Genomic DNA, 115,414 nt, shown 5'->3' on the forward strand with positions numbered 1-115,414 from the left:
CCGTATAATCCTATCACCCATGTGTTGTTACGATTTCATAGGCCTCCCTCGAACCCACACTCTCGCCGTATAATCCTATCACCCATGTGTTGTTACGATTTCATAGGCCTCACCTGCCCAAGTGGTCTGCTTAACCTACACTCTCGCTGGTCTCTATGCTCCAGGAACACTGTTGCATTTGTCACTGGGTTCAAAACTGGACAGGACCACTGCCCCGGACAGCCCAGAGACGAGCAGGGACGCCGCTAACTCTTGGCTGGGAATTTGTGTCTCTCCGCAGATGGGAGCCAGTCCACAGTGGCTCCAGAGACCCCATTGGGGTGACAACCCCTGTGGGTGAAATGTGACTGAGTCCCTCAAGCTCTGCTTTTATCTCTTTTCCTATTTAATTTATCTTTATTGTTGACAGTATTAGCGATGCCCCTTTTCCCCATTTACCCCTCGCCTCCGGCCCCCCGCCCGCCGCGCCCCAGCCAGCCCCCGCCCCGTCGGCCCCGCCCCCCAGATGTTCCCACGCCCCGGGCGGGCCCTGGACCCCCAGCCGGCTGAGCCGAACGGAGCCCCCCCCCCCCGCCCGTGCCCCGCGAGCCCCCACCCCCACCCCACCCCCATCCGCACCCCTCCCCGACCCTGGGGAGAAACCCCCGGGGGCTCCCAGGAGGAGGCGGCCCCGCGCCTTTCGTGCTCCCCGAGAAGGTGCGGGGGGGGGGGCGCCCCGCGGCCTCCTATGGGAACCTGGCTCCCGGAGGGGCGCCCCCCCGCGATCACTGGAGGGAGCCCCCCGCCATCCACAGGGCCCCCGAGACGGCGGAGAGAGCCCTCTGACCCCACTGTCCAGGGGAAGAGCCCAGAGCCCCCCTTTCGGGACCCGGTGCCCGGAACGCGGGGACCTGCGCGACCCGGGGAGGCCCCGCCAGCGCAGGGGCGACACCGCGCCCGGGCTTGGGGCCAGGAGGCCGGGCGACCCCGCCGCGCCCCGCGGGGGGATGAGTCCGGAGCCGGGGCGGGGCACGCGGGGGGGCACCCGGGGGGCGGGCACCAGGGTGGGGCGGGGGCACCCCGGGGGGCACCCCCTCAGCGCCACCCCGCGCGCCGCGGAGCGAACACCCGTGTTGCCTCCGACGTTTTTCCTTCCCGACCCCACGCGCGCCCCGGACCCGTTCACTGGACGGGAGCCCGGCTCGCAGGGTCCTGCCCTTTGTCACCTGCGCGGGCTCCAGCCGCGCCCGCCGGCTCCGCGCCCCGGGAGATGGGCGCCGGGGGAGATGGGCGCCGGGGGAGACGGGCGCCGGGGGAGACGGGCGCCGGGGGAGACGGGCGCCGGGGGAGACGGGCGCCGCGAGAGATGGGCGCCGGGGGAGACGGGCGCCGGGGGACATGGGCGCCGGGGGAGACGGGCGCCGGGGAAGATGGGCGCCGGGGGAGACGGGCGCCGGGGGAGACGGGCGCCGGGGGAGACGGGCGCCGGGGGAGACGGGCGCCGGGGGAGGTGGGCGCCTCGGGAGACGGGCGCCGGGGGAGACGGGCGCCGGGGAAGACGGGCGCCGGGGGACATGGGCGCCGGGGGAGACGGGCGCCGGGGGAGACGGGCGCCGGGGGAGATGGGCGCCGGGGGACATGGGCGCCGGGGGAGACGGGCGCCGGGGGAGAGGGGCGCCGGGGAAGACGGGCGCCGGGGGAGACGGGCGCCGGGGGAGACGGGCGCCGGGGGAGACGGGCGCCGGGGGAGACGGGCGCCGGGGGACATGGGCGCCGGGGGACATGGGCGCCGCGGGAGATGGGCGCCGGGGGAGATGGGCGCCGGGGGAGATGGGCGCCGCGGGAGATGGGCGCCCGGGGACATGGGCGCCGCGCCCGGGACCCGCAGGTCCTCTCCCGAAAGGGCTGCCTCGCGCCCCAAAGCGCTGCCCGGAAGGTGCGGGGAATTCACGCCAGACCGCCTCCCGCGGTGAGTCCAGGTCAGTCAGTGACGAACCAAAAGCTCCCCCTGCAGGAGGGGCGGGGGCTGGGCACAGCCTCTGCTTCCGACGGCCACTGGCTGCCGGCGGGTCGGGGCGCCGGGCGGGCTCAGGGCGCCATCCCCCGTGGGGCCTGCGGCAGGCGGGGGGCCACGTGGACTCTCATCACCGATGCTTCTCTGTCTCCCGCTCCCTTCCTCTCTTTGATTGTCTTTTTATATATATGTATCTTTACTGATTTCAGAGAAAGGAAGGGAGAGAGAGGGACAGAGAGAGAAACAGCAATGATGAGAGTCACTGATCGAGCCCGCAACCCGGGCCTGTGCCTGACCGGGAATCGAACCCTGATCGCCTGGATCCTAGGTCGACGCTCAACCGCTGAGTCACCCCCGCTGGGCTCCCTTCCTCTCTTTGAAATCGATGGAAATATATTAAAAAAATAAAAAATCAATCCATCCATCAAAGCCAACAAGAAGCCCTGACCAGACTGTCCGCTAACTCTCACCTGCGTGGGAGGTGAGGGGGATTTGCTTCCAAGGCTGCTTCCAGGCCTCCCTTTCCCCTTGACAATCAAGGCCTCCTTACACAGCTTAAACCTTCCTCTCCAGCAGGAGTAAAAATCATTGTAAAGACAGGAAACGAAGAAAGATTCGTCTCAATGAATATGCCATACTGATCGGGGCACATAGAGAACAAGGAACTCGCCTAGTAGGCAAATCTCACCCCAGGTTCACCCCACGCTTTCTTCCTCGCACCTCAGCCTGGAGGCCCAAGCCATGGTTTCCTGCTTTCTAGGCCACTTGTCTTGGGTGATATACATGATTTGAAAATGAGAAAGGTGTCAGGAATTGTTGGGGGAAATCTCCAAAATTACAAATTCAGGATCGATTCGGAAGGCAGCCTCATTCAAATTCATAAGAGCTCTCATAGGAGAAACTTACATACGGGGCAAAGCAGCTGCTCCCAGTGGTGGCCGTGGGGAAGAAACCCACCCCCTCCCAAGACAGGGTCTTTCTTTAATAGAAGGTTAATAGTGAAAGCATGTGGTGGGCAGTCAGGTAGACCACAGAAAGAACAGTGCATTTCTACTTCACAGACAACATCAGGCGGTTACCCACACTCTATACAGTCATTAACCCCCGTCCTAAGGCCATGAACTTGAACTTTGCGGGGCATTTCAGCTTTCCAAATACTCATCCAAGCTTGAGGCTACAGAGCCCAGCCCTGCGTGGCTCAGTGGTTGAGCGTCAGCCTAGGATCCAGGAGATCAAGGTTCAACTCCGGGTCAGGGCAGAGGCCCAGGTTGTGGGCTAGATCCCCTGGGAGTCTAGGATGGCCACCTGGGGGCTGCCTGGGAAATTGTCTTTAGAGGCCCCCTCAAAACATTTCTAAGGCTCTCTCTGGCATGGAAAGGCCTGAGCAGGCCAGGGAGGCCTGGACTAGGAGCCTGGATGGGTCCGGGATGGGGGCCCTACCCAAAAAGTTTCTAAATCCCCTTCAAGGGGCAGTACCAGCCCAGTTAGTACAGAAAGGCCTGGAGAGGGCACTCTGGGCTGACCACAGTTCCACATGAGTCCTGGCCATTAGCTGTATCTCCCCCAAAACATTTTCCTTTTTATTTTAAATATGTTTTCGTTAATTTTAGAGAGAGAGGAAGGGAGAGGGAGAGGAAAACATTGATCTGCTGCTGCCTGCATGTGAGGATTGAGCCTGCAGACCAGGCGTGTGTCCTGACCAGGAACAGAACCAGTGACCTATTGGTTCCTTGATGCTAAACCAACTGACCACGCCGGCCAGGACCCAAAAGCATTTTCAGTTTTCCCTCCACAGATGGGCATCACCTTGGGCGGGCCATGTATGAAGGGAGGATTGCACCTCCCAAAAAACTGTAAGTCCCCCCTGGAAACCAGGATGAACCTGGCGGGGCACGTAGGTCTGTGGTAGGCACCCCCAGACAGGCACAGTGCCAAGTGTGGCACATTCAACAGAGACACCTCTGCAGCGCCTCCAGGCCCCTAAGAGGGGAGCATGAGACAGGCTGGACCAGCACGGTGGGAATGGAGCCTCTGGCTGGGCTGCAGTGGTGCTCAGGGCCGGGTCTTGCCTACACATCCAGAAAATTTATCCAAGGGCCATCGGGAGGGCCGCACCGGCCCCGGCCAGCACAGACAGAGGGCAGTGTGCCCAGCCTCTTTGTTGCCCTCTCTTCAAACGTGCGTCCCAGAAATGTTTCCATCCCCCCTGCGGAGGGGGTGACAAGCTAAGACCAGCCTTAGAGGCCTACAGAAGGCATTTGCAGCCCCGTAGTGTTTTGAATGGGGCTCATTGATCAGAGGCATCTCTAGAAAATGTTTTCAATTCCACTTCCAGAAAGGGGACACTGGCCCAGGTTAGCCAGGGAGGCACGAGAGAGGGACTCAGTGCCTAGCGGGTCTGAGTCATTGGCAGCACTCTGCAGAGAGTTCTCTAAGTCTCCCTCCAGAGGCCAAGACCAACCAGCTGGATGGGGAAGGGGAGGAGATGCATGTAACTGTATGTGCATATTTTGATTTTCTTTAAATTTTTATTTATTGATTTGAGAGAGAGAGAGAGAGATTGATTTGTCATTTCACTTATTTATGCATTCATTGCTTGATTCTTGTATGTGCCCTAACTGGGGATCGAACCCACGGCCTTGGCATAGAGCTGTTTCTCAGCCACCGTGTCTTCAAACTCATCTGCAATTAAACTTAGTAAAGACCCACTTCTTGGAGATGTGGATCTTCTGGCGGCCAGGGAACTTGAACTTGGCTCTGCATAGGGCCTCAGTCACACGCTCCTGTCTGCAGCTTCGTGCTGATGGCCAAGACTTGGCCAATGTGGACCCTGGCCACTGTGCCCTGGGCCTTCCCACAGCTTTTCACCGTGTACTTGTTGGCACAAATTTGGGCAGCATCCAGGGCTTTGGAGGAGAGCTGCTTATATTCATCTGACACCATGTGGCCACAGAGTGGGAACTTGTCCATGTTTGCCTTCTTCCACCCCAGGTCAAAGATGCGGATCTTGGCATCAGGGACACCTCAGCAGAAGCAAGAGTTTGGGTATGGCTGCTCTTACCATACCGGTAACACTGGGCCGGGTGGCAGCCCATGGCAACACCAGGATCTTCAGTGGCACGCAGAAGGGAAAGAGCTGAAAATCCTTCCCCGCCCCAATGTCTGCACCATGGGTTATGCTCATAAACACGTAAATTCTTTGGTTAATCTCCCCACCCACTCCCCCTCCCACCTTCCCTCTGAGACCCCTCAGTCTGCTCCATGCTTCTGTGTCTCTGGATCTATTCTGTTCATTGGTTTATTTTGTTCATTAGAGTCCACATATAAGTGCGATCATGTGGTACTTGTCTTTAAAAAAAACTTATTATAAAGTTACAGTAATCACAACACACAGTATTCAAAACTGTGGTCCTGGCACGAAGACAGACATACAGGCCAATGGAACAGAATAAAGGGTCCATAAATAAACACTCACTTAGACGGTCAAATGACGTTTAACCAAATAAGGAAACAGAGTACCTGAACAAATGTGCTTAGCATATTAATTAGTTTAAAAAAGTGTGTGATCTGATAATTCCAACATGCCTGCCATGTCCAAGTCTGGTTCTAATGCTTGCTCTGTCCCTTAAAAGTTTTTTTTTCTCTTTGGTATGCTTTGTAATTTTTTATAATCTTTTTTTAATTGATTTTAGAGAGAGGGAGGGAGAGGGAAAGGGAGAGAGAGGAAAAATCATAGGTCAGTGCTCAACCGCTGAGGCACGCCAGCTGGGCACATTGATTTTTTTAAGAGAGACTAGGAAGGAGGGAGGGGGAGAGAGAGAGAGAAACATACATGTGAGAGAGACACACTGATTGGTTGCCTTCCACAGGCGCCCTGACACAGGCTGGAATTGAACTTGCAGCCCAGGTATGTGCCCTTGTCACTCTAACCACTGAGCCACACTGGTCAGGGCCCTGCAGGAGTTTTTAACTCTCAGACTGGTTCACACTGAGCCTTCAGCTATTTGTCAGGTTTAGTTTAGGTTTTCTTAGCCTGGTGTTGGCTGCAGTAGAGGTTTCTGTTCATAGGTTTCTGCTCTGGTAAGTTCTGATTCTCTGTAGCTTCCTGTTTGTCTCTCCAGTTTATGTGTCAGCCGTTTTCCCTGTGACCTCACTTCCCTAATGGACCTAAGAAGAGCTGTTGGTTTTCAGTTCATTTGACATTTTACTTATTAGGACAGAGTGACAAACTTCAAGTTCCAGACTTGAAACTGAATCTCTATAATTTCTATCTTTGTTGATATTCTCATTTTGTTTGTATAGGAACCTGTCAAAAAAAATTTTTTTCCTGATTTCCTTTACTCCTGTATATGTGTTCTAATGTAGCTCATTGACAATATTTATGACTGTTGTTTCAAAGTCTTTGTCAGGTAAGTCTGAAGCCTGTGTTTTTTTAGGGTGAGTTTCCTGAGATTTATTTTGTTCCTTTGAATGAGTCTGATTTCCCTGCTTTTTTGTGTAGCTTGTGATCTTCTGTCCAAAACTGGGCATCTGGAAAAACAGGTATATGTCCCATCTTTGTGGACTGTTCATGGGGGTGGGGAGTGGGAAGCAGGGAGACCTTCACTTAAGGGTGCAGCATGAAGGCTTAAGGTCTTCTCAGGGCTTTTCTGCTTATGCATCTTTCTTGGGCCTGTGTGTATGTTGTTTTGTGTTTCCCTCTCAAATTCTCTTATATACATACACAGCTGCTGCTTTTTAAAAATATATATATATTTTTATTGACTATTTTTTAGTAAGAGGAAGGGGGAGAGAGAGAGAGACATGGATCATTTGCCTCCCACACTTGCCCTGACCAGGGACTGAACTGGCAACCTAGGTATGTGCCCTTCCTGGGAATCGAACCCACCACCCACAGGATGACACGCCAACCAACTAACCCATAGCAGCCAACACTGCACAGCTGCTTTTTAAAAAGTCTTATTTCCTCGGGGCCTTAGATGTTCTATTGTATTCCTCTACGCATAACCTCTCGCCCCTGCAGCTCTCCACCACGCTCTGGCACCCTCCTGCTTTCACCAGCCTCCAACCTGCTGTTCAAACTGATCTGCCATCCCTGTCAGCACTGAGTCACACAAGACAGAAACGCCCCAACAGCCCACAGGGAAGTCAGAGCAAAGAACTTCCACCTTTTCCTTCCACCCTGAGGAACCAGAAATCGAGTGGCTCCCTCCTGACTGTTCCACGCCAGGGAGGCAGCGGGCCTTGAAGGTTTTGTTTGGAATATTTTGAGCACGACTCTTTCACGGTTGTATGTTCATTTGGTTGCTACAGATCCTTGACTGGTTTCTAGAGTTCTCACGAACCTGCTTCAGCCAGCACAATGTTTAGCTGGTTTCTGTGGTGGAACGAGGGCCTAGGGTTCCTACTCTGCCACTTTGCTCACACCAACCAATATGTTACCTTTTTAAAACATTTTATCTTTATTGTTGAAAGTCCCCTTTTTACAGATGTCCCCTTTTCTCCCCCATTGACCCCCTCCAACCCGCACCCCCCCACCAATATGCTATCTTTTGCCTCTAGTAAAATTATATAATAATTTTGAGATTCATTCATTTTGTCACAATACTTGGATCATTCTTTCCTTTGTATTAATTAGTAATATTTCATTGTATGAATGTGCTATGATTTGTTCATCCATTTTCCTAGCTACACACTTGGAGTTGTTTCTAGTTTTTTACTGTTATCAATAAAACTCATAAGAATATGAGTTTTACAAGCCTTTGTGTAGAGATAAACTTTCATTTGCCTTGGGTTAGTGCATGGGAGTAGAATTGCTGTCCCATAACTTACACAGTGGCACCTCAGTTTTTTAATGTAATCCGCCCTGGAAGAACAGTTGAGTTCCGAAACATTTGAAAACCAAGGCACGGTTTCCCATAGAAAGCACTGTGAAATGGACTAATCAGTCCCAGACTTTTAAAATCAACCCCTAAAGCAGCAATTTAACATGAATTTTCCTACCTAATGTACCACAGATCCATAAAATGATGCACAATAAATACAACATACTGTAGTGTAAAAGCAATAATAAACACAGTGTAAAAACAGGACTGTACTGTAGATGATAAAAATGAAACTGTAATTTTTTCTAACCTGCAGTGATGATAGTCATGGTTTGTATGGGGGGTCCCCTTCAGTAATCACAACAGGTGACTGTTTTCAGGTGTCCCGTGGCCCTCTTCCACAGTCACTGCAGGTGACTCCTCTCCTGCCATTCCTTCCCTTGATTTTTTTACACCACTGACCCCTGGTTTAGACTCACTGGATCTTTTCCTCACTAAAAATTTTTCAATTGGCACTTGCTTTTCCCAATGTAGTAAAATTTGTCTGACGTGAGACAGACCATTGTCATTGACGGTGTTAGTGGCGTGACTTACAGTGGCTTTATGAGGGTGATATTTTCCAACAAAAATTTGCACTTCAACCCATTTTGCACACGTTTCTCTGATCAGAGCAATAGAAACACTTTCTCTTCCCTTGTCCTCCAAAGACAATTCCTCAGTTGCCACCCGTTGCTGCTCCGTCAGAACGTCTGGAAGTTCTGTCGTGAGTTGAGGCTTGTGGTCCCCACTAACCCCTCCACATCATCGCTACTCCCAAGCCCGTGGACTGTCCCAGAGACACAGAAGCCTCAACAACAGGAGCATCCTCCTCAACACCCTCAAATGCACGTTCAGGGACAGCTTCTGGCCACAGTTTCTTCCATGCTGACTTCTCTGTTCTGTGAGGCACAGCCCTCCATGCTTTGTCTATGAGCTGTAAGCAATGTGGGATATTGAAATGATTCTTCCAGACCTCTCTGAGGGTTAGCTCTGTGTCTGAGGTCACCTCAAAACTCCTTTGGAACAGTGCTTTGGTGTAAAGCTTCTTAAAATTAGAGATGATCTGCTGGCCCATGGGCTGGATGAGTGGAGTCGTGTTGGGGGGCAAAAACTTTACATTGATAAAACTGAACTCTTCCATCAACTCCTCCTGTAAGCCTGGAGGGTGAGCTGGAGCAGTATCCATGACGAGCAGGCACTTCACTGGAAGATTTTTGTTTTGGACATGTTTTCGTACACTTGGCGCGAACACTTCATGAACTCAATAAAAAATTACCTGGTTACCCAAGCTTTGCTGTTTGCCCTCCACATCACATGCAATTGGCTTTTTATCCACTGTTTTTCTTAAATACCCTGGGTTCTCAGAATGGTAGACTGGCAAAGGCTTCAACGTAAAATCCCCACTTGCATTCCCACAAAGTAAAAGGGTTAGCCTGTCCTTCATGGGCTTGTGTCCTGGCAGTGATTTCTCCTCTGTTACGTAGGTTCTCTTTGGCATTTTCTTCTAAAAGAGGCCTGTCTCATCACAGCTGAAAACTTATTGGGGAAGGAAAACCTCTGCCTCTCCATAATCCTTAAATTCCAAAACAAATTGTTTGGCAGCGTCTTTGTTGGCACTGGCAGCTCACCATGTCTCGCCAAACGTTTCAAACCACCCTCTACTTGCCTAGAAAATATCACGCTCAGCAGGAAGGGAGAGGAAGAGAGAGAAACTTCAAGGAGAGCGAAACATCATGGATCTGCTGCCTCCTGCACGGCCCCCACTGGAGACTGAGCCTGCACCCCGGGCCCAGCTGCGAGCAAACCGGAGACCTCTTGGGGCATGGGGCGGTGCTCAACCAACTGAGCTGCATCGCTGGGCACGATGTCCTTGATACAACCCCTTTCTCAGTTGCGCGGATAGTGACAGTCTTCCGGTCTGTGTCTTGTCATTTCACGCTCTTTTGATGAGAAGCTATGCAATTTTGATCAATTAGTTTCTCATTTCCCCCTAAAGATACTGACCAGCCCTAGCCTGTTTAGCTCAGTGGTTAGAGGGTTCGCCCGCAGAGGGAAGGGTTGCAGGTTAGAATTCGGTCAAGGGCACGGACCTCGGTTGCAGGCTCAGTCTCCCCCTGGTTGGCAAGAGAGTGGGAGCAGCACATCAATGTGTATGTCTCTCTGTCTCCTTCCGCTCTCTCTGAAGAGCAATGGAAAGAATATCCTTTGGTGAGGATTAATAGATATAAATAAATAAATAAATATAATAAATAAATAAATAAATAAATAAATAAATAAATACACTGACCCAAGAGGTTGGTACATTTCCTGAAATCTTTCCCTACTTCTACCCTAAAGTTGTAAAATTATTCTCTTACGTTTTCTTCCGGAAGCTTTGTATCTCTAGCTTTCACACTTAGTTCCATAATCCACACCGAGTTAATTTCTGTTTGGTGTGGACAAGGGGTCAAGGCTCGTTTTCTTCCACATGGCCTTGCAGTTCTCTAGCAGCATTAAGACAGGACTTTCCCTTCCCCTTAGAAAGGCTGTCCCTCCTCCTTGGTGGGGGAAGCCCAAGATCGAGGCGCTGGCAGACTTGGTGTCTGGTCAGAGCCCGCTTCCTGCTTCGTAGAGCTGTGTCCTCACAGGGCCGAAAGGGTGCAGAACCCTCTGAGGTCTCTCTTCTAAAAACACGAATCCCATTTACAACGATCCATCCTTAGACCTAATCATTCCCAAAGGCCCCATCCCCAAGGACCAACACAGGGGTGTTAGGTTTCAACATAGGAATTTTTTGCGGTTGTTAATCTTTACCTGAGGATATTTTTCCATTGATTTTCAGACGGTGGGGGTAGGAGCAGGGGTGGGGATTGAACCTGCAACCCAGATTCGTGCCCTTGATGGAAGACCCTTTGCAGTGCCGCGGATGCTCTAACCACTGAGCCACACTGGCCAGGGCTTTTACATTGGTTTTGGAGAAAGGGGAGGGGGGAGCGAGAAACATTGGTATGAGAGAGAGAAACATCCCCTCCTGCTGTGAGGGGCATTGAGTTGACGGGGCCTGACCGGCAGCCTGGGCATGGGCCCTGACCTGGAGTGAAACCCATGATCCTTTCGTGCACAGGATGATGCTGGAACCAACTGGGCCACAGTTGCCAGGGCTTTAAGTGTATAATTTCATTTTGTGGTGGTCACAGTGGGGTCTGTATGGTTTCAACCCTTTGAAATCAATATATTGAGACTTGTTTTATTTCCTCCAGATGGTATATTTTGTGAATGTTACATATGTATTTAAAATCTTTAATTTTTCTTAGTAATACCTCTAAAGTTCAGTATAAAGATTTTTTAAATTTAAATTATTGTAATTTTTTATTTATTTTTAAATATATCTTTATTGATTTCAGAGAGAGGAAAGGAGAAGGAGAGACAGAAACATCAAGGATGAGAGAGTCATTCATCGCCCGCAACCCGGGCATGTGCCCTGACCAGGAATCGAATCCTGACCTGGATCCTAGGTTGATGCTCAAACACTGTGTCACGCCCTGCCAGGCAAGATTTTTTTTTAAAAAATATCTTTTATTGATTTCAGAGAGGGAGAGGAGGGAGGGAGAGAGAGCGAGAGCGAGAGAGAGAGCGAGAGCGAGAGCGAGAGAGAGAGGGAGAGAGAGAGGGAGAAGCATCGAGGATAAGAGCCTCGTCATTGATCAGCTGCCTCCCGACTGGGGATGGAGCCCACAACCCAGGCCTGTGCCCTGACCGGAATCGCACCCTGATCTCCTGGATCGATGCTGAACCGCTGGGCCCCGCCGGCCCCGCCAGTATAAAGATTTAGAACACCTTTCATGAAATACAGTGGGTTCAGTATTGTTTCCTGGGGGTATTATTTAGGTCAAAGAAGTTGCTTTTTAAATTTTTCTGTATCTTATTTTTGTGTCTCCCCGTCCTATCAACTACCAAGAGAAGACTGTTAAAACTCTCTAATAATGAGTGTGTGTTCGACTGTTACTCCTGGTTCTACCCATTTCCCCGAGTATTCCAAAGCTGATTTGGTGTATGTATACGCACTATTACTTTTTCTTAATGAATTGCCCCCTTATCTTCATGAAATGCCCCTTTTTAGTTCTGGCAACACTCCCTGAAGTCTGCTTCGGCACTGACGGGGCCACTCCAGCCTTCTGCTGTCTGTGGGGCGGGGAACCAGAGCCTGCAGGCCCAGGTCGCCCGGGAGCGCGGGGCCTCCGGAGCGCACGGAGAGCGCCCTGCGGGGAGACAACAGCCTCCGTCCGCGGAACCTGCCCAGTCCAGGGGGCGCCGGGGTCGAAACCACACCTCCTGCGGTTTCCACAGTCCAGCGGCCACGTTAGAAGACCGGCCGCACCGCCGCGGTTCTCCGTGGAGCCCGGCGTGGGCGTGGGCGTGGGCTGGAGTGGGAGGGAAGCTGGGCGCAGTTTCCCCCAAAGCCTGCTCGAGACGCGCTCCCTCCCCTGGCGTGTCCGTGGGACGCGGTGCTTCGCTGGCCTCCGAGTTCTCTGCGTGCAGGTCGGAGTCACCGCCTCCTCCCCGCCGCCCTCACGAGCCCGGGCTCGCGGGGGCCCCGGCCCGGGGGCACGGTCGTGCCGCGATCGCTGCGGGGCCCCGCGGGAGCCGCTCCCCGCGTTAGGCTCTGCCCCCCGGGGGGTCGCCCGGTGCCCGCCGCCCGCCGCGCTCCGGCGGCGGAGCGCCCGTGTGCGCGCGCTCGGGGTCCCCCGAGTCCCTTCTGCGGCTCACCCCACGCACGGCCGTGGCCCCGCGGAGCCCGGGTCAGGGTGCGGAGCCCCGCGGTCCCGCGCGGAGCTGCGGCGGCCCGAGCCGGCGGGAGCCCCCGGGCAGCAGGACCCGGCGCGCGGCGGAGGGCGCGGCGGGGCCGGGGGGAGGAGCGCCGGGAGGAAGGGGCCGGCCCGGGAGAGCCCCCGCCCCGGGAGGAAGGGGCGGAGGCCGCTGCTTCCTGGCGCATTCCCGGCGCGCCCGACTGACTCACTCCCGCTGGAAACTCCCCGCCCCGGCGGGAGCCCCGAGCCGCCGCCGACCCCGGTAAGGACCCTGCGCCCCCGCGGCCCGCGCGCTCCGAGCCGTCCTCGGGGCCGGGGGCCCGCGGGCGGCCGGGACTCGGCCTCCGGCGGCGCGGCCTCCCCTCCGCACGGCCTCGGGGCCCGCCCGGCGCCCTGGGCCCGCGATCCCGCGGCGGCGCGCGGGGGAGCCCCCGCGGGGAGGGGCGCCGCGTGCCGCGGTCATTGTTGGAGACGGAGGCGCGGACCGCTGGCCGTCGGGGGCAGAGGGAGCGCCCGGCCCGGCGGAGCGGTGCGGCGGGTTCCGGGAGACCTGGGCTTTGTTGAGCGCGGGTGGGGCGCGGCGCCGCCCGCACAGCCCTGCGGGCCTCGGGCGTGAGCGCGCGGTGCGTGCGCCGCGGGTGCGGCGGGGAGCGAGCGGCCGGGAAACGCGCGTGGGGAGCGGCGTGCAGGCTGCGCGGCGCCCGGGCCCGGCCTCCTCTCCCGCGTTGTCCCGCGGCCGGGACGCGGGGGTCGGTTCCTCTGACCCGCAGGATCCGCGCGTCTGGGGCGCCCGGACTTAGCCGCGTTTCCTTTCCAGGGGGACCCGGTCCCAGGGCCCCGGACAGCGTCTCGCTGCGGCGCCGCGAGCCCGCGGTGCGTGTCGCCCGCTTCCTAACCCGAGTCCTTAGCGCGCCCGGGTCGGAGCCGCAGCGACCCCGGGATGGAGCTCGCGTCGCTCACGCGGGGCCAGCTGTCCGGCCGGTTCCCCCGCGCGGCGGGCGCGGCCGGGTGAGCGCCCCGCCGGCCCCGAGCCCGCGGGGACCCGGCTCTCCGGGCGCGGAGCGGACGTGCGGGCGCAGAGCCCGCAGAGCCGCGCCCGGTCCCCGCGGGCCCCCAGCCGCGCTGCCGGCGTCCGTGGAAGAGGGGGGTCGGCTCCACACCGCGCCCGGTCCCCGCGGATCCCCAGCCGCGCTGCCGGCGTCCGTGGGAAGAGGGGGGTCGGCTCCACACCGCGCCCGGGGCGTCAGCTCTGCGCCCGCGACGGACGGGGAGCTGCGGCGGGGACGCTTCCTGCGCTCGGCTCCTGTTTGTGCGCTGATAGGTCGCTCAAGGAAAACCTACCCCCAAGTTTTGTGGGGGGTTTTGTATGTGTTTACTTGAATTTGTTTTTAAACTTACATATAGTAAAAGTCACATTTTCGTTGTGCAGCTCAGTGAGTTTTGACACAAATGCATCGTCTTGTGACTGGCCCACCAGTCAGGACGCGGAACAGCCCCGTCGCCCCCAGAATGCCTCCTGATGCCCCTTTGCGGCGGGGCGCCCTGCCCCACTGGACTCCCTGTGCGGCGGGGCGGTTCCCCCCAGGGCTGCTGCCCCCCGGCCCCTGCGCGGACCCAGTGCGCGCGGACTCGCCGCAATCCCCCTCGGCCCTGGGGGTGCGACTCAAGCTCTGAGAAGTGTGCCTCCAGGGTTGAAAAAAGGCCTTGCAGATCTTTACCTGTTGGCATATACAGTGTATGTGCTCAGGCTGCCCTCATCCTTTGTTTTGTTTTTTAAAATCTTCACCCCAGGATGTTTTTTCGTTGCCTCCCAGAGTAGGAGAGAGAGAGAAAGAAACATCTACTGGTTGCCTCCCACGCTGGCGGGACCCAAGCCCGGGATCGAGTCTGCAACAGAGGTGCATGCCCTTGGCTGGGATGGCACCCAGGACCCTTCAGTCCACAGGCAGGCGCTCTAACCACGCAGCCAGACCGGTTAGGGCTCCCTGGTCCTTTTCAACGGCTGTATAGTGTTCCACAATTATTTAATCAGCCTCCCGTCAGTCGACATTGTTACTCTGCACGTCACCACCATAATCATTGCTGTGTCTAGATATCTTTGTGCGCACGCTCGGGTTCATCGTTCTGGAAGCGGATTTGGGTTTAAGTGACAGTTCACGTTTCTTCACTGCTCCTTTTGCCCCAGCATTGTTTTAAGCTGGGGTTGCTTTTCCCGTGGAGGTCCAGGTGGTGGAATGTTCGGCTTCGTGGGCCCTGTGGTTGCTGTCACAACTACCTATTGTCCTGTGAAAGCGGCAGACAGTATGTCCTAAGCGCCGTGCCCTGTTCTAATGAAACTTTATTTACAGAAACAGGCAGTGGGCTGCAGTTTGTTAACTCCTCCTGTTCGGAGCACTTTACATACCAATTATTCTCACAGCCCTCAGAGGCCGGTGCAATTATTGTTCCCAGGCTGGATGTGGAAATTGACAGAGGCGAAGTAGGTGTCCAAGTTTACATGGGTGATGAGTGGCAGAGCCAGACTTTGAAGCCACCATCTGACTCGCACTCCAAGTGAAACATTAGAAAGAAGCTGTTAGACTCAAAATTTTAGACCCTGGCACCTGATCCTCATATAGTCATTGAGTCACTCACCTGTGCTTTGAAGGCACCGTGCTTGCTCAGGTACCATTCCGGGAGCACCTGTCTGCTGGCTGCCAGGTGTTCCCTCTGTTCCCCTCACTGTGTGGCTGTCTGTGTCCTGGCTTTGTTGTTGTTGTTGTCAATCCTCACCTGAGGATATTCTTCCCATTGCTTTTTCAGAGAGAGTGGAAGAGGGACAGAGAGAGAGAAACATCCATGTGTCAGATCCCCGACTGGGGCAGGGGGTGGAGCCTGCAACCGAGGTACATGCCTTTGGCGGGAATCGAACCCCTGACCCTTCAGTCCGAGGGCCGATTCTCTAAGCACTGAGTTGGCTAGGGCCAACTCTTACCTCTTGAGTACCTTTTCATTACCAAAGGGGAAAAAACATAGATAAGTATAACTAGACAGGGAGGAACTTAAGAGTGGGAGCATCATCCTGTACACCAAAAGGCGGCAGGTTCGATTCCTGATCAGGGCACATACCCCGGTTCCAGGTTCAATCCCTTGGTGCACGTGCAGGAGGCAACTGATCCATGTATCTCTCTCTCTCCCCCCCCTTCTCCCCTTTCCTCTCTCTAAAAATCAATAAAAAAATTAAATAAATAGGTGGGAGGGTTGGCCAGACCATCTGCCAGGTCTCAGGGCCCCTTGGGTCTGCAGGCGAAGTTCCTAGCTGCTGCCTCCAACCACAGGGACAAGGGAGTGACTGCACCTTCTAGTGCAGCCCGAAACCTGAGATCAGGAATCTTACGTACAGGGCTGGCAAAAGTAGGTTTACAGTTGTGAGCACATGAAACAGTTTATTCTTCTATTATTTATTGCATTATTTTCCATACAAACAACCATAAGGCTCTGTTTGCCCCGCCCCCTGTATGTATGTATACATATACATGCATATATGTATATGTATGTGTGTGTTTATACATGTATACATATATATGAATATATGATAAATGTTCATTGTAGGCAATTCCACAATGTGCAGAGGCACAGAAAATAGTGTTAGTCGAACCTTCCACAGTGACCTTTGCTCATGAGAAGCAAGCCCCAAATGTAGCTTTTCATCTCACTCATAAACCCTGTACCACACACACACACATACATGGTGTTGTCTGCCTGCTTCTTTCTTCAAGCACAGAGAGAGAAACATTGATTTTTAGCTCCACTTATCTATGCGTCATTGGTTGCTTCTGGTATGTGCCCTGACCGGCGTCAAACCTGCAAACTTGGGGTATGGGGAGGACACTCTAACCATGGAGTACCCGGCCAGGGCCCAGTGTGCATGCATCTTCATGATACAACAGCAGTGAACATAGTAACTATAGCATGCTCCCTTTTATAAAGACTAGAGTTTTAAAGTGCCCTTTAAGAATATGTGTAGATGAGATACAGCTTGTAGGAAAGAAAGCAGGGGGTCGATGCCCTGCTGGGGTTCCCTGGTGGGCGACAGGCAGGACCCTAGCCTTTGCCGTGGCCGAAGGCCTGTCTGTCGTTATGAAGCATAGCCAGGTCCAGAGCAGGTCAGGGCATGAGCACTACTGTGCCTCTGAGGTCCAGTGAAACAGTTCCTAGCATCAGTTTCCTGAACTTCTTACGGATCTCAGCATTCCGTTTAAGGTCCATCTTCTGAGGTTACCTGTTGCCTCAGAGCTCCTTCCCAGCGGGGGTTCAGGGTCTGACGTGCGCGGGCCAGGCCAGCGGTTTGCAGGGCGCTGGAGTGAGCCCAGCTCGGCGCCTGCAGGCCTCTTCCTGCCCTTGGGGACTTGCAAGTGAAAGGGGAACGGGCTGGAAAGGCTCTTGTGGCAAAAATTTTAGACTGAAGTTTCTCAGGGAAAAGTAGGTGACACAGGCAAGTAGTCTGAGCCGGCGGAGACTGTGACACGGCGTGACTGTGTTCAGCGTCTGTGTGAATGCCGGGTCCTGGCGCAGGACCACAGCCCTACTGGAGCCCCCGGGCGTGGCCGGGGCGTGGCCGGGGCCCTGGATGTGTGGCCGGAAGCCCTGGGGCCTGGTGAGGGCCCTGGCGCCGACCTGGAGCGCGGGCTGGCACCAGGAGCCCTGGGGGCGTGGCCTGGAGCCCCCCCCCCCCCGCCCGCCTGGTGAGGGCCCTGGCGCGGGGTGGGGCCAGGCGCCTTGGGGGCGTGGCCGGGAGTCCTGGGGGCGTGGCCTGGAGTCCCCGGGCCTGGTGAGGGCCCTGGAGCGGGGTGGGGCCAGGCGCCTTGGGGGCGTGGCCGGGAGTCCTGGGGGCGTGGCCTGGAGTCCCCGGGCCTGGTGAGGGCCCTGGCGCGGGGTGGGGCCAGGCGCCTTGGGGGCGTGGCCTGGAACCCCCGGGCCTGGTGAGGGCCCTGGCGCGGGGTGGGGCCAGGTGTCTTGGGGGCGTGGCCTGGAGTCCCCGGGCCTGGTGAGGGCCCTGGCGCGGGGTGGGGCCAGGTGTCTTGGGGGCGTGGCCGGGAGCCCTGGGGCGTGGCCGGGAGCGGAGCGGGCCTGCAGCTCGAGGGGAGCAACGCAAGCTCAGCGCTCTGTGCACCCCACACCCTAGCGCCGCTGCAGGCCAGGCCCTGGCGGTGTCCGGGAGGGGCAAGGAGAGAAGAAAGGGCGCACGCAGCCACGGGGGTGTCGGCCGGTGGCGTCTGCCCCTGGTCGCCCTGTCTGTGGGAGAGCTGCGGAGACTGGCGCCGGGGACCTGTGCCCGCCGCGGCAGCGCCAGCCTGTCGCCGCAGAGCTCGGACACGGCAGAGAAGGCCGAGCGGCGGCGGCACCCGGCCTGTGCTTCACGGGCCGCGCGGCCACGGCCACGGCCGCATGGGGACAGCACTGCCAGGGGGCGGGGCCGGCGGCTCTCAGGCCTGCGTGGGACTCGGCCGCTGCCCCTGTGGGCGGGCAGCCCCCCAGTCTGGTGGGACCGCACGTGGGGTGTCCTAAAAAGAGCACTGGGCTGCACATCCTGGGGGCCTCCCTTCCCTGGACACAAGCACGTTTTCTGCTGAAGGATGAAGGACGCCGCAGCCCCAGGAAACGTCACAACTAGGGGCCCTCCTGTCCCTGGATCCCAACCACCAGCCGTCCCAACGAGGTCCAGGCAGGGGGTGGGAGAGCAGGGAGCCGGTGCCAGGCTGCGAGGAGGGCCCCTGACTCTGCTTCAGGGGTTGAGACCCGACTGGAATCCTGGACCCACCTTCGCTTTTTACTGATGATACGTTTGAGCATCAGAGCAGTTTTTTTCATCCAGATCTCAGGAGGTGGCCCAGTACCTCGAGTAGACGAAGGTGGGGCTGCTCGCCCTGGCCCTGGCAGGGCACCCCGGGGTTCAGGGAACAGGGTTTGAAAACCATAGCTGCAGGTAGAGGGAACCAGTGCAAATGGAAACGGGCGTGACATCGGTCAGAGTCCTGCTCTGCACAGAGTAAAGGTCAGTGGCAGGCTGGGTGCAGCTTTGTAGGGCTCCCAGTAGGAGTCAGCCGGTCAGGTCAATGGGGCAGTGGCAGGAAGCCCGGGGAGGAGGCATTTCAGGAGGCAGAGAAACCACTGTGTTGGGAGGACCCTGTCCCAGGGGGCAGCCTGACCCTGGCTGCAGGGCCGAAGACTGAGGGCCAGGGGACTGGAGAGCAGTGTCCCTCCCAGAGGGGCCCAGACACTCAAGATTCCCTGGCAAGCTCGACTTAGATGTTGTGATTTTCAAGCAAACGTAATTTTGTGTGTCTGTTCTTATGAGGTAATTGCAGAAGAGATCATTAAAACAACTGCATGTCTTCAGTAGTGAGGCTGGGCCAAAGGATGGTGTTTGGTTTTTAATCATGGACTTTTGGCCCAGTTCACAGCAGCCCCGGTCCCCCTGCCCTACTTAATCTTGGGGACAAGCTGCAGTTCCTGCTAGCTGGCGACACAGAAAAATGCACTGTGTTTAAGACTGCGAGGAAGGCACAGTTCAGTAAAGTAGGCGTTTCTTCATGAGAACATTTATTTTGCACGTGGACGGATTGCCCAAAAGTATTGGACATTTCTGCTTTTCAGAGTACTGTTATTTGCATAGAGAAGGGGAAGAAAACTGGCAGAGGTCTTGAGGCATTAGCAGAAACTGCCTGTCGTTCGCTGCTGTTTGATTAGGCGGTGGAGTTGGACAGGGAAGTACTTGCAAGTTATAAAATAAAAAATTGCAAGTGTGGAAATTCTGTGAAGACCTTCTTTCCAGCAAAATCGCCCTCTTGGGACAGGTCAGGCTGGCTGGTGGGGGGCATCAACACACACTGCCTTTCCCACTGAAACATGGTTTCACCACGTTTTGTAACCTTGGTGTGGAGCTGCCCTGGCAGTTTGTATTTTATATATATAAGGGAATGGCGATAAAAAAAGAAGTACATCTCTGTGGTAATAGACATTTAACCTCTAACCTGGTGGAACACGAGGCCCCTCCTGTGGCCCACATTTCACCCCGGGGGAGGTGGGTTGCAGATGGAAGGGCTGGTGCCAAGCTTCCTGGCCATGACACCAGTGGGTCCAGTGAGCCTTGGTTTTGCCCGAGCAGTCCGCTTTTTCTGCACGGAGCATGTATTGTTTGTGATCAGGAAGACACCAAGGCACAGGGACCCAGTGTGGGCAGTTAAAACCCATGACCTTCTGGTCTGCTGGTCGACACTCTAACTACTGAGCCAAACCGGCCAGGGAGGAAATATGTTCTTTTAATGATACCGTTGAGCATTGTCATTGTGGAGGCCACTGACAAAGTCTTTTCAGTTCTCAGGTACAGTCGAGGGTCTGCCCCAGGGGCCGTGTGGTGACCGGACAGACCGCGCCCCTGTCTGGGGGACGCAGGCTCCATGGGGGGCTGGCAGCAACCCTGCCTGAGCAGGGAAGGCAGCCAGGGGTCATGTGGCGGGTATCGGGTTGGGAGTGTCAACCGAAGTTTGTCACCACCAGTTCAAAGCCGACAGGAGTCCCCTGTTGTGCAGCATCTCGCCTGTGGGACAGCTCAGGCATGAAACAGGTCCTGAGGGGCTCAGGGGAGGCCTGTCAGGTGTCACCGGTCACCCTGGGCAAAGGCAGCTGAGAGTGGCTCCCGGAGGCAGAGGGGAAGCTGGCTTATATGAGAAGAGGGCCTGCCTCTGGTCCCTGATTGGTCCATTTCTATGCAAATGAGAACTCCCAATTTGCACAGGTCGCTTGGTCCAAATAACACTGTCCTGATTGGTCTGTAAAGATGCAAATAAGGATATAGTTGTGCAGCTCCAATTGGACCTGGCGAGCCTTTAGCCCGTTGGTTGAATTTCAGTCCTAGTAGCTCCCTTATAAGGGTGGCTCAGCCGGGAGACCACAGTGCAGGGGCCTGGCAGCTTAGTCTGTGGCTTTTCCCTGAAATGCAGCGAGCACCGGAGGCCTCCGTAAGCAGGGACTGCTAGACTCTGGTTATGAATTTGGCCCCAACTGACCACAAGGAGTCCTTCTGGGCAGGTGTATTCCTGTAGTTTGAGCACCCAGGGGTGCTCCCAAGTCTCTCGATTCTATGCATGTTCCACAAATACGTATTCGTTCAGTCTCTGCCTCAGCCCTGTTAAGAAAACTTTGAAGAGTCAGCTCTGAACCCAACACTACAAAGTATATTTTCTGATTTACCTACAAAAAGTATTGCTATTTCTTTGCTCCCCATTTTTTTATTGTGGTAAAACATACATAACAGAATATTGACCATTTTAACCATTTTTAGATGTACAGTTCAGTGGCATTGAGTGCGTTCACATTGTGGTGCGGCCATGTCTCCAGAACCTTTCCTGTCTCCCACGTGGAAACTGTACCTATTAAACACTAACTCCCATTCCCGCCTCCTCCCAGCCCTGGCAACCATTGTCCTGCTTTCTCTCTGTGAATGTAACTGCTCTCAGTGGGATCATACAGTACAGCTGATATTTGAACAAAGCAGGGTCAGGGCTGCCGACCCGCTTGCAGTTGAAAGTCGAGGCATAACTTAGATCGGCCTCCGCATAGAAGTGGACGTGCACAGTTCGAACCCGTGTTGCTCAGGGTCGACTGTGTTTGTTCTTATGCGTCTGGCTTATTTCACGGAGCATAAGGTCCTTAAGGTTCGAGGTTCATCTGTGTTGTAGCATGTGTCAGAATTTCCTTCCTTTTTAAGGCTGAGTAATATTTTATCGTGGTTATGTACCCCATAAATACTGCCTTTTTTGTTGTTGTTAATCCTCAGCTGAGGATATTTTTTCCATTGATTTTTAGAGAGAGTGTATGGGTGGGGGGGGGAGAGAAACACCAATGTGAGAGAGAGACATCGATCAGTTGTCTTCCGCTCAGCCCCGACTGAGGCCGGGGATCAAGCCTGCGACACTTCTGTGTATGGTTTGGGACAATGCTCTAACCAGTGAGCAACAATGGCCAGGGCCATAAATATTGCTATGTTTATGCAAAGACAAGTGTCTTTAACCACTGATTTGAAATCAGTTGAGCGTTGGACATTTTCCCTTAGCCTTTCTGCCACCCCCCGGCACTGCCTCTTCCTCCACTATGGGTGGTCTCTGCTCCTCCTGGGCAGAGATGAGAAGGGAAGGAGGGTCCTGTGGGCTCTGGGTGTGAGGCCAGGATCACTTGGGCTGTGTGGCTGTCCCACAGTGGTTGGCCTAACCTGTTTTTTCATTGACCAATGCGAGGGGACACGTAGGAACTTTATGGGCTCCCAGGCCACTCCTGACATAGCCTGGGCTTGGGCCATAGAAAGGGCTGAGAGTGGGACTCAGGGCTGGATCCCCAGGAGGCATGTCACCTGGCAGCCTGGGCCCTCGGAGGCCGCCTGCTTTGAGGTGTCCTAAATGGGCACCACTGGAGCTCCCCAGGCTGGCTCATCAGGGCAGTAGCCAAGGCCACTGGCCTTGTGCTCTCACTATCCTGGGCTTCCCCTCTGTTCAGTGTGTGGAACGGGAAGTCATGATGCTTGAAGGAAGTTGGTAACGAAAGAAAAAGGCTGTCTTCCTTTTTTCAAAAATACCAAGTATTTTGAAAAATATTTGCTCCATTTTAAGTTAGAAAGATGCCGAACAGATCTGTTGCCAGGAGGAGTGTTCTCTAAATGCCAGTTAGGTCCATGTGGCCCAGCTGCGCTCAGTTCTGGGCTCCTGCTGATCACCAGGTGTGAGGCCAGGGTCACTTGGGCTGTGTGGCTGTCCCGTGGTGGTTGGCCCAACCTGTTTTCACAGAATCGTTGCAGTTCCTCCTGCTCTTACAGATTTCCTTCTTCTTTCTGTCCCTGTCTGCTTGGTGTGGTTTGGGGCGCCCTTGCTCAGCGCATCCACATTTAGCATTGCTCTGTCTCCCTGGTGACTGACCTGCTGTCATTGTGCAATGTGCCTCCTGACCCCTGGTAACTTCTTTGCTCTGGAGTTGACTGCTCACATAGCCACTCCAGCTGCCTTTTAACTTGAATGGTTCACCTCTTACTTTCAACCAACTGTGTCACTGTATTTGAAGTGTGTTTCTTATAGCTGCATGTACAGCCACACGTCACACAACGTTTCTGTCAACTGTGGACCACGTATACGACGTGGTTCCATAAAGTTACAATGGAGCTGAAAGATTCCTGTCACCCAGTGACGTGGGAATGTGGCAGTGCAAGGCAATGCTGATGTGTCCGTGGGGACACGCTCAGCAACCCGTGAGCTGCCACGCAGTCCAGTGTTCAGTGGTTGTACCATCCAGGTGTGTGAGTGCTCTGATGTTCACACTGTAACAGAAGCACCTAAGGACTCTTCTCAGAGCCTGTCTTTTTTTTTTTTTTTTGTACTCTTCACCTGAGGATATTTTTTCCATTGCTTTTCAGAGAGTGGAAGGGGAAGAGACAGACAGACAGACAGACATAGATGTGAGAGAGACACATCGATTGGCTGGCGGAGTTGAAGCCTGTAACCGAGGTATGTGCCTTTGGCCGGAATCAAACCCAGGACCCTTCAGTCCTCAGGCCGGCACTCGAATCACTGAGCCACACCGGCCAGGGCTCAGAGCATATCTTTAAGCAGCACAGGACTGTAGTTGGGTCAGGTTTTTTTATCTTTTCTGACAATCTGTCTTTTAATCATGGTGTTTAGACTATTATATGTTTGCATTTATTTCTACAGATCATTTTATTATTTGATTCCTGTTAGATAACCCACCCCCTTTGGCTTGCAAACAATAGAATTTTATTTTTCACAGTTCCCAAGGCTTAGACGGCTGAGGTCAGACTGTGTCAAGGTGGCAGTGTGGTCGGGTTCTGTTGAGGCCTGTGATATTGTGATTTATAATAAATATATCTTTGGTCTTTGTCGTTTATGATAGAGAGCTCCTAAAACCTTTGGAATTTACTTAGTGATAAGAGCAATAAAGGTGTCTTAATATTGTTAACAAACCACACCTGAGTTGACTGAAGGGACTTTTGGAAAGCCCTCCCTAAGACTGGGGGCTGGTTGCCAGGAGACCTAATCCTGTGGTGGGAGGTTTTCAACTTTCAGTCCCACCTCCTGATCTTAGGGAGGGGGAGGGGCTGGAGGTTGACTCCCTTGCCAATGGCCAGTGATCTAATCAGTCATAGCTAAGTAAGGAAGCCTCCATGAAACCCAGATGGACAGGCTCATTTGGAGAGTTTCTGGGTTGATGGGCACATGGGTGTTTGGGAAGCCTGTGGCACTCATGCCCACTCATTATCCATCCCCCAGATGCTCTGTGCCTCTCTTCCATCTGGCTGTTCCTGTATAATAAACCGGTCATCTGTTATGAAATATTAAGTAAGCAAAATGTTTTTCTCAGTTCTATGAGCCTCTCTAGCAAACTAAGTGAACCCAAGGAGGGGGTTATGGGAACCTCTGATTTGTAGCCTGTCAGTCAAAAGTGCGGGTAACAACCTGTAACTTGCACCTGGTCCCCGAAATGGGGGCGGGGGAGAGTCTTGAGGGACTGAGCCTTAACCTGTGGGATCTGACACTATGTGCAGGTAGACAGTGTCAGAATTGAGTTAAACTGTAGGGCAGCCAGCTGGTGTGTGGGAATTGCTTGCTGGTGAGGGGGAGACTCCACACTGGAATTGGTGACAGACTAGAGGGCCCCCTTCTGGGTTGCAGACACCAGCTTCTCACTGTGTCCTCATGTGGCAGCAAGAGGATCCTTATTTTTTTATTGCTCTTTCCCTTTCCTGCCTTCTTTTCGGTTATTTGGACACTTTTAGTGTTCCATTTTAATTTAGTCTTTATGATTTTATAAGTTATTTTGCTTTGTATAGCTGGTTCTTTTTGTTTGTTTTTTGTTTTTTTTGTGTGTGGTTGCTCTAGGTATTATAAAGTATATGCTTAACTTTTTGGTCTACTTAGAACTGTCACTGGGAAGGGCCTGGCACCGAACAGCTCTGCCCCAGTATGGTCTGGAATGTGTGGGTTCTTATTTTTTTAATCCTCACCTGAGGGTATTTTTTCCATTGCTTTTCAGAGAGAGTGGGGTGGGGAGAGAGAGAAACATTGATGTGAGAGACACAAATCGGCCGGTTGCCTCCTGCATGTGACCCTTCGGGGCTGGGGATTGAGCCTGCAACTGAGGCACATGCCCCTGCCCAGAATTGAACCTGGGACCCTTCAGTCCATGGGCTGATGCTCTAACCACTGAGCCAAGCCAGCTAGAGCTGGAATGCGTGGGTTCTTAACTTTGTGCAGGAAAGATTTCATGACACAAGTCCAGGTGATTTTGAGAGTATGCTTATTAAAGCTGTGGACAGTGAAAGGAGGGAAGGTCTTTGGATAGAAGATGCAAGATCTTAACAACAGGAGGGAGCCTAGGTGGAGCTGCTTTTTGGCTCACTGAAAAGTTAGGCAAAAGGAGGGTACTTGGAGACAGGTTCAGGGGGTTAGCCCAGGATGAGATGCCCACTGCTCCCCTGGTTGCAACTCTTATAGAGACCCTTAGAACTTAGGAGAAAGAAAGCAAACATACACGCCAGAGGAAAGAAGGGGGAAAGGCATGGGCGTGCTCAAGGGAGAACCTGTACTGGGTCCTTTGTCTTAAGTGTTTTTATCTGTTTTCTAAAGGTGGGAATTTTAGGGGAGGTCTCCGGGGAAGATGTCAATAAGATATTCATCAGCTTCCCAGGTGATGAATATGCTGATTCATCAAAATGAGCATATAGCGGGGTCAGGGTCATTCTCTGGTCAGTTTTACTTTCAAAGAATGTCACCGAAGAGGGACTAGGACTGAGGTGGGTCTACTCCTGGCATGGGAATGTGTAAACCATTTGCTCCCGAGTGTCCTTGGTTAGAGAAGATGAGACTTTGCAGTTTATTAGCTGGCTGTAGATTGCTCGGCCTTGTTTAACTGTCTGTCTCAGTTTCCCCATTCCAGTTGCCAAGGAATTTTCCTAGCTTCTTACTGTCCTGCCTCAGAATCAATATTTCACTACTTCAGGTGGAATGCACAAACCTTACCACCTTATAGGTCTTTGCCTTCCCCTTTTATGTGATAGTTGCCTTATATATTACATTTACATACACTGATGACCCCATCAGACAGTGCTCTAATTTTTGCTTTCGGCACCAAACATTCTTTAAACAGCTCTAGAGGAAATGGTCTATTCTGTTTATTCACTTGTACCCTTTCTATTGATTTTCCTTGGTCCTTCAAGTCCTAAGTTTCCTTCTGGTATCATTTCCCTTCTCTCTGAGGAACTTTTGTTAATGTCTGTGTTTCTTCTTCATTCCCAAAGGACATCTTTCCTTGACATAGGATTCTGGGTTGACAGTTGTTTCTTTCACACTTAAGAAGTGTCATTCCACTTCCTAAGATGTCCTGTTCCCAAGGAGAAATCTACAGACATTCAAATTCTTGTGGGTGGTGAGTCATTTTTCTCTGTCTGTTTTATGTACATGTATATGTTCTTTAGTTTTCAGCAGTTTGGCTGTGATGTGTCTGAGTGTGGATTTCTTTAGCTTTATCATATTTGGGGTCTGTTGAGCTTCTTGAATCTATAGATGAACATCTGTCGCATTTGGTAAGTTTTTGGTCATGGCTTTCAGCTCTTTTTCAGTGCTGCCCACTTTCTGCTCTTCTCTCACTCTGATGACGCAAATGTTAGACCCTTCTTCTTGTCCCAAAGATCCCTAGTCTCTTCTTCTTTCAATCCTGTGTCTCTCTGTTGTTCAGATCAGATCATGTCTATTGTTTTATCTTCAGGTTCACGGAATCTTTCCTCTGCTCTTGAGCAAATGTAGGCAGTTTTTCAAATTTTTGAAATTTTGCCCTGGCTGCTGTTTCTCTGTGGTTATAGAGCGTCGACCTGCTCACCGAAAGGCTGTGGGTCCAATTCCTGGTCAAAGGGCACGGACCTGGGTTACAGGTTTGATTCCTGGACCAGGTCAGGTGTGTGCAGGAGGCAACCGATTGAAGTGTCTCTCTCACATCAATGATTCTCTCTCTCTCACTCTCCCCCCTCTCTTCCCCTCTCCCTCTGTGCCCCCCTTCCACTCTCTCTAAAAAAATCAATGGAGCCCTGGCTGGTTTGCTCAGTGGTTAGAGCGTCGGCCCATGGACTGAAGGGTCCTAGGTTTGATTATGGCCTAAGGCACGTACCTCAGTCACAGGCTCCATCCCTGGTCCTGTTGGGGCCGGTGCGGGAGGCAACCAATCGATGTATCTCTCTCACATCAGTGTTTCTTTCTTTCTCTCCCCCCCCCCTTTCACTCTCTCTGAAAATCAATGGAAAAGATATCCTTGGGTTAGGGTTAACAACAACAAAAACCCCACTAAAATTTCTAAAATTTCCATTTGGGTTTTTATATGATACATTTTTTTGGCTCACCTTCAGTATTTTCTTTCAGTTTGGGAGTTTTATCATTGAGCATTTTTATGATTTAAAGCCTGGCATGTAACTGTAACATCTGAGTTATTTCAGTGCCGTCTCATGTCCTTTTGCTGTAGGAGTTATGACGCTCCTGGTTGTTTGTGTGCTGACTGGGCATTTTGGCTATTATGATACGAGACTGGGTCTTGTTTAAATCCTAGGAGAATGCTGATTTTTAATTTTAGCGGGCAAACAACTGAGTTCGACTTAGGCTATGGTCCTGACCTGCCTTCTGTGGGTTGTGATGGTGTCAGTTCTGTTCTTGGAGCCTCCGAGGTGCCATTGGACCTGTGCTGTGCCTGCTGCCCACAGCCATCTGGGACCTGACTGTGGTCTCCGGGATTGGGGTGTGGGAGGATCAGGTCCACCCATGTTCAGCTTGTGGGTGGGCCTCCCGTGTGTACTTGGTCTTCTGAGCCCCTTTCTCTCCTCACTGCCCCAGGCTTTCTGGTGCCCTGAGGTTCCCTTTTTGCTTCACCCAGCACCCCGGGGGCTTTGGGAACCCTTCCCACCATGAACCTCCACACCTGTGTCTCGCCTGGGGCCCAGTGCTGGGAGGAGGGGTGGGTGCCTCTTCCATTTAGTGTTCCCGTCCAGCCCGCCTGTTGCTCTTTCCTTCTCAGAACACATGTAGTGGCCCCTTGTCCCATCGGGGTTGGGGCTGCCCCATATGTCCTGTCTGGAGCAGAACTACTCTCTGTGTCCTGTTGGGGGTTGGAGCAGCATTCAGCAGGAGGCAGGATGCAGTGTGCGGAGTCCTGTCCCCTGGAACTGGCACACGTGCTGAGATGACTTCCGGCTCCATGTCTGTGCTGCTCCACGCGGCCTCAGACTTGTGGTCTGCTAACAGCCCCTCCCGGTGTCACCGGAGCCCTCACCCTCACCTCAGTAGTCTGACCCTGCAGGCCGACCCTGTTCTGGGCGTCCCTAGCGTTTCCCCACAGCACAGGTGGCTTCGTATTGTGTTCTAGGCCAGGATGGCGGCCCAGGTGACCCTGGAGGACGCGCTGTCCAACGTGGACCTCCTGGAGGAGCTGCCTCTGCCCGACCAGCAGCCCTGCATCGAGCCCCCGCCGTCCTCGCTGCTCTACCAGGTGGGTGCCGGGTGACCATGGGCAGGCTGCCTGGGACGCTGAGCTCCACGTGATGGTTTTTCTCTTCTTTTTAGCCGAATTTCAACACTAACTTTGAAGACAGAAATGCATTTGTCACCGGCATTGCAAGATACATTGAACAAGCGACCGTCCACTCCAGCATGGTAATCACGACGGCTTTGCTCTCAGTGGGGGTGGGGGCACATCTAGTGGCAGCTGTACCCTTTTTTGGTACTATCCTGATGGGATGCCTATTGAGGAGAAAGAAGACTGAATGAAATGCTTCGTTTATTTGTTGTTGTCTTAAAAGCCTTTGTTTTTCTTATTATAAAACAAAACATGGTCTTTCTGAAAATTTAGCATCTATGGCCCAGAGAAAGCCTTTGTCGGCATTTCAAGGAAGCCCCTTTTCTCTCTCAGGCACGTACGCATGCACCCCTTCTGGCATTGACTGTAAATGAAGTGCAGTGTTAAACTTGCGTATTTTTATGATTTTACAAACATTTTGTGAATGTCAACAATTGAACTTTTTTTTAATCCTCCCCCGAAAACATATTTATTGATTTTTAGAGAGGGGGGGAGAGGGAGAGAGAGAAGAAAACAATACATGTATGTGAGAGAGAAACATTGATGAGCCGCCTCCCGTACACGCCCCAACTGGGGATCGAACCCACAACCGGGTATGTGCCCTGACTGGGAATCGAACCCCCGACCTTTTGGTGCCCAACCAACCGAGTCACACTGACCAGGGCTGATTTAACTATTTTTGCATGTTTACTTAGTTTCCCTCTGTCTTACAATAAAAAATGCTGTATGCTGTAATGAACACCTTTCTAAATACATAGTTGTTGCCTTTGGCTAGATTTGTAGAAGTGGAGTTACTGGGTCAAAGGCTGTGAACATTTTAAAGTCAATTTAAATGTCAGTCGTAGTTGACATTTACAAGAACATCTATGCAATTCTTTTACCATTTTTACTGGAGGAAACAATGGGGAAGGAGTAGACACTAGGGCAGTTTTAAAATGATGGTGATCCTCTCTTCACGGATGCACCCCCTGGATGCCAGGTGCTGTGGAAACACTGCTTAGCTTTTCCTCCGTAGCCTGGTGGAGCCATGGGATGTCATGTGATGTCTGTCTGTGGGCATCCCAGCTGCAGTTCCCCTGCGCCACCCCTAATTTCAGGTCTGCATTGCCCTCGGTTGTTGGGGCTGAGTGGGGCTAAGGCGTCGCAGCTGTGCCAGATGTGCTGGGCCGTGTTGGCCTGGCGCAGAGGTGCCTGAATGTCGCTGACACCCCTCTCCAGCCTGCAGTACCCAGGGCGTGTTTCGGGGGGTCGTCAGGGCCTCGCCGCTGCATCACTGCGTCCCCTCACCACCATGTCACCAGCCTCTTAACAGCTCTTACTTAGCAGGCACATCCTGGTGCTTGTCCCTAAAAGGCAGAGTCTGCATAGTTTGTGCCAGTAGATTTTAGCAGTTTGGCATCTCCTGTGTTAGGATTGTTCCCCCGCTTGCCTTAGATTTGCCCTGTGTAACCCTGCAGAATGAGATGCTGGAGGAGGGCCAAACGTACGCGGTCATGCTGTACACCTGGAGGAGCTGCTCTCGCGCCATCCCGCAGGTACCCTGTCACCCGGCTCCGCCCAGCCAGACCGAGTCCCGGCCCAGCAAGGCCACGCCCACAGCCCCGCCCAGCAAGGCCACGCCCCAGCCCAGCCCAACAAGGCCACGCCCACAGCACGCCCAGCCTAGAAAGGCCACGCCCAGCCCAACAAGGCCACGCCCACAGCCCTGCCCAGCCCAACAAAGGCCACGCCCCACAGCTCCGCCAAAGCCCAGCGAGGCCACGCCCCCACCACAGCTCCGCCCAATGCGCCAAGGCCACGCCCCCACCACGACTCCGCCCAGCCCAGCAGGGCCATGCCCCCCACTGCTCCACCCATCCATCAAGGCCACGCCCCCACCACGGCTCCACCCAGCAAAGGCCACGCCCCGCCACAGCTCCGCCCCAGACCACGCCCCCACCTCAGCTCCCCCCAGCAAGGCCCTGCTCAGCTCCGCTGACCACCCCTTCCAGGCCACGCCCCCACTTCACCAGCCCCGCCCCCTGAATTCCACCCCTCCGCAGTCAGGGACCCCGGCTCTAGCAGGCCCCCCGCCCCCCGCTTCTGGCTGGGTTGAACCCTCTTTACCCTACTTGTCTATTCCCAGGTGAAATGTAACGAGCAGCCTAATAGGGTGGAAATTTATGAGAAGACCGTGGAGGTCCTGGAGCCCGAGGTCACAAAACTGATGAATTTTATGTACTTCCAGGTAAGGCAGCGAGGTCATCGTAGGGTTCACACAGAGGAGTGGGATGGTGCCCTGGCACTGCCACCATGAGCTCAGCAAACCAAGTGCCTGTAAATTAAAGCGGCCTCGGCAGCTTCTGAGACGAAAGGGAACTAAGCCTGTGGCAGCTGGAAGCTTCGCCTGCCCTTTTGGAATAAACACTGCCTTTGTGTTTCTCCTCTCTCCTTGAGAGCCAGTGTTTCCTTCGTGAAGACTGCTTTCTCAGCTCCACGTACGCCTCTCTCGGCCAGGTTATGCTTTCGAATCTCAGTTTTTCAGGTGTTTTCTTTCTCAAACTCACTCAGGTGGCCTCACCTGGCCCCTTCTGGCCCTTGGTTAGGCAGAGTGGCTGCATGGACAGAGGACTTGCTGACTTTTATTTTTTTATTTTTTACTAATCCTCACCTGAGGATATTTTTTCCATTTATTTTTATTTTTAAATACTATTTATTTTTATTTTTAAAAAATATATCTTTATTGATTTCAGAGAGAGGAAGGGAGAGGGAGAGAGAGATAGAAACATCAATGATGAGAGAGTCATTCATTGGCTGCCTCCTTCACGCCCAGAACGGGGGATCGCGCCTGCAACCTGGGTATGTGCCCTGACTGGGAATCGAACCTCGATCTCCTGGATCTTAGATCAATGCTCAACCGCTGAGCCATGCCCGGCCGGGCTCCATTTATTTTTAGAGAGAGGGGAGAGGGAAGGGGGGAGTAGGGAAACATGGATGTAAGAGAGACACATCGGGGATCAAACCTGCAACCCAAGTACGTGCCCTTGAGCAGGAATCGAATTTGCGACCCTTTGGTGCGCAGGCCAATGCTCTAACCACTGAGAAACACCTTTCAGGTTAGGACACCCCCCTTCCCCTCTGAAAGCTCAAACTTCTGTTTTATAGATGTCCTCTGAGAGCATTTTGTCCAGTAACTTTAGTGGAATAATCAGTAAAATTCTGTTAATGTAGGGACATGGTTGGTAAAATGCAAAATTAATAATGATTGTCACAGAGTAAAGGCACGTGGAGTCTCTTTCCTGCGCTTTAAATATCCACGCACTTGGGTGGGTGTTTTGTGAGTGGGTATGGATACTATGGTCCAAGGCGGGCGTGGAACTGGCCCTTTGCTGACAGCGGCTTTCCTGCCCCCCTTCCTCTGCTCAGCGGAACGCCATCGAGCGTTTCTGTGGGGAGGTGAGGCGCCTGTGCCATGCGGAGAGGAGGAAGGACTTTGTGTCTGAGGCCTACCTGATCACGCTGGGCAAGTTCATCAACATGTTCGCCGTGCTGGACGAGCTGAAGAACATGAAGTGCAGCGTGAAGAACGACCACTCGGCCTACAAGAGGTGAGCCTCCCCGCCGCCTGCGCCCCAGCAGAGAGCGCCGGGGGTACTTGGCGAACCGTGCGTCCTGCACACAGTGGGTGTGCATCCCACTGTGTGCCGAAGTCATTGCAGCTGGTTGGTAGTGGTTACTCGCCAGGCTCAGGGTTGTTTGATAACGTGCTCCTGGGGCAACGGGCAGGTGACATGTGCTGCGATGCATTCTCAGTGTGTGTCACCCTCAAATGAGGGTGAGGTGGAAGCTGAGCTAGATCCCTGGATTTTCAGTCTTACTCCTATGAAATAAGTACAGGCATTCTCTTTTAGCAAAACTCTTTATTTTTCTCTAAGCAAATAGCACTTTTATTTCAAAGCCTAGGTTGTAAAAGTTGGGGCTGCTCTGTGGAAGGCTGTGGGGCTCCCTCCGGGGTTTTCACCACCCCTCCAGCAGCCCCTCCTCCTTTCTAGCAGCCCTTTCCTGTGACCTCTGTTTGGGGCTCCCTGTTGGTTCACTTGCACAAGCAGTAACCTCCCTCCTCCCCAGCCCTCACACACCCACACTCACACTTTCTATTTGCATCCAGCTGGTAGCTACCAGTACAATCTCTTCTGAGTGTAAATGCCAAGATCACCCATATGGTTATCCAAGGCCTGAGGAAAACAGAAAACAGTATCTGATCCCTTAGTCTCAGCAACCACTCAAATCAATAAAGTGAACAGTTTAAAAAGGGATGTTACCATATCAGTTAATAGGAGGTTTAACTATATATAGCTTTTAAAAACCTACAGAAATAATAGTAGGTTAAATAAGATTTCAGGTTCTCTCTGACCTGAAAAGCCCTGAGGTAGGTGGTCTGCAGCTGACGCTGGGGTTCCACAGTGTTCAGCACCCAGGGCTCCTGCTGCCCTGCTGCTCTGCTGCCTTCAGGTGTTGCCTCATGGTCCAAAACGGTTGCCTGAGCTCCAGCCATCATTTCTGCATTCCAGTCACCAGGGATGAAGGAGACTAGAAAGGCTCAAGCCATCCCTCATAAGTAAACTTTCAAGTGCCTTGCAAAAGTTTCCTTTATATCTCGTGGGTCAGCTGTTGATCATGTGGAGATGAGGCATGTTGCTGCTGCATGGAAATTAGAGTTTATTTCCAAAGAGACAGAGGAGGAGATGACTGCTGGGGGTAGGTTATCAGTCTTTGACCTGGGAGTTTTTCTTTTGTGAGACCCCCAAGGTTCTAGGTTGCACAAACATGACCTTACGTAGGCAGTTTGTCAAGACCTCAGAGACTCAACACGGTCCTCACAGTGTCGTTGGACCTCAGTGCACAAGTTGTTCTGTGTGTGCCATTTCCTGTCTTCTCCCATCAGCCCTGTGGGTGGGTCGTTTGTCACAGATCGTAGGGAGGTTGGGGAGAGATCCGGAGATGGGTCCAAAATGGAGCTGCATGTTGGTAGCAGAACCTTGGTTCTGTCTCAGATCTTTGGCACCAGAGCCGTGCATGGTCCCTGACTGGTGGGAGGTGTGGTGGCCCGGTACCGGCCGTCTTCATCACCTGCTCCGGGAGTAACCAGGAGGTGGCCTCTCTCAGGCTTGGGGACCGGTAGCCCTGGGAGAGGCCAGTGTTTCGGGCCCATCAGGAAGGCCTGCAGGCGTCACTGCCACCTCTGAGGAAGTCCGTCAGCCCTGGACCATGGGGCTGTGAGCTGACCCGGTTGGGGCCCAGGAGGAGAAGCTTGAGGAGGCTGAAGCCATAACCAACTGCTAAGACCCACATGTGTTCAGATAACTGTAGCCACAGAAGAGCAATCTTGATTTTCCTAGCCTTTTTTTTTTTTGGTTAATCTTCACCTCAGGATATTTTTTCCATTGATTTTTAGAGAGAGTCGGGGGGAGAGAGACATTGATAGGAGAGACACACATCAATTGGTTGCTTCCCGCACACAGCCCGACTGGTGCTGAGGATCGAGCCCACGACCCAGGTACATGCCCTGGGCCAGGAATCGACCCCATGACCCTTCAGTGTGTGGGCCGAGTCTCTAACCACTGAGCAACACTGGCCAGGGCTTTTTAAAATGAAGCATTGGTTGGTTAGCTGTTTTTTTTGTTTGTTTGTGTGTTTTTTCTTGCTTTCAAAGGGCTGCTCAGTTTTTACGGAAAATGGCAGACCCGCAGTCCATCCAGGAGTCGCAGAACCTGTCCATGTTCCTGGCCAACCACAACAAGATCACACAGGTAAGGCGCCTGCCCTCTGGCCGAGGGGTGCGTGGCCGTGGGGCGGGCCCAGAGGACCTGGAGCAGCCTGTGGCACGAGTCTCCCCCTCTCAGTCTCTGCAGCAGCAGCTTGAAGTGATCTCCGGCTATGAGGAGCTCCTCGCGGACATCGTGAACCTGTGCGTGGATTACTACGAGAACAGGATGTACTTGACGCCCAGCGAGAAGCACATGCTGCTCAAGGTACGTGGGTGGGCGACTGCGGGCGGCCCAGCGGGGGCCCCGGGAGAGGGGCAGCCTGGCTCCGCTAATAGGCTGCGCTTTGTCTGCTGTCTTTTGCCAGCCTCTTACACCTGTGGGTGTGTGCATGTGTGCGTGTGGGCACGTGCATGTGTGTGCGTGTGTGCGTGTGCGTGTGTGTTCTGCCGCCTGCACTACAGGCTCTCCATGTGTCCTGTGGGCGTGTCTGGGGCTGGACCCACTGTCAGGTGGCCACACCCCTAGCCCCAGGGCAGGTGTTCGTGGGCGACGAGCTCTGGGGCAAGGACCTTGCTCAGCATGGAGCCTCTCGCAGCGGGGCTCATTCCAGATTGTACTCATTAAGGATGGCGTTCCTAGGAATTAATTACAGATGGTCCGGCAGGATTTTTTCCGCTTGGTGCTAAAGTGATCCCTGTTCAGTAGAAACCATACCTTTGATTTTTGAATTTTGATTTTTCCCCTGGGCTGGTGATAAGTGGTACGATGCTCTTGTAATTCCGGAGAGTGGCAGCGAGGTGGTGACTTTGCCCACGTGTGGGCTCATGTAAGCGTCCAGAACACGGTTAAGGTCGGCCAGGCTACGCTGTGACGTCCGGTCGGTTACTTGTATTAAATGCCTTTTTTCCTCACCTGAGGATATTTTTTCCATTGATTTTTAGAGAGAGGGGAAGGGAGGGAGGCCGGGGGGAGAGAAACATCAATGTGAGACACAGCCATTGGGTGCCTCCCTCACCCAGGTACGTGCCCTTGACCGGGAATCCAACCCCAGACCCTTCAGTGCCAAGGCCAGCGCTCTAACCACTGACCACACCGGGCAGGACAAATACAGTTTTGACTTTCAATTTATGATGCGTTTATCGCGACAACCGCATTGTAAGGGGAGGAGCCTCTGTGGACTGTGTCACTGCGATTAAAGTCGAGTCGTTGGTCAGGAAACGTGGCCATTCACCGTATTCTCAGATTTATTCTGTTTCACGTTGGGAAGGTTGTCAGGGACGTCCTCGTCGGGAGGAGACGGTGGTCCTGCGTCCCTGCGCCTGATCGCCCTGAGCAGAGGCAGGCCCCGGGACCTGTGCGGTGTCCCAGCAGCCAAAGCCCTCCCTGCGAGAGCCGCGCCCTGTCCCCGCTGGGGAGCACGGTGGCGGGTCGGTGGCGGCCGCTGTCCTGCGCTGCGCTCTGTGACGGGGTTTGCTAAGGGGCAAGGCGGTCACCGTGCCCGGCGAGGATGTCGGAACCCCTAGAGAAATGACACACACAGTAATGAACCCCGTGGGTCTGAGTTTTCTGTGCCATTTGGTGCCTTTTCAGGTCATGGGATTTGGTCTGTACCTGATGGATGGGAGTGTCAGCAACATCTATAAACTAGACGCCAAGAAGAGAATTAACTTGTCCAAAATCGACAAGTTCTTCAAGGTGAGTGACATTTCTGTTGACGTGTGTCCAGTTTGAATTCGGGGTGGTCAGCCTGTGACCGTGGCCCATCCTGGGCCATGCGCCCGCTCCCTCCTCCCCCTCCACTGGGGGGCTGTCTGCCACTCACGCACGGTTAGGTGTGTCCCCGGGGGAGCCGGCAGCCGGAGTCCCTCGGTGTCACTGTGGTGTCGCAGGCCTTTTGCAGGTCACACCACAGCTTATTTGTCCGTCCTGTTGTGATGGGCGTGAGGCTGTTTCGGGTTCTGGCTCTGATTTAGGGCCTGTCTGCACATTTCTGTTGGAGGTGTACCCAGGGATGGGATTGGGGGTCACGGGCAGAAACGTTTTCGGTGTTAGTAGACACAGGCTAGCGATTGCCCGTGGGGCTGTGCTGCTTTGCGTCCCCGCCAGCAGAGAGTGGGCGTTCCCCTCGTTTCACGCCCTCGCCAGCACTTCACACTGTCACTTTTGGGGTGGGGCGGGGGTGGGGATTGGCATCCTGAAGGGCGGGTGTGTCGTGATTTTTTCGACCAGCGTTTCCTGTGGTTGAGTGGATGTTTCCCTGGTGACTTCATGCTCTAGCTCTGTGTGTTCTTCATGAAGTGTCCCTTGACATTTCCTGTTCTTTCCCCCTGCTGATTTGTGCCTCCTCATGTGTCCTGGATACGTGGCCTTAGTTGGATACACGTGCCCTAAAATGCAGGCATCCCCTACGTGGCTCTCCTTTCACTTTCTTGAAGGTGTCATTTGACAAATAGAGGTTGTTAATTTTATTGTAGTTCAGTATGTCCATCTTTTTGGTGGTGGTGAATCATCACCCAAGAATATATTTTTTCAAGGCTGGACCCGCCTCTGCCCTTGGTCGCGGGGTCGTGGCCGGCACTGGGACCGCAGCATTCAGGATGAATTTAATTCAGCTTGTGCGTGGCCACTGGGTACATGTACTTGTCCCTGTGGGATTTGTCATTGGATGTGACCTGGACAGAAGGAAGGATGGAAAGCTAACTGGCTTCCGGAACAAGAGTTTGGTATTTAAAAGGGAATTGAGACCTAGTGAAGAAGTCACCTGGAAGTAAAGGCTGTGGCTGAATTACAGAATGTTCACATTTTTTAAATTATGAGAAAAATAAAAACACTTCATTTGAACAAAAAAATATTTTTTTTTTTCCATTGACTTATTAGGGAGAGTGGAAGGGAGGGGGAGAGGGAGAGAGAAACATCGATGTGAGAGAGACACATCAATTGGTTGCCTCCTCAACATGCCCCAAGCGGGGCCACCAGGGATCAAACCGATTTTAGAGAGGGAGAGGGGGAAAGAGACACATCGATGTGACAGAGAAGCATTGATCGAGCTGCCTCCTGCACGCCCCCTACTGGGAATCGAGCCTGCAACCCAGGCACGCGCTGTGCCCGGGAATCGAACCGTGACCTTTTGGTGCCCAGGATAACTCCCAACCCACTGAGCCAGCACCAGGACCTAGGGGTTGATGTTCTTGGATTTCTGTCTCCATTATGGTTGGCTAGTTGCCCTGTGCTTTCATTGCAGAGACCATCTTTTTCCGCACTGTTCGCGTGTTACGTGGGTCATAAACCAGGTGTCTGTCTGTCTGTGGCTCTGTCTTAGGTTCTCTGTCCTGCCCCACTGGTCTCCGTCCTGCTCAAGGCCCACTGTCCTAGTGGCTGTGGCCTCCCAGTAGAGTAGGGCTGCTCACCAGGAAGCCTGCAGTGTGCTCTTCAAGACTGTCGTGCGTATCGCCCTTGGCCTTTCAAATGCATCTTAGAACTGGCTTGCGATTTTCTCACGTGCACACTGCTCGTAAAGCGCTTTCCTCCTGGAATATTGTTTGGGCTCCATTGCATGCGTAGATCAATTTAGGGTGAATGGACTTTTTAAAAACCAAGTCTTCCAATACGTGAACCTGATATACAGGGTGTCCCCCAAAAATGTACACACTTTGAATGATTATGAAGTCAGTGTTTATTAGCGCACAGCTCATTTTCAAAATTTAAAAGAATCTACAGAAATGAATAATTTTTTTGTTAACGCCTATTTTCAAACGGATGACCGCTCTGGTCCAGGCCCTGCTGATAACGCGAAGCAATGGAATTGCAAACATCAGGAATCATTTCATGCAGTATTTGTGTGCCCTAGATTCATCGACTGTTGCTGCATCCCCATAAGAAAGCCTAGGGGCACTTTAGGGTAAATTTTCTCTGGTCAAAGGTTAGTCTGGCTTCACCCATTATTTCAAATCAGTTAAACCTGAAAAGGAGTGAAAATTAAGTGAGTTATCAGCTGTTAAAATGTGTACTCCTTTTGGGGGGACACCCAATATTTATTTCTCCATTCACTTAAAACTTTAAACTGTTCTCCAGAATTTTGGGTGGTATTTATTTTGTTCAATGTATTCATACATATTTTTAATTTTTTGATGCTTTTGCACACTGTCTCTTTAAGTTTTCATTTTCTAATTGTTGCTAGTATCCAGAAATGCAGTTGAATTTTTTATGACCATGGATCTAGCCCAGGTTGGATTAATTTTAACATTCGAAATGGTTTATGAGTGCTGGTTCCTGTTCTGTGCTCTTGAAGTGAGTGTGGAAGTTGCTGACCACTTTTTGCACTAAATGATTTGCAGAGAGCTTTCAACCCACAATAATTATTAGCTTCATCCATTCTTGTGATTACGCATTTGGTCACTAAACATACATAATGACCCTTTTATTGTTGTTTTTTGTTTTTTGAATACAGCAGCTCCAGGTGGTGCCGCTGTTCGGGGACATGCAGATAGAACTGGCGAGATACATCAAGACCAGCGCCCACTATGAGGAAAATAAATCTCGGTAGGAGAGCGCGCTGCACAGCGAGACTGTTCTGTGATATTCCCGTTGTTGGTTTTGGTGGGAATTTTTGAGAGAGAGGAAGGGGGCAGAGGGAGAGGGAGAGAAACATTGATGTGGGAAAGAAACATCTACGGGCTGCCTCCTGTGAGTGCCCCGACCCGGGCTCTAACCCGCAGCCTGGGCGTGTGCCCCGACCCGGGCTCTAACCCGCAGCCTGGGCGTGTGCCCCGACCCGGGCTCTAACCCGCAGCCTGGGCGTGTGCCCCGACCCGGGCTCTAACCCGCAGCCTGGGCGTGTGCCCCGACCCGGGCTCTAACCCGCAGCCTGGGCGTGTGCCCCGACCCGGGCTCTAACCCGCAGCCTGGGCGTGTGCCCTGACCGGGAACTGAACTGGTGCCCTTTTGGTGCCTGGGATGATGCTCGGCCACCTGAGCCACGCCAGCCAGGGCCCCACTGGGGTTTCGTGACACTACTTACTTACCTAGTGAGGACGCCTTGACGTTTTCAGCCATCTGGAAGGGAATGCCTGGCACCGTAGCCCTTGCCGTGTGTGGCTGTTTACCTTTAAATTCCTCCAAAATGTCACTTATTTCCTTTAGAACAGCCACATTTCAAATAACAGTTCATGGCTATTTACTTTTATTGATTGGTTTTAGAGAGAGGGAGAGAGAGGGAGACGTAAGTGTGTTGTTCCACTTACTGATGCATCGGTGGTTGCTGCTTGTATGTGTCCTGACCCGGCATCGAATCTGAACCCTTGGTGCATCGGGACGACACTCTAACCCACTGCCCTGCCCGGCCAGGGCCCGTTGTTGACTTTTCCCAGATGCTTGAACCCATGCCAACCGGTCTTTGCCGTTCAACCACAAATTGGAAAAACTCAGTCACATCTGAGTCTGTGTGCTCAGCACTGCTGGACTCTTTCTGCAAACATAGTCTCTGCCTCATATTCTGTGTTTTCTACAACAACCTTTAAAAATGCAAAGACCGTTCTGTATGGCTTTCGGGCCCTACGAACTCCGGACGCATTTGGCCTGTTTGCCGAACTCTGCGCTCACTCATTTCCCAGTAAACCTGCCCCTCAGTCCACTAGCTGGGCCTCAGTTGGACAGCTCCTTGCTTTCCTCCGAGGGGCACTGAGGAAACCAAAACCGCTTTGGGCTTTAACGCCGGCCCCGGTTCTGGTTTGGAGCATGAGCTGGTGTCTGTGGGATCACATCCCCGCCTGCAAGAGTTCAAGGCCCCCATGTGGTGACTCGGAGCTGCTGTTACCCCAACACATGCCAGCGGGCTCTGGATCAGAGGTCATGGGAAAACCAGTAAGAAGCAGGAGACGATGACTTGTGTGTGCTTACTTTTGTTTTTAATGTGGTTTATTGCAAGTTGCTAGCATTTAATGGGTAGTAATGGGCATGTCTAATGCGCCCTTGGGAGGTGCCTGAGCCTGTCGCAGTCGGCTCTGAGCCAGCCCCAGTGGATAGAAACATCAATGATGAGAGAGTCATGGATCGGCTGCTTCCTGCACGCCCCTCACTGGGGATCGAGCCCGCAACCTGGGCATGTGCCCTGACCGGGCATCGAACCCCGATCTCCTGGATCCTAGGTCGATGCTCAACTGCTGAGCCACGCCAGCCGGGCTTGTTAATTTTATTTTTCAATTGCAGTTTACATTCAGTGTTATTTTGCATTAGTTTCAGGTGCACAGCATGGTGGTTAGACGGTCATACCCTGTAGGTGACCCCCGACATTTCCGGCACCCACCTGGCCCTGTGCACAGTCACCAGTCTGATTGACTGTACCCTGGGCTGCACTGTACACCCTCGTTACGGAGAAAGCACACTGACTTTTCCAAAACAGAATGCGAAGGGTGGACAGACCCCGGACACGGCGTGGCCGGGCCGGCCGTGTCCTCCCTGAGCCCCCATCTCCTCCCAGCGCGCGGGGCCCGGGGACAGTGGGCGCTGTGCCGCCTGCCCTCGGCCCCCAGCCTGTGCGGGCGCCCCTCCCGGTGACACGCGCCCCCCCGCCAGGTGGACCTGCACGTCTTCCAGCAGCAGCCCCCAGTACAACATCTGCGAGCAGATGATCCAGATCCGCGAGGACCACATGCGCTTCATCTCGGAGCTGGCCCGCTACAGCAACAGCGAGGTCAGTGTGCCCCGCGCGGCCGCTTTGAGAGGCACGATGGGACCAGATGCTTCAGAGGGCCCCGTCATCGCCCACGGGGCTGTGCAGAAAGCGTCTTTTTTCAGAAAAACATAATAGGGATCCCGAAGAAAGGGGCAGTGAAGTGGCGGTTCCCAGTCTAGTCCCCCGTCTCCAAGCGGCTGGAAGGGGTGGAGAGAGGAGGACCTCCGGAGGCCAGAGGCGTGCGGGAGCCTCTGGGTCGGCGGGAGGACGTCCTGGTGCCCAGACCGGGGCCTGGTCATGGCCCCCCACCTGCTGACTGTGGCTCCAAGCCTGTGGGGTGTGCAGGAGCGGGGCTGGCGTGGAGTAGCCCTGGGGGTGACACTAATCACATCTTGGTGGGCAAGGCAGTAAGGTCCGTGGCGTGGGGGCTGCGAATTGTTGGGAGGGACCGAAGGACAAGCCTGATTTTTGACACTGGTACCTTGGGGTTCTCAGAAGGACCATTGACGTTGGAGTCACAGCTCCGAGGTGGCCCTACCCCATGGCGGGAAGATGAGCGCCCCTGTCCCTACCCACCAGGCACTAGTCACCATGTAACCGAAATGACTGACGGACCCTCGAATGCCTTGGGCACGTGCCACCTCTGGGCGCACCCCTGGTGGGAGGCCGACTCCCCAGAGAGGGGGTGCTGCCTCGCCCCTTCTCCAGTTGCCAGAACAACCTGCAGGGTAGGGGTGGGGCAGCCCCCCGAGACTTCACGGGACAAACAGCAGGCACCGCTGAGCTGTCCCCTCCAAATAAGTGCGCCTGACAGCTCCGTCTGCCACGTCTGTGCCCTCTGCTTCTAAAGAAAGGCTGATATTCACTAGATAGAGTTTGAAGCAGGGAAAGGTTTATTGGTCGAGAAGGTGGGAGATCTGGTTCTCAAACCTGTCTCAAGGGAGCTCGGAATTGAGGCGTCTTCCATGCCAGGAAGGGGAGGGTGGGTGAGGGAGAGGTGGGGCTCGGCAGCCAGGCGATGGAAAGGGGTCCAAGGAAAAGTGGGACGTTTCTCCGTCCCTCTGTTCCTGGTCACCCCCAGTGACCCGAGCCCAGTTCTGGAGTCTTCCCTTTGTGTGCATTTCCGCCTCTTCCGGGGACAGGGCTGCTCCAGCCTCCAGCAGAATCTCTAGGTAATCAGCAGACATGCAGCAGGAGCTGTCACCCTGAGGCATCAGGCTGTGACATCTTGGCTTTGACAGGTGCCCGTCACTGTCATGGGCCCTGGTTTCCAGCCCTTTGCTGCCATCGTTTCACAGTTTTGTGACAGTGCCCTTGGGGTGGCTTCCGAGACTGGGTGTGATGGGTCAGGGGGTGAGCACAGGGCTGGATTTTATGGACGCGGGTGACTCCTCCTTGCTCCTGTGGTGCTCTAGGTTGTCACAGGCTCGGGCCGCCAGGAGGCTCAGAAGACAGACGCCGAGTACCGGAAGCTCTTCGACCTGGCGCTGCAGGGCCTGCAGCTGCTGTCGCAGTGGAGCGCGCACGTGATGGAAGTGGTAGGCGCAGGGCTCCCGCGGGTGGAAGTGCGGGGGCTAAGAGAGCGCCTTCCCCTCCCCACCCCCAGTGGCCCCAGGGGTTTTCTATTCAAAGTCATCAAGAGATTGACTAAGTGACACTGTTTGTGCATTAACTTTGGTTCTTGGATCAAGAACAAATTGGCTTTTTATTTGGGGCCCTAGGAATAAGGCTGTATATTAATTTAAATTGAAAACAACTCAACATACATTTGTGTGTGTTCCAAATAGTTATCTGTTAAAACAGATTGATAGGACTTAATTTGTACTATTATGATGATTTTTTAAAAAGATTTATTTGTTTAGAGGGAGAGAGAGAGAGGGAGAGGAACAGGGAGCACACTCGCACTGAGTCCATCACCTCTAGGGGTTTTATCTGGTTTCCAAAGGCGGGGACTTTAGGGGATGTCTTGGGAGAATCTCAATAGAATATTCATTAGCTTTCCAGCTGTGTCCTTTCAGTGTCATGGTCTCCACAGGGTCATTAGTCACTGCCTCGGGTCCTGATGTCACCGGGCCTGGCCTTGCTTTTGTGGGCCTGGAGCTGAACCAGCTGAGCCCCGGATGTTATCTCTAGGGCCTAATGCTTGAGGGCGTGGCCCTGCGAGGGCCTGTATGGGAGTCCTATGAGGCCCCCTTGTTCCTCTAATCCGGGGTGGGGAACCTCCAGCCTGCGGGCCCTATATGGCCGTGACTCGAAATTCAAAGAATCTAGATTTTTTCATAGCTAATTTTTAAGTTGAGAGTTTTGTATGGCCCTCGAAGGATGTTGTAAATATCCAAGTGGCCCTTGGCAGAAAACGGTTTCCCACCCCTGCTCTAATCTAACCAGCATGACTAGCAACACTCCAGGGGAGTAAAGGTCGGGAGGGTCCGAACCGCCCGCCTGACCAGTGACATGAAAGGTCAGGGGCTAAACTGCACGATCGGCAATATGATAGGGGAGGGAAGGCCACCCTGGGGCGAGGTCTTTGTTTTCCCAGTTTTGCCCCTTGCTGGGCACGGGGGCTTTGCGCCCTGGTGACCCTCGGCCCCTGGCCGATCGTTCCTCCTCTGCCCGCCTCTGTCTGCCCGCCTCCCGTAAGGCCAGCAGTTGAGCATCCGCAGCAGTGTGTTTACCTCCCATCTTTCTGACCACACCAGTACTCGTGGAAACTCGTGCACCCGACGGACAAGTACTCCAACAAGGACTGTCCCGACAACGCGGAGGAGTACGAGCGGGCCACCCGCTACAACTACACCAGCGAGGAGAAGTTCGCCCTGGTGGAGGTGAGGCGGCCCGCAGCCTCCCCCCTCCGCCCGGGCCTCGCGTCGTCCCCCCTCTCAAAGCAGAGTCAGACCCACGAAGAAACTGCCTGTTTGTGTCATTGCTTCTGAGTGGGCGGCCACTGCAGCTGTCACGGTCACCAGGACAGAATAAAGCAGGCGCGGGCACTGGTCCCTGCGGACAGCTCCCTGGGGCAGGCGGGCCTGTGAGCCAGACACGGGGACGGGAAGCAAGCCTGGCGCCCGAGAGCCAGGAGTCCCCTCCCTCTGCCTCCAGGGGGCTGCTGGTCCGCAGCTCTGCCCTGCGCCCGCGGTGGGCCCTGGCCTCAGGCATCTCATGAACAGGTGGTTCGCGTCAGTGCCAGTTTCCTGCCTCTCGTGGCGGCGCTTCCTTCCTCGCCTAGGAAGTCTTTGCGCGCTCTCAGGTCACAGAGGCTTTCTCGTACTTGTGTCTGGACGTTTTTAATCGTTCTGTCCTCACCTTCAGATCCGAGATCCCCCCCGGCCATCTGGCTGTGGGTCCCGGATTGTGCCTGGTGGGCGGGTCTCTGCTCACTTTCTAGCTCTCGGGCGGGGCGGCGGGTCTCTTTGTCCTCACGTCCCCCTGTCTCAGTGACTGTGGATTCTGCACCTAGGAACGCAGGTCTTTCTGTCTGTAAGAGCCCTTGGATGTTCTTTCCCTTTGTACTTTCATATATGTTTTAGAATCCTTTTTCTTCTTTAAATGTTTTCATTGATTTCAGAGAGAGGAAGGGAGGGAGAGAGAGAGAAACATCAATGATGAGAGAGCGTCATCGATCGGCTGCCTCTTGCACGCCCCGACTGGGGATCGAACCCGAAACCCGGGCGTGTGCCCTGACCGGGAATCGAGCTCTGACCTCGGTGGGTGGGACGCTCAACCACTGAGTCACGCGGGCTGGGCAGCTATATTGTATTATATCTTGTTTTAAAGCAGCTTTGTGCTGGGTGATCACACCCTACCTGCTCGCTTTCTGCTTCATTAATTTGTGCCTTTCACATGCCTATTTCCCTCTACATCTGGGAGGTTTGTTTCATTTTTCTTTTTATAAATTTGTGATGAATGTTAGATTACTATTATCTTCAGTTTTTTGTGTGTTTAAAGTATGTGCCTGAAGCTCAGAATTTACCTTTCAGCAGACCTTTCTCTACATCCCATAAGTTCTCACATGTAGAATTTTTGTTTCGTTCACATTGGTGTAAAATTTGAATTCACCTTGAGTTTGGGAGAGTTTGCTTTTCTTTAGCCTCAACCGAAGGTGTGTTCTTACTGATTTGAGAGGGAGGAAGGGAGAGAGAGGGAGAGAAGCACTGACTGGTTGCCTCCCACATGTGCCCTGACCGGGAGTCGAACCTGCGACCTTTCGGTGCATGAGATGATGCTCCCACCCACTGAGCCGCACCAGCCAGGGCGGAACTTGCTTTTTTAAAAATAGACATTTTTCTTCTATTTAAAAAAGCAACACATATTCACGAAACACATCCGAGCCGGAGCACAGGACCCCAGGGCGTGGTGGCCTCCCGGGCGCGCGTCCCCTCCTGCCGCCCCCCAGCAAGTCGTGTGTCCCCCGCAGGTGATCGCCATGATCAAAGGCCTGCAGGTGCTCATGGGCCGGATGGAGAGCGTGTTCAACCACGCCATCCGGCACACCGTCTACGCCGCCCTGCAGGACTTCTCCCAGGTCACGCTGCGGGAGCCGCTGCGGCAGGCCATCCGGAAGAAGAAGAACGTCATCCAGAGGTCAGCCCCCGCGCGGCGTCGTTAGGGTTAGACAGCCGGGTGTCGTTAGGGTTAGACAGCCGTGGAGTCAGCGTCTTTTTTTATTGGTGAGGGAGAGAGAGAACCATCGATCGGCTGCCCCTTGCACACCCCTACTGGGGATCGAGCCCACCACCCGGGCATGTGCCCTGATCTGGAATCGAACCGGTGACCTTTTGGTGCCCAGGACGACCCTCAGCCATGCCGGCTGGGCAGGGACCAATCTGTTTTTAAAATATCGGGTTGAACGGGTCCACCACCTCGTCCCCCCCCAGAGGAGTTCCCATCTGAGAGCTGCTGTTGAGGGCTGGGGGTCCGGTGAGGAGATGCTGTGACTGTCGCCCCCGTGGCGTCAGCGCCGGTGCCCTCTGTTCAGCGTCCTACAGGCCATCAGGAAGACCGTGTGTGATTGGGAGACGGGGCATGAACCCTTCAACGACCCGGCCCTGCGGGGCGAGAAGGACCCCAAAAGCGGCTTCGACATTAAAGTGCCTCGCCGTGCCGTGGGGCCCTCCAGCACGCAGGTCTTTGTCCCCCTGCCCCGCCTCTGCCTGCCCCCAAGTGGGTCACCCCGAGGGCGGGCGGGGGCGGGGCTGGGTCAGGAAGCGAGGCTGGGAGTTAAAGGACGTCACCACTGTCTGCTCGGGCGCGTCAGGTCTTGCCTGTGTCCTCCTGCCCCTCTGTCCCCGGCACGCTGGCCGGGACACCCTGGGACGGTTGGGTCGCTCATTCGCGTGCAGCACTTATCTGACTGCCCGACTCCGTGTCCCAGACGTGGGTGGGGTCCGTGTCTGCTTTCACGCTGCGCTCCTGGGCGTGGATTTGCTGCGTGGCTGTGATTTGTACATTGGGCTGCGAAGTATCAGTCCTGAAGATAAAACCTGTAGAAATTTAAAAACGTAGCTTTCGTGTGTCCCTGGACTGAAGTCGCCACCGCTGTCCTGTTTCCCCGGCTCTGGTCCCCGCCAAGCACTGTCCCCTGACTCACACCTGCCCACGCCCTCTGCTTCGCTCCTCCCACGTGGGGCCCCGGCCCCTCTCTCGTCACCTCTCTGTCCGGGCTTCTGTCGTCTCTTCTGCCAGTCGCTCAGAGAATCGCCGGCAAAGCGGGCTGCTGGCTGTGACTGGGACGCGGGATCTGGGAGGAAGGCCCTCCCGGGCCTGCCGCGGTGCATGCCCCCGTCCCGTGTGCGCCCCACTCTGTGTCGTGCGACTAACGCTCTCTCCCGCTCTCCCGTGTCTGTCCGTGTCTAGCTGTACCTGGTGCGCACCATGGCGGAGTCCTTGAGCTCTGCTGAGCTGCTGCGGCAGCTCCGGTCTCTGGGCATGGAAAGGCTGTTGCATGTGGTTAACGCGTTTCTGAGGCAGTCCTACACCTATCCGCCTCTTTTAACCTTTGGTGGTAAGACTCCGTTTGTTTATCTTGTTGATGTTCACTGTGCAGAGGTGCGTCGCTCAGCTGCGGGTCCTCTCGCCGGGCAGCAGCCACGTGGCCCCTTAGGTGGGCGCCCAGACCCCCTTAGAGGAGCCAGAGGGGCCCCGGCCTCGGTCAGGGCATCACGGAGCCGTCCTGTGGCCCATCAGAGTCGGTGCAACTAATATACCATGTGTATTTTCTCCCCCGCCAATGTTTCCTTGGTCGACGCAGCTTTACATGGTGAGAACCATGCTAGAGTCCCTCATTGCAGACAAAAGTGGTTCCAAGAAAACCTTGAGAAGTAGCCTTGAGGGGCCCACCATATTGGACATAGAAAAATTTCATCGCGAGTCGTTCTTCTACACTCACTTGATAAATTTCAGTGGTAAGAGAGACTACTGACCAGCCTCCGGCCGGCATGTTCTAACACCGCTAACACCGTCCACACTGCTTCGCCTGCCTGACCGCCCCCGCCTGGTCCCCTCACACACCCACGTGGTGACGTGTGCTGTAACCTCGTGGCATCCCCTCGCCTGGCGCTGTAGACACGTGGCCTGCCGAAGGCTCCGCTGTGGGGTGTGGCCTTTAGGAGGGCGAGGGCCGTGGGGCCGTAGCCAGCCCTTCAACCTCACCGTAAAGTCCTTGTAGCCACATGGGGTCCGAAAAATAGGCGAATGTCATCTGTCACCTGGCTCGAGACCAAGACAGTGACAGACAACAGGAGCAGACCCCTCGGGAGGCGACCTGGCAGCCCCTCCGGGGGTGACGCAGGTCACCTGTTCCGGGGCGCCAGGAGGATGTCTTCATCATCGTGGCCTTGTCCACGTTTGGCCCGTGTCACGGCCCCGTGCTCAGAGCGGGAGGCCCCTATCTTGGCTGGCATGCTGCAGGTTTGCAGTAAATAGTAAGCTTTTTGTTTTTCACTCTATCGTGGAGGAAGTTTTTTTTGTTTTTTTCTTAAAAAAGACTTTTTGTTAGCTAGACCCACGCTGAGTATGCACGAAATGCTGCGTCTTGATCCCAAGTAAAATCAGGTCATCCTGGCCTTATTTCTCCTTTTATGAGGAGATTTTTTTATCTCCCAGGCCCATGGCAGCCGGACACTGCCCTTTTCCTGGGCCGGATGCACAGGGTCCAGGGTGGCTCCGCTCGGCCATGCCCGGGTGTCCTGCCCCAGTGTTAGGCGCCACATGACCCCGTCGTGTCTGCCCACGTCCACTCCTGCATGGCTCAGGGCTGATTGCGAAGGAGCGGCTCCTGGCCGCGGCCCTTGTCCCGTCTGTCCCTCTGCGAGCCTGTCCCGCCTGCCCGACTAACCCGCTGCCGTCTGCGCCCCAGAGACCCTGCAGCAGTGCTGCGACCTCTCACAGCTGTGGTTCCGCGAGTTCTTCCTGGAGCTCACCATGGGCCGGCGGATCCAGTTCCCCATCGAGATGTCCATGCCCTGGATCCTCACCGACCACATCCTGGAGACCAAGGAGGCGTCCATGATGGAGTGAGCACCCGGGGAGGCTGGCTCTGTGCTGGGGGGCGCACTGATCTCGGCGCTTCATTCGACGTCATGAGTTTTGGAGTGAGGCTACAGGCTTTTTTGGTTAATCTTCACCCGAGGATATTTTTCCATTTTATTTTTATTTATTAATTTTTTTAAAATATGTTTTTGTTGATTTCAGAGAGAGGAAGGAAGAGGGAGGGAGAGAGAAACACGGATGAGAGAGTCCGTGATGGGCTGCCTCCTGCACGCCCCCTACTGGGGATCGAGCCGGCAACCCGGGCACGTGCCCTGACCGGGGAGGGCACCGGTGACCCAGGTGCACAGAATGACTCCCAACCAACCGAGCCGCTCCAGTTGGGCAAAAATAGTACCTTTTAAAAATAAGAAAAGTCCTCGTTTTTGTGGTTATAAAAAAGTACTACATCCTGGGGTAAAAACCTTTGGAAGAGGGTGAGTGAGAAGGGGCAGGTGTGGGGCCGTGCCCCTGGGTGTGTCCGGCCGGCGGCCTCGGGTCGGCTGCCGGCACTTTGCCATCAGGGCCTCGCAGGAGCCATCTGGCATTTGCAGGGGTTGATTCTCCTCACGGGAGGGGGGCGGTGGTGGCCCTGGGTCCGGGGAAGCTCGTGCGTGAGGCTGGCTGACGCCCGCCCTCCGCAGGTACGTCCTCTACTCCCTGGACCTGTACAACGACAGCGCCCACTACGCCCTCACCAGGTTCAGCAAGCAGTTCCTCTACGACGAGATCGAGGCGGAGGTGAGCTGGCACCTGAAACGGTTCCCGCGCTGCCTCTCTGAGTGTTGGAGGAGCCATCTCCCGGATCCTGGTGGACGCGCAACTGCCGAGACGCCGGCCGGGCCAAAGATTTGTTTTTTACCTGTGTTATTTGATCTATTTAGGGAATCAAAATGTAACCTCTGCTTTATTTTTCTTCAGGTGAATCTGTGCTTTGACCAATTTGTTTACAAGTTGGCAGACCAGATCTTTGCATATTATAAGGTTATGGCCGGAAGGTGAGCATGTGGTTTGTGGTTTGGGTGTGAAACCTTGGGTAACTAGATCTGTATTTGCATTGAAATTTAGAGCAAGTGAGAAATGTCCTCCCTCCTTTCTGTTCTAGTTTGCTTCTTGATAAACGATTACGATCTGAATGCAAGAATCAGGGGGCAACGATCCACCTCCCTCCATCTAACCGCTACGAGACGCTGCTGAAACAGAGGCACGTGCAGGTGAGCGCCTTTCCCAGGCAGGGCACACCTGGACTGACATTTGAAATAGTGGGGTTTTCTTAGAGTTCACTGGATTTTAGTAGATGTCAGTATGTTATGTGACTGTGGGAACATCCTTATAAAATAGTAAGATGTTAAATACAAAACAGTTTCTGTTGGATAACCTGGAACAAAGGGAAGACTTGCAGTGCTGTGTGCCCTGCCCTGCGTGGGCTTCCAGGGCAGGGACGGGACCAGAGGCCTTGGCTTCTTTCTAGGAGCCCAAAACCCAGAGCTTAAGAAGAAGCTCTGAGAAATGAGAAATGCTTGTCAGCTAGGAAATGTCAGACAGGAGCTTTCTCTTGGCCAGCACAGAGAGTAAAAATGCACTGTTTCTTTTTTTTGCATTTTTAAAAGTTAGAAAAATATGGAAAATCATAGGGAAAATTTGCTATCACTCTACTCTCTACAGTTAACCACCATTCACACTTTGGAGCATTTTTCGCCAGGGTTTTGTTTGTATTTTTATGTTATTGAAATGATGTTGAGGTGCACATATGTTGCTACGTCTCTGAGATAGAGATGGAGTGATTCTCTCTTGTGACACTGTGGAGGTCAGACATGTGCAGGCCACTCTGGAGGGGACAGTCCTGGACACTGTTGTAAGGACTGTGCTGACTGACAGGCCCCAATCCTCCAGGTTCTCTACTGAGGCCTGGGGTTTCTGCCAATGACATAGGTGTAAATTCAACGTCAAGAATGCTGTGCAAGTCCTTTACAGCTTTGACTTGCAGAATTTTAGCTACAGGAAAGGAGATATATATACACACACACAATTTAATCTAACACTTTTAAATTTTGTACATTATTTCTTTGTCTTCTCTTTTGGAATCAGTTTCTGGGGGGATGTATATGTGTATATATATATATCTATGTATGTATATTCTTGCTTGTTTTAGTTGTTTACTCTTGCCACCCTCTCCCCGCCCAGCTCCTGGGCAGGTCCATAGACCTCAATCGCCTGATCACTCAGCGTGTCTCAGTGGCCATGTATAAGTCCCTGGAACTGGCAATCGGACGATTTGAAAGTGAAGACCTGACATCAATAGTTGTAAGTGCTCCTTCCTCCCTCAGGCTCAGTGGATTTGTGGAGACTGATCACAAGGATTATAGCTAATTTTTCTTTCATCCTTAGTGAAACATTGAAACAATGATATGTTCAGTTTTGCAGAGAAGTCAGAAGGTTTGCACTAATTAAGCTTGGCCTCTCCTGGGTGTCTTCTTCTAGCATCTGCTGTTAATATTCACAATTCTAAGTTGACTTCAAAGAATAATCCCAATCTTGAATAAATTACACCTAATTATGGCAAAAGAATGAAAGGAAAGTTTTAAAAATCAAAAAGAAGCCCTGCTGATGTGACTTAGTGGTTGAACATTGACCTGTGATCCAGGATATTACAGTTCAATTCCTGGTCAGGGCACAGGCCTGGGTTGCAAGCTCGATCCCCAGTCGGGGGTGTGCAGGAGGCAGCTGATCAATGACTCTCGTCCGTGTTTCTCTCTTTCTCTGTTCCTTCCTCTCTCTCAAATCTTATGTCCTTTGTCTCACACTCGGAATTTTTTTTTTAAATCCTCACCCGAGGATATTTTTCCATTGTTTTTGAGAGAGAGTGGAAGAAAGAGAGAGAGAAACATTGACGCTAGGGAGACACATCGATTTGTTGCCCCCACACGTGCCCTGACCAGGGCCAGAGATCGAGCCTGCAACCCAGGTAGGGCTCGTACTCGGATTTTGAAATCTGGTGGTTTCACACCCATAGTGCACCTAAGTTTGGACCAGCCACGTTCTTGTTGCCACATGTGGCTGCCTCAGTGGACAGAGCAGTCTAGGCAGATGTCATGAGCCGTGTGTGTGTATCCCTGCCAGCTCTGCCGAACAGCCATGCCTTTGAATAACTCAGGTAAAGCCGGCTCAGACTGACACGTGTGTCTACTCACTGTGTCGGCCAGGTGTGGGGGACACGGCCAAGTGGCCTGTGTCCCGTGGGTGGGTGCAGGCCATCGGTGGCAGTGCAGAAGACAATGGCTCTAATGAGGCACCCATGGTACAGAGGGGCATTTAAGAAATATATGTTTTCATTGATTTTAGAGAAAGGAAGGGAGAGAGAGAAGCACAGATGAGAAACTCAATCAGCTGCCTCCTACCAGGGATCGAGCCCACAAGCCCAGCCTGTGTCCTGACCAGGAATCAAACCAGCAGCCTTTCAGTGCAACCAGCTGAGCCACACCAGCCAAGAGGGGGCATTTTAAAGGCAGCAGGGAGGGCAGAAAAGACCTGGGTGTGACAAGCCCACTCCTGTTGCCCGGCACACCCCTGCCTCGTGCTCTCTTGGCCTGGCTCGCTGACCCTGCCTCGGGGTGTCCCACTCTGTCCCGCCACCCGATGGTGCTGCATCTGTGGGGAGTGGAGGCCAGTGTCCGGGCGCATGGTGTCCTCACCCCGTCCTGTGCCCCCACAGGAGCTGGACGGCCTCTTGCAGATCAACCGCATGACCCACCAGCTGCTGAGCAGGTACCTGTCGCTGGACAGCTTCGACGCCATGTTCCGGGAGGCCAACCACAACGTGTCCGCGCCCTACGGCAGGATCACCCTCCACGTCTTCTGGGAGCTCAACTACGACTTCCTGCCCAACTACTGCTACAACGGCTCCACCAGCCGGTGAGCGAGCCGCTCCGGCGCCCCACCCAAGGGCGCCTGAGCAGGGCTGTCTCAGGGCCTCCACCACGTCTCCTCGGCCACTGTCCTGCTTGTTCTCCGTTGTTTCTCACGTCGAGGAACAGCCCTTGGGCCATGGTCATGGCTTTGCGTGTGGACGGTGTGAAGGGCCAGGGTCCCTTTCTGGGCATTTGCATGTGGCTCAGGGTGGAACCTGGTGTCACTCTGCAGGGCAGTGGCTGCAGGATTGGTGCCACATCCACAGCTTCACCTCCACCCGATGTTGGCACGTGGTGGGTGACTGCTTCTCCCGGGTCCTTTCTGGGGCCTTGGGCACGTGAGGATCCATTTGTGAACTGCCCTCCCATCTTCCTGCCATTTTACTGCGATGTTGAACCAGACCCAGTGGCCAGCTGGGTGGGTGCCACAGATGGTGACAGCATTTGCTGCGGTCCAGCCTTACGGTTGGGCCCACGTCCTGGCATGGCCCAGGGTTGGCCTCCACCTGTCTGGCATGTGTTTTCTGTGCAGTGAGCTCAGCTCCCAGTCTGTGAGCATGTGCCAGGGATGGGTGAGTGTGTGAGAGAATGTGCATGCACGAGAGTGTGTGTGAGTGTGCATGTGTGAGTGTGCACACGAGTGTGCATGTGAGTGCATGTGAGTGCAAGTGGGTGTGCATATAAGTGGTAGCACATGGGTGTGCGTGTGCACTTGTGAATGAGTATGTGCATGTATCTTGTCAGAGACAAAGTTACAAGAGAGACACATCGATTGGTTGCCTCCAGCATGCGCCCTGACTTGACGGGAATCAAACCCGCGGCCCTGCAGTGCTCGGGCCACGCTAACCACCAGGCCACACAGGCCAGGGCCTGCCGCGGTCACTCTTAAACGCTGCCCTGCCTTCGGCACCACAAGAAGCCCCAGGTTCGCCTCGTGTGCCTGCCCTGGCCCGCAGCCTGTCATTTCAGCAAGGGTTCGTTTTAGTGGAGACCGTTGTACGTGCAGCCTGCTGTTTGAAAACAATCTGAGTGTTTGGCATACTCCTTGCTCCTGGGATGTCACTGTTTCTAGACCCGTCGGTGGTCAGTGGTGGGAAGTGCTTGTCTGTGTCCTGTGTGGGGTCCCTGTTGCTGCCCTAAGAAAGGACCACAAAGGGGGCTGTCAGCAACAAATTTTTCCACGGTTCTGGAATCTGGATGTCAGACATCAGGGTGTCAGCAGGCCCTGCTCCCTCTGAGACTGGGCAGGACCCTTCCTTGTCTCTTCCAGCTTCTGCTCTTGGCCGTGGACCCTGGGCGGTCCTCGGCGTGCAGTCACCCACCCCAGCCTCTGTGGTCACGTGGCGCTTTCCCTGTGTCTCTCCTGTCCTTGGAAGGCCGTGAGTCCTCTGGGATTCAGGCCCCCCCACTCCACCATGATGTCACCTTCACTAATTGCATCTGCAACAACCCAGTTTCTGAATAAGTCACATTCTGAGGTTCTGGTCATAAGACTTCAGATCATCTTTCGGGGACACAGACTCACAACGTGTGTGCGCAGGCATTGCCTCTCCGTAGCTGTTCATGTATCGAGACCACATGCTCACCGATCTCTTCAGCTTAGCTCAGCTGCGCAGGGTCATCCCAGTCCCCCCCGTGTCGGTAACTTCCTGTGACACCGAGAGCCCTCGTTTAATTGTCCTTAGTGTACTGACGCGTTTGCGCAGCTCTAGAAAAGCAGGACGTCATCTCAGAGTTAGTACTCCTCACTACTGTGCAACAGACCTGCTAGCTAGAATTCACTGTTTCTCCAGGTTTTTTTTGTCTTTAGATTGAGAATATGTGTGATTTTTCAAAGTTATTGGGGATAATGGAATAATTCAGTTTGGATTCAGTTTCTTGCCTTAAACAAGTGAAAAACTAGACAAAATTTATGACACAGCTGTTTTCAGACATTGGCCATTTCCTGAGGGAACGGAAACAAGGGGTTCCCTGGCTTTCTGCCTGGAGCCAGTTCCGGGCAGCGGAGCAGAGGACATAACCCACGTCCAGCGTGGGAGTCTCACTTGGTGGGGAGACAGACGGGAAACGGACGCAGCTGGGACAGCTGGAGTTTGCAGGGCACAGTGTGGGCATCGGAGCTACACAGGGAAACAGCCCTGAAACCCACGCAGGGGCCCCTTCATCTTTGCCCAAACACTAAACGGCATGCGTTGGGTGCTGCTCCGTGAGGCTAGACAAAGTGAGCTTGCTGCCAGCGAGCTGTAGACTGGTGCCCGGAGCTGGGTGTCATTTGAGGCTCTGCCCGCAAGACTATGGCAACCTCATCGAAGGCCCAGGCATTGGGTAGATTTGCCAGAAGGGCCTACCTTGGCACCAGCCCTGCTGCCACCCTAACAAGTCATGAAAGGGTCCAGCTGACTTGCAAACAATTTAACGGCTTGCCCAAAAAAACAGCACTCTTTAAAGGGGAACAACAAAATCCAGACACTCGACAGCGTGTTTGTGCATAAATGCGTCTGCGCTGCAGGCCTCTGGCCTCCCCTCGGCCATGAGCATGTGCTTCATGCGCTGGAGGTACTTTGACAGGTGTACACTTTTTATTTATTAACATATATGTGCTCATCAAGTTCTTAGAATCTAATAATTAACAGGTCCATGTATTTTTATTTATTAGGCCCCTTTGCAAAACTTTCGTGTTTAAGATAACCATCTGATTCGAAAGGGTTAACCAAGGTTGACGTTTCTACTTTAAAATCCAAGCATTTGCCCTGGCCGGTGTGGCTCAGTGGGTTGAGCACAGTCCAGGGCACCAGAAGGTTGCTGGTTCGAATCCCCGTCGGTGCCCATGCCCAGGTTGCTGGCTCGATCCCCAGTAGGGGGCATGCAGGAGGCCACTGATCTTGTTTCACTTTCTCTCTCCTCCCTCTCCCTTCCTGAACTCTTTCTAAAATCAATAAAAACATAATTCAAAAAAAATAAATCAAATCCAAGCATTTGATTTTCAGCGGCTCCCAATCTGTTATCACACCACGGTCCATGGCTAAGTGCGTGTGGTTATAACACGTGGTTTCTTCCCGATGGCTCATGACTGGGGATGTGAGTAACGGACATCACTGCCCACACCCGCCTCTCCGCCCAGGCCCCGCATCACAGCCGGTCCAGAGCCCCAGCAAGGCCAGGTGCGAGGTCGTTACACTTCCCAGTGGACTGAATTAGGCCTGAAACGGTTCCGGGGCCCGTGCACCGGCCCCCTGGGTTTGCAGACTGTGTTCCCTGCTGTGCTTCGTTCCTGAACTCTGGGTCCATTTCTCAGCCTTCAGAGTGTTCTTACCTCAGTCATGTTCTGGTTGTGAGTCCCTGGAGGTTTCCTGTGATTATTTCAGTGAACTGGGAGATTTACTTGATGCGCAATGAAATTTTAAAAATTTCACTGAATTTTTAAGGACCATTACATTTTTTGTTTTCTTTTTTCTTTCTTTCTTAGATTTGTTCGGACAGTGTTACCATTTTCTCAAGAATTTCAAAGAGACAAACAGCCAAATGCACAACCCCAGTATTTGCATGGGTCCAAGGTAGGTGTTTTGTGCTTGTGTTATGATTTTTAAGTTCACAGTTAAGCATATTTTGAAGTTTAGTTCAATTTCGTTATGATGATATAACTATATCATGCCAGGTATAAAATGTTACTGTTTTGGGGCTTTGTTTGTTTGTTTGTTGTTTTTTAGGGAGAGAGGGAGAGAGAAATACTGATGTGCGAGGGAAACATGGATCAGCTGCCTCCCGCACGCCCCCTACTGGGGATCAAGCCAGCAACCTGGGCATGTGCCCCGATGGGGAATCAAACCGATGACCTGTTGGTGCCCAGGACGATGCCCAGCCAACTGAGCCACACCGGCCAGGGCAAAATGTTACTGTTTTTTTAAAAGTAATGCACTATTGGGACAGCCCTCTGGCCAAGAGATGCTGTTTGGCTGGGCCTGACCTCACTCCTGGCACTAAAATAAGTGAGATTGTTGGCAGATTTAAAGGTTAAAAAATAGGAAGCTAAGAAAGTGTGCAGAGGCCAGGGGGCCTGTCTGTGAGAGGGGACCAGGGCAGCCTGTCCCCATGTGACTTGTGAAAGGTCTCCAGTTGGATTCCCAGCCAGGGCACATGCCCGGGTTGTAGGCTCGATCCCCAGTAGGGAGCATACGGGAGGCAGCCAGTTGATGGTTCTCTATCTATGTTTCTCTCTCACTCTCTCTTAAAAAAGTAAAAATTAAAAACCTATTTAAAAAAAATTAAACTCCAAACAGAATGGCTCTCATTACAAACAGAAAAGAGCAGGGGAAGTTACCCAGCTGCTCCTCTGGGCGGGCCGGGCGTGACACAGGGCTTCCTCTGCCGAGTTCTCTTTTTGATGTGTCTGCATTGTTCTCGCTGGTTGTGCGCTGTCCCTCTGATGTGGTGTCACCTGCGGGCCATGCGGGAAGGGGCCCGGCGCCCGCGGCAGCACAGCCCTCGACTCTGATCTCAAGCTCAGGGCTGAGATTTGGGCAGGACGAGCTCCTCCGAGGTGCAGAGAGGAGGCTGTTTCCGTAATGACGTAAAAGGGCCGCTCTCGGGCTGTGACTCCGTCCCCCACCCGCTTCCTCCCTCCGCTTCTCAGGCTCTGCCGTCCTCAGGGCGCATTACGCACACGGCCCTCCTGGCACCGCTAGACCTTGTGACAGCGCCACACGCTGTGTACGTTGATGTCATTTGAAGTCTTCCACCTGTTAGTGGAGAAGGAAACGGGAGGTGTGTTGGGGGGACTGGCAGCCAGCCCTGGCAGGAGCAGGATGGCCTGTGTTTTGAGGATTCGTGGAATTTCAGCTGAAAGTGACGGTTTCTGTCTGCGGCAGGCGGGCGGCCCGCGCTCCATGGTGTCGGGCGGCGCCTGTGGGAGCTGCGCGCCTGGAGCACTGAGGGGCGGCTGTCAGCCTCGAGCGGCTTCCGGGAGTAGATGGGTTTGGGGTGCTCTGGAGAGGACTTGACCGGACTTGCTGGTGACCTGGACAGGGGGTGAGGGGAAGGGAAGACCCGACGCTACTTTGGGCTTCCGGCAGGCGGCCGAGGTGCCGAGTTTGGACGGGGTCAGGTGGTGTGTTTTGAAATCCTCACCCAAGGAGTGAGGATGTTTTTTCCATTGACTCTTAGAAAGAGTAGAAGGGAGGGAGTGGGGGAGAGACAGAAACATTGATGTAAGAGACGCGTTGATTGGGTGCCTCCCAAATGCACCCCGACTGGGGCGGGGGTTGAACCTGCAACCCAGGTACATGCCCTTGACCGGGAATCGAACCCGAGACCCTTTGGTATGCGAGCTGACACTAACCACTGAGCAACACTGGCCAGGGCCACTTAGATGAGCTAGGACTAGTGTCTGTGGGAATAAAATTGACTTAGATGAGGGGCCTGTTTATGGCGTTATCTTTTCGGTTCTTGGTAATGCCACCATCTGAGTGAACTGTCTTGAGCAGATCACTGATACGCTCTTTCCTCTACCGTAAGGAACATTTTCCTGGCTGGCTGCTGGCCTGGCTCGGTTGAGCATTGACCCGTGAACCACGAGGTTGCTGGTTTGATTCCCAAGGTCAGGCCACATGCCGGGTGTGTGGACTCGATTCCCTGTAGGGGGCGGGAGCGTGCAGAAGGCAGCCGATCGATGTTGCACCCTCATCAATGTTCCTCTCTTCCTCTCCCTTTCTCTCTCTGAAATCAATAAAAACATATTAAAAAAAAAAGAAAAAAACATTGTTCCCAGTTCCCAGTTGAAGACACGTCAGGCTGCGGGTGTTAGAGAATCCAAGGCGAGTGACTAGTGGGTCCAGGGCTTGTGTCCTCTGGTTTCTGGGCAAGGCCGCCGTCTCCACATCACGCATGGCCAGTGGAGTGCTCCTTGAATTGAGCTGTGAGGCTGGATGTCCAAGTGCTCTCCTCCTGGGTCTGAGTGTTTTACCCCCTCCTCCTTTCCCTCTAGTTGTGTTGCCCCTGAAATGTGCCCTCTGTGGGGTGAGCATCATCAACAGGGAGGGCAGACACTGGTTGGGGAGCCGGGGACCGTTGTTCTTGAGCCCAGGCCCTCAGGAAGTCAGGGCTGCTTTGGGAGCCAATGTCCTCACTTGCAGTGTGAGGTCGTTAGATTTCACTAATGATTTTCATGTTTTTACTTTCAAGTAGAAATCCCACCTAGAATCCCAGCATTTAAAGCACGGCGCGGCGCTTTCCGGAGGGGTGAGGGGAGGAGTGTCTGTCCGAGCCGATGATGAGACTTGTCCTTTTGAGTCGGATAGGGTCAGGGAGTGCGCATGGCACAGGCACTTGGCAGGGCCTCACACTTGGTCAGTGTGGTATGTGATCATTGGTTTAGACTCAGATTTCCAGTTTTGGGGGTCCTAGGACCACCCACACACTTGGAAATTCTCCAGAAGGATCAGGGATTCAGTTAGTTCTCATGGCTGCGGTTTATTGTAGCAAAAGATTACAAAGCAGCATTGTAAGGAAACAGACATGTCCGGTGGTGCTGGGACCAGGCACAGGCTGCCAAAGTCGTCCCTCCAAAGTAGGGGTGCAGGGGGCGTGCACAGCGTCTCTGCCCAGGGAAGAGAAACCACACGGATGCCCAGCTGCAAGGCTTTCCCTGGGGTGGGTGTGTGGGCCGCCAGTGTGACCAGCCAGTTACTGAGACCCCAGCACCCCCAGAAGGAAAGGAGGCGCCCACCGTGAATCAGCATGGCAGTGCGCCCCAGGTGCAGAAAACCACGTTATCAATCATAACGTAGCAGAATGCCAAGAGCCGCGTCGCAGACGGGCCTCCTGGAGATGCTCAGGAGCCGGGCGTGCTGTGCTGATTCTTCAGAGTCCTTGTGTCCTGATGCGGTCTCAGTGTGTGTGGAGGAAGCATTCAGGACAGTTATAAAGGGGGCAGAGGGGAGGATCCAGGGGCCTGAATGGGGGTGAGCCTGGTGCACTTCACTTGAAGTGGTAAAATGCTGATCACAGTAGATTGTGATAACTTACGTAATGTATAATGTAAAACCTAGAACAACCACTGAAAGTTCTGTGCAAAGAGATACTCTCAAAACCACTGTAGGTAGATCACAGTAGAATTCTAAAAAATGTTTAAGTGACCCTCAGAAAGACAGGAAGAATGAAACAGCCTACTCAAGTGCCCACTTAAATATCAGTAATTATGTTGTGTGTAAATGTATTAAATGTAAGGGGTCTAAGTACAGTTAAAATGCAGATTGGAATATAGGATTGAAAAACATGACCATGCAAGAAACTCGCTTCAAGTTAGTAATATGGGTAGGTTGAAAGTAGAAGGATAGAAACAGATGTATCATGCAGACACTGATCAGAGGAAAGCAGGAGTGACTGTATTAATGTAAGATAAAGTAGATTCCAGCCCTGGCCGGGCGGCTCAGCTGCTTAAAGCATCATCCTGATACACCAAGGCGGCGGGTTCGATCCCTGGTCAGGGCACGTACAAGAAGCAACCAATGATGCATAGATAAGTGGAACAACTTGACGTTTCTCTCCCTCTCCCTGTCTCTCCCTTTCTCACTTTCTCCCCCTCTCCCTTCCTCTATCTCTCTCGAATCAATAAATTAAAATTTTTTTAAAGATAAAGTAGGTTTCAGAGCAAAGAGTATTACCAGGGACGTTACATAATGATAAAAGGGTCAAGCCACGAAGAAAATACAGCAATCCAAAATGTTTTTGCACAAAACGAGAGTTTTGAAATACCTCAAGTGAGCACTAACGTAGGTGAACAGAGAAAGGAGCAGCGGGGAACTCGCATTCCTCACCCTTAGTAACCTATGGACTCACTGGACAGAAAATCGGCCGCAGTAAAAACAGTACCGTCAACGGTGGACGTGTGTCCAACACTCCCCCCAGCAACAGCAGAACCCACATTATTTTCAAGCACCTGTGGAGCATTCCCCAAGATAAACCATATTCTGGGTCACAAAACAAATCTCAAGAAAGTGAGAAGACTGGGAGGCATACAGAGTGTGTTCTCTGACCACAGTGAACTCGGGTTAGAAATCTGTAACAGAAAGATGACAAGAAAATCTCCAAACACTTGGAAATGAACACATTTCAGATGATCTCTGGGTTAAGAGGAAGTCTTAAGGGAAATTTTTAAAAAGGCACTGAACTTCCCTGGCCAGTTTTGCTCAGTGGTTAGAGCGTCAGCTGTGGACTGAAGGGTCTTGGGTTCGATTTCCAGTCAAGAGCATGTACCTGGGTTGCAGGCTCGATCCCCGGCCCCTGTCAGGGTGCGTGTGAGAGGCAGCCAATCAGTGTCTCTCTTTCAGGTCAATGTTTCTCTCTTTCTCTCCCCCTTCTCCCTCCCCTCCACTTTCTCTAAAAATCAATGGGAAAAATACCCTCAGTTGAGGATTAACACACAAAAAAAGGCACTGAACGGATGAAATGCAAATATGTCAAAATTTGTCAGATGCAGCCAACGGTGTCCTGAGAGGGAAATGCATAGCATGGGTGCTTACTGCTGCATGTGGACCCACATTCTCAGAGGGCTTGGAAGTCCTCTCCTGCAGAAAACCACCCTGACCACCTTTCTCATCTGCCCACCCTGAGGGGATACTTTCCCAGCTCCCTGGTGATCCTGAGAACACAGCTCCCACCACCCCGTCAGGGCCTGTCCTTGGGTGTGTCCCCAGGAAATGGGGTTCAGCCCTGTTGCAGCAGCGAGGTACTAAGATAAACATTCATTTCTCCTTCCAGGACCTCAAAATGGCATCAGTAGAATGGGCAGTTTCATAAATGTTGAAAAACCTTTCTTTTTTTCTGTTTCAGCAAGCTTGGTTTTTATGTCTTCAGGGTAAACACAGCAGTGCCAGTAAGGGCAGCCTGTCCGATTCTGTGGGTACCCACCCCCAAGGGTGCTGTGTGTTGAGTGCACCTGTGCCCAGCGATGCTCCATCTTCGCGTGTGCATAGGGCCACCTTGTGAACTCTGGAGCATTCGCCAAGCGCGTGTCCTCTGTCCCCAGGCTCTGAACCTGGCCTACTCGAGCATTTACGGCAGCTACCGGAACTTCGTGGGGCCGCCCCACTTCCAGGTCATCTGCCGGCTGCTCGGCTACCAGGGCATCGCCGTGGTCATGGAGGAGCTGCTGAAGGTTGTCAAGAGCCTGGTATGTTTCCCCTGGGTGTCCTTCTTTCCCTCCGTGAGGGTCCTGCCCCCAATTCGGGGTGGGGGAGGGCTTCCTACTCCTCAAGCAGTTCCCAGGCACCAGCTGGGTGTCCTGTAATTCAACTCAGTTCTGACAGTGTCCACCCAGATAGCATCAGATCACAGGTAAAGGGCTCGGTCCCACAGGCTGCCCCCCAGATGCCAACCTCATGTCCAGCGGTCACCTGCACCTCCGACCACCTGGCCATAAACCAGAGGCTTCAACTCCCCCCCCTTGGGTATGATTAAGTTGCTAGAGCAGCTCACAAAATCCAGGAAACCAGTTTACTCCCTAGATGAGCAGCTTATTAACCGATGTTAAAGGGTAGGAATCAACAGCGAGGTCCTGAAGGCAGGAGCTCCTGTCCCCGTAGATTTGTAGAGAGGGCCATCTCGTCGCCTGAGACACGTGGGAAAAAGCGTGCTCTGATGAAAAGGAAACCAGGAGGGCGTGACGAGCGACTTTGTGGGTCAGCTGGTGAGCGTCTGGGAGGGGACAGCTCTGCGAAGATTCCCATTTCCATTTCTCATATACGAGTTTTCTTAAAACGCGAATTTCAAGGAAACACAAGTTGGGGGGAAGTGGTGCACCCAGTGGTGCCAAGTCGCCCGGGCGGAAGCTGGGATTCCCTTTCCCGGCCACGAGGATACCCAGCCCTGCCCATTAGCTTGCGTTTACTGACAGGCCCCTGTCACAGGCCCGTGTACCACCCACGGCCGCTGGGACAGTGGCACCGGTGGCTGATGCAGCCCGACTCTCCGCAGCTTCAGGGCACGATCCTGCAGTACGTGAAGACACTGATGGAGGTGATGCCCAAGATCTGCCGCCTGCCCCGGCACGAGTACGGCTCCCCGGGTGAGTGTGGGCGCCTGGCTGCACTGCAGAAACTGCGAGGAGGGGACAGCGCTGGCCTCGGATCACAGGAAGGGACATTTCTGATCAGAGTCCAGCCTGCTTTCCCCGGGGGAGGAGGAAGGGAGCCCTACCAGAGCCGACTGTCTCTGGTAGAGCAGACAAGGTGAGCCCTGGCCGGTGCAGCTCAGCCGGTTGAGCACTGTCCCCTGCACCAGGGGTTTGCGGGTTCAGTTCCCGGTCAGGGCACGTGCCCGGGCTGTGGGCTTGATCCCCAGTAGGAGGCATGCAGGAGGCAGCCAATGGATCGATGTTTTGCTCTCACATCAATGTTTCTCTCTCTCCCTCTCTCGTCCTTTAAAAGTCAATAAACTTCTGCCCCTGACCCCCCGCAGGCATCCTGGAGTTCTTCCACCACCAGCTGAAGGACATCGTGGAGTACGCGGAGCTGAAGACCGTGTGCTTCCAGAACCTGCGGGAGGTGGGCAATGCCATCCTCTTCTGCCTGCTCATCGAGCAGAGCCTGGTGAGTGAGCGCCCGGCCCGCCCGGCCGTGCCCAGTCCCCACGGGTGGGAAAAGAAGGCGTTTTTTAGGGGCTTCATCTACTGCGTTATTCAGTGGGGAGAAGGGCAGTAAAGCACCATTTTTGTTCATGACTATTTAGACTTTAATTTTAATTTGTTCCCTGCACTTGAAAAACAAAAATGCAGTGTAGTTCATTTGGGAACATTTTACTGTGTGAGCATTGTAAGACCATTTTATCTACTGCGTGAGGATTATAAGACCATGTTACCATGAAGTATTGGCTGCACCCACACTAACGTATGTGACACACATGTAGCTAAAGCACAGCGGCCCAGGCCTCTCACCCGCACTGACAGGCTCCACACCTGAGGCTGTGGACAAGGTGACCAGGGAACTGACTTGTAAATTTGACTGGATTGTGATTAGACTACCAAATTGTTTTTAGACTTCCGAAGTGGCCCTGGCTGGGTAGCTCAGTTGGTTGCAGTGTCGTCTCGATGCACTAAGGTTGCGGGTTCGATCCTCAGTCAGGGCACGTGCAGGGCAACCAGTGATGCATAAATAAGCGGAACAGCAAATCAGTGTTTCTTTCTCCCTCTGTTCCTCTCTCTCTCCAATCAATCCATTAAGAAAAACAAATACTGCAGAGGACAGCACCCCTACCACCACCATGAAACCTCTCAGCGAGACACCCGCTTTCTCCACGGATTGTCTCCTGTGGTGGCAGTCTGTCTGTCCCTCTGCCCCGTGTATCCTGTTGGCTGAGGGCTCTGAATTGGAGAAAGTAGTGGGACCATGTCACGTGGCCTCACTCAGCTTGTCCCTCGTGACTGAGGCGTCGTCGGATGCTTCCCGTCTGAAACACTCCGTTTGTCTCGGCCTGATTTTCCTCGGCCTGTTTGTGGAACTTGGGTGTCCTTGTGTGTTGCACACGTCGCATGCACCTCTCCGCTTGTGGTTCTCTTCACTCTGATGGTGATTTTTGATAAACTATAACTCTTAATTTGGATGTAGCCCTTTTTTGATGGTTAGCACTTTTTGTATCGTTTTAAAGAAGTTCTGCCCCACCTATGGCTCAGAAAGACCCTCTTTTCTAGTTTCATCTAAAGGTTCTAAGTGTTATTTCTCCATTGAAGTTTATAGTTGCTCTGGAATTGGCTTTTGTGTCACCTGAGATGTAGACAGTTTCTTTTTTCCAGTGGCTGATCCCACGTCACCCTGTCATCTGCGAGCTTTCTGTGGACGCGCTGGTCTTGGCTTCCTGCCATGTCGCATTGTCTACGTGTCTCTCCGTGGCCTAGGAACATGGTGTCCTCGTTGTCATGGCTCCAACTTGGTACCTGATGGTGTTATAGGAGAAAAGCATGGGTGGTCTTTCTCCATTGCTAGTGGGAGTGGGGTTCTTGGGGTGCAGCTGGAATGAACATTTCCCGAGGCCCCCACAGGAGGATGAGATGTGAGATGTGGTAGAAAACTTTATTTTCATGGAATTACATCCTTGGGTTTCTAAAGTCCCATTTCCCTTAATCCAGTCCTGGAAGAAGAGCAGTTGGGGAGCCAGCAGAGCTGGAAGCAAAGCCAGTGTCCAGAGTTCCCTTTCCATGGTGGGGCCGGGGCCGGGGCAGCATCAGGCTCGTTCCCGCCCATTAGTCCCTTGTGCGTGGGGTCCACAGGCTGTGGGCCATGTGGGCAACGGCAGGGGAGCCACGCGAGGGACCCCTGCAACGAGAGTCCCGCACAAACCTAGAGAGGACTCCTTCGTCTAGGGGATTAAGTATCTTAAATCTTCCCATGCTAGCAGTGGCCACCCCTACTTTGGCCAATGATCTGCTTCCAGGTGTGACTGAGAGACAGGTACCTTCCCGATGTCATCCAGACTTTACTGGGCACGTGTCTATGGAGAGGGGGGGGTCCAGTCCCTTCCCCCAGGCGGGGGCAGACCAGTGGCTTCCCGGGACGTGTTAAACTGCAGCTTCCTGGCAAAGCTGCACAAGTGACCTGCCTGTGCTATCTGGCCTCCCCCTTGCTCCTTTCCAGTTTTTCATAACCAGGGTAAATTACAACCGTATCGTAGGACATGAGTTTGTTTCCTCTGTGGATTTTTGCTCCGCTCAGAAAGTATTACTCAGTTTGCCAAATGTATTGGAGAAGCGTCTTGGCGTGTGGAGAACTGCCTGTGTCTCTAGACCTGTGTGGGGAGATCCTCGCTGTGTGCTTAGGGCAGTCTTGTCTCCGGGGCCCTGGGAGCTGGGAGGGGCAAGGTCTTCCTTTGCAGTGACTGGGACGCGCACAGTTCAGGGCGTGGCAGTGACTCCCAGGCCTCTAGGGGTTGAGCCACTGGACAGCCTACCTGACACCTACACGAACACAAAAAAACAAAATAGTGGGGCCCTAGCCAGTGTGCTCAGTGGTTAGAGCGTTGTGGTGTCCACGGGAGGCAACCAATCGATGTGCTTCTTTCTCCCTTCCACTCTCTCTGAGAAGCAAGGGGGAAAAATACCCTCGGGTGAAAAAATATATCCTCGGTGAGGATTTAAAAAAGAAAATACTCGGCTCTCCTATCGGGGAGCCCAGGGGCAGATGTGGACACGCCTGGGAACGGACGGCCTCGTGTCCGTCTCTGGCTTTCCCCTCTGCCGCGGTGCTCCCAGGGGGACCCTCTCCAGGCGGCGACAGAGGAGGGGCTCCCAGGGCCCCCCCTCCATGGGCTCAGTGCAGACCCGTGTGAGCGGGCCCAGGGCAGCCTCCTGCTGGAGCACGTTGGGGAGGGTGGGGTGACTCTTTCCCAAAACGCAAATTTTATCAGCCAGGCCATTTAGGAGCCTGGCCTTTAGGCGGCTATTCCTCCAGCAGAATGGGCGCATTTGACTGTCTGAAGTGTTTCTTCACCCATCCCGTGGAAGATGTCAGGAGGCCTGGAACGGGTGGAAAATGACAGAGCCACGGGGGTCTGAGGCTGGAGGGGCTGAGCTCATCCCCGATCAGCTCGGAATCCACGGTCAGGGCAGCGGTTGGATGAGTGTTGCCTGTGGATGGAGCGTGACGCTGTGTGAGACACGCAGGAGAGATGCGACCTTCCTGCCCAGATCCTTACGTCACACCAATGTCCTGTCCCTTCAGAGCGTGTCTACCACCAGTCCCTGGGGTCGGCGCCCAGCATTGGGGCCTTGGGGAGAGCTGGGCCTCCAGCGCCCAGTGACATGGATCCCGGCGTCTCCTCCCTTCTGAGACCACGGCTTCCATGTCACGTCGGCCTCTGTACTTCTGCCCCTTGAGTGACAGGCACAGTGCCAGCACCTGGGAAAGGTGTGGCAGGTAGTTGATCTTCAGGCGAACTTCAGCCTTTGAGTGGATGGGTATTTCTGAAATGACAATTAAAAGAACATCATCTGTCACTCTTGGTGAGCACCTGCGTGGTCCTGTGGACACGGTGGCCCTGCCCTGTGGGAGTGCGGCCACCACCCTCCCCCAGCCATTGTTCGCCGTCCCCCTCGCCTCTCCCTTCTCAGGCGCCTCGTGACTGTGCCAGGCAGGCCGGCCCCAGGCGGGAATCTTGTGGTTGCTCTTGTCTTCTTGAAAATAAAGGTGATGTTTCCTGGTAGGTCTCTCAGGCGGGACTGTGCGGGGTGGAGGACAGTGTGGCATTCTCACTCCACCTCAGATGGTCGCCCCCACGTCCGCCTGAGCCAGGGCCAGGTCTGAAGACTCGGATGCGATCTCCTCTTGGTGGTGATCAAAGGTGGTGCGGTCTGTAGGCTTCCACTGTTAGAAATGGAGATGCTCAGGGTGAATGTGTCCTTCACGCTGTTACACTGGAAATGTGGGGCCACCGTTCCCCGGCTGCTGAGGGCACCGAGTCTATGGCGGGGCTCCCAGGGGCCTGTCCAGGGAGGCCGTGTGGCGGTGGCCCTGCTGGCACCAGGCTCCTCAGAAGGGGGCGTGCAGGAGGCAGCCAGTTGATGCGTCTTGCTCACAGCGATGTTTCTCTCTCTCTTCCCCTCCTCCCCCTTCTCTCTGTCCCTTCCACTCTGTCTTTAAAAAAAAAAGAAAAATGAAAGAACAAAATTCGGTTTCTTGGTGCACCAGCCACATGCCAGGTGCCTGTGGCAGGGGGTGGCTCTGTGGGCGGAACACGGAGCGTTTGCGTCACCAGGATGCGCGCTGTCTTCCCAGCGCCGCTTAGACTGGTTCTTTTACGCCAAATGGCAAAGACATACCGTTGACCCTCGGACAGCGTGGGGTTAGGGGTGCTGACAGTAGGAAGTCGCAGGCGACGACAGCCGGCCCCCCTTATACTCGGATTCCCATACCCGGTTCACCCTGGACGTGGCTTTGGGCCGCCCAGCTCGGGGCCCCTGCGCCTTGTTTCCCGCCAGCCTGCCCTGCCGTGTGCTGCGAGCGGACGCCCTAACCGACCTTCTCTCTGTCCCAGTCCTTAGAGGAAGTGTGCGACCTGCTGCACGCAGCCCCCTTTCAGAACATCCTGCCGCGGGTCCACGTGAAAGGTGAGCCCGTCCTCGGACGGGGCGGGCGGGGCCGATGCGCCGAGTGTGAGGCACCAGAGAACTAAAGCCAGTTTTGCTGGAGTTTGGCACTGTTCAGCCATAACGGGGGTGGGGGTGGGGGGTGGGAGGTACTGGGGGGTAATTGGTAAATAATGTAGTCAGATAACCAAGGAAAACAAATGTTTAGGGCAGAAGTGATGTTATGTCTCACATGTGCTTCAGAATAGATGGGCTCGGGGGGCGCTGGGTGCGAACTCAAGTGGCCGGAGGTAAAGAGCACAGAGGGGCCCTGGCCCGTGTGGCTCAGTGGTTAGAGCGTCGGTCCTCGCACCAGAGGGTCACAGGTTTGACTCCGGGTCAAAGGCATGTACCTGGGTTGCAGGTTCGATCCCCGGCCTATTTGGGGGGGGGCATGTGGGAGGCAACCAGTCGATGTGTCTCTCTCATGTCAGTGCTCCTCTCTCTCCTCCCTCCCTCCCACTCTCTCTAAAAATTAATGGAAAAAGTATCCTTGGGTTAGGAGTAACAACAACAAAATAAATGCAGGTGGTTCCCTGGACTGGCCTCTGCTTTTCAGTATGTTTGGAATTTTCAGTAAGTTTTCAAACGTGAACAGTGAACAGAAAATCAGTTTCGTCCCTTTGAATTAAAACATCAAATGAGCCAGTTCTATAAACGATTTTTGAAAGGTACCTATATGTGTCATTACCTTATAGTCTTCCACTTCTTCTTAATATATAAAATGAAACTTTCATGATCATTTCCAGAGTGTAAAATATTCTTTTCCACTGCAGAGGGAGAGAGACTCGATGCCAAAATGAAACGACTGGAGTCGAAGTACGCCCCCCTGCACCTGGTCCCTCTCATCGAAAGACTGGGGACCCCTCAGGTAACCACGCTGGGTCGGCTGTCGCTGTGGTCGCTGGGTGTCCCCATCAGCCACGGGCGAGGCTGGGCTGGGTGCGAGGCTCCGGGTGAGGCCCAGACCCGGGGCATCGGGAAGTTGGGGTCCACGCTGGCCCTTGTCTCCAGTGGGGTTGTAACGGGACCTCGTCACAGGGTGGTTGGCAGTTTGAATGAGCTACGCCATGTGGACAGTGCTTAGAACACCTGTGGCGTGTGAGACATAAGCAACAGTGTCCTTTGTTCTTGTCTGTCCCTTCGAGAAGGCGCCTTTGTCACAGGTTTTTCAGAACAGGATGGGAGTCTCAGGGTGGAGCTTCAAGTTCTCAGTCTTGGTAGCGTCACCACTTTGGACCAGATGATTTCTGTGGTGGAGGCTTTGCCAAGACTTGTAGGATGTAAAACAGTATCCCTGGCCCCTGCCCTTCGGATGCCACTAGACCCACCCTGGGCTGTGACAACCAAAATTGTCTCCACACATTGCCAAGGGTCCTGGTGGCAAAGCCACTCCCGTTCAGAACAGCTGTGCTTGGCAGTTGTCCTCGGCCGTGAACTCTGTTTAATCTTGTAAGACCTGCAGGTAATAGCTGGCATATTTATTTTGCTGATGCTCCTGAAAATTCTCTTCTGCGGCTAAGGTCATTTTCCAGCGAGTCAGAAACAAAACCAGGGTGGTTGGTTTGAGCACCGTGGACTCCGGCGTGGCCCCGTGACACTCTGTCCTTCCTGCAGCAAATCGCCATAGCGAGAGAGGGGGACTTGCTGACCAAGGAGCGCCTCTGCTGCGGCCTGTCCATGTTCGAGGTCATCCTGACGCGAATCCGGACCTTCCTGGATGACCCCATCTGGCGCGGGCCCCTGCCCAGCAATGGAGTCATGCACGTGGACGAGTGTGTCGAGTTCCACAGGCTGTGGAGCGCCATGCAGTTTGTCTACTGCATCCCCGTGGGGACACACGAGTTCACAGTCGAGTAAGTGTGCTCCGTGGTCGGGGAGGCGGGCGATGGCGTTTGGTTAAAGGACTGGGGCCCTGGCGGGTGTGGCTCGGTTGGTTGGGCGTTGTCCTGGGCACCAAAGGGTTGCTGGCTTGATTCCTGGTCAGGGCACATGCCAGGGTTGCAGGTTCGATCCCCAGTGGGGGGTGCAGGAGGAAGCAGATCGATGTCTTGCTCTCATATCAATGTTTCTCTCTCTTCCTCTCCCTTCCGCGCTCTCTAAAAATCTAAAAAAAAAATAAGAAAAGACTGGAAATGTGCTGAGCTGCTTTAAAGCTACTTAAGTGGAGGTTCTCACTTGATGCGCAGGTGTCGGGGCCGGGCTTCTGGGAGTCACCCCTGGAAACAGGCACGTCTCTGTGCATTTTTCTAGATAGATCCACAGCTTCATGGAGTCCTTCATGGTCCATGATGTAAAACCAGGTCAGGAAACGGGGTGCCAGAGGAACCCAAAAGGGGTGTTCACCAAAAATGCACATGCCACTGGGGCCCAGGTTCCCAGCAGAGGGCTCGGTCGGTGACGCGGCTGGTGAGTGACCGGCCTTGGTGGCCCATTCTCTCGGCCTCTCGCAGGCAGTGTTTCGGCGACGGGCTGCACTGGGCCGGCTGCATGATCATCGCCCTCCTGGGGCAGCAGCGGCGCTTCGCCGTCCTGGATTTCTGCTACCACCTGCTCAAAGTCCAGAAACACGACGGCAAAGACGAGATTATCAAAAACGTGGTATGTGGAAGAAAGTGCGCTGTCCTGCGGGAAGTTTCACACAAAGCGTGCTTTCTGCGCATTACTTCTTTCTCTGGGGGTGTTTTTCATCCCGGCACCTATGGCGCCACCTACTGGAGCTTTCTTTTCGTTCCCAAAATGCTTCTAAGTGTAACGGGTAAGCAGCGGCCTGGCCTGGCGGCCGGCGCAGCAGGGTAACTCTCCCCGAGGCGCTTCAGTCCATCTCACAACATGGACCCTCGCAGCCTCCACGCTCGGAATGTTCCTTTGTGGTGGTCAAACTGTGATTTTCGGCTGCTCTTTAGATCTTTGTGTCTTTGTCAGTTTGCGGGTTCTCTGTCATTGAGTTCTAGAGAATGCCCAGCCCTTATCTTTTAAAGCGTCTTAGCCTCCTGACACGCTCTCTGTTCCCTTCCTCTGGGCCTTCACGTGGACGTGTTACACCCTCGACTCTGGTCTCCTCGCCTTCCCCCCGTTACGTTAGTTTCTATTGCTGCTGGAACCAGTTGCCAGACTCGGTGGTTTAAAACCACACAGTTCTCGGGGCCAGGAGTCTGGGGACAGCACGGCTCCGCTGGGTCCCGTTTAGTCTCACAGGCCAAAGTCAGTGTGTGCGGGGGGGCTGTGCTCCCTTCTGGGGCCTCTGGAGACGAGCCTGCTTCCCGGCTTCTACAGGGGGTTGGCTGTGCTCACTCAGTCCCTCATGTCGGACTGAGGCCCCGCTTCCTTGGAGGGCTGGCCCACACCCCTTCTCATGCTGTGCTCGTGATTAGGTCATATCCACCTCGATGATCCAGGGCACTCTCCCTACTTTATTGTTATTTTTAAATTACTCTTCCTATTTTAAAGTCTAGCCTTAGCTATAGGGTGTCCTTTATCCGGTTCTGTTGCAGCAGGACCCTCTCGGAGCATCCTGTCCAGTCGCTGGGGTTCTACAACTCGTGTCACCTTAGAGTGCCCCCTTTTCCCCACTGGCCATGTGACTTTGGTCTCTCTGTTCCCAGCTTTGTGGCCTTAGTACCTACCTGTTGAATAGGTCTGCAGGTTGTACAAAGTCTCCAGTTACTAGCATGAAACAGAGAAATGTGTTCAAATAGAGAATATAGTCATTGTTCCAATAGTTGCATTAGAGAACTGGTATGTGTGTCAATAATTTGCTATAATTTTGGGGGGGAAATATGACAGTCCTGACATTTTGAAACGTAAAGAACAAACGTTTTAAGAGTAAAACATCTCGTTTTAACTGCTGCAGCCTTTGAAGAAGATGGTGGAGAGAATTCGCAAGTTCCAGATCCTAAATGACGAGATCATCACCATCCTGGACAAGTACCTGAAGTCGGGCGACGGGGAGAGCACGCCCGTGGAGCACGTCCGCTGCTTCCAGCCCCCCATCCACCAGTCCCTGGCCAGCAGCTGAGGAAAGCAGGCCGCCGGTGTTTGGAGTCCTGGTCCCCACTGCGTTCAGTAACTATAGGGCACGTTTGCGTCTCATAAACTAGGGATTTTTAGGGGCTAGTCAGTGTCTATGTACCTGCTAAAGGGGTGTTTTTCAGTCCGCAGGCCTAATTTTATAAAATTGACTTATTTTTCTAGACAAATTGTATATGCTTTTGGTAATGAGGAATTCTGAGCCTACCGGCTGCTGTGTCGCCATCCTGTTCCAGTATTTCCCGTCTTTCTATGAATGTCACGAGCACCGCTGAGCTCAGCGAAGCATCGGTGATGTTCAGGGAAAGACTCAGGAACTTAAGCAAGAAACTTAATGCCAGCTCCTGGTAATAAAATCCGTTACCGATTAGAATCGAAGTTTGTGATTACGTAGCTTTTGCATAGGGACTTTTCTACTGGTCTTTTATGACGTCTCAGTCATTGTTCCCTTCCCTTTTTACGTCAAGTCTGTCAGAAAATAGTGACCTTGACTCCTGTTTCTACTAATCCAGCTGTAACAAAACCTAATTTGTGAGGGTTGATTTAAAGGGCATAGAAATAAAACTAACGAAACCCGTTTGCGGCCGTTCCTTTACTGTGACTCCGTGTTCCCTGGCTTGGACAAGGTACGCTCTTTTAAGTTTTTATTGATTTTAGAGAGAGAGGAAGGGACACAGAGAGAAACATTGACCGGCTGCCTCCAGTACACCCCCTACTGGGGACCAAGCCCACTGTCAGGGCATGTGCCCTGACCAGGAATTGAACCGGTGACCTCCAGGTGCACTGGACGACACTCAATCACTGAGCCACACTGGCCAGGGCGCATTTGATGTTTTTAAATTGACTCGTAAGCAAAGTAAAATACTTGGAAAGGAACCAGATTTTACAAACATCTTTAAGTTTGTTCTAAGCATTCAGACTTCAAAAGAACTTTGTTTCAATTTGTTTTTTTATTATAACATGAGCTAAATTTTAAAAATTACCTTAGTCTTCTGACTTTACTTCCCAGAGTTGTTAGAAGATCTAAATGACAATATATATAACTCATTATGAAAATATATTGGAAAGTACAAGAGCGGATGTGAAATGGTCGTCAAGGTCCGGGTACCAAGGGATCAGAGAACTGAAGGACAGAACCGCCAGGCAGCAGGACAGACAAGGACGCGCGGGTCCAGGAGGGCTGTCTCTGTGCTGGGACAAGTCACCGGAGAAGTACTCCGTGGGGTACTTTCCTAGTAACTTAGGATTCTCTTCAACATTTCAAAATTAAGATGACTCATCAAACAAGAGTCATTTTTGTAGGTAAGGGAAAGCACAGGGCAATGTATTGGGATAAGTTCTTTTTTAAATCAAAAAGCCTTAAGGCTCAGGGACTGCGAGTGGGAATGACAAATGGACACGTCGCACTTTCATCACTGATGAAAAAATAAAGCATTTTATAGACTTAAAACTGTCATTAGTGCATTCAGATTCTGTGAAAGAAAAATTTAAATACCACTATAGTAACACAATGTTAACAAAAATTGGCCAGGTACTGAGGTCATTTTAGTGAGCTACCATCATTTAAATATAAGAAAAGTAATTTCTTGGTCCAAATTAGTTAAATCTTAAAAAAAGATTGTCTCTAGAGAACATTGTTTGAGATAATGCTTTTTCAGACATATTCCAACACTCAAATTCACTTTATAACAATAATTACGGGTAAGCTCTGATCACTTTCTTAAAAGGCTGTAAGATTTCCGTTTCTCCGGGAAATGTTCTCCCCCGTGTGCTGCTCAATCCCACAGGTTAAACTTTCTTCACTGTTACTAAGAACTTCGTACATGTCAGTGAGATTGCCGTTCGCTGCTTTCTCATCTTTTCGAAAAGACACGGGAAGACTGGCGAGGCTGAAGCTGACGTCTTTGAAGGCGTGCAGCAGGAAGATGCCCACAATGATGGTGCAGAAGCCGCTCAGGGTGCCGATGATGTCATCGACGGGCATGTCCTGCCACTCCTTGAAGAGGATGGCTGAACAGGTTAGCACAGACGTTGTGAAAGCAACGTAGTAGATGGGGGTCACGAGGGAGGTGTTGAAGATGTCCAGGGCCCTGTTCAGGTAGTTGATCTGCGTGCTCACGCACACGATGAGGCTCAGCAGCAGGGCCCAGGCCAGGGGGTGCTGCAGCACAGGCTTGCCAGCAAACAGCTCCTTGATAGCGATGCCCAAGCCCTTCACACAGGAGACCGAAAACGCTCCTATCACGGAGCAGATTGTGATGTACACGAGGATGTTCGTCTGTCCATGGCGCGGTCCCACCACAAAGATTAGTATCAAGGACACAATGACCACAAGTGTCGCAAAGATCACAAAACCTTGACGAGGCAAAGACAAGATCTGTTTAGTCAAATGTTTCAGGACTGAAAGAGAACTGAGAGTCCTAAACAAAATACTGGGCAGGAAGGAGAGGTGTGGCCCTGTGAGGAAAACAGCTTTCTCTGCTGCCCCAGCAAGAGCACACCCGCAAAGTTTAGGGAGGTACACGCGGGGAAGGTTAAACCACGCACCATATTCACAACTGTGACACGACTAACGTTTTTAAAGTAGCATATTTGGCTTCATGATAATCACAACAAAGAAAACAGAATCAGGCCGACTCACAGCCATCCATTCTGGAGGCACCCCGACTGTCCACCCCCGGGAGTATTAGACTCCAGGGACAGTCCATTGGAAACCAGTGGAGAGAATCATGAGGTTGAGGCAGGATAAGAAGCAGCTAGAAAAACCCCTGGACAAGTGGACTGGGTAAACTGAGACATGAAAATTAAGCACAGCCAAACAATCTGAACAACTTATGCCAGCTAGTAAATCCCAAGACCTTCTCTTCCCCAAACAAAGCCACCTGAGAGCCAATGGTTCATACCTGTCCTCCCTGGCCAGAGAACACACAGCTTAAATCACACTGGCCTGGGGGCCAGAAAACAGAGGCCCAATTAATGCCATCTGTGCCAGCCAAACCCGAAGACAGATGAAGTCGGGAAATAAAATCCAACTAGAGCCAGATAGACCCAAGATAAAAGTAAAACAGTAAAGTAGACCAAAGAATAATCCCAAACTCCCTATAGGCTCATTTTGATGCATCAGCATATTAAAGATTCACCTGGAAAGCTGATGAATATTCTACTGAAACCCTCTCCTCCAATTCCCACCCAGAGAAGAGAGAGAAACCCCTCAACACAGGATACCAGCTCAGGCTTTCTCTATAACTGTTTACTTCCTCCTAAACTCTTAAGGGTCCCCACGAGACTTGCAACCAGGGGAGCAGTGGGCAGTGGCAGCTCATCCCAGTCCCCAAGGTCACCTTTTTGCCCTCCGACTTCCCAAGGGCTCATTGCTTCTAGAATGAAATTCAGCCAGGCCTCCTGGCTTCAGTCCCCACCCCTACTTCGAGCTACCTACTGCATCACTGCTGGTGTGGGGTTCAGCTTCCTGCGGTCTGCTCTAGGTCACTAGTCATCCTCTGCTTGCTGGCTTCCATAACATCATTGCTGCATTTCCTTCTCTGTCCTTGTTTTTGTGTTTTCCTTCTTTAACAATCCTGTTATATTCGTGTTTGAGGAGTGACCAGAGTGACTGCTGTCCCTGTTTCCTTGTCTGAGAATGCAGATGGTAGCACCTGTGTCGTGGGGCGGCTGTGAGGATTAGATGCAGTCAGGGCAGGTGGCTGGGAGACGCTCCTGAGCCCGACTCTACACAGTTCAGAGTGGGGAAGACTTAAAACTCATTCATGTGACCACCACCTGGGGTTTTCACAGGACTAAGGCAGCATGTGACAGGGCTGCCAAAAAAGCTAACGGTGTCCCAGGCAGCTTGAGGAGAGGCTTACGGTCTCCCTGTTTGAAGCACCCAGAGCACACCTGGAGGGCTCTGTTCCTGGCACCCTGTCCTACAGACATCACGTGCAGGCTCACAGCCAGTCTGGATAACTGAGAGAGAAACAGTGGATGCTCACTCTGAAAAAAGAGCCCTCAGGAATAAGAGGACAGCCAAAATCAAGCATGTGAATGTGCTGAACGTCATACGTTCATAGTGCCATTGGGCAAACTAGACGTACAGGCGGGATGACAATGCTGACAATGACAGCCATCACTTTATTAGCTCTGTGTCAGGTGCTACACGGGGCATTTTACTGTCAATCTCTTAATATCCATAGTAACGCTGTAGAACAGTATCACCCCTGATGTACAAATGAGGTGAACGCGGCTGATGGAAGGTAAGTAACTTACTCAAGTCAGCAGCAAATCACACAGTTAGGATTCTAACTCAAGTCGCCTGACTCCAAAGCCTGTGTTACTTCCACAGGATCACCTGCAGTGACATGGGACTCAGCCTCAGAGCTTTCTAGTCACCTGAGCGGTCCTGACAAAGGGATGGACAGCCCCATTCCTGAAAACACACAGTGGCAGGAGGACCACTGGTCAGGGGTACTGCCTAGGGGGTTTCAGTCTGGGTGGGAGGTTAGGATCTTTTCAGCAGTCATTTGCTTTGCATTTCTATCCAGGGCGGAGTGGGAACACTACCCGATGGGGCTGGCCCTTGGTGAGTCCTATATGCTCAGTCATGCAGGTGTAAGGATCAGCAAAGTAAACACCAGGAGCTTTTGTTTAGACGCCTGACCAGCCAGACAGCTCATGTGCATCTCGACCGAAACTAGGCTGGCAGGGCTGGGACAGAGCAGGTAAATCATCTTTCTTGAAAACTGCTGATGGTCAGGCAAACTGAGAAATCTAAATGTGAATGGCCTCGACATCCAGACCTCACCACCAACACAGGTCCAGTAAGGTCATTGGACTGGAAGTGAAGAGCCTGGTTCTAGCCCATCCTCTCTCCAGGTAACTGGGTAGCTTGGAGCAATTAACTGAACCCTCGGGTCCTCTCTTTTGTCATCTGGAAAAAAAAGATGCCTGCCAACTCTAACATGGGTGCACTTAGGAGCTGCTTGTGACACTTGCTCAATAATCCTGAGTCCTTTACCGGGAAACTAGATTTCCAGCGTGAGAAATCACAGTTACTAGACTTGATTTCTCCCCCTGGCTTCTGGTTCCAGACCACGGTGTACTCTGACTTGACCCTGCCTATTAGTGTCTACATGCAGACAGGAATCGATCCCAAGGTCTCTCCAGCATCCACCTCCAGCCTCGCCTGCTCCAGACCCCCTTCAGCCCTGTGCTCAGCTCACCACAGATTCACCTCCAACCACCTGAGTTCACTTCCTCACATGCCGCCCTGCTCAGTCCTTTAGGGCTCTCACCTCCTTGAGCATATTTCCATTCTTTTGTCGGGCTTACAGACCTTCACAATTGTTTCCAATCCTCTCTCGAATCTGACTTCCCACTTTCTTTAACACACTCTCTTCTCCAATCACCCTCTCTCCTACCTACTGGCTTGAAGTGGTTTTCTAGTTACCCAGAGCCTGCTCCCTCTTCCCTCCGCTATAGGCAACATGCACCTTTTTGTTTGTATGGTTCTTGCAAAATAAATACTATTTTGTGTGCTACAAAACAAAAACTCCCCCAAAACAACCCATCCATACTCAGCACAATGGATAAAAACTGACCCACACCTAGGCACATTCAGTGGGGAATTTCAGACAGTGAGGGCAAGCAGGCCATCCTAGAGGCTCCCAGAGTCAAATGGCCATTTACATATAAACAAAGATAATCAGTTACATGCGTCTAGTTTCTCAGCAACACAGGGTGAGGAGATGAGGCAGGCCAGGGACATTTTGATATGTGCAAGGTTTCCAAAGGTCCCATCTCTTCTGTGCCTCTCGCGCCTCCTATGAAAGTGGCTCCACCAAAATGAAGGCGCTAACCCAGGACTCGGGAGACAAGAAGTCCAGGAAAAGCAAAAAGTGCCGGGGATCCCAGGATGCTGATGAAGGAAAACCCAGGGGACAACTGTGCTGGTGGCCTGGACAGCAGTCTAGTTTGAGGCCAAACAAGGCTCTGGGAGAGCAGTTCACAGGAGCTGAAACTGCAAGAGTAACTCCTGTGTGTGAAATTACTGAGAGCAGAATCAGACATGGGCAAGCACTCAGGCCGGACGGACTCATTTTCACAGAAAACTAAGCAAACGAGATCACTCTCCGTTCAGGAAAAAAGCAAGGAAGGAGAAGTCAGACCAAAGGGATCGGTTGCCAGAGGGGAGGGGCGGGAAGATGGGTGAAACAGTGAAGGGAACAGTCAGTCGCAGTGTGATAAGGCTTAGCATGGCAGTGAGATAAAGCTTGCTCTGGCAGTCACACCATAAGGTATGGAAATGTCAGGCCACGATATTGTGCACATGAAACTAATAGAATATTTTACTTAAGTATGAAAAACAAGGGAAAGTTATGTACAGATAATGTAAACAAGTCATTTAAACAAAACTAGATACAAAAGGTAAGAGATGTAACACATAATTCCTAGACCAAGGAAGTAGCAGCGATATAAGCGTGTCACAGACAGAGTGACAGAGAAACAAGGGTCAGCGCCGGCTGGGGAGGAAGGTGACTGTTGTTTCACAATAAGCTACACAGCAATCCGGCTCTTTGTATGCACAAAAATTTTGATTAATATAAAAAGCTAAATTAAAAAGTAAAAATACAGCAAGACAAATAAGCTTTCTTTTCCTTACCTGGATCCCCGAGTTTGTGAGACATCTCACGTAAGGTCTCAATCTCCTCCTCCTTCGGAGCATGGATGACCATGACTGTGGAGCCTAGGATGCTCAGCAAACACCCTATTTTCCCATGAAGGTTCAGTCTTTCATTGAGAAAGTATGAAGAAAGAATGGCACTAAAATAGGGGGAATGTGGTAAGATTAAAATAATCAGCTACTTCTCTCATTTTTAAATATCAATACAATTCAGATTTTGAATAACTGACCTCAAACTAAAACACTGTGAGTTTATAAAGATTCTGGCTTTCGGCCAAGATACAGACAGTGTCTTCAATTGTGCCAGGAAAGCTCCTAGGGAAACGGCTGCTTCACCACAAACTACACCAGCACAGCTACCAGCTCTACTGCAGGAGCTCAGCATGAAACTTACCATATATGCAGTTACCTACAATTTATACCCTAATTAGGAATCCAAGTCCAAACCAATGTTTAAAGTTTACTCGGCTTCGCCTGGCCATGTGGCTCAGCAGTTAAGCACTGACCTAGGATCCAGGAGATCACAGCTCGATTCCCGGTCAGAGCACATGCCTGGGGTGCGGACTCAATCCCCAGTTGGGGGGCATGAGGCAGCCAGTCAATGAGTCTCATCACTGATGTTTCTCTCTCTCCCTTCCTCTCTCTGAAATCAATAAAGACATATAAAAAAAAATTAAAAAGTACTCAGCTTAAACTTATCCTAACTGCTGACGCATCTGACATTCATTTAACTCTATATAACCTGCGTATTGTCAAGTTTCAACACTTTATCCAAATATAAAAAATACTGTGTAAACCTATAAATACAAAAATTCTATCATATACAGGAAAACAAGGATAAAAGACATACACCACCTTTAAAAGTCATGTAATTTACAGTGCAATGTTTATATATGTGCACGCGCGCATACACACACAATACTGACCGGGAAAGGACCGACCGCTGCTTCCAAACAAGTACACCAGGCTGGTCTCCAGGGGTACGTAACCTGCCCAGCCAGGTACAAAATCTAATTACCACCAACGACCACCTACCAAGCACGCCTGTACCAAATGATACACGTTGTGACAAGTGCAACTGGAAGTTGTGAAAAGCTGAAACAAAGTAACTGGTGCTGGCTCTGAACACAAGCGAGACATAGCACAAAGGCATCTGATACCACAAATTGACAGGCTGTCTGTACACAGAAGATGCCCTTTTAAAAGCAAATGAAGACCCAGAATTTAAACAGCTCCCAAGCTTGTTTAAATGTAAATGACACTGAACGTGTGTGACTGGATGTGATTGGATGGTACCGAGCAGGTTCTATGCTCCCGGCGCAGTGTCCTTACCTGACAAGGACGCTGAGCGCTCCTAAGGGGGTCACGAGGGTGGCTGGGGCAAAGGCATAAGCAGCAAAGTTGGCCACCTCACCGGCTCCCACTGGAAGATGAACAAAAGAAAACTCTCAGATAGGAACATATCTACTCAAAATGTAAGTACTTGCAACTTACATATATATTTTTGTATACTACTTCGACTGTATATTGTAACTTCCATATTTCCTCCCATCTATTATAAGGGTTCTCCTATAAATTATCAACATTAGAATAGAGCCCAAACCAATGAGAAAAAATACAAATCTATTTTAATGGAAAAGACCTAATTTATGCTTACATGCTTTTATTAATAAACAAGTTTAATAAATATTTATATCCTATGACAACAAACAGAAATCAATTAAAAGCTGCTGAAACTGGTGTGAAAATATTGCACAAATAATTTCCACTGGCACAACCTTGGCGTAGGGGCAAAGTTAGGCAACGCTCTAACCCACTGAGTCGCCTGGCTAGGGCCCTTCCCTTTTTCTTTTCAGTTTCTTTTTTTTTTTTTAATTTTAAAATTATCTTTACTGTGGACAGCATTACAGATGTCAGCCTTTTTCCCCCAGTGGCCCCTTGCCCCGCTCCCACCCCACCCCAGGCCTTCCCCACACTACCACCCAAGTCCTGGGTTTTGCACACGTGCCTGTAAGTTCTTTGGTTAACCTCTTCCCTCCTTGTTCAGTTTCAACGTAAGGTTTCTGAATTCCATTGTTCTGCTCAGAGACACCTCCTGGAACACTGGCTGTAATTACCTTTTCTTTCTACTTACGTCATTTTACTGCCTTATTCACAAGCTTCCTCCTATATTTGGGGCTTATTTTGCATCTTCTTTTCTCTTGGACTAGATGACTCATCTTTCTTACTTTCAATTATATTTATATGAAACCCTAAATTTTACTCTAATTACTTCAGTTACATTCCAGTTTCATTTTGTATTTAGTATCAACATACTATTTCCTAATTTAAACTTCTAAAAATATTTTCTAATTTCCAGTCTGCCTTCTGTAAACCAGGGATTACATAAAAGTAAATTTCCACCCAAGATTTTCATGTTATATTTTTGTTATTGAGTTCTGATGTAATTACAATGATTTGTGAAAATACTCCATTAAGTCCTTTGAAAAATTCAGACTGGCTTTAGGGTCCAGCAAATAATCGATTTGTATAAATATTCCATACGTATCCAAAAAAAATATAGATCTGAAGTTACTGAGTTTAGTGACTGTGTCCAGTAAGTAAAGTTTGTTAAATTTGCTGTTCAAATTGTCCGTAGCCTTAAAAATTTTACTCTGGTTGCCCTATCAACTACTGAGGGTGTTTATTAAAATCTCGCTCCAGCCCTGGCTGGGTAGCTCAGTGGGTTAGAGCATCACCCTGATGCACCAAGGCTGCAGGTTTGATCCCCGATCAGGGCACACAGAAGCAGCAGCCAGTGATGCATAAATAAGGGGGACAAGTCGATGTTTACCCCCCTCCTCCCCCCCCCCCAAATCAATAAAAAAAGTAAAAACATCAAAAAAATTAAATAATCTCACTCTATGGCCCGGCCAGGCAGCTCACTTGGTTGAGCGTCATCCCCAACAACAAAAAGGTTGCGGGCTGATTCCCAGTCAGGGCGAACATCTAGGCTGTGGGTTCGATCCCTGGTTGGAGCATGTACGGGAAGCAACATGTTAATGTTTCTCCCCCTCTCCCTTCCTCTCTCTCTCAAATCAATAAAGACATATCCTCGGGCGAGGATTAAAAAACATAAAGATATACTTTAGAAAATGACTTAAAGTTTTAAAACTTGCTAGTAATATGAAACTGTAACCGCATCTGCAAGTATTTCAGTCTACAACGACCGCGCTTTCGTGCAAGTCTCTGTACCTACTTGAGAGCAGTCCGGCCCACCACAGCCACTCCTTCAGGTACGCATGGCCGCCCTGGCCTGTGAACGAGAAAACACACGTCACTTCCTGGAGGGTCATCAGACTCCCACAAATTTATGACAACTACGAGTAACGACAGGTTTAAAATATCTCATTCATGAATTATGATTACTTTGAATAAAGGTTCCATCATGTACAAAGGGATTTCTTAGATAATAGTTTTATGATTATATAACAAAAAGTTAAAAATGTTTAGGTTTGTACTATAATGTTGAGGAAGGAATTAAACCAATCCTTACATTTCTTTCGTTTTGCAAACTCAGCTTTAGTAAACAAAGTAAAGAAAATGAACCAGTAAAAAATAACCCAACTTCAAATGAGTTTGGAATTGGATAAGCCATTTAGGCATGGTCAGCCCACTTCCCGCAGCAACCCTGGAGAACAAGGTCCCCCACACCGCGCACAGACACAAGGGAGACAGCACCGTCACAGTCTGGGCTGCCTGGACAAGCATCCTGCTTTCTTACTTGACCTTCATCCCAACCAAAGTAATAAAGTCACATGAGCGGTACTTATGGTTGCTTGATGAGCTTTAGCCACAGACATGGCTCAGGGAAAAGGGAGGTGGTGCTTTTACTGCCAAAGCAGGTCTAAGAGTCAGAACTGAGCATGGACCTGCCGCGGAGGCCAAGTGGTAGAACATGCAGCACATGTTGGATGCAGCACAACTGGGAACTGTTCAGAGTGCGCCAGAACAGTCAGAGTGTCCCCAGGGTTTCCTGACCTGTCAGCAGGCACTGGGAAACAAACTACACCAGCCTTCGAAAGTTGCCTGAACTGAGGACACTCTGACCCAGAGAAGCCCTTTCATCAGGAAAATGCTGAAAATAGAATCAAATTTCTATCACAGACCAAAGACTCTGGCCTTCAACAAGATTCTCATTCTGTTCAGACCCTTACCTCCTTCTCTGCAGACATAATCAAGGTTTAAAAACAAGGCTGAATGCTCACTGGGCACTGTCCCTCTGCCCAGTTTGATAATGCAGGAGCGAGGAGTTAACTTATTTTGACATCTCACTTATTTTTCTCTTTACAAAACTGGTGTTTGATTCTCTCTAATAGTTTACAACTCTTGCAGTCTACAGTTTTGAACACGCTCACTAGGAAGGAAGATGAAGTCTTCTGCAGGCCAGGCACCTGTGTACAGACGCAAGCACACACTGTGTCACTTCAAAGGCACACGGGCACCCACCTGCTCGCATGGAGCCTTTCCGGGCAAGTCGCAGAAGGCCTTTCTTTTTCAAGATGAAACTCCCTCCGATGAAAATGCTGGAGCTCATAGCCAAGCCCAGACCAATATAGAAGTCATATTTTCCACGCCCAGGGCTCATTTCGTTTGCTACTGAAGGAGTGCCTGTGACTCACATTGATCACAGGACAGAGAATTGCTGATGCTGGAGGCGAGAGGCTGTGGACTTCAGACCTGCACGAGACAAAGAAAACGAGATCCTCAGGGAGCGACCAAGACAGTGCACGTGCAGTCCAAACTGGACCGCACTTCCCTCCTCCTGCAGGGAGGTGTTTTCTCTATCGCCACCATTGAAAAGAAATGTATTTGGTATTTATATTGAGCACTAACCTAATTACATTTCTTCCAATTATGGCAAACGATGGTCTCATGACATAAAACTGTATTTAAAACCCAAACTCACAGGGCCAGAGAACAAAGTGGTGGTTACCAGTGGTGGTTAGGGGCTGGGGAAACAGGGGAAGGGGGTTGAAAGGTACAAACTCCCAGTTATAACTAAGTCCTAGGGATGATGTACAGCATGGTGACTATAGTTAACAATACTATACTGTATATTTGAAAGTTTCTAAGAGTAGATCTTAGAAATTCTCATCACAAGAAAGAAAATGTGTGACTATGTGAGGTGAGGGAGGGGTGTTAACTTACTATGTTCATCATTTCACAACATATGCATACAAAATCATTATGCTGTACACGAATTAGACAAATACATTATGATATCTCAAAACCAATCTAAACTGATTTTATAAACTCTGGTTTCATATTTTTAAAATGTTTCCAGTCTCAACTGATAGTCCATAGTGACAAAACTTTGCTTATAGGAAAAAAATTCTAGCCCGGCCGGCTTGGCTCAGCAGTTGAGCATCGACCTATGATACAGGAGATTGCAGTTCAATTCCCAGTCAGGGCACATGCTGGGGTTGTGGGCTCGATCCCCAGCAGGGGACGGGGCGTGCAGGAGGCAGCTGATCAATGACTCTCATCATTGATGTTTCTCTCTCTCCCTCTCCCTTCCCCTCTCTGAAGTAAAAAAATACATATATTTTAAAAAGCTTAAATCACAACCACACATTTTAATTAAAAAAAAAAAATTTACAGAATGAAAATCAGACATAGATACACAAATCTAGTTTATGAACACATTTTCTAATTTCACAAACATGTCCTCTGGAATAATCTATGTAGAGAAACACAAAATTTTCTCACCATACATTTCCTTCTTAGAAATCTATGTAGTTATAAGCATATGGTAATTAATCTCTTATTTAGCCTATTTGGAGGGGGGCAGGGAAAAGGCAGGTTTCACATTATTTTGTTAGCAGAGGATGATGGCTCCAGCAGACAGGTGTTTGCCAGGCTGCAGGTGTGGTCCTGGTGGACTTGTCAGAGAGCACGAAGGCCATGGGACCTAGAGGGCTCAAGCCACAAGGCCAGACAGGAAGCAGAGGCTTATGAAGACTGCAATTTTTTTCCCAAATGGCCAACTCATGAACTCTGCTAACAAATGAACTAAAGCAAAGTGTAGAAAGTAGGGAAAAACATTATTCAGCAACAAGGTTTATGACTGGTTATAACTGCGACCTAACCTTCTGGTATTTGAGATTTTAAGTTCCACTAAACAATCAACTCCCAGCACTAATCGGCAGTTCAGAGAGAACCCTAACTCAGGAACCCTTTCTGACTAGCCAAGTCTTTCAATTTCTAGGTTACGAGACCCTGGCCTTTAACAAAAGCAACTCTCTGAATCCACCTGGCCCCTCCCTTACTTCATCCACCCACTCAAACGGCACTCACTGAACACGGGCTGTGCACACTACACTCTCTCTGGATAAAAGGGCCACAGCTTTCAGGCTTCAGTGGGGAGACAGGCAAGAGACAGTTAAAGGATACTGTTCTGTAACCACGGTAAACAGTATTATCACAGAGCTGACACTCCAGACAGAAGAAAGGGCCAATGTTTTGATTTGCCTGTTCAGGTGCATTATGGTTCTTCAAATAGCTCTGTGGGAAGGAGTTTTCCCCACCCTGCTGTGTGGGGCTTGGGTGTGGGGCCAGGGAGGAGGGTGTGAATGACAGAATGTCAATTCTACCTCTAGACCTAGAGAGGACCGTCACACTTCTGCTTGCCTCTTGCATCCTGCCATCGCCATCTGAAGAGCAAAACAAAGTCATCCTTACTGACCACAGACCTGCAAGCCTGATCTTAAATGCTTATTGCTATACGTCACGAGACAGTAACTTACACACCCTACAGGCTTACTGCAGGTAAACATAAAGCTCCCATTAGATTTCTGAAAAAACAAAACTTGCCTGCAGAAAATGGAGATCACTGTTAAAGATGAATGCCAGGCACTGATCCACTGTATCGTCCTCTCTACTTTTGTTTGTACTGTGCATGTTTGGACATTTCCATGTTAGGTTTTTAAAACACACCTGCAGTGCACAAGAGCTGCAGGGATGCCAGGCCTTTTCTGACTGGTCAATTTTTTTTATTTAAATATATCTTTATCGATTTCAGAGAGAAGAAAGGAGAGGGAGAGACAGAGATAGAAACATCAATGATGAGAGAGTCATTGATTGGTTGCCTCCTGCATGCCCCCGACTGGGGATCGAGCCTGCAACACCAGCATGTGCCCTGACTGGGAATTGAACCCCGATCGCCTGGATCCTAGGTCAATGCTCAACCACTGATCCACGCCCAGCCGGGCGGTGGGGTCAGTCTTATGCACATGGCTTTGGAGAGCTGCACCCCTCCTGCCCACTTCATTCCCCAACCTAGGATCGTGGCTCTCTTGAGGCCAGTGTCCTCACTGTCCAGATACCTGTTTCTACCCCGACAGTAGAAACCTCGAGCAAGTCGCAAAACCAAGGTCACTCCACAATCTAGGACAAACTAAGACTGAAACATGGGAAGATGAGACACTCAAGTCTCAGAGGTGCTCCGAGTTTTGTAAATATCAGTCAAAAACAACACAGATGAGATTAGCTGTCTACGTGACATCTTTCCAGAACTGAGCTCTCACGAGGGATTTGGAAAAGCATCCCCAGTCCTGCTAATGCCACTCCTAAGGCAGATAATGCCCTGAAAAAAGTCCTCACAGGGTGTGGAGACTCAGTCCTGCCTATAGCTGGGTGACTAACTATGGATGAGTCATAACCCTAAAACACACAGCAGAAAAGAAAGAAGCTACACAATCCATAAGGTCACTGAGGACTTTTAAATTTAAAATAAAATAAGGGATTGCCATTTTTATGGCCAAACACTGGTAACACCCAGCCTCCACTTAACTTCCGCTTGCCTGTGGAATCCTTCTGAAGAGGAGAGACTCGGGGACAGTGACAAGCAGTTTGTACAGAGGCATAAACATGTGCAGCAAGGGGAAGGGAGAGAACTGGGGGAGAAAATGACCGGGGGAAAGCATTATTTCTGCCTACTCTGAGTGAATTACAATTTTTAAAAAGTGTGCTTGCAGTGTTCCCACTCACTGAACGCCTGGTTTGCCCATGTTTACCCCCCATCCTCCTCACCAGACGCCAGCTCCTTTTCTATTATGTACACCAAATCCCCTCTCCCTTTCAAACATCACCATCATTAAGCAATGTTCTCAATTATAATCCAAGTTCTACTGAGGACGTGACGAAAGTTCCCTGGTTCATAACTCTCCACTTTCTTGAATCAATAAAACTGAACTTTGTCATGTGCAGAGATGAAACCCAGAAACAAGCTTATCTACAATAAACAGGTTTATCTACACTTCCGATCCCAGTGTGAGTGCCATAGATACAAATTCACACTTTACACACAGAAATCTGACTTTCAAACACCAAATGTGCCCCTATTAATACTTATTCACACTTAATGTTAACTTCCACTAAATGCAAGCTACACAGATGGATATAAGGTCTAAAATTAAGACCACTATTATGTGCTGCCTTGACATCTGGTCAAACGGGGAGGGCTTTCAATGGCCTAAGCCAAGTTCCCCTCCCCATTCTGCCCCCGCAGCTAAGGTCCCAAAGCCAAACAACCCTGCTCCTCACGGGCACCAGGCACCGTTCCTGCTTGTCCCTGAGCAGCAGGCTTCACTGTCCTCCAAACAGAAGAATTATTAAAGCAAGACAATCACATCCTCCTGCAAGCACCAGGGGCACCACAACCTCTTGTTCCTGCAAAACTGCCTCCCACAATTCCTGGTCCTTCACTCTGTAGCCCCACGTGGCTCTACATGGTGCGTGGTGTCCCCAGGCTCTCCTCCCCAGGCTAAGGACTGTGTAAGTGACTGGTCCACTGCAGGACCTCTCATCTGCCCAGGGTCAGGTGTCACAGGGAGGAAATCCCACCCCTACTGACAAGGTGAAGAAGTGATTAAAACAACACATTATAACAGAATCTTACTCATTTTACCCTAAGGGCACCGAGAGTTCAATTGCTCCTAACTTTATTGTGTCTATAGATGCATTTCCTCCATTTACTTTATTATTATTATTTTTTTAATATATCTTTATTGGTTTCAGAAAGAGGAAAGGAGAGGAAGAGAGGAGATAGAAACACCAATGATGAGAGTCATTGATCGGCTGCCTCTTGCACGCCCCCGACTGGGGATCAAGCCCACAACCCAGGCATGTGCCCTGACCAAGAATCGAACCCCGCTAGGTTGACGCTCAACCGCTGAGCCACGCCTGACCAGGCGCCTCCATTTATTTTATATAAAGTTTCATGATGCTATTTAAAGTCTATTTCTCTCTTTCCTTTTTTGACCAGTCAGCTCAACCTTATGCATGTGGCTTTGGGGAGCTGCATCTCTCCTGCCCACTCCACTGCCCAACACAGGGTCATGGCTGCCTTGAGGCCAGCATCCTCACTGTCTAGATACCCCACCCTGTCCCACCTCATCCTCTACACACTGCTCAGGGGCCTGCTCCTCACTCAAGGCCAGGTCACACTTCCTGCTGTGCTAACAAGACCTCCACAGCCTGGTCAAGTTTAATACTCGATTACTGCTCGCCTTTGAAGATACTCAGTAAGCTCCCTAATGATAATGACTCTGGTTCCTTGCACTGGCTTCCCCACAAAAGGCACTCATCTAAAGTGGCGAATGGGACTTACAAGCCTTTATAGAATTAAGGTGGTTTTGTTTGTTTACTCGTGCAACTATCTGTGTATGAAGGAAGAGAGGGAGGTGAGGGAACAGGACAGTAAGCAACATAAAATTTCAAGTTGTCAAGTTATCAAGCAGCCTCAGCCACTAAACTAAGGAAATGAATTATCTCGTCTGACTTACAGTTTGGAAACAGGACATCAGTGTGGCTGTCCTGAAAGGAACTAGTCTCGGGCCTGGTAATGCTTGGCTCCCACTCTGTCACTGAAAGTCAATCACAGCGGGAGGGCCCGAAACAGAGATGACTTTTTATTCTTAAGATCAGCCGCCAAGCAGGGCCAGGTTAAAGACAGCTAAACAACAAAACTTGCTAAGTCTCACTGAACTAGGTTCCTAAGCCAGAGCAGACGAGCTCCAGGTGGTTACTTGCTCATCTTAGCTCTCAGAGGCGCTCAGGTGGAAGGTCCTCCTCCCCAAACCCAACCCCTCCCACCCCTGGCTGGTACTGTTATTTACATGTGGCCACCTGAGCAGCTATTATGTGGCAGGCATTAAATTATAAAAATGATTGAGGCCTGGCCAGTTTAACTCAGTGGTTAGAGCGTCAGCCCACGGACCGAAGAGTCTGGGGTTTGATTCCCAGTCAAGGGCACATATTAGGGTTGCAGGTTCCATCCCAGGCCCCTGGTTGGGACATATGCAGGAGGCAACCAATTGATGTCTCTCTCTCATATCACTGTTTCTCCCTCTCTCCCCCTCCCTCCCTCCTTCCCTTCCACTCTCTCTAAAAATCAATAAATAAAATATCCTCAGGTAAGGAGTACCAAAAAATAAAAGTAAAAATAAAAAGCCGCTGACCTCAAGGATGCCACAGCTGAGAGGAATCAAAACTCTGGAAATAACCTATTCAAATTTTAAACACAACTTTCAAAGACTTGGAAGTTCCAGCTTCTTCTTTCTAAATTTTAACACAATTTTCACAACTGAATTTACTAGTATTTACAGAAATACTTATATTAACTCTCATTAAATGCAAGTATGTTGAAAATGAAATAAATACACCTCAAAGAACACACAATTACGAAACTGGTCACTTAAGGAACAGGGGGAAAGGACTAGAATGCTAGCACCCTCGAGAAAAGCCTACATTCATTCGCTTTACTCAGTGACTAACAGTAGGCAACACTCCCAAAGTTAGTGAAGGTTAGAAATTATGCCAAAGGGAGTACATTTACAGCTTTAAACTTGTCACAGCACTTTTCATTTTCATAAAAGCTTGGTAAGATTTGTGGTCAGGGACCCGTGATGAGAAAACTAGCACGGAGATGTTAAGCAACTTCCCGAGCAGCTGGTGGGTAGCAGAACCAGGCCTCACTCTGAGCCTGCTGCCCTTCCCACTGGAGTCTCCATGCGGTCCCGAGGTGGCACATGAGCCCGTGGCGCTCCAACTAGGCTCCAGTGTAGGTCACCATCTCCTTGCCCAACCTGCTGCTCCTGTGTTCTGACTGTGGCTTCACCATCCTTGTCACTCAAACTGGATACAAGGGCCAAGAGTACCAGACTGCATCTACCTTTCCCAAACACGGCCTCGCACCTCCATGTGTATCCCGACCCCTAATCCAGCTTCAACACATGCTGCTGCCTCCACAGAGCACGAATCTGCCATCCCCAGCAGGGGGCGTGCAGGAGGCAGCCAATGGATGTTGGTGTTTCTCATTGAGGTTTCTCTCTCTCCCCCTCTCCCTTCCACCTCTCTAAAAATCAATTAAAAAAACATTTAAAAGCAATACTTATAAATACTGCAGAACCTAAATCTCCAACCCTAATGACTTAGCAACGTGAGTTATAAATTAAAATCTTAACTTAAAAGGAAGTTTAATATGGACTCTTGTTTAAAAAAACAAACAAAAAGGCTGCAGAGGTAGATGACTCATTCACTCCCATTGCCTCGTAAATAATACCCTTTATTGTCATTTAAACTTGTAAAGCCAGGCATAGCAGCTCTGGCCTAGAGAGGAGAAAATACAGAAGTAGGCAGAAAGACTTAACAGTTTCTAAGTACTTTTTAAAATTTGGTTACTAGCCTCCATGAAACAAAGATCTTTATTCGCTCATATTTCCTCTTATTACTTTATTTTTTTTAAAAAAAAGTATTAACTGGGTACACGGTACATACAGAATTTCTAGTCTTGTATTAAACGAACTGAAAAAAACTAGTGACGAGATTAAAGAGACAAACACGACACTAAACGTATAGAGTTTTGGATGGAGCGGGAAGGACTCGCTGCCTCTCTAAAAGTTCGGATATTAAACAGCTGTGACCAAAACCTCTCAACAGGCCCCTAAGGCTCGTCAGCGGATCTCGCGGCGGCGAAAACCTCCTTCTAAAACTCACAACGAAATGAAGCTGTTTCCGTGACCCTCACGAGCACGCGCCCCGACGGGGGGGGCTCGGCGGCCGCCAGCGTGGCCCCGGCTCCCCGCGGGACCCACGGCGGGAGCCGCGGAAACCGCCTCCGTCTCCGCGCGCCCCGCGCCGTCCCGGGCAAAGGCCGGCGCCCACGAGGCCCGCCCCGCGCAGCTCGCCCCCGCCGCCCCTCGCGCCCGTCGGAGGGAAAGGGAGGGGCCTCACCCGGGGCGGCGGGCGCCCTCCGTCCTCGGCTCCGGTCACCTCGCTCACGCCCTCAGGCAGGCCGTCCGGGCCGACCTCTCCTGCGCCCGCGCGGCCAGCGCCTCCGTCGCCGTCCAGGGGGCAGTGCGAGCGTCCGGGGCGGCCGCCGCGCGCGCCGTCTCCTCCATGGGGAGCCCCGAGGGCAATTGCCCGGGACAAGCTCCAGCTGCTGCGGCCGCCGGTGCGGGGAGCGCGGCGAGCAGAGCCTGGGCGCGGCCGAGTGACGCAGACGCGGCGCGCGCAGGCGCAGAGCGGCGCGGCAAAGCCCCGCCCCCGGGGCGTGGCCCGGCCGAGTTCCGGTCTCTTCGCCAGGCCTGGATTAGCCTGGGTGCGGGGAACGAGCGGGCCGGGGGGAAAAGTACTGGGGGCGGGTTTTGCAAGGTGGCGTTCGCTTACCCGGGGTCAAAGTCAAAGTACCGTGCGCCGCTTGCGGCGCGAGCGCCAACGCGCGGCCAGTGTGTGCAGCGGCCCTTTAAGTGGCGTCCATGGCCCCCCGCCCCCCGGGAAAGCGGTCTCCGCGAGGGCAAGGGGCGGGACTACAGCGGGACCGGAAGCCCCGCGCGCCGGGGAGCGTGAGAGGCGGGACCAAGTGCCGGGGGCGGGGCTAGGGCTGGGCGGGGCAGCTGGGGCGTGTCGGGAGCGCGGGGAGGCGGGGCCAAGTGCCGGGGGCGGGGCTAGGGCTGGGCGTGGCAGCCGGGCGTGTCGGGAGGCAGCCAATCAATGTCTCTAAGCACATCCTCAAGTAGGGATTTAAAAATAAAAAATATAAGTGGCTTTTTTTTTAATGTCTTTATTGATTTCGGAGAGAGGGAGAGGGGGAGAGACAGGAACATCAATGATGAGTCATGGATCGGCTGCCTCCTGCGCGCCCCCTCCTGGGGATCGAGCCTGCAACCGGCGCATGTGCCCTGACCGGAATTGAACCGTGACCTCCTGGATCCGAGGTGGATGCTCCACCTCTGAGCCAAACCGGCTGGGCTATAGGTGGTTTTCTTTAATACCATCATTTCATTGTATCAGAAAGTAATCGCTATATGGTGAACTGCTTTATGTATCGTAGATTTGCTCCCTCAGATGTGCACAAGTGGATATTTTCTATGTCTGGATGGAGACCAGGGCTACGCATTTCTACAAAGAAAATGGAAAACTTTTGATTGAGGAGTCAGAATGATATAAAACCTGAGAGTACACAAACATTTCAAATAAAGGGTAAAAAACAACAGAAAACATGAGTGTTCGGCTAGAAATGTTATTTTATTTTAAAACACATACAGATTAATAAATATTGGAAAACTTAATAGCCTTTTTATTTACATAAGGCAATCACATGCTGTGACTACTTCTATACAGCAAAATATAAGAAGTCTTAGCCATTGACAAATGTGTGTGCGTGATGACTGGAAGCTCCCGGCACGTTCACATGAAAACACTTTGATGCAACCCATCAACATTTCACATTTTTCATCTCCCCTTCTTCCTCTTTCATGATTATATTCCACTTTACAAGAAAGTAACAGTTACTTAAAAAGGCAAGAAAGACTCAGGAATGATACTTAAAAACAGTAGTCTTAAATTTTCCGAAGTGCAAAAACAGATATGAAGGGGTGTGTGCGGAGGGCTGGCGGGGGGGAGGCAAGTTATTCTATTCTGATAAATAAAAGAAACATGGAACTTTTCAATGTGACCCTTTGGCACTAGTGGTTCGGGAGCTCCTGATTCACCTGGTGTCAGGTAGTTCACAGTCAGGGCTGAGCTGCTGGAGAGCAGGAGGCTCGGCATCGTTCATTACAAGTGTAACGCGCCAGAATCCATCTGTTCGCCAGCTATGAATCTCCCACCAAAATAAACCCATGGGGAACCTGAAAGAGGCTCATCACACCACCAAACCGTGATCTTTCAGTGTAGCTTTTAAAAGTCCCTGTTTAATTTCCATATTTTACAGTAGAATATAGAAAGTCCTTCCCTTTAAAAGAAAGAAAAAGGAAAATTAAAGCTTTATGGGATTATGCAAACTTTACACCAGCGCATTCAGTGCTCGAAGCTGCGAGTCTACAGCGTGGTCCTGAGCAGACAGGAGGCCCCGACGAGCCCTTTCCACGGGGTCGCTCCCGGGCCATCCTGCACGTGACACTGTCACCTGAGGTTGCCGGCAGGTGCCGAAGTGCCAGCACCCCAAGACAGGCGATCTGGAGAACCACCCCCTCCCTTTAGAGGTAGAGAAACTGAGGCACAAAAAGGTAAAGTGACTCACCTAGAGTTGCACAATTCAATGAAAAATAAAGAACAAAGAAACCCTTCTCCCTGGTCGCGCGCGGGGCCCTAGACTGTGCTTCTTACCACACTGGCCACATTAGAAACAGATGCTTGTTTACATGATCCTTGCTCTACTGACTATCAACTTTTTACTAGCTGTTTCTGGTTGATGTAACAAAGTTACATTTTCTTAAAATAGAATTCTTTTGTTGCATTTACTAGCATGTCAGAAAGGTGTGTGAAAATAAATGAGAAGTGGTATCAGGCCAAATCCCCCCCCCGCCCCCCCCCCTCCCGTTCCCATTATTCTGTATCTTTTCAAGTATAGGTGGAGGTGTAAGAATCCGGCCAGGTGTGAAGCATCACCTAAAGCTGAAGGACAGAAGCTCATCCCAGGGACAAGTGGGAGGTGGGTGTGAGGAATACAGGAAATTGAGGTATTTGATATGACCGACAGTTTTATGTTGTGTCTGGTGGGCAAAAGATCTTTCCAATTCAAGTTCACAGACAGCGGACCTCTGACTACGAGTAGGAGCAACACATATGAAAAGCTAACAGGACACGTTCTTGGGAGCAGGGTCAATGCTAAGGAGATCCTGTTATGCTTTTGGTCCCTGAGAAGGCAGAACACCGAGATTCCATCCTGTCCTGCTTGAGCTACATCCTTGGTGTCAAACAGTGAGGCCAACGCCCTCACACCACTGGAGCCCATGAGTCGTGGGCAGGACTAACCAGAAGCTGCTTCCCTTTCCAGCTTCCTACTTGGTCACAGGAAGCCCAAGTCAGGATCAAGTCTGCATCAGAGAAGAGCCCTGGGCGTAGGTCTGCAGACAACCAGAGTGTTAGCTGGGCTCTTCCAGACAAGCTAAGTAGGCTGGAAAAGAGGTCTCTCTCCCAATGAGACTCAGGCAGCACGTTGGTGGCCTATGTTCATCAACACCTGGGTCACCATGGACTGAAGTGCATGTCCTCACCTGGGAGACACTGGTCTCGAGTGCTTTGCAACTGTCTAGGAACTGGCCTCTAGAGGTGAGCACAGCAGTTACACAGACCTGAGCCGTCAAGGAGAGCGAGAGGTGGCTACATCTCTTCACAGCTCCTTCCTATCAGACAGGAAACCCAAAGAGGAGGAACAAAGAGCAACCTACTGCTGCTGGCATGGACTCCAGCAAATAAAACCAAGGACAGCAAACTGGCTTGGAAAGGAGGAACTGAGGTGTTTCTTATTGCTGAACCAAGAGCAGTGATCTAATTCACTAGCATTCTAATGTGAAAAGACAGTAATGCTATCTGAGTGATGATCCTCCTGGAAGACCCAACTGTGGGCAGGTCTTGCCTGCCCCCCCACCCCCCGTGTGGCCGGGAGCCAACTGCCCCCTTCTCCAGAACCTTCTCTCAAGAGATGGAGCAGCCCTGCAGAAAGCAGAGCCCCCAGGGTGGCCTTGGTGCTGGGTTGAATTAGAATCCTTCATAGGCTCTACGCTGGATCAGGGAGCAATCTTTTTAAACGCAGATTCCGATGACAGAATAAGGCATTGGCCAAGTAGGGGAGGAGAGAAATGTCTATTTAAGTATCTATCCAGAGTATATCTGCATGTTGTGATCACAAATATGATTTTAGAGGAGGCCTGAAGACTAGTAGACAGTGGGTATTTTTCTTAGTTTTAGCAGAGATAAAACTCAAAGTCTAGTATAATGAAAAAGTTCCATATGTATTTCTACCGAGACCCATTAATTAGCACTCTAAGCCCTCCGCGAAAGCTCTCACTTCAAGACTTTTTTCTCTGCAATTCCACATGAATTTGGGAGATAAGCACTATTATATCAGAAGCTATACGCTCTAGGTCGAACTTGACGATTAGGCTGTTATACCTGCTGGTCACGTCCATTCCTTTGAGGCTAGTCACACACATGAAATACAACGGACCGCGTGGGCTCTGTTCCACTAGAAGGAAAGCTGCACATCCTACTGAAGTATCTGCTGATGGGATGTAAACCTGGGAGACATGTCTGTCCTGGGACCAGCCTCCTCAAGAGGAGGCACATCATCAATACTTTGAGATTTTGTTTTACTCTAAAAAAGACATAGGGATGATTATCCAGAAAGTGTCTCCTTGAGTATCCGTGGTGTAATTGTGAATGAAAATGAAATAAAGACACAACGGATGCACTTCAACTAAACTTCACACACAGGTTGTAGCAAAATAAACACGGTATTTCCGTCTGGCCCGTAACCTTCTCAGTAGCATATGTGTGCAGACACACGTACTCTTTCAATATCTCACACAAGGATCCCTACCTGGGAAACTATTTTTTATGCCTGAAAGGATACTACTTTATATTTTCAGAAAGCTCAGTTCAATAAATTAAGGCCCGTAATTCCTAAAAATACTGGTGATTGAAGAAAAAACCTTCGAGAGCTGAAGGAAAGAATGAGGAACCTTTGAGCACTTATTAACTATCAGTGAGCATATTATCCCTGCCTTCCGACGTGGCACCGTCCCCCACTGAGAGAGAACGTCTCACACGCAGGACATGATGTCGCGATGAAACACGCCACTGTCTCCTCTGTCCCACTTAACACACATGGAAGGTTACCACGGACAGACGAAGGATCTCTTTGATCCAAATACCGGCATAATGAATGGCTATTGTGCATTTAGGAAGTTGAATGAGGCTGGGGGAGTAACTGTGGGGTGTCGAAGCTCTGCCTTCTCAAACAACAGGGAGCTGCCCAATTAACTGTTTTCCTTTTTGCTAGAAATTCTCTGGAAACTCGCTGTGTGTTCCAGTCCCACCAGCCTCCACTTGGTCGTGTCCTTTACCTGTTCCTGTATCACAGGGAACTTGATACGTGTGCTGAAGAGCCACCCTCTCGTCTAACAGTCTTATGATCAAGTTGAATAATTTATTTCTTCTGAGTGGCCACATGTTCACTGGAAGAGAACCTGGGTCTACTGGGCACTGGATCCCAGTTACACAGACGGAACGCAAATAAAAGACCTCCTGCTACGTACATCAGCTGTCTTTAGCCGGACAATAACCGCATGCTAACAGGCTCAGTTCTTTCTAATGTATCTTCAGTATTGACTCTCTTCCAACTTTATTTATTAAAACCCCTTTACATATTTATGTTTTGAAGAGTGAAATATTAAAGAGATCCATCAAGGAGGTGGCGTTATTCTAAGCTAAGGGAACATACGCACAGTCATAGTCGAATTAAGTGACTAGTTTAAGTGGTAAAGGCACTGAAATTGACCTAAGCTATTGGAAGCTGTCCGGGAAGCGGAGCCCGGGCAGCCAGTCACTCCTCTCTCCACCTGTGGTTAACATGTCTTGGAGTGGGGGTAGGGAGAGGCAGCTCATTACAGGATTAAAAACATTAAATTAAATGCATATGCCTCTTACTTGGATGAGGTCACACAGGCTGAATGCAAAATAACACAACTACGGGTCCATGGACTGTACAGTCAGATTGCAAGACCATCTCTCTCACTTCCCAAGTAATCATCTGAGTAAGAGTATCTGCTCCCCCCCCAAAGCCCAGCCAGAAAGAGCCCATCTTTATTTCCTATCTAAATGACGTGAAAAGGTCTGAAAAGAAAGAGTATTTATGAAAGCTTCCGGTTAATGGCAATGAACATGGATTCTTCTCATCAGAGAGATGACGCCCAGGCGACCAGGTGGCAACTTCAGCCGGCAGAGGGCTGCCCCACCTGGTGCCCGGCGGTGCCTGTGCCCACGACCACACACTGATACACAAGCCTCTCTATGCCAGTGACGCGGGGGCTCTCCTACTTCGCCTCAGCTCAGGAACAAGAGCCGTACCCACGTCCCGCTCCTCGGCCTCCCCACCCCTGCCGCACCCTAGTCTGTTTTCATGTTGGACTTGTTCATTTCCCCAAGGCTGAAGTTGAACTCCTTGAACACCTGTATGAGCACAATGCCCACGGAGACCGTGGTGAAGCCACAGGCCATCCCCAGGAAGTCCACCAGGCCCACGTTGCTCCACTCGCGGAACAGGATGGCGGAGGCCAGCAGGACCAGCGTGGTGAAGACCACGTAGTAGATGGCCCCGAACACGGACGAGTCGAAGCACTCGAGCGCCTTGTTGATGTACCTGAACTGGACGATGATGCTGCAGCCGAGCACGGCCAGGAGCACCAGGCACAGGCAGAGGGCGCGCTGGCTGGACGGGTTGTTGTGGAAGAGGTCCTGGGCCGCCAGCCCGATGCCCTTGGTGGAAGGCACGGTGAAGCTGCCCAGCAGGGAGCAGATGCTGATGTAGACCATGATGTTGGTGGGCCCGTGGGCCGGCGCGATCCAGAAGATGAGCAGCAGCAGCATGAGCAGCACGATGCACAGGTAGCCCACGAACACTGCAAAACACCGCGGCCCGCGTCAGAGGCGGTCGGCCAGCGCCGGGCGGCCTGCCTGTGCGCGCGTGGGGGGCGTTAAAGGACACCGGGAAAGCCCGGGGTAGCCGCGATGGGGACGGGGGGCTGCATCCCACGCAGACGCCAGGGCCCTGGGTGCTCGGACAGTTCCACACGCTCAGAGCGCCCTGCTCCCCTCACAACGCCCGCCTACCTCCTTGGACTGGTGAGTCAAAATATGCTCATAACAATCAGAGCCCGGAGCCTGCTTTATGTATAAAGCAAAGCAATTTTTCCATGGATTTAATCTACGCTGAATTTTTCAGCCCTTCATCAAGACTTATCCTAAAAAAGCAAACAAGTAAATAAACAAAGCCCTGGCTGGTGTGGCTCCGTGGTTTGTGTATCCTCCGGTGCACCGAAGGGTGGCCGGTTTGATTCCTGGTCAGGGCACCTGTCCAGGTTGGGGGTTCGGTTCTGGGTTGGGGGAAAGAGTCGATTGATGTTTCTCTCTCTCTCTCTCTCCATAAAATGAATAAAAACGTATTTTTTAGAAGAACACCCTCTCTAAATATCAATGGAAAAAATATCCTTGGGTGATTGACATCAACAAAAAAGAGAGAGACCTCTGTGGGGAATGTGAAGGTAAATGGAACCAGGTCAGGGCTCTCAGCTGCACACCCGGGGGAGGCGCGGGGGCCGGGAAGCATGAGGTCCCCAGCGTGTGGCCTAGAGCAGACCCGGAGGACAGGCACCGGGAGACAGGGGCACTCCGCACAAGGACAGCAGAGTGCCTGGGGGGCACGCCACGGTGCTCGCGGGGCGCTAGAAAGGGGTCACCTGGGTTGGTCAGCTTCTCCTCCAGCTCGGCCTGTGTGGTCACGCTCTCGGATTTCGGGGAGTGGATAATTAGCACGACAGAACCCGCACAGCTGAGCAGACACCCCAACTTGCCCAAGATGTTGAGCTTCTCCTTCAGAAGGTAAGAGGCTAAAATGGACCTTCAATGAAAAAAAGAGAAATCGAAGTTGGAATCGTACCACCTGACCTGTTTCTACTCATTGCAGTTACTTTAGAAAAGCCCCTTTTCTTTAGAGCCTTGGCATATCGGGGCGATGCTCTAACCAACTGAGCTACCCGGCTGGCTGGGGCCTATTTCATATTTATAGGCCATCTGCCTATCTTCTCTGGAGAAATGTCTGCTCAGATCTCTAGCCCATTTTTCAACTGGGTTATTTATCTTTTGGTTGATGTGTTATAAAAGTTTTTGTAGAGTTTAAATACAAGTCTATTATCAGACATGTAATTTGACATTTTTCCTAACCTTCTGTCAGTTAACTTTCCACGTTCTTTCTCCCCTAGCTTGAGAGTTAATCGACATATAACACTGTCTAAGTTTAAAGTAAGAAATGTATTGATTTGATACATATTTTACAAAGTAATTACCACCATAGTGTTAGCTAACACCCTGCCACACCTCATCATTACCGTTTCTCTTTTGTGATGAGAAAAGTTAAGATCTACTCTCTTAGCAACTTTCAAGTATATAATAAAGTGTCATTACTATAATCACCACGCTGCACATCAGATCCCCAGAACTAACTCGTAACTGAAGTCTGCACCCTTTGGCCTACAGTCCCCATCTCCCCAACCCCAGCCCGTGGTACCACCACTTTAGTCTCTGCTTCTGTGAGTTTGGTTCTTTTAAATTCCACATATAGCCTGGCCGGTGTGGCTCAGCAGTTGAGCATCGACCTAGGATCCAGGAGATCGCAGTTTGATTCCCAGTGAGGACACATGCCCGGGTTGCAGGCTCAATCCTCAGCAGGGGGCGTGTGGGAGGCAGCCGATCAATGACTCTCATCACTGATGGTTCCCTCTCTCTCCCTCTCCCTTCCTCTCTCTGAAATCAATAAAAATATATTTTTAAAAATTCCACATACAAGCGAGTCATGTGGTATTTGCCTTTCTGTCTGAATTATCTCACTTGGCATAATGCTCTTAAGGTTCATAAAAGTTTTTACAAATCACAGAATTTCCCTGTTTCTCCTGGTTAAATAATATTCCTCTGTGTGTGTGTGTGTGTGTAGCACCCCTTCTTTATTCATTCCTCTGCTGATGGAGACTTAGACTGTTTCCATATTTGGCCATGGTAAATAATTCTGCTGTGAACATGGGAGTGCAGCCATCTCTGAGATTTTGTTTTCCTTTGCTGCCGGATCATGTGGCAGCTCTAGTTTTAACTTTTTGAGGAACCTCCATACTGTTTCCAGAGTGGCTGCATCCAGTGTGAAGGCTGAGAAACCCTGATAGAGAGAAAGCACCTGATGGAGCACGTGGGATAAAATGTCAACAGTGGATATGTCTGGGCGAGGGGCATGTGGGTGTCGTTTTATTTCATAACCTGATAACTTTCTGTAATTGAGAAATTATTTCAAAATCTCTTAAAATCTTTATTTTTTAAAAATATTTTTATTGCCCTAGCCGGTCTGGCTCAATGGTTAGAGCATCAGCCCACAGACTGAAGGGTCCTGGGTTTGATTACAGCCAAGGGCATATACCTGGGTTGTAGGCTCGATCCCCAGGCCTGGTCCAGGCACATGCGGGAGGCAACCAATCAACGAGTCTCTCTCATGTTGAAGTTTCTCTCTCTCTGTCTCCCCCACTCTCTCTGAAAAGCAATGGAAGAAATAACTTTGGGTGAGAGTTAAAATACGTATATATTTTTATTGAGCAAGGAAGGGAGAGGGAGAGAGAAACAGCAACATGAGAGGGAAACACTGATTGGCTGCCCCCATACACACCCCTACGAGGGACTGAGCCCGCAATCTGGGCATGTGCCCTGACAAGGAATGGAACCGGAAACCTTTCAGTGCAGGGGACAATGCCGAACCAACTAAGCCTCACCAACCAGGGCATATTTATGCTTTTTAGGCGACAGAACCTGAAAGCCTAACAACACAAAATTAAATACACCCATCCCAGACACACCTCTCTGCAAGGACTCAGGGCCTGTCTGGAACAGCAGAATACTAATGTATTCTGAGTTAGAGACTTGGATTTTATTTCTTGCCTATCACATCTTGACGATGTCTTCAAATGTAAAACAGAATATAAATAGGTTCACGGGAGGATATGTGTGGAGCTATTTAGTAAACGTCTCATACAATCATTTTTGTTGGCAATAAAGCGTAATAAAAAGACTCCATTTGTGATGTGTGGTGGTGGCTGGAGGCCTTCAGGTCCCCACTCCTTCTTCTTCCCCACATCTGGGCAACCTGATAAGAAAGCCTGCACATACCCTTAGGTCCTGGTGTCCTCGGTCCCTTGGACTGGCAGAAATGTCAAACCATGTGAGCCCCAGGCTGGGCTTGGAGACCTCCATCTGGCTCACCTCCCACGACAGTGAAAACCCAAAGCCTCACCTATCGCTCGGTTCACTGCGGACCAAACCAGAGCCCCTCTCCTGGGGGGCCCATTCGCTGTTGACTCTGAGGAGGCGTAAGTCCTGTCACCCCCCCACTGGTTCCCGTGTGAGATTCGTCCCAACCTCCACAATTTCCCGGCGTGGGGGGATGCTCAGCGTCCAGCAGGGAATGGTAGGTGCCCAAATAAAATACGAACTGAGCAGTTTTGCTTAATGACTTCTCAGCGTCACCTGCCAAGGTGCCAGGAAAACCCTCGTCCCTAGGAAGTCTTCCAGGGCACACGCAGAGTGACACCACGCCACTCAGGGACAGCCCTGAGAAAGCTGGGATTTGAAGTGTACTAAAGCATATTTCCAAGAGAAACGTGACTCACACAACTAAACTTGAAGGAGTGAAACTGAACCACAGGGCCCTGGCCGGTGCGGCTCCGTGGTTGGGGCGCCCGCCCGAGCACCCAGGGGCCTCGGGGTTGAATTCCGGTTAAGGGCAAACAGCAGGCTGCAGGCTCGATCCAAACCAATGGAAACAATACTCTCAGGCGAGCACCGACGACAAAAACTACACCATTCAGGGCAGAATGCGAAGGCCTGTCCTCAGCCACCGCCTCACCCTCACTGCGTGAGCAGCAACACTGAGAGTAAGAGGGTTTCAAACACAGCTAAAGGGCGCGTGAAAAACCAGAGAAAGCAAGCAGCTCTCACCCGAAGGGCACGCCCAGGGCGCCCAGAGGCGTCACCAGCACGGTGGGCACCGCGGTGTAGGCCAGGAAGTTCCCGATCTGCCCGACGGCCACTGTGGAGAGAGCGCGGGTGACGGCGCCCACGGGCCGGGGCGCGGAGACCCGCCCGGGAGGAGCCGCCTCCCGCCACCCGCGGGCGGGGCCCGAGGCGGCAGCTGGCGGCGGGCGCGAGGCGCCCACTCTCGACGGCCGGGCTCGGACCGACTTCAGGCCCCGTATGGCCCTCGCGTCCCGCTGGGCGCAGCGCGGCCCGGTCCGTGACGCCCGGCGAGGGGCGCGGCCTCCGCGGGCCGGGGCGTCGGGAGGAGCCCGCGCCGCGTGCCGGCCGAGCCCGGGGCGAGCGGGCCCTCGGCTCCTTCGGGCCCAGGACGGGGCCCCCCGCGAACCCGGGGCTGGCGGGGGAGGGGCCTCCTGCCCTCCTGCGGCTCAGGAGAGGACCCAAGGGCCCAGCCAACCGCAGCGCAGCCCCTCGAGGCCGCCCTCTGCCCCGCCCCTACAGCCCCGCCCCTGCCCCGCCCCTACAGCCCCGCCCCTGCCCCGCCCCTACAGCCCCACCCCTGCCCCACCCCTACAGAACCGCCCCGCGCCCCACCCCCTGCCCCACCCCGCGCCCCACCCCCTGCCCGGCCCTACAGCCCCGCCCCTACAGCCCCGCCCCGCGCCCCACCCCTGCCCCTACAGCCCCGCCCCTACAGCCCCGCCCCTACAGCCCCGCCCCGCGCCCCACCCCTGCCCCTACAGCCCCGCCCCTACAGCCCCGCCCCGCGCCCCACCCCCTGCCCCGCCCCTACAGCCCCGCCCCGCGCCCCACCCCTGCCCCACCCCTACAGCCCCGCCCCCTGCCCCGCCCCTGCCCCACCCCTACAGCCCCGCCCCGCGCCCCACCCCTGCCCCACCCCTACAGCCCCGCCCCCCTGCCCCGCCCCTGCAGCCCCGCCCCGCGCCCCGACCCCCCTGCCCCGCCCCACGCCCGCCCTCTGCCCCGCCCCTACAGCCCCGCCCCGCCCCTCCAACTCCCATCCCTTACACGCCCACCTTCCAGTCCCCTCCCTACATCCATCCCACCTTCCGCCCCGCCCCCTAAGGCCCCACCCTCCGGCCCCGCCCCCTACAGCCCCCACCCCGCCCCCTACAATTCCACCCTGACCCCGCCCCTGCAGCCCCCGCCCCGCCCCTACAGCCCCTCTGACCCCGCCCACCCTCAGGCCCCACCCTGCAGCCCCGCCCCCATGCGCATCTCCCCGGGGAGGCCCCGCCCGCAGGGGGCACTTACTGGCGATGGTGCCCGCCCACCACACCACGTCGGTCAGGTAGGAGGTGCCTAGGAGAGAGGAGACGGGGTCAGCACGCGCCGGGGCTCAGGAGCCGCGCCCCGAAAGACGCCTGCGGGGGACAGAGCGGGAGGGGTCCCACTGCTCTCCCGGGAAGGACCCACGTTGGCCTAGAAGTCGCAGTGACAGCCGCTTTTCTTCTTATTGCTGTTCTTTAATTCTCTTTTTTAATCCTCGCCTGAGGATATTTTCTCCATTGTTTTTCAGAGAGAGAGAGAGGGAGAGAGAGGAACATCCACGTGCGAGAACATCAATTTTTTAAAAATATTGATTTCAGCGAGAGGAAGGGAGAGAAACATCAACGATGAGAGTCACTGATCAGCTGCCTCCGGCAACCCAGGCCTGTGCCCTGATGCTCTAGGCACCCAGCCACACCCGCCAGGGCAACTGTTATCCTTTAACCATCACCTGAGGATGGGATATGTTTTTTCTGATTTTAGGGAAATGAAAAAAAAAAAAATAACATGAGACAGAGAAACACGGATTGGCTGCCACCCAAGCGCGCCCTCACCGGGGATCGAATCCACAACCTTTCAGTGTCCCGACGACGCTCCCAGCAACCTGGCTGCCAGGCCAGGGAGAAAAACCACTAAAAGGGGCACAGCCGCCCTGGCTGGTGTGTTCCCATCAAGGGCAAGTACCTAGGCTGCAGGTTGGACCCCTGGCCCTGGCTGGGACGCCTGCTGGAGGCGACCAATCCATGTGTCTCTCACACACCAATGCTTCTCTCTCTCTCTCTCTCTCTGTCTCTTTCGGCTCCTTCCCTCCCTCCCTTACACTCTCTCCAAAAATCAATGGAAAAAATATCCTGGGGTGAGGAATCACACAAAAATAAATAAAAGTGGCACAGCCCTGGCTGGTGTGGTTCAGGGGGTTGAACATCGGCCCACACACCAAAAGGTTACCAGTTCGATTCCAGCTCGGGGCACATGGCCAGGTTGCGGGTTCCATGCCCCAGCATATGGGAGGCAACTGATTCATGCTCCTCTCCCACAGTGATGTTCCTCTCTCTAAAATCAATAAAAACATTTACAAAATAAAAATAAATAAAACTGGCACAGATACTTTTTATAACCATCAGTCTGACCCAAATGACAAACTGAATCTTTAGCATCAGGGGTGCGGGGGTGCAACACACCACCCAGACACACACATATTCTTTGGAATGAAGTTTTATGTTAGTTCCAAATGATATTTGTTCTTCAAAGTCTAATTTTCTCATGCATCGACTATAACCCATTTATATATGAAATCATTTTACTTGCCTAGGGTTCAATGCCTTCTACTTAGGCTGCTCCATTTTCAGAAGTTAGAGCCTCTCTGACAGGGCTCTTTCCAGTCCCCTGGGCAGCAGGCCCTCAGCTCCCTCAGTGCTGTGACACATGTAGAGTCCCCTGTGTCCATCACATCTGTCCCTCTTCCTGCTTTTGTGACAGGTGCCATCAGCCAGAGCGTCTCCCAGCCTTTGAGACACACGTTTGTCCTTCAGATATGTCACCATGCTCCTCAACTGAGAGGTTTCTTTCACTTCAGGTTAAAGTACCTACTTCTAATTGGATATTTTAATTCTCAGTAATTGGGTACAATTAACACAGGAAGCCAGCTCGCTTCACGGAGGAGAAGAGCTTCGGGTATCACAGTAAGTACTTAAAAAAAAATGGGGCCAACACATAATGACAGGGTAGGAGGAAGGGCCGAGTCAGAATATCACCGTTGGCAACATCACATAAAAAAAGTGATTTGGGCCCGGCCAGCCATGGCTCAGCGATTGAGCATCGACCTAGGATCCATGAGATCAAGGTTCAATACCCGGTCAGGGCACTTGCCCGGGTTGCCAGCTCGATCTCCAGTCAGGGGCATGCAGGAGGCAGCCAATCAATGACTCTCATCATTGATGTTTCTCTCTCTCCCTCTCCCTTTCTCTCTCTGAAATCAATAAAGAGATATATATATATAAAAGTGATTTGGGGGTTGGGAGGGGGTAGGAAGAGATTAACCAAAGAACAAATATTCACATATGCATAACCCATGGACACAGACAATAGTGTGGGGAAGGCCTGGGGTAGGGCGGGGGTTGGCTAGAGGGAGCAAAAAGGGAGAAAATGTGAGACATCTGTAATACTGTCAACAATAAAAATTTTTTAAAAAAGCGATTTAGGCAAGAATCATCAATGGAAGACAAACCCAATTAAAAATGGGCAAAGGACCTGAATAGACACTTTTCCAAAGAGGACACACAGACGGCCAAGAGACATGTGAAAAAATGCTCAGTATCACTAATCACCAGAGAGATGCAAATTAAAACCACAATGAGGTGTCACCTCACACCTGTCAGAATGTCCACCATCAACCAATCAATAAATGACAAGAGCCGGTGAGGGTGTGGAGAAAGGGGACCCTGGTGAACTGCTGGTGGGAATGCAGACTGATGCAGCCACTGTGGAAAACAGTGTGGAGGTTCCTTAAAAAATAAAAAATGGAGCTGCCTTTTGACCCAGTGATCTCACTTCTGGGAATATATCCTAAGAAACCCAAAACACTAAAGAAAGAATCTATGCACCCCTATGTTCAGAGCAGCGTTATCTACAATAGCCAAGATCTGGAAACAGCCCAAGTGCCCGTCAGTAGGTTAGTGGATAAAAAACTGTGGACATTCACACCATGGAATACTATGCAGCTGTGAAAAAGAAGGGTCTTGTACCCTCTGGGACAGTGTGGAGGGACCTGGAGAATATTATGCTAAGTGAAATAAGCCAGGCAGAGAAAGACAAATACCATATTATCTCACTCATATGTAGAATCTAATGAACAAAATAAACTGATGAATGGCCCTGGCCAGTGTGGCTTAGTGGTTAGAGCACTGGCTCAGGACACTGAAGGTTCATGGGTTCGATTCCTGGTCAAGGGCACATGCCTTGTTGGGGCGAATGCGGGAGGCGAACAATGGATGTGTTTCTCTCACATCGATGTTTCTTTCTCTCTCCCTCTCTCCCTTTACACTCTCTCTAAAAATCAATGGAGAAAATGTATATCCTCTGGTGAGGGTTAAAAAAATGAATAAATAAATGATAAACTGATGAACAAAACAGACGCGGAGGCCTGGATACATGGAAGAGACTGACAGATGTCACATGGGAGGGGGCTGGGGGGACTGGAGAGAGGAAAGTGAAGGGTTAGCCGAAGAACAAAGGTATGTGCATACAGCATGGACACGTCGTGTGGGGCGCGCCGAGAGAGGGAGGGGCCACGGGTGGGGGAATGAGGGCATCTGCAATGGTGCCAGCAATACACAATTTTTAAAAGAATAATCATCAGCGGATAGTAAGACGAGTGGACGAAAGCTGGCTGAGGAACAGGGCTGTCATGGTCTCCGTGAATCAGCTCCGCTGGTGTTTCATTAACTATAAAGAGAAAAGGTGATCTTGGCAGAGCCTGGCAGGCATCACCCCCACCCAGTGGCCCACGTTAAGAGCAGCAGCAACCAGCCTCCTGTGCCTCCTGACAGGTGCGTTGAGAAGGACAACGTCGCTTCGGTGGGCTCCCTGCCAAGTGCCTCCCCAGCAGGGAACTGCAACCGTCTCCGAATTAGCTGGCTTTGCTCTTGTGAACGGCAAGGTCACGAATGACAAAGAAAGGCAGACAACTGCGGCAGATGACGGGGAACTAAGGGGACTGGGGACTAAACACGACGCGCGGTGCCAGGTGGGAAAAAGGTCAGTAACAGTGGAGCAAATGGTCAAGTTTGAAGATGGACTGTGTGGATGAAAGACCAACAAAACTCTGCACGAGAACATGACTTGTGCTTCATACTCTGGCTCAAGGAAGCTGACAGCCATGTGGCCAGGGGACGGCACTTAGCTAAAAATGACCTCTGAGGGCAACGCCACCTGACCATTGCCTGCAAACGCCCGGTGGGGAACCGTCCGTGGGCGCCCGGATCAGGGGCAGTGCCAGGAGCTCTGCTCTGTGGTTTTCCAGGAGGCCCGCGAGGCAGGGCAGCTGTGACACCACCCGCTGTGGCTCGGCCTCTGCTGACAGCCTCCAGCAGGAGAGGTCAGGACAGTGGCCCTGGCTCCTGTCCTTCTGAGTGTGCCTGATGCAAACATGGCCCACGCTGTCCTATGAGTCACAGAGCACAGCTGAGCCGAGAATGCCCTGTCTGCCCGATGGAACAGTTGTCAGCTGTTGGTACAGAATCTGCCTGAATCCCCTGGATGTGCTGACCACACCATGCCTATGCAAGAGAAGGTCCCTGTACCCACGCGGGCTGGGTATTTAACAACAAAAGGTCACGAAGTCCACTCCAGAACACTGGTGTGAGGCGCCCTGTGGACCAGTTCTCCAGCAGGACAACCATATCTGGCGAATAAAGTATTAAAACAGCCCTGGCCAGCCTGGCTGGTGTGGCTCAGCGGTTGAGCACTGACCTAGGATCCAGGAGATTGTGGTAAGATTCCCCGTCAGGGCACATGCCTGGGTTTCAGGCTCGATCCCCAGCAGGGGGCGAGCAGGAGGCAGCTGATCAATGAAGCTCTCATCATTGATGTTTCTATCTCTCTCTCTCCCTCTCCCTTCCTCTCTCTGAAATCAATAAATATGTTTTCTAAAAAATAAATAAAAACAGCCCTGGCCAGCGTGGCTCAGTTGGTGGAGCATCATCCCGTGCACAGAGAGGTTGCTGGTTCAGTTCCGAGTCAGGGCACATGCCTGGGTTGCGGGCTCAATCCCCGGTAGGGCCATGTGGGCGGCAACCTATTGATGTGCTCTCACAATGATGTTTCTCCCTCTCCTTTCCTCTCACTCTAAAAATCAATAAACTGTGTTTTAAAAAGTATTAAAACACATTTTTTAAGCCTCTGGAAATTGTCCTAAGAGCAAACAGCATACCGAGAAACATTTATGCAAGAACATCTACTAAATCTCAGTAAGAACAGAGTCATTAGCACATGGGCTAAGACCCACTCCTCTCTCCCCCACAGAGGCCCAGTAACTAAAATAAACAAGCGAAAAACAGAGATGGGGAGAGGAATCAGCATCCAGAGTTGCTACCAAGTATTACCTAAAATGTCCAGGTAGCAACAAAAAAACCCATGAGACAAGAAAGAAACAAAAAACAAACCCCACAATTAAAAAATGGCCATAAGACTTGAATAGACATTTCTCCAAAGAAGATATTTTAAAAATGGCCAAAAGCACATGAAGAGAAGCTCATCATCACTAATCATTAGAGAAATTTGATGCAAAACCACGATGAGATATCACTTCGCACCCATTAGGATGCCTACTACCAAAACAGAAAACAAGCGTTGGCAAGGATGTGGAGCAACTGGACCCCTGTGCACTGCTGGAGAGAGTGGAAAAAGGTGCAGCCGCCGTGGAAAACAGAACGGCAGTTACTCAGTTACAGAATCACCACATGACCCAGCCATTCCTCTTCTAGTATACACCCAAAGGAATTAAAAGTAGTGACCTGAACATACGTATTTACAGAATACAAGGGACTTGTTATTTTCTATTATACATGAAACGGCAGTCTACAGTACAAGATGGAATATTTCATATCATGTATATTTCACCACAATAAAAAAAATAGCTGAAGAAACAGAGGCCTGAAAATGATAAGCCCCACAGCTCTCTGTCATTGTGAGGTACTAACTGACTGACACACTCATGAGCCTGCAGCATCTGAGTCACAAACCAAAGGCCCAGGGCAGGGGCACCTAGAGCTGGAGCCGGAGCCTTCGAGGTGTCTGTGGCCCACCCCACACTGATGCTACTGCCATATGATGGTCCTTGAACCTGGACCTTTGGCATTTCCTGTCACCTAGGTGCTATTCAACTTCAGGAGGACCAGGCGCTAGGCCCCTGTCTCGGGTCAGGCCACCCTCTCGACAGTGCTTCTTGATGTGAAAACCTTTTTAAAAATGTCACCCTTTTGGTGTTCAAAGGTACTAAGAAGATGCATATCGGGACCATTCTGTAGAGATTTCTGGGTCTTCACGTTCCTGATGGTCTGTCCTATCTTTTCCTCCTAGGTCTCTAAGGAATTAAGTGGCACCAGGAGGAAGCAGGGCAGGTTCCCCTGCTTATCGGAGTGAGAAACAGTTTATATTCACGAATAAGCTACTGCCTGCTGGGGTTACCATTACAGATACAATTTTCTTGTTCCCTTTTGTTACACATGAAACAAGCAAATGACGTAAGATGGACTATAACTAAGTGCTTGGGTGGTGCTGGTTTCTGTGTTGTACTAGGTGTAAAAGTTCGGAGAAAAGGAGTCCTGGGGCCAGCATGGCCGGGTAATAATAAAAATAAGAACGGAAAACATACTGCAAGACATGCAAAGAAAATGTGACATATATTATTACATATATTGAACAAACAGGAAAAATGCAGGCAACAAAAACTGCCTTGGAAGAGGGTCTAGATGTCATATTTAAGAAAAATTCCAAACCAGTCATTAAAAATATGTTCAAATAACTAAAGGAAACCATGCATAAAGAAGTAAAGGAAAGTATCATGACAATTTATCAGGTAGAGAATATCAATAAAGAGATAGAAATTATTAAAAGAAAAAGCAAAATGGAAATTCTGGAGTTGAAAAGTACAATCACTGGATTGAAAAAAATATAATCAATAACAGATCTGAATTTCCTGGCAGAAGAATCGGTGAACTTAAAGAGAGAGTCATAAAGATTACACATTTTAAAAGAGAGAGAGAAAACGGTGTAGAGGAAAATGAACAGAGCCTTAGAGAAACATGGGGTACAATTAAGCGCATTAATAGTCATAATATTACTATTATGAGAGAAAAGAGAGAAAACAGGAAAAATATTCAAGGAATAAAATAAAAAGGCTGAAACTTACCAAATATGATGAAAATCTACACATCCACGCAGTTCAACAAACTCCAATAGGACAAACACAAAGAGATCCACAACCAAGTGACATATTGGTAAAAATACTCAAAGACAAAGTTTTTTTAAAAAGCAAGAGAAACATGACTGAAAACATGCAAGAGAATTCCAATAACATCAACAACTGACTTCTCAGCAAAACAGTGGAGGCAAGGCGGCCGTGGGATGATGTATTCAAAATGCTGAAAGGAAAAGAAACTGTCAAACAAGAATCTTACATCCAGCAAAACTACTTTTCAAATACAAAGGCAAAATAAAGACATTCCCTGATAAATGAAAATGCAGAGAATTCCTTGAGAACAGACATGTCTTACAGTAAGTATTAAATAAAGTTCAAGTAAGAGCAAGTAACTCAGATGGTAATTTAAATACACACACACAGTGGTGAAGGTAATTATGTAATTATAAAAGAGAATATAAATGAAAATTTATTCTCTTTGTCATCTTCACTGATGTGAAAAGCTATTGGATAAATATGTATATAATTGTATTGTTGGATCTATAACACATAGAATGTCATACATTTGACAGGAACAACACACAGGCTATGAGTAGGACACGGAACTTGACAGAAACTTGAATGCACAGAACAAATGAAAACAGTGAACACAAACACTCTCAATCTAGACCTGCTTTCCTTTGTTTTCTAAGATTCTTTAGGACGTGAATTCTATAAAGTGTACAGTACTTCAATCATAAGTTAAGTCAATATATTCCTGGGTTTGTAATATAAAAATATAAAATAAAAAAGAAGCAATACAGCTATATAGAAGTAATGTTTCTATATCTAACTGGAATTTAATAAGTATAAGTCTAAAGTAGATTCTGTAAGTTAAGATGTATATGGTAAGTCTTAGAGCAACCATTAAAGAAATAACCAAAAAATATAGTGAAAAAGAATTAAAATACTATGCTAGAAAAATTCACTTAATGCAAATAAAGCAATAAATGAGTAGAGGAGCATAAAGTATATAAAACCTTTAGAAAACAGAGTGCATGGCATGCAAATAACCAACTGTAACAATTAAAAAATTAAATGCCAGTTGCTTTATAGTGTTATTGAAGTCTTCTATTTCCTTGCTGATCTTCTGCCTAGTTTTTCCATCCATTTTTTAAAAATCCTCACCCAAGGATATGTTTAGAGAAACGAAAGTGAGGAGAGAGAGAGAAACATTGACCGGCTGCCTCATGTACGTGCCCCAACTGGGGATCAAACCCACCACCTTTTCAGTGTACATGCAGGACGATTCTCCAACCCACTGAGACACTGCCAGGGCTCTGTCCATTTTTGAAAGCAGGGTACTGCAGTCTCCAAGTGTTATCATTTATCTACTTCTCCCTTTATTCCGTCAGCTTTGCTTCATGTATTTTGGGGCTCTGCTGTTAGGTGCATGTATATTTATAATTGTTACATCTTGCTGAGAGAGGAACTATGTCATTGTTATACAATGTCTTTGTTTCAGGTCACAATTTTTGCCTTAAAATCTATTTTGTCTCATGTTAATATAGTCACTTAGCGCTCTTTTGTACATAAGTAAATATTCAATGTCTTAAATAACTGAACACATTTCATTCTACAACATCTTGAAGCTCCTTTTTATAGATATGTATATATTTAAATATATCTTCATTGATTTCAGAGAGAGCAAGGGAGAGGAGGAGAGATAGAAACATCAATGATGAGAGAGTCATTGATCGCCTGCCTCCTGCACGCCTCCAACTGGGGATCGAGCCCACAACCCAGCATGTGCCCTGACCGGGAACTGAACTGTGATCTCCTGGATCCTAAGCCGACGCTCAACCGCTGAGCCACGCCTGGCCGGGCATCCTTTTTATATATTTTAAAAATATATGTTTTTATAGATTTCAGAGAGAGGAAGGGAAAGCAAGAGAAACATCAATGATGAGAGTCATTGATCGGCTGCCTCCTGCACGCCCCCTACTGGGGATCTAGACGAAACCCAAACCCAGGCATGTGCGCTGACTGGGAATCAAACCAGTGACCTTTTGGTGCCCAGGATGATGCCCCTCCAACTGAGCCACAATGACCAGGGCAACAATTTTTTTAAAAAAATGTTTTTATTGATTTTTTACAGAGAGAGGAAGGGAGACAGAGAGAGAGACACACTGATGAGAGAGAAACATCAATGGGCAGCCTCCTGCATGCCGCCTACTGGGGATCAAGCCCGTAACCTGGGCATGTGCCCTGACTGGCAGTCGAACCTCATCTCCCGGATCCTAGGTCAATGCTCAACCACTGAGCCACGCCGGCTGGGCCATTGGTTGCTTCTGGTATGTGTCCCGCCAGGGGATCAAGCCCACAACCCTGGCATATCAGGATGACACTAGCCAACTGAGCTACCCAGCCAGGGCCTCACCCTCACCTTTTAAGCCAACATCAGGCAAAATTTTCCTGCTTCCATGAACATTAAGTCAGTCAGATTTTCTGTCTGCATACCTGACCCACACCCCTAACTATAGATCAAAGTGAACTCCTCCAGGTGGTCCCCAAAGGCCTCAGTCCAGGAGCATCCCCTGTGCTGTCCTGCAGGCAGCCCAGGCTCTGCCTGCCCATCCACCTGTGCCCAGCCTCCTCCCTGAGCTGGCTGCCCCAGGTCCCTGCAAAAGTTCCTGGGCGCCTGCACTCCATACTGGTGGCCCTGAGCCCATCACAAACAGGTATTTTTCTCTTATGTCCTAAAACCACTTAGTTTATTTACAGTTTCGCCTTCAGGCATCACTGTCCCTAAAGGTGCTAAAGTCATTCACCTGACACCCTCAGGAGGCACCTGTTCAAGCCTCTGGCCAGGCTGATGCCTGGCACTCAAGTCCTCTGGCCTCATTAGGAGCAGGGAGCCACCAAAGTGTGGGAAATGGAAGGCTTTCTGTTTGTCTGTTTGTCTGTCTGCTCTCTTGCGTCCTCCCCTCCACTCCTAGCTGTGGTTTGCAGAGGCAAAAATAGCTAAATCCTAGGGCTGTTCAGCTCACGCTGGAAGCCGTGGATGCTGAGTTGTTTATAACAGCTGAACTGTGGGACAAAGGAGTGCTGTGCCCATACAAAGAGACTTGTTGGGATGACACTGCCAACTGGCAGCGACGTTCTTACCGTGGACTTTTTTTTTTAAGTGAGAAAACTTTTTAATTTTTTAAAAATTTATTTTAGAGAGGGAGAGAGAAATATCAATGAATCAACTGGGCACTGCCCCCCCGCCCCCCCAACTCGGGATGAGCTTGACATCAGGCATGTGCCCTGACTGGGAATCGGTCGAGCTGGTGACCTCTGGGTGCACAGCCAACTGAGCCACACCAGCCAGGGCCGACTGCGGACCTTAAACCATCTGTTTAGCTATAAATGTGCATCAGAAATGTCCTTAATACTGTATATGACTTTCTAGCACAAAAATATAGTTATGTAGCTGGACCAGCATGGCTCAGCTATTGAGCATCGACCTAGGACCCAGGAGATCGCGGTTCGATTCCCGGTCAGGGCACATGCAGGGCGTGTGCAGGAGGCAGCCGATCAGTGACTCTCTCATCATTGATGTTTCTCTCTCTCTCTCTCTCCCTTCGTCTCAAATAAAAATATATATATATAAAAAAAAAGGACTTAAAAAACATGTATAGTTATGTACGTAGTTTATTTGCCTTCTGATTACACCACAGAAAAACTGCTCCCAGTCATGTGTGCTCCCAATAACAGAAGCTGCTTCTAACACCACAGGAAGAGTAGGGTCACTGTGCCCTTTACTAATCAATTAGTGCTTGATTTTTTTTAAAAAAACACACACGTATCTTTATGGATTTCAGAGAGAGGAAAGGAGGGGGAGAGAGAGAGAAACATCAATGATGAGAGTCTTTGCTCGGCTGCCTAGCCTGCAACCGGGCCTGTGCCCTGACCGGGAATCGAACCCCGATCGCCTGGATCCCAGGTCCACGCTCAGCCGCTGAACCCTGCAGAGCTGGGCATGTTTTTTCTTATTAATTCATTTCCGCGAACACGGGAGCTGAGCTGAAATAACGGGTTTAGCTGGACCCCAATAACCGTTTTTTCCATTAACTGAAGTCAGGTTTCCTGACATTTTACCCGGTGTCTTGGCTCCTGGGTGCTCAGGCTCCGGCCCCTGCGAGTCCCTCGGACCTTACGAGTCCCGGGGAGCCCTGGCCACGCACCTGTGCCTTGTCTTGTGGGAACCCCCCAGCGGATAACTGATTTTTAGAGATAGAGTGTGTGGGGGGGAGAAACACCGATGCCTCCGGGGATCGAACCTGCAACCGGGCACGTGCCCTAGACCGGGAATCGAACCCGGGACCTTTGGCGAGCAGGGCGACGCTCCGACCAGCGAGCGCACCGGCCCGGGCAGCACGTGCGTGTCTGTCTGTCTGTCTCTGAGTCTCCGCAGGCACCTCGCCCACCCCTGATGCCCGTCCCCCGCCAGGCGCTCCCCGAAGACCCCTGTCCCCCGAGACGCGTCCGCACCGCAGGTCGCCCCCTGGGCCGCCCGGTTCTGCCCGCTCGGTGCCCGATTTCGACACAAACGCCCGCGGCCGGGCCTTTCCAGCGCCCCCGCGGCCCGGCCCTGTGCCGACGGCGCCCCGGCCCCGCCGCGCCCGGAGCGCGAGCTGCGGAAGGAACTGCGGCGCCCACCCAGGGCCGGCGCGAACGCGCGGGGCCCCGGCCTGCGGTCCGAGCGCCCAGGGACGCGGCCAAGGGCCGCTGCGCCCGCACCTCCCCGCGCGGGCACCCGGGGCGCAGCCGGCCCGCCTCGGGGTGCGCCCCGGCCCCGGCCCCGGCCTCGCGCCCCCATCGCCCGTCCGGGGTTCAGGTCTGAACCCGAGGCGGATGCACCCGGGGCCCGCGCGCAGCTCCACGCGGGCCCGGGGCGCGCGGAGGTTTCCCCGGCGACGGGCCGCGCGGGCCGGGAGGGCGGCGGGGGTGCGGGCGCCCTCGGACCCGAGGAGGCCCCTCCGCCGCCGGGAGGGGGAGGCGGGGCGGCGACACCCGCCGTCGCCCGGGGCGCGGGGATTCCCGGCTGCAGCCCGCGGCCCGGCCGGAGGCGCGTCCCCGGCGCCGGCCCGGCTCGGGGGGACCCCCGCCCCCGCGCGCGCGCCCGCCCTACCTCGCCGCTTGGCGCGCACGATGCCCTTCTTCTGCAGCACGAACGTGGACCCGTTCACCAGGCTCGACACCACGGCCACGCCCAGGCCGAGCGACACGGCGGCGGGGCTCGGGCTGCGCGCCCCCTCCCCGGCCGCCGCCGCCGCCGCTGCCGCCGCCGCCGCAGTCCCCATTCCGCCCGCGCCGCCCTCCGCGCCTGCGCACGCGCCGCCGGGCGGGGCGGGGCCGGGGGTGGGCGGGGCCTGGGCGGGCGGGGCTGTGGGCGGGGCCTGAGCGAGGCCGGTCCGCGCGCGGGCGGACTGATGACGGGGTGGGGGCGCCGGGGTGGGGGCGCCGGGGTGGGGGCGCCGGGGTGGGGGCGCCGGGGTGGGGGCGCCGGGGTGGGGGCGCCGGGGGCGGTGGCTGGGCGGCGCTCGCAGCGGGAGGACCGGGCGGGGCGCGAGCCGGGCCCGTGCGGAGACGGGGTTCCCGAGTTTGGGAAACAGCGAGGCGGGGCGGGCAGCTAAGTGTCCGGTCAGGGAAACAACTGCGCGTGTCCCCCGCCCCCCGGGGCCGGAAGGGCGCCGCCGGACGCAGCCCTTCTGGGAGCGCGGGCCCTGCGCGGCCTGCACGCGGGCGCTGGGCGGGGCTGGAGCGGCTCCCTGCACCGCGGGGCTTGTGATCTCGGCGCCTAAGTGCCTAGTTTATTATTTATGATTTTTCTTTTTTTGTTTTTTTCACTTTTTTATTTGTTTATGATTTTCCAACCGCAGCCCGCGCAGCGGTCGCACCTGTGCGTGACCGACGGACGACCGGCGGGTGCGTCTCGCCGCACCTGGCGCCGGGCGCAGCCTTGCTCCCTGTGCGCACCCCGCGTGCCCCTGGCTTTTCATAACCGGCCCACGGCAGGGCTCGGTCGCCCCCCTCACCGCCCCAGCCCCTCCGGCAGTGTTCCCCGCCCCTGCTCTGGCGCGCCCCCCCAACCCCCCGGCGCTGGGGGTT

At 51.9% G+C, this 115,414-nt stretch overlaps 3 protein-coding genes and 1 pseudogene across 7 annotated transcripts; 2 read left to right on the top strand and 2 right to left on the bottom strand.

Annotated features, from left to right (window-relative positions):
* Window positions 1–12,816: 12,816 nt before the first annotated feature.
* CYFIP1 (cytoplasmic FMR1 interacting protein 1) lies at window positions 12,817–71,858 on the top strand. Of its 3 annotated transcripts, none has more exons than XM_087829130.1 (31): window positions 12,817–12,906; window positions 28,086–28,208; window positions 28,283–28,372; window positions 29,753–29,830; window positions 30,421–30,522; window positions 31,701–31,882; window positions 33,988–34,084; window positions 34,178–34,306; window positions 35,633–35,737; window positions 38,490–38,581; window positions 40,613–40,730; window positions 42,128–42,250; window positions 43,412–43,537; window positions 45,127–45,293; window positions 45,688–45,835; window positions 46,960–47,113; window positions 48,067–48,223; window positions 48,881–48,977; window positions 49,158–49,234; window positions 49,342–49,450; window positions 50,421–50,540; window positions 51,949–52,148; window positions 55,611–55,698; window positions 61,167–61,310; window positions 62,114–62,204; window positions 62,597–62,727; window positions 67,160–67,232; window positions 68,027–68,121; window positions 68,868–69,106; window positions 69,704–69,851; window positions 71,104–71,858. In XM_087829130.1, the coding sequence occupies exons 2-31, from the start codon at window positions 28,092–28,094 to the stop codon at window positions 71,266–71,268; spliced, it is 3,762 nt and encodes a 1,253-aa protein (XP_087685256.1). In that variant the 5' UTR covers window positions 12,817–12,906; window positions 28,086–28,091; the 3' UTR covers window positions 71,269–71,858. The 3 variants fall into 3 exon arrangements, with proteins under 3 accessions (XP_087685256.1, XP_016055541.1, XP_087685257.1); XM_016200055.2 differs by lacking the exon at window positions 12,817–12,906 and adding an exon at window positions 23,230–24,022; XM_087829131.1 differs by lacking the exons at window positions 12,817–12,906; window positions 28,086–28,208; window positions 28,283–28,372; ... (10 more) ...; window positions 45,127–45,293; window positions 45,688–45,835 and adding an exon at window positions 46,695–46,713.
* Window positions 36,229–36,891, top strand: LOC148090663 (NADH dehydrogenase [ubiquinone] 1 beta subcomplex subunit 1 pseudogene; annotated as a pseudogene).
* A 298-nt stretch (window positions 71,859–72,156) lies between the features above and the next one.
* Window positions 72,157–90,469, bottom strand: NIPA2 (NIPA magnesium transporter 2). Of its 3 annotated transcripts, none has more exons than XM_087829132.1 (6): window positions 90,235–90,469; window positions 82,447–82,677; window positions 81,197–81,253; window positions 79,291–79,381; window positions 77,938–78,098; window positions 72,157–73,634 (listed from the first exon to the last, which is right to left on the bottom strand). In XM_087829132.1, the coding sequence occupies exons 2-6, from the start codon at window positions 82,583–82,585 to the stop codon at window positions 73,000–73,002; spliced, it is 1,083 nt and encodes a 360-aa protein (XP_087685258.1). In that variant the 5' UTR covers window positions 82,586–82,677; window positions 90,235–90,469; the 3' UTR covers window positions 72,157–72,999. The 3 variants fall into 3 exon arrangements, with proteins under 3 accessions (XP_087685258.1, XP_016055528.1, XP_087685259.1); XM_016200042.2 differs by lacking the exon at window positions 90,235–90,469 and adding an exon at window positions 84,594–84,869; XM_087829133.1 differs by lacking the exon at window positions 90,235–90,469 and having other exon boundaries at window positions 82,447–83,070.
* Window positions 90,470–96,121: 5,652 nt separating this feature from the next.
* On the bottom strand, window positions 96,122–114,606 carry NIPA1 (NIPA magnesium transporter 1). The gene is made up of 5 exons (XM_087829269.1): window positions 114,435–114,606; window positions 102,343–102,390; window positions 101,032–101,122; window positions 97,743–97,903; window positions 96,122–96,905 (listed from the first exon to the last, which is right to left on the bottom strand). Exons 1-5 carry the CDS (start codon window positions 114,604–114,606, stop codon window positions 96,394–96,396), a joined length of 984 nt encoding a protein of 327 aa, XP_087685395.1. The 3' UTR covers window positions 96,122–96,393.
* Window positions 114,607–115,414: the final 808 nt, after the last annotated feature.

The sequence above is a fragment of the Miniopterus natalensis genome, chromosome 22 (genome assembly GCF_054644295.1).
Source record: "Miniopterus natalensis isolate mMinNat1 chromosome 22, mMinNat1.hap1, whole genome shotgun sequence".
NCBI lineage: Eukaryota > Metazoa > Chordata > Mammalia > Chiroptera > Miniopteridae > Miniopterus > Miniopterus natalensis.

What these genes read in the sequence shown, in the direction of transcription:
- CYFIP1 (XM_087829130.1), top strand. Translation starts at nt 28,092, where the DNA reads ATGGCGGCCCAGGTGACCCTGGAGGACGCGCTGTCCAACGTGGACCTC. An exon ending in ACCACAACAAGATCACACAG is followed by an intron (nt 34,085 to 34,177) that starts GTAAGGCGCCTG and finishes TCCCCCTCTCAG; the next exon opens with TCTCTGCAGCAGCAGCTTGA. An exon ending in AAAGACTGGGGACCCCTCAG is followed by an intron (nt 68,122 to 68,867) that starts GTAACCACGCTG and finishes TCCTTCCTGCAG; the next exon opens with CAAATCGCCATAGCGAGAGA.
- NIPA2 (XM_087829132.1), bottom strand. Translation starts at nt 82,585, where the DNA reads ATGAGCCCTGGGCGTGGAAAATATGACTTCTATATTGGTCTGGGCTTG. An exon ending in GTGGGCCGGACTGCTCTCAA is followed by an intron (nt 79,382 to 81,196) that starts GTAGGTACAGAG and finishes TTCATCTTCCAG; the next exon opens with TGGGAGCCGGTGAGGTGGCC. An exon ending in TCACAAACTCGGGGATCCAG is followed by an intron (nt 73,635 to 77,937) that starts GTAAGGAAAAGA and finishes TGCCTCGTCAAG; the next exon opens with GTTTTGTGATCTTTGCGACA.
- NIPA1 (XM_087829269.1), bottom strand. Translation starts at nt 114,606, where the DNA reads ATGGGGACTGCGGCGGCGGCGGCAGCGGCGGCGGCGGCGGCCGGGGAG. An exon ending in GCCCTGGGCGTGCCCTTCGG is followed by an intron (nt 97,904 to 101,031) that starts GTGAGAGCTGCT and finishes TTTTCATTGAAG; the next exon opens with GTCCATTTTAGCCTCTTACC. An exon ending in GGAGAAGCTGACCAACCCAG is followed by an intron (nt 96,906 to 97,742) that starts GTGACCCCTTTC and finishes GGTGTTTTGCAG; the next exon opens with TGTTCGTGGGCTACCTGTGC.